Source organism: Mytilus edulis, chromosome 5, assembly GCF_963676685.1.
Source record: "Mytilus edulis chromosome 5, xbMytEdul2.2, whole genome shotgun sequence".
In the NCBI taxonomy this organism is placed as follows: Eukaryota; Metazoa; Mollusca; class Bivalvia; order Mytilida; family Mytilidae; genus Mytilus; species Mytilus edulis.
In genome coordinates, this window is record NC_092348.1 from 89,184,716 (window position 1) to 89,328,894 (window position 144,179).

Here is a 144,179-nt window from a genome sequence, read left to right on the forward strand (position 1 = left end):
ATCTGTCCATAACATGATACTATTATGAAAGGTTCTTGTTTTTTCTTTTTTTCACCCCAATCATATTGTGCATAATATTGTTGTAAAATGATGTCTTTAATGGGTTCTTGATTAGATGAAAAATTCTTATCTTATCTCATCTTGTCTAATTTGCTCTAAAAAAATAGTAGCATGTCTTTATCTAAAATACACCCAATTAAAATGTTAAATTAGTACAATATTTATGATAAATATTTACAGTAGCAGTTAATAGTCTAATCCAATTGCTCATTCGTGGCATAACACCGACAATGCTATTGTAGCATTGGAGGATTGTTTGTTCATAGAAAGTTCGAAATAAGATGTGTAAACACATATTAAGCTTCTGTCTAAAATGTGATTATATATTTCGTAGTAACAGAATTCATCTATTTTGTCGAAAATAAAAAAATAAAAAAAAACAACTGACAGTTCAATGCAACTTTCTGATTTGATAATTACAGCCGATACATTGGTATTAAGTACTTACACATTACATACCTAAGGCTTAGAAGGTTGGTTTTGTAGATATACTGAGGAATTTGAACATTCAAGTGTTCAATGTGAGTTCCCCTATTAGTATGTTTCAATACAAATTAAATCAGGAAAACGTATCGCTACACTTTAGGGATTCCTTTATTGAAAATTCAATTTGATCTGTCTTTTTTGTGGCATGTCCGCTCTTATGCCATTGATAGAAAATCGGAGGACGAACGCAAACAATAATAATCAGAATTTCAAGACAAACAGACAATACCTAGGCCAAAAAGACAAACACCGGGAGTGATCAAAAGTGATCCGGAAAGGTAAGACAATGTTTTATAGCTTTGTAGTTTTCTCTATATGTTTAGTTCTACTCTTAATATTAGAGGTTTCCCGATTTGCTACGTATCAGGTACGGTTGGTACGTAACACAACCGTTGGGTGCTGTTTTGGAGGTCTCATTTAATGCACGAAAAAAATTTCTTCATCATGATGAGATTAAAAGATTTGAAATGTGTATTACTAAAAAACTGGTTTAACGATTTATTTGATAACGATCTCTACGTTTCTTGAACAAATTGTTTAGGATTTTTCATGCGATAACTTAGTTATGAACAAGTGCATGAATCAAACAGACCTTAAACAAACTCAGTTGACACGGCCGTCATATTCTAAATATAAATTTGCATTTCTGTTTGTTATAGGTACATGTATTGTTAATGTTTTGTGTATTTATAGAAAAAAAATTGTTCTCTAACAGACTTTGGAATAATCAAAATAATAACTATAAACTACTTTCTAAAACACAAGATAATGGTGTTGGTTATATTTGTTAACGTGTCAAAATCGCGTAATTTTCCTATTATATTTAGTTGAACTCATGCATAATTTTGAAACTAGTTCTATCATTCAAGGAATCTACTTCAATCATTGCAGTAGAAGATTTTTTTTTCTGAGAGGATGAGGGAGCTGAGATTTCATTTCAGAGAGAAAAGGGAATTTTTCGATATTTTTTTATTATAGAAATGCTTTCTAGAAAGTAGATTAAAAAATATTGAAAAATCAGTATTCACTTTTTTCCTGATTTTTATTGACTAGAATAATTGTCATACACTTATATTAAATAAAATTGTATTGACACTTGTGTTTATTGAATATTTTATAAGTGTATCTTTTATTTTATTCGTAATTCGTTAAATTGCCAAAATGCAGAAAAATATAAGAACGGTGTAATAGATAATGAATTTGAATAACTAAAATAACCTAAAATATGAAATTCCTACAGAATGGAAAGAATTCCTTTTACTAATTATTTTAACAGAAGTAATTAGTTTACTGATATTATTTCGTATTGTTTTTTTTAAAGTCATGAACCCTCAAATTAAAAAAAAATGATGCATATGTTTTTATAACTAAACGGATAGTTTGCATTTTAAAACTTATGTACATATACTTTTTTTCTGTAGGAAATTCTTCAATTTGTCCAAATTGAAAAGAAGTTAACTTTGTTTTAATTGCTTAACACGGCAAATAAGTAGCTGCCATATTTTTACATCAAAACAGACAGAGAGGGAAAAAATGACGATTATACGATATGTTTGCGTAAAAAATGATAAAATCGTGCACGCAAGACTAAATTTTTGATATAAAAATGCAGTGCTCTTGAGGTATAGGAGGTGGATTGAGATCTCAAAAAACATGTTTAACCCCGCCGCATTTTTTCGCCTGTCCCAAGTCAGGAGCCCCTGGCCTTTGTTACTTTAGTGTGATTTTTGATTTTAGTTTCTTGTATATAATTTGGAGTTTAGTATGACGTCTATTATCACTGAACTAATATATATATTTGTTTAGGGGCCAGCTGAATGACGCCTCCGGGTGCGGGAGTTTCTCTCGCGGCATTGAAGACCGGCATTGAAGACCTATTGGTGACCTTCTGGTTTTGTCTGTTCTATGGTCGGGTTGTTGTCTCTTTAACACATTCCCTATTTCCATTCTCAATTTTAAAGGTTCCAGAATTGAAAAAAAACATTATTTTTCACCAGTCGCTTGTTTTATGTGACTTAACTTATTCCTTTGTATTTTATTTTTCTGTCTATTATGAAGTCACCCACATGCTAATGTTATTGGGTAATATAGTTGAACAGTTTTTTTTTTTATTTAAGTAAAACATTATACCGTTTCAATGAGGTCAATTTTATATGTTGAAGTAGTTCTTATTCTACTATGTCTACTATGTTTTCTAAAAGCATACCCCTAAGAAATGCAAACTTATCTATGCTTTACGTATATTAAGATACATCAGGCCAACATTAGATAAACTATAAATGTGCTTTATATTAAGGATTTTTTTCCAGTGCAATTTCAGGGGAAATAAATCTTAATTACTAACCGTTGAAACTTCGTTGTAACGGTTGCTTGCAACGGTTTATTGAAGGTATACTCGAGCACACACAATATCGGGAAACCTCTAATAAGAGCTGATAAAAACAGTGGGGTGACCGATAAATGATTATATTGACCAATGTAACAACAACATAAAACAGATCGATGCCAGGGACAAAAGTCGTGATAGTTTCAGGGTGTGTAGAACCATTTACGAATGATAAATGCCATAATTAAAATTAAAATGACAAACCATCATTTTAGTAAGACTCGAATGCAGAAGTAATATTAAAATCAATCTTTCGCTTATTAAAATAACAAAAATGATACCAATTCATTTTTATATGCACCAGTTGCCCATTTCGACAATCAATGTCTCTTAAGTGATGTTCGAGGCCAAAAAATTTGAAAATCCATAACTTATTGAAAAGTTGAAGCGGCTGCGCTGTAAACCTAAATAGACAAAAAAGTATAGCTAAAGCTGACAAAGGAATCATAGCTTTACACGAAGGAGAAACATTCCTTAATTTTAAACAATTTTGTAACGGGAAATTTCAATAAAACTGAATACAAAGAACTGGCTACTGAGCTGGTGATACCCTCGGGGTCTATTATTCAACCAGCAGAGACATCGACCCAGTGGTAGTAATAACAGATGCGCATTTCGACAATCAACGTCTCTTCAGTTATGCTCGAGGGAAAATTTTAGAAAAAAATGTTTAACCCCATCATATTCTTAAAGTGCCTCTCTTGAGTCTGGAGCCTATAGTTCATGGGTTGTCGATGGTTCATGTCTATCATATTTGTTTTTCGTAATTTAATGGTTTGATATAAAGTATACTGTTAGTTTCTCAATTGATTAGTTTCATATGTTTTATTGTCTGTTTTTTTTTTATTAACGACTAAATGGTATGGGTTGTTCTCATTGTTGAAGCCCTATGGTTGCCTCTCATTGCTCACCAACACTTCCTTTGAACTTTGATGGATATTTGTGTCATTGTCAATGAAACCACGTTTTCTTATTATTTATCCTTATGCAGACATCACTCACCACAACAGTCCTTTCTATTGTATAGTGTCATAGTGTTAATGTTATACTCTTGTCCAAGATCAAGTGCCCACCAATAATTTGCCTCGTCCGGTAGCGTGTGACTGCAAAATGGTCCGCCTGGAGCTTTATAGTTTTGTTCACTGCTACCATCGTTAGCAAGAGAAGATTTTGCTTGTCGATTGGCTTCTCCCATTGTAGTCGAGCTTTGCAAAGTATCCTTGTTAAGGGCTATGTTCTCCCTTAATGCTGTTTTAAATGATTAAAACACAAGAACTCACAATCAGAATTAAAACAAAAAACGACATTCTAAAGGCATGTATATAAATAATTATATATTAATGATAAAATTCATGAATTCAATTGATATTTTTCTTCTTCTAAGTTTTACATTTCATCGTAATAAAAATACATCGCTTATACACTATAGAGATTCATTGTTGAATAATGATTTCATCTGCAGGATTTAAAACAGGGGTATTGAACATATACTAGGACTCTATTGTCATGAATAAATAACAGGTCCAGCATCAATCTTGCTTTTATTTTCTTCTTGTTATCTTAAGGTATATATAATAGACTTTAGCTTTAATGATACAGGTTTTGTTCGATCACTACAATTGTTAGTATTGGGGATTAATTCGTTAAAGTATAGTTTGAGTTACGACACGATGTTCCTTTGTTTTACTGCATCGAAGTTCAATACAACTTTTCTTCGCATTTCATAAGATTGTGTCTTATTTCTTTCTGTAAAGCATTTGAACCATCCTTTACCATATCAATATTTACTGTTGGAGATACATATCATTCTTGCAACTACAGAGATAAATTCGATACAACTTTTCTTCGCATTTCATAAGATTGCATGCGTCTTATTTCTTTCTGTAAAGCATCTGAATCATCCTTTACCATGTCTGAAGTATTTACTAGTATTCTAGTATTCTGATTAGTAAACTAAAAATATTTATGGAATATAAATTTTTTCTCTTTGTTTCGTTTAAGGGAAACCATCGAAAATCTATCTAAAATCTTTCATTAATAAATAATTGCATTTTATAATACGTTAACGGGAAGTATTATGTCATTCCTTTGTCCGTCCGTCAAACCTGCCGTCGTCCACATGTCGGAAAATAACTAAAAAATGCTTTGACCAATTTTCATGAAGTTGAATGTATGTTCCTTTACAAAAAAAAACCTCTTCAAAAAAATATTGAAAGTGAGAGGTGCACATCATCTGGACATTCGTACAATCTTCCTGTGAAATTTCAGGAATTTTGGTAAAAAACTTTAGAAGTATTTTATAAATTCTGTTGAAAAATCACTAAGTTTCAAAGTCAGAAAAAAAAATATGTATTCTCAAACATTTCCATAATAGCAGTTGCACAGCTTTAACATATGTTTAATTTTCCTATGATGTTTCGGCGATCTGGGTTGATATCTGTATCAGAGGTGGATTTCACAATGTAGGTACACACTTTCACCTTCCGCCCGCACACTCATACTATTGAAACAATTATGTCCAATCCTGCCAAAAAAGGAAGGAACAATTGCTTTTCTGAACTTACCTCTAAAAAAACGACTTAACAAACTTTACTTACAAAAAAATACCCGAGACTGAATATATGGTTCAAAGTCTAGTTTTCTTTTAAAATAGTCAATGCAACTGAGGACAAGGGATTCTTCATGTTGCTGAATATTTGTTAAATGGAATTTATATATATTTCTTTTTCATTTACATGTCTTATAGACATTTTATCATTGTCCTTTCTTTTTTATCTATCATACCGTTATTTAAGAAGTAATGGAGATCAAAACTATTAAGGGGAGGACTAAGACGTTTAACATATATACACTTTAAACCCAGAATACTCTTCAGTGTTATACCTAAACCAAACAAATCATTATCAAGAGAAGTGTATGAATTCAGTAAAAGGAACATTAACTTCGTGTAAGTAAAACGATTTTTGAGTGAAATTTTTATTTCCTGTTATGATTCAGAAACTTCATCATTTTGCCTATCAACAGTTATTTTGTTCTCTGAAGGAAGCACTACAAACAGCTCAGAGTCTGAAAAGACCATATTTTGTGCTCGACCAGTAAAGTAGAGCACATATTTTACTTAATAAGTAATCTCGACAGTACTTATCTGTACTTAACTCGATCTTGGTCTCGACTTTACTTAATAATTCTGATTCAGTATTTAATAATTTTTACCATTCTTGGCCTTTAAACCTAGTTTGTTCGGTAGTTTGATTTATTTCTTTCAAATTATATGATTTTATTTGCAGGTAAGAAAAGGCTAAATTTTTTAGTTCAGATTAAATTCACATAGTCACCTTTAACAATTTTATAACTTTTCAAAACATCTTGGATTTTAAACAAAAACTTCAGCTACCTCAATTGTACATCAATCTTAAAAAAATACCAGGTGAATTGGTAATTTGATCTATTTCTGTCAAATTTAAATATTCCGTTTATAAGGTATTTTTCTGAATTTATCTGAAAATTTCTAATGTTTTTCATCCTTTAAATAAATCATTAAATCTGACAATAAAAAACAAAAAATAACAAACAATAATGCATTTTGTAATATAAATATATAAATGCAGCAGTAGAATACCGCTCTTCGAATTAATATACTTGAGATAACTCTTTAGTTTTATAAAAAATCCAAGTTGAAAAAGTTATGAAAAAAATTAAAGGTGACTATCTGAATTTAGTCTGAACTGAAAATTCTGGCTTTTTAATCCTGTCAATTTACTCCTTGAATGATACAGCAATAAATCAAACTATCAAACAACCTGGCATTCTCTAAGCTCAATGTATAATTTAGAAAACTGTAACGTTTAATGAAAACCCAAGTTGATTTGATTTTTTTTTTATAGAAATAACTAAAGGTGACTACTAGTTTCTGAATTTAATCCAAACTGAAAAATCTAGCTTTTTCTTTAAATTCTTTTTTTTTGACAGCAATGAATCAAACCACCAATTAAATTACCTGGAATTACCTGGAATTATGTAAAATCCAAATATAATTCAGTTAGATTGGCAGATTCTGACCAGTCTAGATTAAATCTAAAGGTCAAGTCTGGTCGATATCATTTCAGACTTTATCAAGATTATCAAGTATAGAATCAGACATAGCTGGTCAAGCACAACATATGGTCTTTTTAGACTCTGATCTGTTTGTAGTGAGGCAGCACATGATAGAGTGGAGAATTGAATTAGTTGCGATATGTAAAAAAAGTTAACATTTAAATAAGTTTGTCCTTTTCTTTTAAATATCAGATTGTACTGTATTTTTCACGTATTTATATCGAGGAACGAAACTAATTCTAAAGTTTTAATATTGAAATACTTACCCAAACTTTGCACGACAATGTTCACAATTATTATCCAACACTTAAGTATCATCCTTTTAATAAGTTCTGTTTTATTATCAAAAGACGCCAATTCAATTTTCGCAAACACAATATTACCTATACAAAAAACTGATCTATGAACATGCGTTCTCAAGTAATGATGTATAAAGACGGGTATTTTCTAAGACGTTGGCTACCGTATAACCATCAATATATTACACTGATAAGAATAAAATCTATTGCATTAACGAAACTTATAATGATTTAAAGTAAATAATAAATAAGATGTTTCTATCAAAACCAATACGTAATTATATTGAGTGTGCAGAAAAGATGTTTGTCTCTATAACAATTGAAAATTCAAATTATGTTTACTAATATCTTATTCAAAATACGTACTACTACCTATTGTAGAATTGATTGACACCTTTCGAGATGAACGAACTGGCATACAGCGTTTTTTTTTTTATTTTTTTATTTTTTATATGAAGTTTACAATGAAAAGGTAATAGTGTTTACATTTAGAGATGATTATTTTGTATTGTGATTAAGAAACTTCACAATGTTGCTTATCACATTATATTTTAGATAAATGCGTCCTTGACCTGTAATTAATAGTTATCCCACGATGACGCGGTGTGTCAGTGTAAAAAGTAAAAACACAAAAATACTTAACTCCGAGGAAAATTCAAAAAGGAAAATCCAAAATCAAAAGGCAAAATCAAAAGTCCAAACCAGCAAACGAATGGATAACAACTGTCATATTCCTGACTTGGTACAGGCATTTTCTAATGTAGAAAATGGTGGATTGAACCTGGTTTTATAGCTAGCTAAACCTCTCACTTGTATGACAGTCGCATCAAATTCCATAACATTGTCAACGATGCATGTTCTGTTCTGTTTTTGTAGTATTCCTCCACTATCTTGGAGAACCGCTGTTAATACAACGTAATACGTCCACTACTGTTCTTCAATTATGGACTGAAACACCATATAATCGTCTGGGGAGATACTTATTAATAAAATAAGATATAGATCCTAGAATTAAAATTATTATTATTTAATTCCTCTAATGAGATCATTAATCCTCCGTCACTCTCACGGTAACCCTATGTATACTCTCACTATACAGTAAAGCATAAATGTTCCTGTCACCCTGTGACACTAAGTGAGAGGGTTAGCGCTATAAAACCAGGTTTAATCCACCATTTTCTACATTTGAAAATGCCTGTACCAAGTCAGGAATATGACAGTTTTTGTCCATTCGTTTTTGATGCGTTTTGTTATTTGATTTTGCCATGTGATTATGGACTTTCCAAATTGATCTTCCTCTAAGTTCAGTATTTTTGTGATTTTACTTTTTGCATGTCTACTCTCACTATATATTTTGTAATTAGATAATGAATGTTCCTGTCACCCTGTGACACTATATTGCACTTCTGCTATGACCACAGTTATTGTAATGTCTTAATCCTACCACTTCTCTCAATGTTTAATGCAAAGCACATGCCTCTGCTCACGGCCTCAAATTCTTCTTGTCGAGATGGAGGGATTACTTGATACCCTGTACAGTCAAGAATCAAAGACAACAACTCATCTGGCTGTTCAAAAATTGCATCAGCGAGTTTCACATCTCTTACTACCTCAGTGGTTTTTCATGTAGTATTTTCAAGAATGGACTTCTTATACTGTCAAGAGCGACACATTGAATTAGAAAATGTTTCCTATCCTCAAGACCATTATGACATAATAAACAGGTTGAGTCTACTTCATACTTATTAAATTTTTGTTTATGGATTTGAAGTAAATAAGTGTCTAACATAAATCTGCATTTGATACCTGCCCTCTGGATTGAGAAATGCTCAAATTTTGCACTTTTCCATACAAGATGTGGATTATCAAAGGTTAATTGTTCAAAGTTTATATATTGTAGAGATGATTTTTCACGGGCTTCCGAATGTATTTTGTTAGTCCAATATGTTTTTATAGCTTTTGATACTAAGTTTTTCCATGAGAATTTTCCTGGTGGTTCTTGTAGAAGTACTGATGAAGAGGGAAGATTATATTTCTCCAATAACTGTTGCACATAAGTAAACCAGCTTTTTGAGTTTCTGTCCTTGATAGCTAACTGTCTCTGTGCTAGTTTAAACTTGGATTTCTTATAATATTTCCGAATAAAGTTAAAGTTCTTTTATCAATTTCTGCTTCTATTGGCATCTGGCCAGACAGAAGATAAGTTGCTGAATCAGCTGTTCTTTCTGGTAGATGCTGAATACGTTTTAATAGTTGTTTGAAATAAGATGACAGAGCTTTTATATCACTAATCATTAATCTAACTACTTCAAGTCCATGTATAAGTCTTGGAATTATAAATATACGGATAATATGGATGGATACAGTGGGGTTTAACCCGTTCATACTGGGCATCTCTTTCAATACCCAGATGCACAGCAGATTGTGCTGTTGGAATCTCTTCTGAGTTCATTTACAGTTGAAGAAGTGCAATATAAAATGCAATTATTAAAGAACAATTGAGTTCTTAGAACTTTATTTGCACTTAAACCACACGGGACCTCATGGGCGGTTATAATTAGCACATTATACAGATCAATCGTAGAGGTTCATAACAAAATATTTAAAATACTCAATTTTATCACATTATAGCAAAAACTGTTTGAAATAATCAATGTTGAAGTCCTTGTCCAATATAGCGTATGCTATTTAGAGAACTACAGTGGCAATGATCCGTTCGGACACAACAGCCTAAAATGGGTTGTACATGTATCTCGATCCTGTTGATATAGAGTCTTTGATGATTGTCTGAAGTAGGAAGTCGGATGTAATACTTAAGCAGGAGCTTTCAACTAAAATTAAATTCTACCTATATGATTTTGTCATATAAAAAATATAAAATGTCTCTTTTTTTCTACATTAGAAAATGCCTGTACCAAGTCAGCAATGTGACAGTTCTTATCCATTCGTTTGATTTGTTTGAGCTTTTAATTTTGCCATTTGATTAGGGACTTTCCGTTTTGAATTTTCCTCGGAGTTCAGTATTTTTGTGATTTTACTTTTTGGTTGATATCGTATGATTTTGTCAGTTTTATAGACTTTGCCTTTTTGAATTTGTCTCGCAGTTTTGTAGTTTTGGTATACATTTTAAGACATGAAACAATATATATGTGGCTTTATGTCTAACAGAACATGTAAACAGTGAAAACATCCAACACGAAAATTAAATTTTTAGATACATAGCTGATGCAATATGTGTACATTCTGAATCAATTCAAATGAAATTGGAAAATATTTATAACGTATCAAGCAAACATCTCCATATCTTCTAATTCAATATTCTACAACACGAATAAAAAATGCATGGCATCACCTCTACGATTGACCTGTGTTATGTGCTAACCGCTCCTGGGGTCTCCTGTACTTTGAGTGCAAATAAAGTTCCAAGAGTTCAGTGTTTGTCGCCTAGTATGTTTTCTTTTGTGTCTTTTTATAGTAATTTATTGTCTGTTTCTTCTAATCCTGGCTGTTTTATCTGTAATACTTCACAACACATGGCACATGGTTTACACGACCCGGTCAATATTTACGCTTTAATGGTACTAAGCTTGATATCTAGTGAATCTTCAGAAATATGTTGTTTGTATTCAAGAATGTATCTTTTCTGTTTTCATCGAGCTGTTTTTTTGCTTTCGGGATAAACGTGCATATTTCAACAGGACATCATTCAATAGTCAATAGACAATAGACAATAGTCAATAGGCAATAGACAATAGGCAATAGTCAATAGACAATAGACATTATAGACAATAGACAATATGTTATTGGCACAAGCGTATTCCCAATAAATGGTAATGACTAAATGAATAAAATTGGTAGTATAATGAAAATCTATTGCATAGTCCTTCTCGAATAGAAATAAATTGTTACGAAAGAAGAAGAAAGTTTTAGTGCCATGTAATATTTGTTACTAGTATTAAGTATAAGAATAATTTTATATTTATCGCACACAGCATTTATACTTGTTTTTAGTAATTTTGAACATTTTGAATTCAGAAGTCTTTCTGATATTGGAATATACTTTACAATGTAGTAACAGGTGTTTTTCATTTTTAATTTGTAACTTTTGCAAATATTTCTGGGCACTTTTAAATGCCTTCCTTTAATTGTAAGGTTATAAGCACTTACTCCTAGTTTACATAACGATGATCGGTTTGATATCATTCTTAAAGCATCAACATAAGCTGCACGTTCATATCAATCGGATTTCACTACTTATGTTTATACTATTTTAAGACTGGGAAAAACATCCTGATAATTTAAAGGTTTATGACTGAACGTGGCAAAACAATATGATTATTCCCTCACGTTGGAAAATGTCAGTGTAAAAAGAAAAAAAAGTGTCCTATCCCTCGTGCCTATTTCTGATACTGAGCCGGCTCTGTGTTTCCTTTTGTCTGTTGCTTTGTTGTTCATTACTGTTTCGTCCCCGAGGGTATCACCAGCCCAGTAGTCAACACTTCGGTGTTGACATGAATATCAATAATGTGGTCATTTTTTTAGTGTGAATTCACATTACTATAAGACGTATCACGGTACTTTTCTACCCCAAATTCATGTATTTGGTTTTGATGTTATATTTGTTATTCTAATCGGATTTTGTCTAATGCTTAGTCCGTTTCTGTCTGTGTTACATTTTAATGTTGTGTGGTTGTTCTCCTCTTATATTTAATGTGTTTCCCTCAGTTTTAGTTTGTTACCCCGATTTTGTTTTTTGTCCATCGATTTACGAGTTTTAAACAGCGGTATACTACTGTTGCCTTTATTTATATATTTCCTGTTTACAAAACTTAGAATTTTTCGAAAAACTAAGGATTTTCTTTTCCCAGGTATAGATAACCTTAGCCGTATTTGGCACAACTTTTTGGAATTTTGGATCCTCAATGCTCTTCAACTATTTGTTTGGCTTTAAAAAATATTTTGATATGAGAGTGACGAGTCTTGTGTAGACGAAATGCGCGTCGTCTGGCGTACTAAATTATAATCCTGGTACCTTTGATAACTATTTGCATTTCTGTTATAGGTTTTGGTCTAGCTAATAATGAATGTAGAGAGTGTTATTGAAAAGTGGATACCATGTCGAGCTCGTTTTATTTATTGTACAGTTCATTGGATGGAATAACAATGCAATCCAATCTGACAGTAGTTTGTAGCGCGAAAACATATAAGATATTAAAACAAGTTCAAATTCTTTACCTGTTTTGTTTCCTTTTTGGTAAAACTGATTTGTATCAATTTTAAGATTACCGAACAATGTAAATTGTATTTTCTTTATTTATAGTTTTCTTGTATATTTTTCTGCACTATGTTCAACTGATTTCATTCACATGTTAGCTAAGTATATGAACAATCCATATACTAGTACTTAGCTTCTCAGGTTGATTATTGTGTCATCCGAAATAAAACTGTGAACAATGTTTACTTAGCTTATTGCTGCATTTTGAACATTCAAGAATATTAAAACAACGATTATCTCTCAATGTTTTCTCTATATTTCGAGGAACTACACTACATTCAGAAAAACAATACAGGTGAAACGGAAAAAACAAGGAATTCTAGAATTCATAACGTTTTCATTTTGTCATGTAAATACGTTGAGAGACATTAACGAAAAACTTGTGTCTTGTACTTGTGCATGTCCATTGTTCCTCTTGAATTAAAAGTACTAAAATAGAATCGAAAGTACTTTACCAATAATTATCAAAGGTACCAGGATTATAATTTAGTACGCCAGACGCGCGTTTCGTCTACGTAAGACTCATCAGTGACGCTCAGATCAAAATAGTTATAAAGCCAAACAAGTACGAAGTTGAAGAGCATTGATGACCCAAAATATGTATTCATAAGCTTTCTTTGTTCCAACAGGTGAATAGAAAATAAACTCATCATAGATACCAGAATTAAATTTTGTATAAGAAGACAAGACGCATGACGTCATTGATACGTTTCAAGTTAATTGGACTTCAACCTCATCGAAAACTACCTTGACCAAAAACTTTAACCTGAAGCAGGACAGACGAAGGAACGAATGGACGAACGAACGGACGCGCAGACCAGAAAACATAATACCCCTCTACTATCGTAGGTGGGGCATAACAATAATTGCTTTGGTTATTAAAAACTTATTAAAATGTACAACTGTAATTTTGAAATATCAGTTTGGCGCAGGACACAGTATGTAGCTTTTTAAGTTCATCGTTTCAACTCACTAAAAACTTCAAAATGTATTTTATGATGCTGCTGATTAAAAAAAGTATTATGTAAAAAAACCCAGATATTCTGTAAACACGTAATGATCAGTATTTTGTCTGCCATTGTAATGGCAGAGGGGGCATTAAGTTTTACCCTTGTTATTTTATATGTCCGTCTGCCTGTATGTTTTTACGTCCCAATATTGATTTCCATTCTCACCTTTAATTTTCCTCAACAAAATGTTATGAATCTTATACACAATACAACAAAACTTAGATCAAGTTTGAATTTTGACAGCGTCACTTTTACTGTTCAAGAGGTATGCCCTTTACAAACGGAATAACTGCTGAATTCTTCTTTAGTTTGTCCCAACAAAATGTCATGAATCTTATCACAATGCTTCGTAATAGTTATACCCCTTTACATACAGAAACATTGCTGAATTTTCCATTTCTGTTCTACAACTTGAATTGCCTCAACAAAATGTTATGAAACTTATAAACAATGTTTATTACCACAAAACTCTGATCAAATAAAAGCTAAGAAAGGGTCACTCGTATGGTTCTCGAGTTATGTCCCTTTATAACATTATATACAAGCAGGGGCATCATCTTTGTCCCATTGACATTTTCCTCATTTATTCTACTTCAACTTGAGTACATGTTACCTCCTTAGCCTATACCTTTGGTTAAACCTGATTGTAAATTTGACCAGTTGATGAATAATTGATCATCCATACCTTAGAGTCAACAATGATGCTACAAATACGGTCTATATTTTTTTCACTTAACCTAACCTAACAACATGTTTTGTATGCCCTATCTACGATAGTAGAGGGGCATTATGTTTTCTGGTATATGTGTCCATTCGTTCTTTTGTCTGTCTGTCCAGCTTCAGGTTAAAGTTTTTGGTCAAGGTAGTTTTTAATGAAGTTGAAGGCCAATCAACTTGAAACTTTGTACATATGTTCCTAATGAAAGAGGGACGAAAGATACTAGATTGAAAATAAACTGACAATGATCTTTCTAACTTGAATGTCTAATTATATTTTTGACCCCAATTTCACAGTCCACTGAACATAGAAAATGATAATTGGAGTGGGGCATGTGTGTACTATGGACATATTCTTGTGTTCTTTTAATTTTTTTTTTACCTTGGTTATTCTTTTTACCTACAATTTGGTAGTGGAGAAAATATTTTGGATTTCATTGTTTGAAATCTCTAACAAAGTTTGGACTAAAAAATCTTAATCAGTGAAAGATTGTTATATTGAATGTAAAAAAATACATGGAAATTAAAAGTGCATTTAAATAAAACATGAACCTTAAAATCTTCAACTCTCGCACATTACATTGTCCAGTTATCAGTCCAACACAGTATTGTAATAATGTTTCAGGTGTTTTCAGTTTCACTTTTTCATTGTTACAATTCAGATCCATAAATAAATTTATGTTATACACTTTATCCGACCCCTGGAACTTTCATTTTGCAGTACTGTTGGCAGTGTTTGAAGTTTGAAGTTTTTAATTTACTGAATTAATTATATATGAATTCATTTTTAGGTGGGATTACATCTTTGTTCTTATATCTTCTTTAACAAACTAGACAGGACCTGTTCAAAAGGACATATGAATAAAACAGGACAACTTTTTAAAACCAACATGTTTTTACAGTGATGCAGAATTTTACAATACACCAACTTTTATACACACCCAAGTACCATAACAAAGGATTTGCCAATAGAAACCTGCGTGCTCATTCCACCATGGAATGGCATGTGTTAACAGAATTTCATTAAACATTAATAATGCAAAAGAAACAGATCACTTTTATTAACAGTTCATATATCTTTATAATACATGTACAACGATTTAACATAAAAAAGAAAACATTTGATACAAAAAAAATCTCAATATATATGTGTAAAAAGACTAATGAATGGTAATATTTTCAACAACAATGCAAGATTCATTTATGTGCTATTATAGTAAAATATTTCTGAGAGAAAAACAAGAAAATGCAAGTTTTTAATTATTGCAATGTTATATAATCATTAAAAATGCTTCATATACAATTTTTTGATTATCTGAAGATTCACAGGGCACCCTCAAATCATCTTCAAGAAATTATTCAAAACTTTATAAGATAGACATTCAGCATTTTGTTGCTCCCTAACGAATTTATCTATACCTGTAAATTTTGTACATTTTTAAAAAAGAGCACAATAGTAGATGGTCATTATGTTTTCAAGTATGTGGGCTTTTTTTCCCCTGTATAAGTTCAAAGTTTTTGATCAAAATAAACTACTATGAAGTTGTGGTCACATCAAACTTATAAGTTAATACACATGTTTATGATCTGAATTTAAAAATAAATATATGCTAATTCTCAATTTTAACCTATATTTTGCAGTTCATAGAACAGAAATAAATATCAAAACTCTTATCAATTTTAGAATAGATTGCTGGTGATCGAGCTAATGTGCTATAAAAAATTAGATAGTATGAATGATAATTGCTGAACAATTAAGTAATAGTAAAGATATGATGAGAATTTTTCGCATAAATGAACACTCCATACATTTAAAATATAATGTCTGTTATATAAATATAATACTTGTTTTTATCTATGATAACTTTAGATGAAGTTATAAAGCTAAATGGAAAGCAAATCCCTTGCTTTGTAGGTTATCTGAATCCTAATTTTGTAAACTTAAACAAAACTTGATGCTTCAAATGTAATACATGTTATTAGAGGAGACAGGTTTCATTGAATAGTTTAAGAACAAAAATCAATATTTTCTTTCTAAAACTGAAAAATATTTTTTGTTCAAATTCAGTCACCCATTAATTAAACAAATTGAGGTATCTCCCCTAATACTGTGGATTTTTTTATATTTGTGGGTATCAATTTTTGTGGATTGAGAAAAAAAAAATGTTCATGGATATTTAATTTCGTGGTTTTGGCAAAGTCTGGGTTCATGCCTTTAAAAAAAGTGTAATTTGTTGAACATTTAAATTCCTGATTACTCCCAAAATCCATGATAATTTGTATCCTACAATATTTACAAATTCACAGTATAAATCAAATTCTTATTTGGAACATTTTTTTTTATCTTCCTAAACAATATTACTACAAGGTAACAGATTCACCTCTATGTATTTTTAAAATTACCTCCTAAACGAATTTATAACATTTCAGTAAAACTCTGTAAATGACCGAAAGCAGATAACCTCCAATACTTTGAGATTTCTGAGGTAAACAGTGGATCATACACATAAATTAAACTCAGGAAAATGTTAATAAAAAAATTATCAGCAGTGCAAAATAATGGCATAATGAAATATCACAGTTCTGCTTAATAAATACAGGCATTTCAGTATAAAAAGAGCATAACAATACATATCATCAGGGTTATGGAAATGCTACCCCATAATAGTCATGTCCAGCAGAATTAAAACATTTGTATGAACACAGAAGAGCTCGAACAGGCACTAGTCCATTTAAGTTATTCAGCTTAAGGTCCTGAAATTAAAAATGACCTGTATCATTATTTTGTTTTATTTGTAAAATGATAAAAAACCAGTAATAGTATTCTGAAGAAATACCTGTAGGTAATCATATCGATCAAGTATACCTTTATTTCTGATATTTTTTCCTAATTATACAATCAACAAAAAATGCAGCAATTATCATGTAGAGCAATGGTACCCAAAGATTTGTTAATTACTATGGATTCATTATTATTCCTGGGGTACCAATTTTCACAGATTTTATGGGTATATGTTGTTTAATAAATCTAACTATTCAAGAATGTATACATTTTGTTTAGATCTGTATTCAGATTTTGAAAAATCACCAAATCAAATCAATAGGAAATTACAATTTGTCTACCATAGACTATTTCCATACTCCAGTTTATATGTTTTCAACAGGTTACCTTTTCTGTGGTTGGACATCCTGATACTCTGTCAATAAAACGTGACTGGTTGCTCTTACTTGACAGAGTACTAGGATGTCTTACTACAGATTAGGTTACCTGTCAAACAAGAGGCTCTCAAGAGTCTGAATCGCTCACCTGTACTTCAGAGGAGAAGATATTTAACTGTTAGCAAACTTGATGAACAAATTGTGTAAAATTGTCTTTAAAGGGCAATAACTCCTTAAGGGGTCAATTGACAGTTTTAGTCATATTAACGTTTTTGTAGATCTTACTTTGCTGAACATTATTGCTGCTTACAGTTTATATCTATCTATAATAATATTCAAGATAATAACAAAAAACGGCAAAACTTCGTTAAAACTACCAGTTCGTTGGCAGTTACCAAACAATGGGTTGTTCGTTTCATCTGATAATTTCAGGGCATGTAGATTATGACCAATTAAACAAGTTTACCCCTTGTCAGATTTGCTCTAAAAGCTTTAGTTTTTGAGATATAAGCCAAAAACTGCATTTGACCCCTTTGTTCTATTTTTAGCCATGGTGGCCATGTTTGTCAATGAATCAAAACTTCGGATACAATTTATAAACAAGATACCTTAAGGAACATTTAGCTAAAATTTGAAGGTATTTGGCCAAGTAGTTTCAGAGGAGAAGATTTTTTGAAATAATTTACGACGTCAGACAATGGACAACAAAGGACGCCAAGTAATGGCATAAGCTCACATAGGGGCATTTGGGCCCCGGTGAGCTAAAAAATAATATAATCCAAAGTCAAAAGTCTGTAATGTGATAGTAGTCTATTCACAGATATTGGTCTCCACTAAAAATCAATGAATCCACAGCATATCCAGAAACCTTGTATTTATGATGATTTTTTAATCTTTCTAGGAAAAAGAAATCCAGTAATAATCATATACTACTAGCTATCAAATTTTGCTTCCCAGCTTAACATATTTCTCTAACAACAGTTTAATATGTATTTCTTTTTTTTGAAGCTATAGTTATAGCAAAACTCAGAAATAACTTCTGACAAAGAATCTCTTTGCAATGGAATAAGTGTGTGAAAGTTATAACTAAAGGAACGAATTTTTAGGGACATCTTAAATTATGATTATTACATTTTATTTAGACCAGAACTAGGTTGTATTTATAATATACAATTAGATAATTACAAGCCAGATATAAACATATTACACTTTACAAAATGCAGGCTTTTGATTGGACAATCAATTCTTACCCCTTGAGCATCCACAAATCTGACACATTCTAACCAAGTATTGAGGAATGATTCACCACACACAGCACATTTACTGGCCTGGGCCAACATATCTTTTATTTGGGGGTAATGTCGAATGGCTTTCCGTAAATAAGACCACCTAAAAAATAATAATATAAAATATGAAATATATTTTTACAAAGTATGACAGAAGTCATTGTTGCCTGGATAACAAAACAGTACTAAGTTAAAAACAAGAGTGCACACGCTGAAATGTCTCGCCTTCTTTACTAATTATTGATATTATGTTGATAGTCCTAAATATACAGTTTTATTCCCATGATTACAACTGTCACATAAACTTAACATTAATCAAGAAAACTAAACATTAAGCACTGAACCATATGAAAATGAAGTCAAGGTAAGATGAATGATGCCAGACAGACATGCGCAGCTAACAATTCTTCCATACAAAAAATATAGTTGACCTATTGCTTGTAGTTTAAAAAAACAGACCAAACACAAAAGTTAACACTGAGCAATGAACCTTGAAAAGGAGGTCAAGGTCAAATAAAACCTGCGGGGCTGACATATAGATCATAAAATATTTCCATACATCAAATATAGTTGACCTATTGCATATAGTATTAGAAAAAAAGACCAAAACTCAAAAACTTAACTTTGACCACTGAACCATGAAAATGAGGTCAAGGTCAGATGACACCTGCCAGCTAGACATGTACCGGTACACCTTACAATCATTCCATACATCAAATATAGTAGACCTATTGCATACAGTATGAGAAAAACAGACCAAAACACAAGAACTTAACTATAACCACTGAACCATGAAAATGAGGTCAAGGTCAGATGACACCTGCCAGTTGGACATGTACACCTTACAGTCCTTCCATACACCGAATATACAACATAAACCGAATATACAAGACCTATTGCTTATAGTATCTGAGATATGGACTTGACCATCAAAACTTAACCTTGTTTACTGATCAATGAAATGAGGTCGAGGTCGAGATCAAGTGAAAACTGTCTGACGGGCATGAGGACCTTGCAAGGTACGTACATACCAAATATAGTTATCCTATTACTTATAATAAGAGAGAATTGAACATCACAAAAAATCTTAACTTTTTTTTCAAGTAGTCACTGAACCATGAAAATGAGGTCAAGGACATTGAACATGTGACTGACAGAAACTTCATAACATGAGGCATCTATATAAAAAGTATGAAGCATCCATGTCTTCCACTTTCTAAAATATATAGCTTTTAAGAAGTTAGCTAAAGATCCCGCCTCCGCCGGATCACTAACCCGATGTCAAGCTGCTCAACAAAAACATGTAAATTAATACTAGTTTCTTGAAGTATGCACAAATTGTATTTATTAAATGTTCTCAATATTTATAAAAGCTAAAAGATATAGTTTATGCTATTAATGTTTTTACTTTTAATACAGTTTGAAACCAGGAAAAAAGATGCTTACCAAAATCAACCATTTGTTGCTATCTAATTAAGATTAAAAAAGAAAATCTGGATCAATGTTCTTTACAAAATTACTTATGTTCTTGGCTCTATAACAACATAATGAAATAAGGCAGCCTACTGAACACAGTAAATGTAAAACTATTATATGGCTTCTGAGAATTTTGTCTCTGCTGAAGCAAAAATTAATGTCACATCTGCTGCAATTTTCATGACAGAAAAACTTCAGTGATGAAAGTATGATACAGTATTATGTTTGCTGCTTGTGTATTTTCTGAGCTGCCGATTTTATTAAACTAATATGTACAAACATGTCACATCAATACACATTAAAAATTGTGGCAACCATAATGACTTCTAATATCTTCTACTTATATCTAATTGTTTCGTAGCCGTCCAGGAAAAACTACTTTTAGAAACCTGTGTCCTTTGTCAATGCCAGGCGAAACCCCAAGTGTTTGACCGCACTTGATATAAGAATGTTCAAAAAACATATAAGAAAACATTTAAATGCGAAAAAATCTGCTATCAGTCAAAAGACTGCGGCTAAATGAAAATAATTTGAAGACAGAAAAGAATCTGAAATAACCAAATCCGATTACGTTTGTATAGCCATATCACCTATATATAACAAAAAGTTTTAACTTTAATGCTAATTTGAACATACTTATATACAAAATATTTAAAAAAACGTTTCTTAATGTACATGTTATAAAAATTGATGTTCACTCAAGTAAGGCAGGGCTAGAAATGACCATATATACACCTATTATTAAACACAATAATTTTTCCTGCCCAAAAAATTCATACGGCTTCAAACTACTATGTGAGAAGACAATTAATTCTCGTTACACTACGTGCCATGGAAATAAGAAATTCTCTCAAATATGTATAAATAAAATTATCTTAAAAAAACAAAGATCAGGTTACAACATCTACTAAAGATAATTCCTATAAAAATAGTGACGACATTAATTAAGTTTTTTCAATAGTTATGAAAATATCATACAACATCTACATTGACTTATTTTCTTCAAGCAAAGTTACCTGGAAATCGTGTTAGTTCTTAAAATAAGAGAATTTAAAAGCTTAATGAACATGATAAATAGTTATACTAAAAAAAAACCTGAATATATATAATTTCATATTTTCATTAAACCAATCCATAATGATTATCATTATAGATAAGGTCTTTAGTTCAATTTCTTGTTCTTAAACAAGAAGTATATGCAGATATCAAAAAGTTATATTTATTCTGTTGATTCATTTTTTTTCTTCGTGGGTACCAATTTTTGTTAAATTGTAAATTAGAAAATGTTTGAATTTGTGGTTTTGCCAATGTCTACAAACAAGACTATAGAAAACCTTTACACAGTTGAACACTTCAATGCACAGTTAACTTAATCACAAAATCTACAAAAATTTGTATCCAATGAATATCAATGAATTTACAGTATTTTCTTTTGATTCTTTGTGGTGAGCTATTCTCCTTATCTTCTGTAGAAGTTTTTAATATGAATTCTTTATTAAAGTGATGTGTATTAAAAGTTATTTTTTTAATATTCAACACTAGTATTCCAACTAAATATGCATTTTTTTAACTAAATAGTGTTTTTTCTGCAAATGCTATTTTTTTCATTTTTTTTTTTGAAGACCCAGTGGTGGCCTTTGACTGCTGTCTGCTCTATGGTCAGGTTGTTGTCTCTTTGACACATCCCCCATTTCCATTCTCAATTTTATTGACTTGTTTGTTCAAGAGATAGCCATTAACTAAATCTCTAGCTCTATAGGGGTTTAATAAGTGTAGAGACAGACCATAAATGGTCAAAGTATAAAGTGTCCTGATGTCTTAGATCAAATTAGTTACACTACATGATAATTGTTACTGGTCTGTTCTATTACCTGTCTTTAAGTTCTCTCATCACATATCTTGCTGTCATTTCCTGAAAAGCACAGTAAATATTTGATTCAGTGCATATTGACTCAAAGTTGACTCTATAAGTAATGATTCTTATTAAATCTAAAGTTCTATTTTCAATACATGTACAAACAAGATGTTAAAACCTTTATTACTTTCATATATATAACCTAGGAAACTAATGTATTAAGGTGGTACAAAATTTCTACCTTGAACCTTTGACAAAAATATCCAAATTTAAAAATACTCGAACCAGACACATTATCGGAAAAAATTGGTTGGATATATAGCAGTTTGACAAACACTTATTTTGATCATTGAGAAGCTTCATGTTTTCTTCACATTAGACTGTGATTAAAGCGTTCATATGATTTTACATAGTTATCTCCCAGTAGTGTTATGTACCACCTGATTGAGGAGGTTACCTACCTTTAATGACAGAACTTCTTCTTCCTGTACTGAGTGGACTGGAATATGCTGTAACAATGGGTTGGCTTCACAAAATAATTCTTTTAAAGGTAACGATGCTAACTGTAAATATATATATTTAACTCATGTAAACTTAAACATAGATTAAATAATATATATGAGGGTTGTAATGTGGGTACCTTCATGATGAATGACGGTAAAAATACCTGACAAACAACAAGTAATTTTTGGTGCACAACAATCAAATGTACACTTTCATTAAGACAATAACACTTCAACTAATTTTGAAGAATCACGTAAAAAAAATAAAAAAGCAACAATAACTATTTGAGGCCTCTGAAGAATCAAGATAAGGATGTTTTGAAGAATCACAGTAAAATTTTAACCAATTTGACACTAACCATAGCCGAAAAGGACCGTTTGACACTGTAAAGGGCAGTCCTGCTATTATGTAACTCAAATTTAGAGACATGATCAAATGAGTAATACTAAACAGTATCTATAAATAAGAACATTTTGAAGTTTTCACTGTAAAGATGAGATCTTTTGCATTTTAAGAGTTTTATCACTACTGTTGTGATTGTGTTAATTTTATTATCTCATCTTGCCCCTTTTATTCATTTTTATGAACTTAATTATGTTGCATGGCGATGCATAGCATATTTTGGTATGTTCATTTTTGAAGTATCATATATATAACAGGGCTTTAAACATTTTAGCTTAAAATTAAACAAAATAAAAAAAAACACTAATATAAGGTATTCAAATATGTTAAGTGGACATATATCAACCTTATATATAAAATATGTTGGTGATAAATTCAATGAGACAGCAACTCAACAACACAACCACACTAGTTTCATAAATTCAGATGGGTAATTCAGATTAAACGCCCCCTTTATATTAATCAGTGGAATTAAAAAAGGTCACTAGACAAACCTACAATTAAATCATTTAAAAAAAGCACTGCTTATATCAAGTGTTGATATTAACTTTATGTACTTTGTTCCCACATAACTATATTAGTATGTATATTCTAAAACTGTTCACTTTACAATACAATACAATACAATATATATGCTTTATTTAAAAACACTCCATCACATTCACATGTGAAACAAGATATTAACATATTAAGACATTTTAAATGGTTACCTCTGTAGGAAATATTCTCAATTCATTTGCTGCAATGTCTAATGTTCTTAACTTATAGCATTTCCCCAAACTCTACAAATACAAAAATACATGTTACATCTATTATGCTGTATTGTTAATAAATCAAAGAAGTCAAAATTTAATGTAAAAGCTGCTTTTAAAGTATCACTACACATAAAGAGGGGCGTAAAGGGGGAGTATCTGCACGGAAGAACACAAAATAGAATTGCCATTTCAAGTTGAACAAACAATTAGAAATGTCTTGCACGTTGATCTTTTCACCGATTTCATGAAACACAGTGAATAAAGAACAGCTGCACGTGAAATATAAATGGCAAAACACTTTGCACGAAAATATCCCTTTACCACCCTCCATAAAGAATGTTCTTTTCTTTACAATTATAGTTTATCCACATTTAAAAAAAACAAGAATCCCCATCACACTATATTTTCTTTTGAAACCTGTACTCAAATTTTGTTTTTAAGTAAAAATAAAAAACAAAATTGCATATCTTTACAAGTCAAAGTTTAAGCTAATAGCTTTAGATATTTTAGAAACTAATACCTCTGGTAATTCTCTTATTTTGTTCTTCTGTAGATATAATTTTTCTAAATTCACCAGAAATCCAAACTCTAATGGAAGGCTTGTTAACTGGTTCCCAGCTACATGGAATTCCTCAAGTCTAATTAAAGCACACATTTCAACTGGTAACTCTGTCAATTGGTTGTTAGTACAACTTAAATGCTGTAAACTGGACAATCTAAAAAAAAAATGAAACTGTGAGTTACCGCTCACTGATGATACCCTTGTCCAAATATTTTGGTTAACAGGAAGTTGATTAGTGATAAATCTGAAAACACATCACACGGTATAGCTGACTTATATAAACCCTGAAACCAAATTTCAGAAACTATGGTATTGTAATTAATGAAAAAAATGTGATGAAAATTTTCGACTTGGCTATCATATTTAAAATGATACAAAGTATATTTCTGTGTTATGGTAAAGAAAATTAATCACCGCCTTCATTTATCAGATTTGATTTCGTTCAAAGTAATCAGTACGATATTTTACGTTTGAAGTTAGATTCATAACAAACCTGACATAGTTTTATAATATAGTTAATTGCTACCTCAGTTTTATATTAATAAGAATTAAAATGTGCTTTGTTATTAAATGCAATATCAGTATTTAGTTCAAATATATAATCTTAAATTAATCCCAATTCTAATGACGTCATTTTTTCGTCATTTTTCATTTTTTGATGCTCTGTTTTACTAATTCTAATGACGTCATTTTTTCGTCATTTTTCAGTTTCAAATAGGACGTCACTTGGCGTAGAGGTTTAAACGTATTCGGATGTGTCTACTTTTGTGTTTCTAATGTCTGGTTATGTAAATGTATTTCAGTTGTTTCCTGTAATTAGTTAATACTTCAGCTTTATCATGTACATCTTTTGAATATTCATTTTATTAAATTTACTGTTTGCAAAAGTATAAATTACTCTAAATTATAGGGATTTTCTGGTAACTTAACGGAAAACCCTTGCCGTTTTTGGCACAACCTTTTTGATCTTTTGGTCCTCGATGCTGTTCAACTTTGTACTCGTTTCGGCTTTCAAACTTTTGTATCTGTGCGTCACACATAGGTCTTGTGTGGACAAAATACACTTCTGGCGTATTAAAATTTTGAATTTGTTGCCTTTTGTTGGCTGTTGTTCGTGTGATTCTTTGTCAATTGTGTTCTCCAATTTATTTATATTGTAGTCCTGTGTTGTCATTTTGATGTTATATTTCACATGGCCATAAAAGTGCGAGGTTTGGCATGCCACAAAACCAGGTTCAACCCACCATTTTTTCCTTTAAAAATGCCCTGTACCAAGTCAGGAATATGGTCATTGTTATATTATAGTTCGTTTCTGTGTGTATTACATTATAACGTTGTGTCGTTTGTTTTCTCTTATTTTTGAGTGTAAATTCACATTGCGATAAGACGTGTCACGGTACTTGTCTATCCCAAATTCATGTATTTGGTTTTGATGTTATATATATATGTTATATTTGTTATTCTCGTGGGATTTTGTCTATATGTGTTACATTTTAGTGTTATGTCGTTGTTCTCCTTTTATATTTAATGCGTTTCCCTCGGTTTTAGTTTGTTATCCCGATTTTGTTTTTTGTCCATGGATTTATGAGTTTTGAACAGCGGTATACTACTGTTGCCTTTATTTGGTAAACAGGAAGTTGTTGAGTGATGAATCTGAAAACACATCACATGGTATAGCTGACTTAAATAAACCCTGAAACCAAATTTCAGAAACCATGGTATTGTAGTTCCTGATAAAGATGCCACGAAAAATATTCATGGGACATACGGACAGACAGAGGTAAAACAGTATACCCTGACTTTTTCAAAGTGGGGTACAATAATTAAAGCAGGGGTTGATAAATATATAGTATAGAGTAGACAAGATGTCTTGAAAATGAAGCTGATTCTTCTCTCATCAAAATTTGTCATCTTAAACATTTTCTTACCTTAAAATTTCTTTGACAATTCAATTTTGTCTAACTATTTTGGCAAAAATTCAATTCATATCTTTTCAAATGGACTAGTACAGGCCGTTTAACTTACACGATTCATTGCTTCAGAGCTAATTGTATAAAATTTCGAAGTACAAGTGGAAATAAGAGCTTTATTGTTAATTTTGCAGTAAAATAAGGGGAGGTAATGCAAAACTTCTCAGTTTTTAAGAAAGTTTGATTTGGTCAGGTGCATTTTGGATTTTTGATAATGGCAATGAAACTGTTCATCAAAAGTGTCCATTTAAATAAAACCAAAACAATTAAATTGTAAGGGAATCATGACGGACATATTATTGTATTAAAAGTCACACGTTTAACCAACTGAATTAACATGCAAGCCCATAGTACAATCTTATAACTTTTTGGTCTTTTCTTTTGTATGAAGCTTAACAAAACTGAAATTTGAATTAATGGCATCCCAATAAATGTTAGTTCAAGACAAGATTTTTATCTACAAATAAGTCAACATGGTACATTGAAATCTCTGTGAATATTAACATTATTGTAATACCATATGTTTTAAACCTTCTAAGTGCAATAAGTGAATGTCAGAAACATTCCCCCTTCCCCACCAATTTAACTATTAAATTTTATTTATGCAAAAATGGAATTTTAGTGTGTACACTCTTTTAACTATTAACAATAGATTAATCTTTTTTACCTACCTGCATATTTCTGGTGGAAAAGTCTTGAGTTGATTATTATTTATATTCAAGAATGTCAAGTTTCTCAGATGTGCTGAAAATAAACTAACAATCAATATCAAAAATATATACATTAACTGAATAAATTATACACAACATGTACCATAAGCTACTTCACGTAATATACACATATATATGTAAAAATGCTAACATGAGTAACAAAGTATCGAAAGTTAATAGAAGAAATTTATTGCATAATTTTCGAAACTGTTCAGACAAATTCTGTACAATCTAATGCAGGTTTAACACATTAAAAAAACATTACAATATAATAAGTTAAACAATCATGTAAACACTAGAACTAACTCTTTTGCTGCAATATTCTGTAAAAATGCATTTGCAACAATCTTACCCTTATTTACTAAACATGTACAGTGGCACTCTTCAACAACAGTATTGTTAAGACTTACATTACATATCAATTATATCATATAAAACTTGATAATCAGTAAATAACACTTTAAAAAGATGAACAATACATACTTAGGACTTTGGGGTTCAGATTCTTTAGGTTATTGTTAAACAGATGTAATTTCTCCAACATAGTGAGATACTCCAAAACTTCTGGTAAGTCTTCAAGTTCATTGTTTCCACAGTTCAGTATCTGTAACTATAAAACAAAAAGATATTTTGTTATTACATGTGGCCTTATTAAAATAAGAAAGAACAGGTCTTGTCACAATACATATGCTATATGATGTTACAGATTGGTTAATGTCTACTGAACTTTGGTCAGCCTGTATAGCTTATTCATTAAAAACAGCTCAAGATGTGTCTTTGTAAAACCTCGGTTCCCTATCATATTATAATATTCTAATTAAGGAAAGGGAATTATCTGATGCATTGTATTGGTACATAGATGGTACATTTGTATTACAAATTAGTATCTGATACCTAAAACATAATACAAAAGATAAACTGTAAGGCCATAACATACAAATGTACCTGTTTCAGGGGAGATAAATAGCATCTTAATTTTCCACTTTTACATTTTGAGTGTTACCTATTTTTTTGACTTATAGAATAAATTTTTTTTTACTTAGTCATAAAAATTGAATTTAATCAGATTCAAATTAAAGGTCCAAGTTGTCATTTTCATAAAATCTTGTCAAAAAAGGAGTAAATACTCTCCCGTTATTCTTTGAATTACTGGGAGTAAACTAGTCTGCCATTCCATCTTAATCTCAGCACAGAAAGGAACAGGTTGGGGTCATTGTCACATTGACAATAACTCCAACCCCGTTTATTAATTTGATGAATCTTACAAACATATTACAAATACTACAATTCACCATGAAATTGACCAATTATATTAATAGGAACTTGACCTCAAATGTTAATACTGCGATGCCACACAATAAATAAGTAGCTGTTAATTAACACTATGGTGGCTGAACAGATAAATGCTGCACGAGTGCACATGTGTTATCATATTCTGAATCCGGGTCCGTTCGCGCCCATTCACGTTCGCACCCACTCATGTTCGCCCCCTTTCACTTTCGCACCCTACATGTTTCCACCCAAAAACCGTTCGCACCCTACATGTTCACGCCCAATTTTAATTGGTTTTGTGTTTAATAACTTTGTAATCAAGTTTTGGCAAGTATTATTCTTATAAGTATAATTGTTTTCATTGTCTCAGAATAAAGTGAGACAGCATTTTTCTTTTGTGTTGAAATGTTTTGGATAGTGTATTGTTAAAAAAAAAATATTCCTTTCTATATAAAGTGGGATTCTGTCAACGTTTTATTTTGTGTTGAATAACTCTTAATCATGTTTTGGTTTATGTATTGCTATAACTTTATTCAATGACTTGTTTCAAAATGAAGTGAGATTCTGACTACGTTTTTATTTTTTGTGTGTTGAATAAATTTTATCATGTTTTGGTTATAATAGTGTATTGCTATATTTTATTGTTTCATTGTTTCAGATCAAAGGGACCAAGCTGTTAAAAACAATTATCTTTTGTGTTTTTCATTTAAAATCTTCAAATGTTTACTCATACCAAGCTATAAATACATTCAGTATTTACACGAAAGCAATTAAAAACAACAATCATGATTTTCCAATTATTCAACTGGAATTTGAATTAAAATTGGGCGCGAACGTGTAGAGTGCGAACGTGTAGGGTGCGAAAGTATATTGGGCGCGAACGGACCTGATACCTCATATTCTCGACAAACTGAGCCGGTATTTTTCATTTACATTAATACTCAGTATGGATATGCTAATTTCTTTTCTGAGTTGTTACACCTGAATAAGAAACATTAACTCTGATAACAAATTTGTTTACAGAATTTAAAATTATATTTTATGGGAAATATCAACCTGAAACAAATGGCTAAGTTCTATAGGTAAATCCTTCAATTTATTCCCTCTCAACTGCAAGTGTACAACACAGTCTAATTTTCCAATGGCCCTTGGAACCTTGTCAAGTTTCTTATTACACAAATTCAACGTTTTTGGTTTCCCTTTCAATGCACGGACTAGCAAGGTGTCCGCCATATTGACGCTTTCTTGTTGCTAACTTTTAAGGTGTGTTCGAAAAACATCTATTTGTAAATATAAAATAAATGTTTCTTTATTCCATTTTTAAGATATTGAAAGACTATGTAGGTATATGCTTTAAAATATTCTGATATGAATACTCTCAATAATTCTACGATAAAGGAAAAAAATAATAAACATTGAATATTTATGATATTTACAGAAATTTTTTCGATCGCACCTTATCATTTTCGTGGTTTCTTAAATTGGAGAGTGTTTCCGGTTAAAGTTTCAAAACGTTTTTTGCATGATTTACTATTTATGTTTCAAAGTTGGTGTTGTTAGATAAAACCTGCTAAATATGCCTATGAGATATATTTCCAATTAATACTTCCCCAGTGTAATAAGGATAAACACGTGTCAAGTCATAAAACATCTAAAATATTTAGCAAAACCACATCATGGGACATGATCTGATGATGTTTGATTTGTACAAGTAATTGTAAATCATGCCTCTTACTTCTACAGTGCAGGTGTAAAAAAACTTAATTTCACAATGACAAGTTTCGTAGATCCAGATGACGATCCTGAATTACACAGATTGGAGGGTTCATTGGGCAAAGAAAAGGGTGGACTTGTTATAATGAAAAAGAAATCAGAACATGGAGACTTTCAATTCAAGAAACCATCACTTCCCAAGGTATCGCTATTGGGACTTGATAAATTGGCAGCAGAAAAAAGGAAATTAGATATCAAAAGTGAAAATACAACAAAAAGATCAAAGGTGACATCATATACAGACAGCAAAGATGAAAGTGATAGTAGTGACTCAAGTAGTGATGAAGAAGATAATAAATTGTCAAAGCATAAAAGTCGTAAAGAAAGGTGGGTTTAATTTACACACATCAAAATCGAATAAGATAATAGAGGATGATAGTATAAGGCAGGGTAATCTCATAAAGGAGACAGGGTCACTCAGTCACCATCAGCTAATCCTTTAGCAAGATTTCTTTACGACTTTTATATTTATCCTGTATCATCATATTCATGCATATAAACATTGGATTGTAAACAAAGAAATGCAATCTTCAGGCAGTGTTTAAGTGTAGTTAAATTTAAGATAATAAATTGTCAAAGCATAAAAGTTGTAAAGAAAGGTGGGTTTAATTTACACACATTAAAATCGGATAAGATAATAGAGGATGATAGTATAAGGCAGGGTAATCTCATAAAGGAGACAGGGTCACTCAGTCACCATCAGCTAATCCTTTAGCAAGATTTCTTTACAACTTTTATATTTATCCTGTATCATCATATTTAAAACATGCTTATATATCATGTATATGCATAAAACAAGTTATCTATTCTTTATTATTTTGATAGTTTGAAATTGTATTTTTTAAAGGCAGGGAAATGCACACTTTTCTGATAGTTTTCAAAGTTTTCCTTTAGTTATTCTGGTTGTGTATATTAACCCTAAATTCTTTGCCCAAATATTGATAACCAAGACGTGAAATAAAGTCTGAAGAATTTTTGAATTTGTAAGAATAAAACTATCTATATAGCTAGCACTCACATATTTAAAAAAATACAAATTGTCATGATTGTTATTTATAGTTCAGGTCTTGACAATAACGCTTGCCCTATTGTCTGTTACCAGAGTAAAAAAAGGTCGGTCAAGTTAAAGCTATATCAACCTTGTCGACAAGTAAAATTATTTTGCAGAAAAAATCAATTTAATCAAACTTTGATGAACAAAGTAGTTGTAAACAAAAAACAAAAAAAAAAGAAGATAAAAACAAGTACATGTATTAATTTGACATGTTTACTTGCAATCGACAATAAAAACTGGTTCTTTGTCAGGTACTATTTGACAGGTAAAAGGCATACTATTCTGATCCAATGGACCAAATCAGTATGCGCTTTGTAGATGAGGTAACTTTACAAGACAGTTCGTCACCAGCTTGGAATTAAGACATTCAGCCCCAATTTTAATAGACAGTTTGGCACTGTATGAGACATGATTAATAGACAGTTCGGGACCAAGACCTTGTTTCCCTACAATTTTCTGTTGCATTATAATAATTACCATACCAGTAATTTTTTTAACAAAATTATTTTAAAAGTAGAAATGAATTTATTGACCATAAGATTTACAAAATCATATTTGACCATATGTAGAAAAAACAATACTTGGTGACCTACAGTTGTTAATTTCTGTGTCATTTGGTCTCTTGCAGAGAGTTGTCTGATTAGCAATCATACCTTATCTTTTTTTTTAGCTAACCTGGCGTTCGTCAACCGTAGTCGACGTCGTCCGTCGTCGTTAACTTTTACAAAAATCTTCTCCTCTGAAACTACTGGGCAAATTTAACCAAACTTGGCCACAATCATCATTGGGGTATCTAGTTTAAAAATTGTGTCCCGTGACCCGGCCAACCAACCAAGATGGCCCCCATGTCTAAAAATAGAACATAGGGGTAAAATGTAGATTTTGGCTTATAACTCTGAAACCAAAGCATTTAGAGCAAATCTGACATGGGGGTTAAATTGTTTATCAAGTGAAGATCTATCTGCTCTGAAATTTTCAGATGAATCAGACAACCGGTTGTTGGGTTGCTGCCCCCCAATTGGTAATTTTCAAAGAAATTTTGCCGTTTTTGGTTATTATCTTGAATACTATTATAGATAGAGATAAACTGTAAACAGCATTAATGTTCAGCAAAGTACGATCTACAAATAAGTCAACATGACCAAAATGGTCAGTTGACCCCTTAAGGAGTTATTGCCCTTTATAGTCATTTTTTTACCAATTTTTCATAAATTTTTGTATCTTTTACAAAAATCTTCTCCTCTGAAACTACAGGGCCAAATTTAACCAAACTTGGCCACAATCATCATTGGGGTATTTAGTTTAAAAAATGTGTGCGGTGACCTAGCCAACCAACCAAGATGGCCACCATGGCTAAAAATAGAACATAGGGGTAAAATGTAGATTTTGGCTTATAACTCTGAAACAAAAGCATTTAGAGCAAATCTGACAGGGTTAAATTGTTTATTAAGTCAATATCTATCTGCCCTGAAATTCTCAGATGAATCAGACAACCGGTTGTTGGGTTGCTGCCCCCCAATTGGTAATTTTCAAAGAAATTTTGCCGTTTTTGGTTATTATCTTGAATACTATTATAGATAGAGATAAACTGTAAACAGCATTAATGTTCAGCAAAGTACGATCTACAAATAAGTCAAACATGACCAAAATGGTCAGTTGACCCCTTAAGGAGTTATTGCCCTTTATAGTCATTTTTTTACCAATTTTTCATAAATTTTTGTATCTTTTACAAAAATCTTCTCCTCTGAAACTACAGGGCCAAATTTAACCAAACTTGGCCACAATCATCATTGGGGTATTTAGTTTAAAAAATGTGTGCGGTGACCTAGCCAACCAACCAAGATGGCCACCATGGCTAAAAATAGAACATAGGGGTAAAATGTAGATTTTGGCTTATAACTCTGAAACAAAAGCATTTAGAGCAAATCTGACAGGGTTAAATTGTTTATTAAGTCAATATCTATCTGCCCTGAAATTCTCAGATGAATTGGACAACTGGTTGTTTGGTTGCTGCCCCCCAATTGGTAATTTTCAAAGAAATTTTGCCGTTTTTGGTTATTATCTTGAATACTATTATTGATAGAGATAAACTGTAAACAGCAATAATGTTCAGCAAAGTACGATCTACAAATAAGTCAAACATGACCAAAATGGTCAGTTGACCCCTTAAGGAGTTATTGCCCTTTATAGTCAATTTTTACCAATTTTTCATTAATTTGGTAAATTTTTGTAAATTTTTACAAAATAATTTCCTCTGTTACTAATGGGCAAAGTTCATTATAGATAAAGATAATTGTTAGTAGCAAGAACGTTCAGTAAAGTAAGAACTTCAAACACATCACCATCACCAAAACACAATTTTGTCATGAATCCATCTGTGTTCTTTGTTTAATATGCACATAGATCAAGGTGAGCGACACAGGCTCGTAAGATCCTCTAGTTTATTGATTGCATAAATTTGAATTAACTTTTTTCAACATAAAAAAACAGGATACAAATCAAATGAGTGTATATATTGACAGGCCTATCAGATGGTGCCTCATGTGCAAAGTCTGGTCAGACTTTGGCATTGATAAAAACTAGAACCTAAGTCCTGTGACATGACTAGATTCAGTTGTTCTCGACTCATATTTTTGAAAAGTATTTCAAAAGAAATAAGTCAAATTCTGTTCTATTGTTTTACTTTATTTTGTTCCTTGAATTAACTTAAAATACAAAAAAGGTTATTATTAAGATTTTTTTTGGACAAGTTACAATTTGATTCGGACAAGTAAGTTTTGGTATGTAGTTGCCTGTAGTTTATGAATTAATTCATATATTAAAAACTTATTTTATCATGTTTATACATAATTAATTTCTTCATTCACATTTTTCAAAAATGGTAATAATGAATGCAGGTAATAATTTCTGAATTTCCCTGGATTGAAAATACTGTTATGAAATGATGAAAGTACATTTGTAAAAGTAAATGTTTTTTATCCATGTTTTTTATAGAAATTATAGACCACCAAGAATAGAAACACCTTCTCATCCTGGAGGTGTTAGCAAAGAAGCTAAAGAAAGACAGCATAAAAGGCACAAAGAAAAAGAGAGAGGAGTTTACATGTCATCTAAAGAAAGAGAGAAAAAGGAGAAAAATAGAAAAGACAAAGATAGAAGAAAAAACAGAGACAGAGATGAAAATAGACGTTTGTATTATCATATATTTATGATTGTAAACATGGCCCATTTGGTGCTTCTCATCATCTGCAGTAAACTTTAAAAATCTTCTGTTTAAACTGATTATAGAAACTCTTCATTAAGGTGGTACCCAACACCTTGACTAATTTTAATTTGGCTCGTTTAATTTTCATAAAATTTTGAAAAAATGTTAACTTTAACCTTTTAATAAAAATTTCAAAATTTCAAAAAAATTGAACCAACCACTTTATCAGAAAAATTTCATTGGTTATATAGCAGTGTGACAAACACTTATGTTGATCATGGAGAGGTATAATATTTCCTTAACAATACAACGTGATTAAAACGTTTAACTGTTTTTTACAGATTTATATCCCTGTAGTCATGGTAGTGTAAGGTACCACCTTAAGCTCAGTTTTATAGACAGACAAGTTTCTGGGTCAACTCGTACTGGAGTCTTCAGATATAAACTTGATAAAGTTCCTTGCAAATTTTCTTTTAAAAGAACGGTGTGATGAGCATGATGAGGTCCAAATCACATTTTGTTAAACAGTTGACAGGTGGACAAGTTAACCATTTAGACACTCAATAAACGATTGTCTGCCTACAAAGACTCAGCATAGATGACTAAGCAAAAAAAAAAAAAATTATAAAGGTTATCACAAGAGAATTAACTCAGCATTTCAGAATGTATAATTTAGAAAATTGAATATTTTAGACAGAAGGGATAGAGATTATGACAAAAGAGATCGGAGAGATTCTGAAAGAAGACATAGTTCTGAAAGGAGTAGTCGTAGAGGGAGTAGTCACAGAGAATGGTCGGAAACACCTAGATTTAAAGACAGTCCAGCTACACCAAATATTCATGTCAAAGGTATTGTCAATAGGCTTTTTGATAAAAACCTCTATGGTTAGTAGGTCTAAGTAATGGGACGTCTTTATGACTACTTATATATAATTACAAGCTCACACTACATAGGGAGAAATAAGTTATCTAATTGAATCTTGACAAGAAGATATTAGAGACTTTAGAGTGAAGTGCCCACTTGCTCATTTATATCATCCTATATTTCATTAAAAATTAATGATTCATGCTACATTGGCAGAAGTAAAACAACATCCCTGCCAAAATAATGTTGCTTGATATGATATAACCTTGATTACAAGCATTGCCAATTCTACTTTATTCCTTAATGAACAAAATTATTCTAAGTTTCTTCAAACTAAGTTGAAAATTGTTTTACATAAAAATTACTAACGGCTGATGATATATTTGACTATAGGAAAACAAGAACAGCATCGTGAAATTAGATTTGGAGTTGAATCAAAATATAAATAAAAAATCCCTGAAGGAAAAATATGAAAATAGAAATGAGTAGTTTTTTGTTTGTTTTTTTTATCTTAAGGATCTACTTAGGTGAGGTTTTGGAATTTGTGTCAAATGTTGGAACTCCTTGGTGTTATTCCATACAATACCATGTAAAATATTTTGCCCCATAACACCCATTTATTTTTTCATATAAGACTTAATAGCTCATGAAAGGTCATTTACCAAAATTTTAGAAGATTCTTGATTTTCTTTCTTCTATTTTGAGACCCAAATAATACGAATGCAAATATAAGGTAAAAGTCCGAGTCAGCCTTTTCCCGCCATATTTTAAATTTCAAATATCTCGAAAAGAAGGTCCATGACCTATCAATATTTTTAGCTTATCTTTATCCTTTATTGATGCTCTACCAGCTTATAATATCAATTTTAATTTCTTAATTTCTTAATTTTTACCTAACCTCACCTAAGTACATCCTTAAGTTAGTTTAAGGTTGTCAGCGAGGAGAAAAATGTCACATTTATTATTATATTGCAGCATTCTCTGAAGGGTCTTTTAGCATCATGATAATTTGATTCTATAATGCTTAAGTGTGATGCTATGTGAAATGAAACAATATTCAATTTTAAAGGGTCTGTCTACCAGGATGCTTTATGAAAGGAGTAAGTTCGGTAAGGGTCATATTTGGCCCTAATTATAAAGTTCAAATCTACAAGATAAAAAATAATTTAAGTTGACTTAAATACATGGGAGAAATTACAGTTTTCTGAAACAATTTCTTTCATAGTTTTATTCTAAAGCGTTGATTTTTACATCCCAGGTAGGTCTAAATAAGGGATTTGGGTGAAATTTGACAAAATAGGCAGTATTTCAACCAAATTTAAAGTCAGGAAACATAGAGGCGATGATAGAGCGCTGTCGACAACCTTAATATTCGAGCTAGACATGTAAAATGTCGTTACAAATATTATTGTCAAAGATCTTTTTTGTCAAAGTAAGCGATCTATGTTTCCTGTCCAAATATTCAATGGAAATTTACCCATTTCATTGTTTTTCGTGGAAAATCAAAATAAGTACTATTTGAGACATCATGAATAAAACAAAGGAACGTAAATTTGCAATAAAAAGACTTATTTCCTATCTAGTCACTGTATTAACTATTATTCATAGTGATACTGGTCAATAAATCACAATTTAAAATTTAGGCTAAAAAAGGGTACCTTACCGAACCTATTCCTTTGTAGGAGAACCCTGCATTGTATAAAAAATCTCCTATTTTAATGTTTTAATTTTTTTAGTTATTTGTGAAATATATTTTATATCATAACAATTCATTTTCATTTTGAAGACACCCCATCAAGATCTAATTGGGAAGATGATGAGGATATAACTCCCCTAAAGAGATCTACCTGGGATGTTCCCACACCATCACCGTCCAGACGGGATGATGACAGCGAGAGGAGTTACAGATCATCCAGGGATTGGAAATCTGATAGAAGGTTAGATTAATAAACCAATCTCTAGCAGTTTTAAATAAATAAATTAAACAGGGTGACCAGAGGTAAATCATCATAATTGATGCCATAGAACAATTCAGTTCTTACTGTGATGTAATAACATGAGCATTGTGAGAAAAGAAATTTACTGGATAGTGCAGGAATTCAAAAGTTTTGATAATATATTTATAACATTCAATACATGACTATCTGTCTGAATGAAGCAAAATGTTCTGATCTCTATTCATCATTGTTTGATGATTTCATATCTATTGATAAGTTGATAATCAACAACGAAACTACTACCTGTATATCATGTATATATATATAGTATATTGTTAGTATCCATTTATTTCACTTAATTATTTTATTCAATTCTTTCATTAGAAATAATATGCTATGAAATATTATATTGCAAGTCTTTTTTCATTTAAAATTGAAAAAGCTGCAAATGTTTGTACCTGTCCTAAGTCAGGAATCTGATGTACAGTAGTTGTCGTTTGTTTATGTAATTTATACTTGTTTCTCGTTTTTTATATAGATTAGACCATTGGTTTTCCCGTTTGAATGGTTTTACACTAGTAATTTTGGGGCCCCTTATAGCTTGTTGTTATGTGTGAGTCAAGGCTCCGTGTTGAAGGCCGTACATTGACCTATAATGGTTTACTTTTATAAATTGTTATTTGGATGGAGAGTTGTCTCATTGTCACTCACACCACATCTTCCTATAAGTTTACTTTTTCGTAGACATACTTAAATTTTTTATTTATCTGTTGAACTGTATCACACTTTACTAATTGGGTTAAAACTTAAAGATTTGTCAATATTTATATAACTGACAGTTCTCTAAAATTAGTGAAAATGTATCCTCAGACTAAGAATTTTTTTTTCTGTTTAATTGTGTTGTTGGTTTGCTGTCTCAATAATTTATACCACACATCTATCAAAACCTACAACAGGAACTTGATTTTAAGTTTCAGGAGAGACAAGAAAAGATCAGACGAGACGCCCTTGCCAACACCTACCTATAAATATAACACATGGGCCAGTGATAAGAAGAAGATACAATATACTCCAAGGGATACAGATGAAAATGGTACATGTATAACTAAACCTTATGAAAAATTTTCTTCCTGACATATACTATTAGTTATTTTGGTGTAATCAAGGGTGTACAGATTTTTCACCAGTGATAACACCAAGGTAGCAAATTTATTTCTTATGAAGTTTTTCTTTACTCATTTTTATACTGGGATGTAAAATTGAAAAATTCTTTTGAAGAACTTCCAACATCAACACCAATGTTGCTGTGCATTGTCAAATATTAATAAACTTTAATCTAACATGATAATTTATCAAGATTTCTTAATCATTCAGATTGCAGAATTTAAGATTTTAAATAGAAAATATTTTCTGCAGATAAAACTACCAATGGTTATTGCTATGTATTTCATTATTTTCTTGTTAATAAAGGGGAAGACCCTTATTTTTCTTTTGATTTTCTATTTAGATTTAAAAAAAAATAAATTAGTCTGATGGTTTAGCATTTTCTAACACTAAGATTCTTAAGTTGTGTATTTTTAGGATTTTCAAAAAGTAGGATAATTTATTTTATGCATTGTGTTTATTGTGATATATAAATATTATAGGTAAACATGAGCCATTTAAATCTGAAGAGGATCGTCTAGAATGGGAAGATGAACAAAAACGTTTAGATCGTGAGTGGTATGGTTTAGATGAGGGATATGATGATGAACACAATCCATTCTCTGGAACATCAGATGAATATACAAAGAGGAAAGAAGAAGAAATGAAGAAAAAGAAGAAGAACAGAATGTCAGCAAAGCAAAGGCAGATACACAAAGTAAATTTTGTTGGAATTTGAGTTAAAGCATAGCTTAAAACAAATAGTTTTATTGCTCTTCCAGCTTTAATGGTATATGAGGGTGCTACTGCATTTTCTTTAGATTTTTTTACGAACTGTAAGAAATGGTAAAATGAAAGTTTTATGCTATGGGTTGTTGGGCTTACCATCCCCCCTACATGCTTAAATCGGGAACATTCCTTAGAACCCATGATGACACATAAAATTAATGCAGTTGAAACATGAATAAATAAACTACTTCTACAGTTTGTTAAAAAGCACAGAGATTTTGAACAATTTAAAAAAAAATGTTTACCCTACAGTATAGAACTCAACATTATTTAGACTTTCGAATCTTTTAGACCACATCAGAAACTCAGCCCACTCTTTTACTATGTAATGTTTTGTTGTTGTTGACAGTACTCATACAACAACAGATCTATACTTTTAGGATAATGAAATGTGGGAGACTAACAGAATGTTGCGGTCAGGTGTAGTTACTAAAACAGATTATGATGAGGACTTTGAAGAAGAAAATGAAGCCAGGGTTCATTTACTGGTACACAATCTAGTTCCACCGTTTCTGGATGGTAGAATTGTATTTACTAAGCAACCAGAACCTGTTGTTCCAGTAAAGGTTAGAAATTATTGTACAAAGTAACAGTCTAAAATAAAACAGAACATAGAAAATAGAATGGACTCAACAGTGAAAAGCACCCTATGGAAGCTTTCAAGCCTCTGCTTAAATGATGGAATATTATATCTTGCATCATCTATACAGCATGTACTGTATTTTTGACTTTATTATGTTTATTGTAAATAGACATTGCCAGCACCTATGAACACACAAAGTATTGGGTACTCATAAATGATTTAAACAATCTTATCAAAGAAGAATAAGAAAATGTTGTAATTACAGCACATCATACAATGGAAGAACAGCATCCAGAATATACATTAAAAATTTGCCACTGGACTGTAAGCAAAATGAATCTATCTCAAAATCAGAGTATAATTTCAACAGCATGGGTTTGTTTCTCTGATTAAGTTAAAATCCTTTTCTGTACATTTCAACACATTTAAAAAAAAGAGAAAAGTACACTAAATTATCCTGACTAACACTGATTCAAAGTATATGTTGAGAAGATCTGGCTTGCTTGATGATTAATTAGTTATTATAATTTCACTGAACCAAAATGATTAATAAAATTTTAGCAAAAATTCCAGTAAAAACTATTGTAAGGTAACAGCTAGACCAAAACTTATACCTATTATCATAAATCACTGGACTAAATACTAGAAGGAACTACATTTTGTCAAGCCATCGACTTTAGTCTAAAAAAGCGAGACATAGCGATCCAACATTCTGGCGGCGGCGGCGTTGTCAGCGTTGTCCACTAATATTCACTCTGTGGTTAAAGTTTTGAAATTATAATAACTTTCATAAACTATCCTGGATATCTACCAAACTTAGACAGAAGCTTGTTTATGGTCCTAAGATAGTATCCAAATGTAAATTTTGTAAAAATAAAATTCTTTTTTCGTATTTTACTTTTAAATGGACTTAGTTTTTCTGCCAGGTAAACAAAACATTCACTCTGAGGTTAAAGTTTTTAAACTTTTAATAACTTCTACTATCTTATACTATCCTGGATGTGTACCAAAGTTGTTTATGATCAAAAGCTAGTATCTAGAAGGATTTTTTTTTAAATTTTGTACCTGTTTATCTGTATTTTACTTATAAATGGACTTAGTTTTTCTTCCAGTTATCATTACATACAGTCTTCAGTTAAAGTTTTTAAAACGTTAATTAGATTCATAAACTAACTTGGATTTTTTTCCAAATTTGGACAGCAGCTTAAAACAATCAAAGGATAGTATCAAGAGGAATATTTTTATTGATTTTTTCCCTCATTTTGCAATAAACAGACAAGACACTGGGTTTCGTGGGTTTCGTGGAAACTTTATGATTTTTTTTAGCTTGGTGAATTATGTATATCAGGATTGTTTACCTTATTTTTATGCCCCACCTACGATAGTAGAGGGGCATTATGTTTTCTGGTCTGTGCGTCCGTCCGTCTGTCCGTTCGTCCGTCCGTCTGTCCCGCTTCAGGTTAAAGTTTTTGGTCGAGGTAGTTTTTGATGAAGTTGAAGTCCAATCGACTTCAAACTTGGTACACATGTTCCCTATGATATGATCTTTCTAATTTTAATGCCAAATTAGAGATTTTACCCCAATTTCACGGTCCACTGAACATAGAAAATGATAGTGCGAGTGGGGCATTCGTGTACTGAGGACACATTCTTGTTAATGTAAGATTTTTTGTGATAATAATTACTGATACATATACCTTAATCATGGAAAACATTTCTGACCTTATATGTTTGTGAATTAATTGATCGATGTTTGGAGATAAAATAAAAAAAATACTTTTCTGTAGGACCCTACATCAGATATGGCCATTGTCTCAAAGAAAGGCTGTGCTGTAGTCAGAACCCATAGAGAACAAAAAGAAAGGAAGAAAGCTCAACAGAAACATTGGGAGTTAGCTGGTACCAAGATAGGGGAGATCATGGGGGTCAAAAAGGAGGACGATAAGGTAAGGGGAAATAAGGGGTGATCATGGGGGTCAAAAAGGAGGACGATAAGGTAAGGGGAAACATTGGGAGTTAGCTGGTACCAAGATAGGGGAGATCATGGGGTTAAAAAAGGTGGACGATAAGGTAAATGGAAATAAGGGAGATAATTGGGGTAAAAAAGGAGGACAATAAGGTAAGTAGAAACAAGGAAATTGTTTTTGTGCCCCATTTTTATGCCCCATTTATGGGCATTAAAATTATCTGGTCTGTGCCTCCTTCATTCATTTGTCTGTCTGTTCGTCCGTCTGTCCCTCTTCAGGTTAACGTGTTTGATCAAGATTGTTTTTGATAAAGTTGAAGCCAATCAACTTGAAACTTGGTACACATGTTCCTTATGATATGATATTTCTGATTTTAATGCCAAATTAGAGTTTTGAATCCAATTTTACGGTCCACTGAACATAGAAAATGAAACTGCGATTCAGGCATCTGTGTACTGTTATTGTTATGTCAACTCATATATTTCCATTAAGAAATTTCAAAACAGAGGACTTTAAAAAAATTGTTATATATTTTCATAATCAAACAAAAATAACTTATAATCGTTATGTGACATTATTTTGAAAAAGCATATTGCTGTTAAAAGAAAAAATTTAAAACAAGTGAAATACTTTTATGATAAAATTAAGAATGGAAATGGGGAATGTGCCAAAGAGACAACAACCCGACCATAGAAAAAAACAACAGCAGAAGGTCACCAACAGGTCTTCAATGTAGCGAGAAATTCCCGCACCCAGAGGCGTCCTTCAGCTGGCCCCTAAACAAATATATACTAGTTCAGTGATAATGAACGCCATACTAATTTCCAAATTGTACACAAGAAACTAAAATTAAAATAATACAAGACTAACAAAGGCTAGAGGCTCTTGACTTGGGACAGGCGCAAAAATGCGGCGGGGTTAAACATGTTTGTGAGATCTCAACCCTCCCCCTATACCTCTAGCCAATGTAGAAAAGTAAACGCATAACAATACGATAAGAATAAAGAAATAAATGAAATATTTCATTGTATTCCACTGCGCTAAGAATCTTCCAGATAGTACCAAAGGATGTTTTTCTTAGTATTGCCAATCATGTTGTAATTGAAAAATGTTTTATTAGGATTATATCAATAGGAAAAAGTTACTGAATCTGGTGATTATGATTATAAAAAATATCAAAAGTTTGAAAAATGTTTTATTATGATTTTATCAATAGGAAGAAGTTACAGAATCTGGTGATTATGATTATAAAAAAGATCAGAAGTTTGCTGATATCATGAAAGATAGTGAAGCTATCAGTGATTTCTCAAAGAAGAAATCGTTAATGGAACAACGACAGTATCTTCCGATATTTGCCGTAAGAAATGAGGTATGTCAGACATATTTTTTTTTACATTTAAAAAAAATTTAAATATGTATAGTTCGAACTACAATTAAAGTCCTTGAGAAAAAAATTATTTTTGTGAAAATGGGAGAGAGAGAAAAAAAAAGTTTTTGTTTATCTCAAATTTTAAGCAACATCTTTTTTTGAATAAAAATGTAGATGTAGGTAGAATATCAGATTGCTTTTTTTTTGTTAAATATTATCTGTTGGCCACCACTTTTGAATGGCTGTCAAAATACATGAAAAATGTATAGTCAATTCGGAATTTAACAAAACTTGATCTATTTCAATAGGGATTTCCTATTGGAATTTTGAAAACAAGGATTGTTCTATTTCCTCAAAAATATACTGAATTATTACCTGCTGTCAAAATTTTCAAAATTTGATACCCAATGAAATTTTATGCTTTGCTTCTACTGGTATCAATTATTTATATCTGTATCTTTCACAAAATTCTATATCTTTTACAAAATTCTATACATCTTTTACAAAATTCTGCAAGCAGTGCCCTTCCTGACATAATAATTTTTTATCCAAAAAGCCTGTAAATATTTTTCTTAGCAGTAGATACAATATCTATATAAATATCTTAAAATTGCCTCAAATCTTCAGTATGATTATTTCCGTTTTTCAACTGAAAGATTCTTGAAAAGCTTCAAGAGGTAGACATACCTTAAGACCAGAGCTTGATATGTTTATAGTATTCTTTGTCATCAATGGGATCAGGCTATTGTAGGCATCTCTTAATTTATTGTTAGTCAGATGTAGTTCATAGTTAGGTACAATGTATTTGGGCAAAGAATAATTTGGTTATCATTGTAAATCCTTTTTCTTATGGATTAACTAATAAAGTTATTAAAAGGACAAATGGTCTCTTAAGTTAGATAAATGTAATAAAAACTTAGGTTTTACACATCTGGTCAAATTAGTAAGTTATATTTGTCTGTTTTTACATTAATAATTTTGTACTTCTTATAAAGTTTTTTTTTTACATTTTATTCCAAAAAGGCTTAAAAACAGAATTAAAAAAATCACAATGGTATTGATGGTGATTTAGCCTGCATATGTAATTTTTGTTGTTGGTAGCATTTATTTCAAATCTTCTATTGAAAAGAAGAAAATAAATAAACTCTCTTTCTTAAAATTTATAAAAGCAAGAGAATGATTACATACTTATTGTAACCAGTAAGCTAATAAAATGATTTTTGAAAGAAATCACTTTGCCTTTCATGTATTATTTCTTAAAGTTTAATTATTAACTTCAATTTTACTTTTTTATTGATAATTTTTAAGAAATGTAAAGTAAATGGGATTTTAGATAAATAGATAACATAATCCAGTTAAAATAAATCATGTAAATTAAGTGTTTATTGTATATTGACATTTTTCATATAAAATATCTGTAAAAAAAGGATAGAATATAATATAAATTAAATAAAAGACTAGTAATATGTATTAAATAAATAAAAAATAAAATTTATTGAATAAATAAGATAAACTTATTAAACATGTTAAAGGTAAATACAGAGTTTAAGATTCTCACAAGGTTGTCAGAAATAACTTACTTTTTAATCCAAACAAATACATCCCAAGAATTTAATATTCTAGTTAAAGAAACTCTTTCTTCATTTAATTGAGTTAATATTTTCTTGTCTCAAAACATTTTATCACCTTATACAATCCAATTATTCAATCTTATTATGTTGACAATGTAATTATCCTTTCCTACCTGTCACATTGTTGTTTATCTGAGTACAGGTGTAATTAGTTAATTACAAACCTGTAATTGCACAACAATTAAATAATCTAATTATCAGACACACAATGAGAAAGTTGTAGTATTCCTCAAACTTGATGTTGAGATTTCCTCTGTTTACACAGGGGTGAGAAATCCTCTCCCAGACATAGTATATAGTCTCCCATTAGACCCATACCAGATCATATCTTGTTTTCATACCAATTAAGTCTACAACTACAGTGATCACATATACAGTAATAACATATATTGTTGGCATTCATTTGGAAGTTGAACTTTGACATTGATATATACTTTTACTGTTCTGTTTGAAATATTGTGAAATTTGGAGATTTTGAAAAAAAACACCTTAATCAGTTTGTAAGATGAATACTGAGCAAGGAAACATGTACAATGGTGGTGACTACCAGGGTCAGAATCAGAACCGTTCTGATGAGGGATTAGAACAGCTTGTTACCTCAATAGCAGCTAATGGTGTACCACCACCCAGATATCTTCATGCTGGAGCATCAGAATTCTCTCTGCCTTACTTTCCACCACCCAGCAACTTACATCAACCAGGACTAGAATTCCATCCAAGCTTCAATCCTGATGTGTATCCTCCAATCGGTGGCTTCCATCCAGGGTTTCCACCAGTTCACAATGGCCTTCGATACAAAGAAGAACCACTTCATCATCACATGCAGGGACTGGCCGTACCAGCAGAAGCTCCTAGGATGGAACATGGTGAGATACACAGACCTGCTGCTATAATGCCTGTCTACCAGGGATACCCTGACCAAACCACTCAGTTTATACAGCACCAACACAACCAAGAAGTCATGCCTATTGATGTTTGCCAAGATGGAAGTGATGATGGATGTAGTGATGATGTTAATATAGGTATCTTGCATAAATCAATTCGTCCAGTTGACAATAGAAGAGATGTTCTAGTGGCTGGAATTGCTTCACCAGCTGATGTGTTCTGTGCTGTACCAGGACGTTTATCACTTCTCAGTTCTACATCAAAATACAAAGTTACTGTGGCTGAAATTCAGAGAAGATTGTCTCCCCCTGAATGTTTGAATGCTTCATTACTAGGTGGTGTTCTACGTAGAGCTAAGTCAAAGGATGGAGGACGTACCCTCAGATGCAAACTTGACCAAATAGGACTATCTTTACAAGCTGGTAGAAGGAAGGCAGCTAATGTTACACTCATGACATCTCTTGTGGAAGGTGAAGCAGTACGGTTAGCTCGTGATTATGGATTCTTATGTGAGACAGAATTTCCTTCTCATCAAGTTGCTGAGTACAATGTTCGTCAATATAATCGAAACGACCCTCAGGAGATCATTGCGAGGAAAAACATGGTACTAGCTACTAAACAAATTCTGAAGGAGTTTATGGATTTACTTAACCAAGATCGTTCACCATTAGGTAACACAAGACCTCAACCTATTCTGGAGCCTGGAATACAGAAACATTTAACACACTTCAGTTTGATAACTCATGGCTTTGGATCTCCTGCTATTGTAGCATCACTGACAGCAGTCAACAGTTACCTGAATGAGATGCTAAAGATGATGGATAAAGGATTATCACAGAGTGGTGACAATGACAAGAAATAAAGAACATTGTGTGAAATAGTAATGACATTGTTTTGTTTAAGTGCTTGTATATTGTGTAAGTGCTCTGGTTTTTATGAGCATAGTTGAGAAATCCATAGGACTGTGTTAATATTCATCATTGTGATTTTAGATTTAGGATTTATATTATGATTGAGGATTTTAAGTGGCATAGTTGGTGCTGAAATTTATAACAGAACTCAGATAAGTTAAAATTTTCACTAAATACTTTGTTGTGTATTTGATATTATGAACTTATGATATTTTGTTTTATGTTTAATGACATTGCAAAAGGTTTGACTTTTTCGTTCATGTGAATCATGAGTTGTTGTTTTGTTTATTTAACATGCACATTGTATAACTTGTTTTCAAATGTAGATAATATGTTACTAATATAATTAAAGTTTTTTAAATCAAATTTATGTTTTGACTGTTCTGTTGTGGTTGAAAGGTTAAATCCTAAAATTTGAGAATGTCAATAAGCAACAAGTTTGAAGTAAGAATGGCATCGATCAGAACAGAAGAAATAAGAGTAAATATGTAGAAATGTCCTTATATGTGTAGATATTGCTAAGAAAAAAAGAAAAAGAAAAAAAACAAAAAAAAAAAAACAAGTAGAACAGAACAACAAAAAAGATATTTAAAAGCAAACAAAATAAACATGTGAAATTTCAAACAATTTTAATTTTTATGCTGTAAAATCAGAAAAAAAACACTTAAAACAATGTCACCAATGACAGAATACTTAAATATAGAATACAGTTATGAAATATGTCTGCTCTAAATATTTAAAAGAGCAAAATGTCAAAAGATAACTAAAAAGAATAGCCAAATTCATCTACCATCAACTTAGAAGATAAGACATGGCGTGGTTTTACCTTTTCCTCATTAAATACAGGTGCTCAAATAAAAAAAACAGAAAATAAAAAGTAAAACAGAATTAGAATGTTACAAAGAACCATTCATATGTCAACCAATAGTTTTGCAAGTGGGCAATTTCGTTTTTATTGTTACAGTTTTCACCTCTAACTAACCTTTGTTCTAGCTGAATTATTTTAACATAATCTTTTCAAAAACATATTTCAACATGCTGAATAGATTTGACTACTTTAAAAACCATTAAAAAAAAAAAAAAAGATTTATTTAAACTGTGTTGCCCAAAAACGTTTGTGCAAGAAACTTAATTATTTATGATGTTAAACCAACTTTACTACAAAAAGCGCTACTCTTTTATAAATAACTACAAATAATTATATCCCTTAGAAAAGAAGAATAACCTTAATTGTGCACTCTCAAAGGTTATTTTCCTGAGGACATAGCCTGAAGAGTGATATCACTCCTTTAATTAAAGGGCCATAACTACTTAGAACATATACCGGTAGTTGCCCTTTCGAACTAATGGAGATACCTTTAAAAGAAACATATGCCAAAGAAACAAATCGTGAACATTTTGTTCTGTCTTATACTCTTTGACGTTTTGATGCCTTGTATGTAAAATAAAGGTTAACTCTTTCTGAAAAATATTGGTGGCCCTTCAAAGTTGAAGGAACTAGAAGGAATTCCAATACTCAGCTTCTTAGGCCCTTATTGAACCTTCAAACATTGATGTTGCCTTTTGTTAATATACACAAGTGACATAAAAATGAAGGAAGATTGTTATCTCATAAGTGTATATCTTTATCGTCTGCCTTTCAGTTTATGTTTTGAAATAGGTGATTGGCAATGCTAAAATTTTTAACAAAATTTGCATCATTATTTGAAAGAGAACAGATGTGCTAATTTACAACAAAAACATCACAAAATTTTGATTAACTTTGAACACATTTCTTCTTCACAACTAATAATTAATTGTTCTGAATTTTTAATTGTTTGTTTTTTCCCCTTTCAATAGGAAATAGTTTATACCATCTGTTTGCAGTTCTTGTGAATCTCAAGGAAATTGAACAAATTGATATTTGTTTATAAGTAAAATACTTCTTCACACATGTTAATTGATTTACGATTTACTAGTATCACAGTAATACTATATGGTATACAATAATATATACAAGGTCAAGGTCAATCTTAAAGTGTGACTATTATGTGACCATATGGCCTGATGGCTGAGAAAATGATTTTGTCCAGTCCATCAATTTAATTCTCTTTATCAAATATGCTTGGTTATGCTCTTATGTGTCCAAGTGAGAAAGAAGGATGACTCCGGGTGCGGGAGTTTCTCGCTACATTGAAGACCCATTGGTGGCCTTCAGCTGTTTCTGCTCTATGGTCGGGTTGTTGTCGCTTTGACACATTCCCCATTTCCATTTTCATTATGCAGTTAAGCTGCATTATGCGAGCACCCTAGATTTGTGTTCTTCCCAATAAATGCTGAAATACTTGCCATTGTTATTATCTAGCTCGCTACTATGTTATATATAACTAATTGAACACTTTTTTAATACTTTTTATTCTGGATTACAAAAAATATGATCAGAAAGACCTTAAATGATCGTCGATTTATCCAAAAGTTTTGAAGTTACACATAGGAAGTAGTGCTTATTAAGAACCCTTGTGTAGTTCATTATGACTTGTACTTTCGGCCAAGATGTCAAAGAACAATTGTATGAAATATTTAATCGCCGAAAATCTCTTAAGACAAGTAGTTTAGATTTCCCAAATGGCAAAAGTCGTAGGAATATTGTTTGTCATCAATACGTAGTACAACTACGTCAGTAGTCTATTATATAATAAGTTCAACTGTTCATGCTGTTGGCGGCAATTTCAAATTAGAAAAAGAAATGTTCGTATCTTTTCAATTTGGAGGCAGGTGTGCAAATAAGCAGTGGTCCGAGATCCGCGACCTTCCACTTTTGCAAGCGGAATTTCGCCTAGGATAGTTGGTTTCTAGCTACGCCCGACATAGTCACCTTCCACTTGAAAGAAAATAAGAGTTAACTTGGCAAACCATTACCTTTTCACCATGTTCACCAAAGTCTCCAATTAAACGAGCTAAAAACTTATTTTTATCATTATTATTCATGACAGCGATGTTCGTTTTGTTCAATCGCTAGCTTTATACAGAAAATAGCCGACAAATATTGTTTAAATTCGAGTAAAATCGTATCTGATTGACAAAAACAACATTGTAAAAACATAACAATGGCGGCCGTGAAGACAAAATTTTATAATATCGGATCCGATCCCGGAAGCGGATAAGGGTAATTCCGGGTTTGGCGATCAATTACGCAGGTGAAAAAAATACATCTATGCATGGTAAATGAATATAAACACTAGAATTATAAATCAAAAGATATATATAAAAGAAAGAAAAAGCAAAAAAATATTTTATGCAGAAACTCAAAATTCTTTTTGACAAATTTTAATTTAAAAATCCAATACAACGTGACAGCTGGGAACAGTATATCTAACAATATACATGTTCATGGTCACAGTCTAAATTTTCTTTATCAGTGATAAATGATGATAATGCATGTGAGATGCTTTTAAAGTGTAAACATAGTACTGCAATTTCAAAGGATTATTTTTTTTATCTCAGTTTTGAAGGGTCAATTAAAGTAGCTGAAAGTTTCTTTATTTTCACAAATAATGCAACTATATTATATATACCTGAATGTAAGTAAATCATATGATATATAGGTGGCATCCTTTGGGCCACTCCACCCCCTCCTGTTTAATAACTTGGAAACGGTCGAGCTCCCACCCCTAAACCATATGAGGAGCAGATCCAGGATTTTAGGTTAGGAGGGGTGCTAACTTAAATTTTCTCCGAGCAGAGCGAGGCTAAAAAAATATTGAGGTAAAATTATCGGAATATTCTTTAAGCTGAGAACAACCCATGCTTTGCAAATTTATGGGGGGTGCACGCCCCCCCGACTGAATCTGCCCCTGCATATATTCAAGTATAGGACAATATAATGAAATATAGGGGGAGTCCATAGAGTTACCCCACCCTCCTGTTTGAGAACTTGGAAACGGTCGAGATCCACACCCTTTAACCATATATATTCATGTTTGTGACAATATGAAAAATCAAATGAAATATAGGAAGAGTCGCTGGGGGTCACCCCAACCCTCCTGTTTTAGAATTTAAAAATGGTCGAGATCCCCAACCTTAAACCATATATATTCATGTATGGGACAATATAACAAATCAGATTAAATATAGAGGGAGTCCCTTGGGTCACCCCACCCCTCCTGTTTGAGAATTTGAAACCCGTTGAGATCCCCAACCCTTAACCATATATATTCATGTACGGGACAATATAACAGTTTAAATGAAAGATAGGGGGCGTCCCTGGGGTCACTGTACACCCTCCTGTTTGAGAACTTGGAAATGGTCAAGATCCTCACCCCTAAACCATATATACTCATGTATGGGACAATATAACAAATCAAATGAAATATAGGGGAAGTCCCTGTGGTCACCCCAACCCTCCTGTTTAAGAACTTGGAAACGGTCAAGATCCCCACCCCGAAACAATATATATTCATGTATGGGCCAATATAACTAATTAAATGAAATATAGGGGGAGTCCCTGGGGTCACCCTACCCCTCCTGTTTGAGAACTTAGAAACCAATGAGATCCCCCCCCCTAAACCATATATATTCATGTATGGGACAATATAACAAATAAAATGAAATGTAGGGGAAGTCCCTAGGGTCACCCTACCCCCAGTAGCGGATCCAGAAATTTTCATAAGTGGGGGCCCACTGACCATCCTAAGAGGGGACCCGCTCCAGTCACGCTTCAGTGATTCCCTATATAAGCAACTATTTTTTTTCCCAAAAGGGGGGGGGGGGCACCCCCCTAAATCCTCTGCCTACCCCTACATGTTTGAGAACTTGGTTTTTGGTTAACTGCCTTCAGCGCTTACAGCGCTTTGATTTTTTTGGCTAACAATCCCCCTTTTATTCTTCATAGTAGTTTATAATACAAGTTCAGTACATCTGGTTTGCATACAAATAAAAATGTTTATAATTTAGGTAAGATTTATATGATGAAACTACCGGTATATAAAATAAGGAGATGTGGAATGATTGCCAATGTGACAAAGGTGCCTAATCTAACAAAGACGTCAACGAAAACATTCTTGTAGTTGATAAAAATTTTAACAAAGATGTTGTTTAATTATCCTTATTCTCCACATTGGAATATATTTTGATTTTTAACACGAATATGACTTAAAACTTGATTCAGCTCTTCATATAAACATTGATTATTATATAATTACCAGTAGCAATGAGTAATACCTACGATGGATCCATTATTTTTCTTTGGATACCAATTTTAGTGGGTTTTGTTGATACATGTTACAATGAATTCAAATGTTCAACAAATTCAAAATTTTGTATTGGCTTTCTATGTAGTGATCTGCAAAACAACGAAATCAAATATCCAAGAAAATGCAAGTTTTCCTCAATCCACGAAAATTGATACCCATGAAATTAAATGAATCCACAGTACATGTATATTGAAGTTTAGAACATAAGATAATATCTAGTTTATACATTTTGTAAAAGAATAAGGAAAGTAAATATCATTTCTTCAGTAAAAAATACTTTCTTCCAAAAGCCCAGCATAATACCCAAGTTTTCTTTTAAGGTGATACCTAACACTACAGGGAGATAACTCTGTAAAATCAGATAAACATTTAAATTACGTTGTGTTTTTAAGGGAATAATAAGCTTCTCGATGATCAAAACTAGTGTTTGTCAAACTGCTATATAACCAGTGAAATTTTTCTGATAAATTGTTTGGTTCAAATTTTTTTTAAATTTTATATTTTTGTCAAAGGTAAATGTAAATACTTTGTCAAAATTTTATGAAAAATAAACCAGCCAAATTTGTTTTAGTCAAGGTGTTGGGTACCACCTTAATAGATACTTTCTGCCATAACAATGTTTCATATTCTTAAATGCAGCTTTATTATTTTTCAGTTACTTAATGTGATCAGAGACAACAGTATTGTGATCATAGTTGGAGAAACGGGTTCTGGAAAGACCACACAGCTCACACAGGTACCTAAAGCTTCAGTTAATACGAGACTATCTCAACCATCAGCTGATCATGGTGAAATATTGCCACATCATACCACTGTACACTGACAAGCATAAATCAGAAAAAATTTGTTCCTAGGAAAATGCCTTCTGAAACAAAGAAAAACACTATGCATAAATTTTTGCAGTAAATAAAAAATGAAATTAAACCCTAAACATAAAACTAAGAACTTGAGGTATGATTGCCAATGGGATAGAAATCCACCAGAGACTCAATGGCATTGCAGTCATCATAACTAGGCATCACTGTACTGCCTTTAACAAAAAGTAAAACACATATCGCATTGCAAGCTATAAAAGGCTAAAAAAATGTAAATTAATTCCAACAAGAAAACTAATGGTTGATTTAACAATTTAAGAAAATCAAATATGATTTTCCACAACAAAGGACAACCACTGACTTGGGACAGGACACAGAATGTAGAGAGGTTGACCATGTTTGTTGGCCCCAAACCTCTCCTGACCTGGGACGGTGGTGTAAAAGCACAACATAAGAACAAACTATGGAAATCAGTTGAAATAGGCTTGACTTTTTAGATCTATACTAAGCACAGAAAAAAACTTACAAAAACACTGAAAAAGTCATATCAAAAGTCACAAATATTTAAAACTTGAGTGTACCAACAGATGGAATCAAAGGGTAGTATTTGTTCTATATCTAATAATGCTGGTACATGTACTCCAAAAGAAAATGTTGAAATAATGTTTGATTTCAAAACAAATGAAAGCTTTCCACAGAATTATTTCCTGTTTGTCAAGGTATATAAGTTCAACTGTCCCATTTTATAAATAGCTATTATTCGTTGTCGAGTTAATTTAATGTGAACTTCAAATTCAATTTTTTTCACAATTAACAAAGACATAAGATCATGTAAAACGCCAAAAAAATAAATAATATTGTACTGAAAAGAATTCTGATTGTATATCAACTCTTTGTGAAATATTAAGGTGGTACCCAACACTTTCACTAAAATTAATTTGGCTCGTTTAATTTTCATAAAATTTTGTCAAAATATTTACTTTGACCCTTTAACAAAAATATAAAAAATTTTAAAATTTTGAACCAACCGTTTTGTCAGAAAAATTACACTGGTTATATAGCAGTTTAACAAACATCAATTTTGATCATTGAGAAGCTTAAAATTTCTTTTACAACACAACGTAATTAAAACGTTTAGCTGACTTTACAGAGTTATCTCCCTGTAGTGTTAGGTACCACCTTAAGAAGGATGTGCATATGTTTCCTTCAATCTTTTGTTGTTTACCTTATATTACAGTACCTACACGAAGATGGTTATACTAAATGTGGTATGGTGGGATGTACCCAGCCTAGGAGAGTGGCAGCCATGTCTGTAGCTAAGAGAGTATCAGAAGAAATGCAAGTCAAACTTGGAGATGATGTTGGTTATGCCATTAGATTTGAGGACTGCACTTCAGAGGTAAAAATTGAATCAGTCTTCATGAAAATTGATGGCTTTTAATCAGTATTACTTCAATTATTAATGAGTAGATTCTTTAAATATATTTTTTAGTGACATAGCTTGCATTTTAGAAATGTTATAAATAATGAGTAGTAATTTATGCATAACAGATATTTCCCAGCATTGTTTTTGCGTAGAATGTTTTATGTATGTTAGGTGCAGTTGAATAGCTTTTAAGTAAACTGTTCTGGTTTTTAAATGTCAGGAACACTTCAGTGTGATTTGCCTCATTTTGATATTATATGTTTCTGATTCAGTTATTGGCTTGCAAGATATGTTAGACACTTTATTATTATATACTTGTAAATGGGGTTTGACTGTAAATATTGCCAAAACATATAATATCATGTAAAATAATGTTTCAGAATACTGTGATAAAGTATATGACAGATGGAATATTACTGAGAGAATCGTTACGAGAGCAGGACCTGGATAACTACAGTGCAATCATTATGGATGAAGCTCACGAAAGATCATTAAATACAGATGTATTATTTGGTTTATTACGAGAGGTTAGTTCAACATTGTCACAAAATTTTGATTAAGAGTTATCTGGAAATGAATTTTTAGCTCACCTGGCCTAAAAGACCAAGTGAGCTTTTCTCCATCACTTGGCGTCCGTCGGCGTCTGTCGTCCGTCATCCGTCGTCGTCGTTAACTTTTACAAAAATCTTCTCCTCTGAAACTACTGGGCCAAATTAAACCAAACTTGGCCACAATCATCATTCGGGTATCTAGTTTAAAAAATGTGTCCGGTGGCCCGGCCAACCATCCAAGATGGCCACCATGGCTAAAAATAGAACATAGGGGTAAAATGCAGTTTTTGGCTTATAACTCAAAAACCAAAGCATTTAGAGCAAATCTGACATGGGGTAGAATTGTTAAACAGGTGAAGATCTATCTGCCCTGAAATTTTCAGATGAATCGGATAACCCGTTGGTGGGTTGCTGCCCCTGAATTAGTAATTTTAAGGAAATTTTGCTGTTTTTGGTTATTATCTTGAATATTATTATAGATAGAGATAAACTGTAAACAGCAATAATGTTCAGCAAAGTAAGATCTACAAATAAGTCAACATGATCGAAATGGTCAGTTGACCACTTTAGGAGTTATTGCCCTTTATAGTCAATTTTTAACCATTTTTCGTAAATCTTAGTTATCTTTTATAAAAATCTTCTCCTCTGAAACTACTGTGCCAAATTTAACCAAACTTGGCCATAATCATCATTGGGGTATCTTGTTTAAAAATGTGTCCGGTGACCCGGCCAACCAACCAAGATGGCCGCCATGGCTAAAAATAGAACATAGGGTTAAAATGCAGTTTGTGGCTTATAACTCAAAAACCAAAGCATTTAGAGCAAATCTGACAGGAAGTAAAATTGTTGATCAGGTCACAATGTATCTGCCCTGGAATTTTCAGATGAATCGGACATTTCCTTGTTTGGTTGCTGTCCCTGAAATGGTAATTTTAAGGAAATTTTGCTGTTTTTGGTTATTATCTTGAATATTATTATAGATAGAGATAAACTGTAAACAGCAATAATGTTCAGCAAAGTAAGATCTAGAAATAAGTTAACATGACCAAAATGGTCAGTTGACCACTTTAGGAGTTATTGCCATTTATAGTCAATTTTTAACCATTTTTAGCTCACCTGGCCTAAAAGGCCAAGTGAGCTTTTCTCATCACTTGGCGTCCGGCGTCCGGCGTCCGTCGTCCGTCGTCGTCGTTAACTTTTACAAAAATCTTCTCCTCTGAAACTACTGGGCCAAATTAAACCAAACTTGGCAACAATCATCATTGGGGTATCTAGTTTAAAAAATGTGTCCGGTGACCCAGCCAACCATCCAAGATGGCCGCCATGGCTAAAAATAGAACATAGGGGTAAAACGCAGTTTTTGGCTTATAACTCAAAAACCAAAGCATTTAGAGCAAATCTGACATGGGGTAGAATTGTTTAACAGGTGAAGATCTATCTGCCCTGAAATTTTCAGATGAATCGGATAACCCGTTGTTGGGCTGCTGCCCCTGAATTAGTAATTTTAAGGAAATTTTGCTGTTTTTGGTTATTATCTTGAATATTATTATAGATAGAGATAAACTATAAACAGCAATAATGTTCAGCAAAGTAAGACTTACAAATAAGTCAACATGACCGAAATGGTCAATTGACCCCTTTAGGAGTTATTGCCCTTTATAGTCAATTTTTAACCATTTTTCATAAATCTTAGTAATATTTTACAAAAATCTTCTCCTCTGAAACTACTGGGCCAAATTAATCCAAACTTGGCCACAATGATCTTTTGGGTTAGTAGTTTAAAAAATGTGTCCGGTGACCCGGCCAATCATCCAAGATGGCCGCCATGGCTAAAAATAGAACATAGGGGTAAAATGCAGTTTTTGGCTTATAACTCAAAAACCAAAGCATTTAGAGCAAATCTGACATGGGGTAGAATTGTTAAACAGGTGAAGATCTATCTGCCCTGAAATTTTCAGATGAATCGGATAACCCGTTGTTGGGTTGCTGCCCCTGAATTAGTAATTTTAAGGAAATTTTGCTGTTTTTGGTTATTATCTTGAATATTATTATAGATAGAGATAAACTATAAACAGCAATAATGTTCAGCAAAGTAAGATTTACAAATAAGTCAACATGACTGAAATGGTCAGTTGACCCCTTTAGGAGTTATTGCCCTTAATAGTCAATTTTTAACCATTTTTCGTAAATCTTAGTAATATTTTACAAAAATCTTCTCCTCTGAAACTACTGGGCCAAATTAATCCAAACTTGGCCACAATGATCTTTTGGGTTAGTAGTTTGAAAAATGTGTCCGGTGACCCGGCCATCCAACCAAGATGGCTGCCATGGCTAAAAATAGAACATGGTGTAAAATGCAGTTTGTGGCTTATAACTCAAAACCCAAAGCATTTAGAGCAAATCTGACATGGGAAAAAATTGTTTCTCAGGTGAAGATTTATCTGCTCTGAAATTTTTAGATGAATCGGACAACTCGTTGTTGGGTTGCTGGCCCTGAATTAGTAATTTTAAGGAAATTTTGCTCTTTTTGGTTATTATCTTGAATATTATTATAGATAGAGATAAACTATAAACAGCAATAATGTTCAGCAAAGTAAGATCTACAAATAAGTCAACATGACTGAAATGGTCAGTTGACCCCTTTAGGAGTTATTGCCCTTTATAGTCAATTTTTAACCATTTTTCGTAAATCTTAGTAATATTTTACAAAAATCTTCTCCTCTGAAACTACTAGGCCAAATTAATCCAAACTTGGCCACAATGATCTTTTGGGTTAGTAGTTTGAAAAATGTGTCCGGTGACCCGGCCATCCAACCAAGATGGCCGCCATGGCTAAAAATAGAACATGGTGTAAAATGCAGTTTTTGGCTTATAACTCAAAACCCAAAGCATTTAGAGCAAATCTGACATGGGAAAAAATTGTTTATCAGGTGAAGATTTATCTGCTCTGAAATTTTTAGATGAATCGGACAACCCGTTGTTGGGTTGCTGGCCCTGAATTAGTAATTTTAAGGAAATTTTGCTCTTTTTGGTTATTATCTTGAATATTATTATAGATAGAAATAAACTATAAACAGCAATAATGTTCAGCAAAGTAAGATCTACAAATAAGTCAACATGACTGAAATGGTCAGTTGACCCCTTTAGGAGTTATTGCCCTTTATAGTCAATTTTTAATCATTTTTCGTAAATCTTAGTAATATTTTACAAAAATCTTCTCCTCTGAAACTACTGGGCCAAATTAATCCAAACTTGGCCACAATGATTTTTTGGGTTAGTAGTTTGAAAAATGTGTCTGGTGACCCAGCCATCCAACCAAGATGGCCGCCATGGCTAAAAATAGAACATGGTGTAAAATGCAGTTTTTGGCTTACAACTCAAAACCCAAAGCATTAAGAGCAAATCTGACATGGGAAAAAAAATTGTTTATCAGGTCAACATTTATCTGCTCAGAAATTTTTAGATGAATGTTGGGTTGCTGGCCCTGAATTAGTAATTTTAAGGAAATTTTGCTCTTTTTGGTTATTATCTTGAATATAATAATAGATAGAGATAAACTATAAACAGCAATAATGTTCACCAAAGTAAGACTTACAAATAAGTCAACATGACCGAAATGGTCAATTGACCCCTTTAGGAGTTATTGCCCTTTATAGTAAATTTTTAACCATTTTTCATAAATCTTAGTAATATTTTACAAAAATCTTCTCCTCTGAAACTACTGGGCCAAATTAATCCAAACTTGGCCACAATGATCTTTTGGGTTAGTAGTTTGAAAAATGTGTCCGGTGACCCGGCCATCCAACCAAGATGGCCGCCATGGCTAAAAATAGAACATGGTGTAAAATGCAGTTTTTAGCTTATAACTCAAAACCCAAAGCATTTAGAGCAAATCTGACATGGGGTAAAATTGTTAATCAGGTCAACATTTATCTGCTCTGAAATTTTTAGATGAATCGGACAACCCGTTGTTGGGTTGCTGGCCCTGAATTAGTAATTTTAAGGAAATTTTGCTCTTTTTGGTTATTATCTTGAATATTATTATAGATAGAGATAAACTGTAAACAGCAATAATGTTCACCAAAGTAAGATTTACAAATAAGTCAACATGACCGAAATGGTCAATTGACCCCCTTAGGAGTTATTGTTCTTTATAGTCAATTTTTAACAATTTTCATAAAATTTGTAAATTTTTACTAACATTTTCAACTGAAACTAATGGGCCAAGTTCATTATAGATAGAGATAATTTTAAGCAGCAAGAATGTTCAGTAAAGTAAGATGTACAAACACATCACCATCACCAAAACACAATTTTGTCATGAATCCATCTGCTTCCTTTAATATTCACATAGACCAAGGTGAGCGACACAGGCTCTTTAGAGCCTCTAGTTCATAAATCTTAGTAATCTTTTAGAAAAATCTTCTTCTCTGAAACTACTGGGCCAAATTTAACCAAACTTAGCCATAATCATCATTGGGGTATCTAGTTAAAGAAATGTGTCCGGTAACTTGGCCAACAAACCAAGATGGCCGCCATGGCTAAAAATAGAACATGGGGGTAAAATGCAGTTTTTGGCTTATAACTCAAAAACCAAAGCATTAAGAGCAAATCTGACAGGAAGTAAAATTGTTGATCAGGCCACGATCTATCTGCCCTGGAATTTTCAGATGAATCGGATAATCGGTTGTTAGGTTGCTGCCCCTGAATTGGTAATTTTGAGGAAATTTTGCTGTTTTTTTGTAATTATCTTGAATATTATTATAGATAGAGATAAACTGTAAACAACAATAATGTACAGCAAAGTAAGAACTAAAAATAAGTCAGTATGACCAAAATAGTCAATTGACCCCCTAAGGAGTTATTGCCCTTCATAGTCAATTTTTAACAATTTTCTTAAAATTTGAAGATTTTCAATAACATTTTCCACAGAAAGTACTGTTATAGATAGAGATAATTGTAAGCAGCAAGAATGTTTAGTAAAGTAAGATCTACAAACACATCACCATCACCAAAACACAATTTTGTCATGAATCCATCTGTGTCCATTGTTTAATATTCACATAGACCAAGGTGAGCGACACAGGCTCTTTAGAGCCTCTAGTTTTTTTAGCAAACAAACTATATACTGAAACAATTTAAATATAAGAAGATTTTGGGTTTATGTCAATGATATAAAACAACCCCAAAACAAAATAAAAGAACAGCTGGTTTTGTGTACAACATGAATTACTGTTCACCTTTAACTGTATGCATGGTAAACAATCATGACTGGTACCCCTATTCATAAAGATATATTCGTTTGCATATATTTTGTGTAACAACCAAGGAAGTGCATGTTATACACCTTATTCATCATATGAAATATGTATGATAAGAAAAGTTTTAGGTCCAGTATTTCAAGGATCTTTTCCTACATAAATTGGCATTCACAAAAAATAATTTTCATTATCAAATTTATGCAGATCCTTTATCCAGCTGTTACACCTTACAATACAATATTGAGTTTAATGCTAACAGTTCCAGCCATTTAATACATTTCAAATTGATTAGTTGATTAGTGGCATTTAATGCCACATTCAGCATTCTTGGCTATTTCATGATTGCAAGTTTTTATGGATGGAAGAAGCTGGTATACTTGGAGCAACCCAAGACCTATGACAGAAAAACTAGCAATACTATTTAATTAAGATTAGAGTCAAGGGAAACTTGCCAAGAGCAGGGTTGGGACTCTCAACCTCAGTGTTAACAGGCTATTGCAGTAAATGAACTTCTTATACCAATCTGCTGTCATTCAAATTAAATAGACATGTTTCCATTAAAATTAGTTACAATGTATATGGTTTTTGGTTTAAATGGTGAGTTATTAAAGAGCTTAAGGATGTACTAAGGTGAGGTTTTGGAATTTGTGTCAGATGTTCAGACTCCTGGGTTTTTTTCCATTAGATACAAGGTAAAATATTTTGCCCCATAACACCTATTTATCTTTTAATATAAGACCTCATAGTTTATAAAAGGGCATTTGACAAAATTTAAGCAGATTCTTGATTTTCTTTCTTTTGATTTGAGACCCAAATAATACCAATGCAGATATAAGGTAAAAGTCAGAGTCAGCCTTTTTCCGCCATATTTTATAAATCAAATATCTCCAAAGAGAGCTCAATGACCTATTAATACTTTTAGCTTATTTTGATCCTTAACTGATAGATACTCTCCAAGCCTATAGTATCAATTTTAAATTCTTGATATATTTAATTTCACCTAAAATCACCTAAGTACATACTTAATCTTCACAATTTATGTATATTTTAAATTTTTAATGTTGTCCACTTTGTTGGCAGGATGTCATAGATAGGTTGGTACCCCTTTTGTAACTGCCAATATACCATGTTGTAATTTTTACTTCATTTCAGGTGGTTGCAAGGAGAACTGATCTAAAACTAATTGTCACCTCAGCCACAATGGATTCCACAAAGTTTGCCAAATTCTTTGGTAATGTTCCAGAATTTATTATCCCCGGGCGGACATTCCCAGTGGAGATATTCTTTAGTAGGAACACTGTTGAGGACTATGTGGATGCCGCTATTAAACAATCATTACAGATACATTTAATGGGTCTGGATGGTAAGTATCAAACCTATCAAACACATTGATATTTGTGAAAAGATATTTTTAAATATCAGCGTGCAGAAAATAGATAATCTATATTTAGCATGTTTAGCACAGACGTACCCTTAGAAATTAAGATACACTTTTTTTACTAAATACATTTGCCATAAATTAAGAATAAAGTATAGAAGTGATTTATGAATTCAAAGCCCTATCAGGATGACAACAAACTTTCGGGTTTGGTAGATTTATATTAGAATGAAATGATAAGAATAAAAGTTAAGTTTTATGAATTTTCATTCTCCATATTTTATTGACTTTTCATTGTGTTATAGGTGATATATTGGTTTTCATGCCAGGACAGGAAGATATTGAAGTCACATGTGAAATATTGGCAGGTATGTAATAACTGGGCTGCTATGGTCTAATCATTTACGCAACATCACTTTTTGTTCAATTTTTTGCATGTTTCGTTCCTTAGTCAATTGTTTTCCCTTATTAAAGTAGATTGTAAATTATTTCAAATGAACAGGTGCAGATCAAACAAATTTGAAAAAGGGTTCCACCATTCCAACCCCTGGAACACCATAATTTTATAATTGAAAAAAAAGGGGGGTTATGCAAATAAGATAAAAAGAAAGTTGTTGCGCAATCATGATTTTCCCTTCCCATAAAGGAGTAGGTCCGGTAAGAGCCGATTTCGGCCTCAAAATTCAAGTTTATCTAACGAAAGATTTTGGACACTTTTTAAACACTTAAGTGTCTATTTCAATTGATTCAATACTTTTTGGGGAAAGATTTTAACTGATTTAGTCATTAAAAACACTCCAATTCAAGCTTAAATATGAAAAATCCATCAAATATGCCAAAAAACGTCACTTTTCAGATGGTTTTTGTCAAAAATGAAAGTGGCCGCATCCGTGTTCATCCTCAACCTTTATATATGTTATGTATTATCACCAAATACAACTTACATTTCAATATTATGAATGAACACGAATGCGGCCACTTTCATTTAAGACGGAAACCGTCTAAAATTAAACTAAAATGCTAAAATTGTGAAGATTTCAGTAATTTAGCATGATTTAATGATGCTAGTACCCGATATATGTACATTGTATTGTCAAAAACCGCCCATATTTATGTAGCAGAAGCATTCTTCTTTCCAGTAAATATCTAAAAGATTACATTTTCACAATTTAGTAAAACTGCTATATTTTGGGGCCAAAAAGGGGTCTTACTGAACCTACTCCTTTGAGTTTCCTATGTTTTTTTGGAATTCATTTAACCAATCATGTTTTTATTTTATCAAGTTGTATACAGGATTGAATACACCAACGCAAAAGTATTGAGAAGTATCTAAATACAGTCAAACCTGTTATAAAGGTCAACTGTGTTAAATGTCAGCTGGTTACACTCTTCTTATCATACTGTAGTAATGCCTATGCAGTTTCAACCTGAATTTTAAGGTCACACTTCTTATAAGGTCAATTTTCTGTCGTCCCAAGGTGACCTTAATTTTCATGGTTAAACTGAATAAATATGAACACCAATCATGCCAATAGCCATCCAGCATGTTTAATTTACATAATCTGTTATATTTTACAGAAAGACTAGAAGAACTAGATGATGCCCCACCATTAGCCATCCTGCCTATATATTCCCAGTTACCTAGTGACTTACAAGCCAAGATATTTGAGAAAGCTCCGGGTGGTATGAGGAAGTGTATAGTAGCTACTAATATAGCAGAAACATCATTAACAGGTAACTTTGTCATAAAGTAGAAAATTGTTTTTATGCCTTTGAAAACATCTATTAAATATCATGAATATACTGCTATCTTTAGTAAAATAAGGAGATATGTTATGATTGCAGATAAGACAATTTCCTACCAGAGAAAAATTATGTGAATGTGAGCAACCATATGTCACTGTATGGCCTTCAACAATGTGCAAACCCTACTGAATGGTACATTTTAAAAGGTCCTATCATGAAAAAAATATGTGAATGTGAGCAACCATATGACACTGTATGGCCTTCAACAAACCCTACTGAATGGTACATTTTAAAAGGTCCTATCATGAAAAAAATATGAAAACCAAAGGCGTAATTTTTGTGGGTTAAGGTGAACCTCAAATTAAAATGTTCAACAAAGGACAAACTTTCTATAGGCTTATATGTAGACTTTGTAGACTTTGGCAAAACCACAAAATGAACTATCTAAGAAAATAAAATTTTCTGTCAATCCATTAAAATTGACACACATGAAAATATATAATCCACAGTACTTTTTGATGATTGTCTTATATTTTATAGTAAAATTGTTTTTTGTTGAAGACCTTCAGTTGGGGCAATATGAGTAATAGATTCTCCATAGGCGGTAATGTTAATGTTTTCTTCTGTTGCTCAGGCCATATCGTAAAAATTGATATGTATGATAGCTCATTTTGAAGCTGAGAGACTTGCACATGTGTTGTGCGATTTTTGATTTGTCAAGTGCCCAATCCTGAAAGATAGTGAAAAATGTCACTGTCCTCATGAAATAATCCCAAAATTCTGACCATAAAAATCATTGCAAATATGTCCTTTGTAATTATTTGTTCAGGTTTATTTTGTATACTTTTTTTCACATCACATGATCTTTATAAAACACCAGTCCTAGTTCATTTATTTCAATTTTTAAAACTAGTTCCCACAATTGTATGGCAGACTAATTTTTAATGAGAGTCATAAATCTGTGTTTCTCATCTCAAGGTCCATTAGGGATATTGACCCAGTTGTTATTATCCTTTTCCTTTGATATCTGATGGCTTCTTATACCATTGATAATCATACCAGATCTCTTGATGATATATTAAGATTAACATTGATACAAACTGTTTTACAGTGGATGGTATATTTTTTGTTGTTGATGCTGGATACTGTAAACTAAAGGTGTTTAATCCAAAGATTGGTATGGATTCTCTCCAAGTCTTCCCAATTAGTCAGGTAGGTAATTTACCTTAAAAACATAAATCTGGAATGAATGAATTTATTATCTTTTAATTGAAATTGTGCAAAGAAATTTACTAATTAAAGAAATACAGGTACACAGCATGATAAATCAACAACACCTTTGATACTGTGGCTTCATAGGAAATACATTTGTCTAGCATTTGGTTCCTAGGCAAAACTGCTCAAATAGATGTCTTCTTGTTTTTATATTTTCTATTATGGCAATTCTGAGCAAGGGAGACAACTTCACTTTTAAACCATTTTGTTTTGTTGATATTTCTTCATACGTTCATCTGTGCTACTAATGCAGGAAACAAGATATCAAATCTATAGGTTAAACTGAAGACAATATCACACATAAAAAGAATCTTAGAGCAAGATAGATTTTGTGCAAGAACTTGGTTTTTATACGACCGCAAAATTTGAAAAAATTTTCGTCGTATATTGCTATCACGTTGTCGTCGTCGTCGTCGTCGTCGTCCGAATACTTTTAGTTTTCGCACTCTAACTTTAGTAAAAGTGAATGGAAATCTATGAAATTTTAACACAAGGTTTATGACCACAAAAGGAAGGTTGGTTTTGATTTTGGGAGTTTTGGTCCCAACATTTTAGGAATTAGGGGCCAAAAAGGGCCCAAATAAGCATTTTCTTGGTTTTCGCACTATAACTTTAGTTTAAGTTAATAGAAATCTATGAAATTTTGACACAAGGTTTATGACCACAAAAGAACGGTTGGGATTGATTTTGGGAGTTTTGGTTTCAACAGTTTAGGAATTAGGGGCCAAAAAAGGGCCCAAATAAGCATTATTCTTGGTTTTTCGCACAATAACTTTAGTTTAAGTAAATAGAAATCAATGAAATTTAAACACAATGTTAATGACTACAAAAGGAAGGTTGGTATTGATTTTGGGAGTTTAGGTCCCAACAGTTTAGGAATTAGGGGCCAAAAAGGGACCCAAATAAGCATTTTTCTTGGTTTTCGCACCATAACGTTAGTATAAGTAAATAGAAATCTATGAAATTTAAACACAAGGTTTATGACCATAAAAGGAAGGTTGGTATTGATTTTGGGAGTTTTGGTCCCAACAGAATAAGGGGCCCAAAGGGTCCAAAATTAAACTTTGTTGAAATATCTAATTGCACAATATTGTGAAATAGCAAATTTTTTTTTAATTAGAGTTATCTTTCTTTGTCCAGAATAGTAAGCAAGAAATATCTAATTGCAAAATATTGTGTAATAGCAAGATTTTTTTTTAATTGGAGTTATCTTTCTTTGTCCAGAATCAACTTAAATCTTTGTTATATACAATATACAATGTATATTCACTTTTTACTACCAACTGATAAATTAAAATAATCTTTACCATTCAGTGATAACAAGCAGTTTTTTTTACATCTTAATATTTTATGATGTATTTAAATGAGTAGTTATTGTTGCAAACTCCATTAGAAATTTTAATTGAGATTAGTTTTGGAATAAGGGAAAGGGAGATGTGATTAAAAAAATTGGGTTCAATTTTTCTCATTTGAAATTTCATAAATAAAAAAGAAAATTTCTTCAAACATTTTTTTGAGAGGATTAATATTCAACAGCATAGTGAATTGCTCTAAGAGAAAACAAAAATTTTAAGTTCATTAGAACACATTCATTCTGTGTCAGAAACCTATGCTGTGTCAACTATTTAATCACAATCCAAATTTAGAGCTGAATCCAGCTTGAATGTTGTGTCCATACTTGCCCCAACCGTTCAGGGTTCAACCTCTGCGGTCGTATAAAGCTATGCCCTGCGGAGCATCTGGTTAGTCCTGAAATCTAACAACAGTTATCTTCCATTATTTTATAATTGAAACCTATTTTTTAACCTACTTTTAACCTATGTTTATATCATTTCCAAAAGTTTCTTCTGTCTTCCTCACAAGTACATTGTAAGGCATATATATTTCAATTTGCATAAATTGAACAGAAAACTAGCTCTTTAGATAAAACTTGGGAGATGAATGGACCAAAGGATTAAAAGAGTCAGTCTGGTGATTTAGTACCTTTATGAATGAACATATATTTTGATTTTCAGTAAAATTAAACTATAAAAGTATTAAACTCTCCTCTTTCCATTACCAACTTTTAGCTTGTGGTCAGATGGTATCATTAAATTTAATGTTAGTAGCTCTGTGTATTTTGTTCATTTTTACAGGCAAATGCTAACCAGAGATCTGGAAGGGCTGGGAGAACAGGTCCAGGGTAAGTTAGTTTAACCCTTTCCTCCGTGGAATTTATTTTCTTACATACTTGATTTGCATAGAATTTTTTTAATAAAAAAGAAATCATCGGGTTTAAAGTATTAATACATTGTGAAAATGAATATTTCATCAATGAAATTCAAATCAGATATTCTTATGAATGGATGCTAATTTTTTTAAGTCTGATGCAGACATTTTGTAGTCAAAGCGTTTCAACTGAGGTACTACACAGGCGTCAAAAGGCGTCATTATGGAGTATTGGGGGTGGCCCCAAAAAGCGTCATTATGGAGGAAAGGGTTAATAACAGACCAAGTAATAAGTTATCAAAAGAAATTGAGAAAAATGGCCTTTGATGATTAAAGTATTTGATTTATCATTAATAGTCATTATTAAAAAGGCCAAGAGAACATTTTTATGCCCCAGCTGTAGCAGAGGGGGCATTTAGTTTTACCCTTGTCTGTCCCTTGTACGTACCTACGTCCTGTACATTCCAAAGTTGGTTTCCGTTCTCTAACTTTAGTTTGCCTCAACCAAATGTTATGAATCTTATACACAATGCTTATTATTACAAAATACAGATCAAATTTATGGATTATGGAGGCATCACTTTAACCGTTCATGAGTTATGCCCCTTTACAAATTGGTTTCAGTTCTCCAACTTAAGTTTGCCTCAACCAAAGATTATGAAACTTATACACATTACTCATGACAACAAAATATAGATCACGGTGGAAATTTGTGGCATTACTTTTTTTTTTTTTGTACTGTAACAATTGGAAAAATTGCTGAATTTTTCATTTGCATTTTTTATCTTTAGTTTGCCTGAACCAAAAGTTATGAAACTTAAACACAATAGTCACTACTTTTTACCATTAAACACAGATCAAGTACAAATTTGGGTAGCATCACTTTTATTGTTCTTCATAATTTCCCTTTATATCTTAATATGATATGCAAGCAGGGGCATCGTCTGTGTCGCATGGACGCATTCTTCATTTATGTAATTTGAGTTGTTTTTGAAACATAGACCAAGAAGGACTTGCAGAATAAGATCAGGTTTGTAACAAGGGGTGAGATCTGACTTTCCGATTAGGTCCAAAAATGTTTTTTACAATAAAAAATTTACCACAGGTACAAAATTTTTGCCTACATAATCCCTTTCCTCTGTGTAATTTTTTTTTACATACTTGAATCGCATTTGATTTTTTCAATAAAAAAAAAAGCATCAGTTTTAAAGTATTAATGCATTGTGAAAACAAAAATATTATTAATGAAAATCTAGACAGATATACTCATGAATATCCTTTTTATATTAGATACAATTTTTTGAAGTCTGATAAAGTTTTTTCATAGGTAAGACGTTTCAACTGAGGCACTACACAGGCTTCAAAAGGCATCATTATCGAGTAAAGGGGGTGGCGTCATAAGGCGTCATTATGGAGGAAAGGGAAAGTAGCTAATGCTTAACTAAAGACCAAGAGGAGTTACCAGATCAGATCTAGTGCAACTTTTATCTGTGTATTTAGGCAGATATTGTGAACCCAAAAAATATTCTTATTGTGAATTTTATCTGTGTGGAAAAAGTCTGTTTATCAATTCCTGTAATTTACCCTGTAGTTAGAGATCTATTTTAAGTTGTCTCCCTTAGGAGGGACATCAATTTTTATTGACAATGTAGAGCTAGCAGAAAGAGCAAATTTATCTGTGTGTTATGTGTTTAACCTCTAATTTTTTCAAATCTTTCAATCACATTTAATTTGTTGTTAAGCTAAATACTTCTGATAACAATAGTTATTTTACACTAAAATTTTGTAAAAACGCCATCTAATTATAAATATATCATTTTCAGCTGATCTTGCTTTGCCTGGGCAAAAGCCAATTTTGTCCAATTTAGAACCAGTCTTTGATCAATAAAGGGAAGTAATTTGTTTAAAAAGTGTGTAACAGAATCGAATCGGTAATGGCAAATGGACTATTCGGGCATCTGTCTCTGCTACGCGGTCGTTGCTGTTTTGTAAATTTCAATGTTGAACAAAGTGAGCCCTAAATACTGAACATATACAAAAAAATATTAAAGCATAAAACAGCATTGTTTTTTCTTATGAGTATGAATTTGATAAATACAAGTCAGAAACTAAATATTTTTTTTCTTATTTTTAGCCACTGTTACAGACTATATACACAGAGACAATATAAAGATGAAATGTTAATTACAACCATACCCGAGATGCAGAGGACCAACTTAGCTAACGTTGTATTATTACTGAAGTCACTAGGGGTCCAAGATCTGTTAAAATTTCATTTCATGGACCCTCCCCCACAGGTAATAACTTGGTTAATTTGATATTAGGTAATGCAAAGCTCTGGCTCAGGTAAAAAATTGGCAATTTCTCGGAAATCTAAACTCTGGCTTGAAATAAGAACACATCAAACATTTAAAAGCAGTTGCTGTAATTACAATTTTAAGTTGAAATATGAAATTTGTCATATTTTGACATTTGGGTTGTTTTTCATTTATAATTTAAACTAATTAAAGTTTGCAGTAAGGTCCATTTGGTGTAAAGCTATGGTTGCATATTAAAATTATTTTCATCTGTAAATTTCATCAATGTTTTACAACATTTGGGTCACAATGACCTACTTTAGAGAGTTAAGATAGTTGGCATAAAGGAGTAGGGACAATAAGGCCCTTATTTGGCCCAAAAATTACTGCAAATTTAAAAGTTATCATACATATTCTTAAATTACTGAAAATTTGACTAAGATACAAGGTATTCAGAAAAAACAAATCACATTTGTCATTGAACGAATTACCTTGGCAACAAATCATGACTTAATTTCAATATTTTGTAAAATGTCATGATTTTCCTTGTTTTTCATCAAATTTTAAGTATATTTTTACATTGAAAAAGTATGTTTGCACCCAAGAAACAACTTTATATTTGGCGAGATTATGTCAATAGTTATAATAAAGCTTGTGTTAATTATTTTGTTGTTTCTTGGCTGCGCACGATGTTTCCACAATGGAAATAAAGATAGAAAACTACATAAATTCTGTATTTGTCATCGCTTTTGTGAAAATAATACATACAATGACATAATTATGACGTCATAAGATAAAAATCCTTATTTTTTTCATTTATATTTCTTGACCCTATGCATTTCTAAGCATTATATGCCAATTTGAAATAGTTATCAAATATTTTATTTTCTTGGGCCAAAATCAGGCCTTAATGCCCCTACTCCTTTGTATTTATGATATTACATTACTGATGTTTAATCACTGCAATCCATTCTGTTTTGATTCAGTTTTAAAGAAAATATAAGACAAGTCAGCTGTGTCTTTTGAATATATCTTTTACTTTTTGAATGAGGCAAAAATGTGTTCAGTAGATCTGTAAAAATAATTGGTATCTCAATTTCTAAAAGCATTGTCCTAAAGTTAAGAAAAAAATTAAGAAAGATTGTAATAAATTCTGTCAATTCATATTTTAGGACAACATATTAAATTCCATGTATCAGTTATGGATATTAGGGGCCATAGATAACACAGGATGTCTGACACCAATGGGTCGACAAATGGTAGAATTTCCACTAGATCCAGCTATGTCTAAAATGTTGATTGTCTCCCTTGAAATGCAGTGCAGTGCTGAAATATTGGTAAGTAATCCAGCCATGTCTAAAATGTTGATTGTCTCCCTTGAGATGCAGTGTAGTGCTGACATATTGGTAAGTAATCCAGCCATGTCTAAAATATTGATTGTCTCCCTTGAAATGCAGTGTAGTGCTGAAATATTGGTAAGTAATCCAGTGTAAATGTTTGAATAAAGATTTTTATTTCAGAGTGTAAATGACGTGCAGGCTTCATACCTTGTATTCAGATACTTTATTTTAAGAAGTTTCTGATTGTGTATGTCCATTATTTCGCCAGTCTAGAATACCAGACATAGGGATATACAACAGTGGCATAAACTGTTTTAAAAGCTTTATGTTTCAAAGGGTACTGGAAGCTTCATGTCTAGTTTTCAGATGCTTTTGGTTATGATGTTTCAGTACTTATTATAAGTAACAGGATAACTATACTTGTCATATTGGTTCCTTACCAGGTCTACTTGTTCATCAGACAGAGTTCACCTGACCTCAACCTCATTTTATGGATCAGTGATCAAAGTACTTATTTGATAAGCTCCTTTTCTAAGATAGTTATTAGTATAACCAGTAGGTGAACTATATTTGTTGCAAGGAACGATTGTAAGGTGTGCATGTCTGTCCGGCAGTGTTCCTCTAATCTTGTTATCAAGGTTGATGATTCATTGGTCAGTGTTTAATTTTGTTGGTAATTACTGTTTCTTAGATACTGTAAGCAATTGGTCAGCTTTACTTGGCGAAGGAATGATTGTCAGTTAATCTAATTTTTCCTATAAACAATTTTATCGGCTCCATCTTAACAAAAGACACAACTGCTTATAAATTTATTGCATATTTTTTTTATATTGGTTATTAAATGAAAAATAATAATATAAATACAATGCTCACAAAGGTATAACATTCAGTGTACTGGAAAAATCTTATCAGGGTTTTGTGATTCAAAATTGTTTGACCTTGAAAAGAAGTTTTATTTAGAGTTACCAACAATATTATAATAATGCACACATGTAGCATACCACATTCACAACACAATATAATTGACATTTATTCTATTTCCTGATGTGTATCTGATAGACATAACATTCAGGGTACTGGAAGAACAGTCTTAGGGCTTAGTGAGTCAGAATTGTTTGACCTTGAAAATTAATGTTTAATTTAGATTTACCAGCAACATTATTATAATGCACACATGTAGCATACCACATTCACAACACCATGTATTAAATTTTATTCTATCTCTCAATTTCTATCGGATAGACATAACAGTCAGTGTACTAGAGGAAAAGAATTTGGGCATTGTGAGTAAAAATCAGTTGACCTTGAAAATTAAAGTTTCATTTAGAGTTCCCAAAAGTCATGTGTCTAAATGTAAATTACTTGAAGCTCATTTTAAGTCAGACAAGGGTATATCAATTAGACTAAAATGTCGATCTTAATAAGACAAAAGGTTCGTCAGGATTTTTGGAATAAATGGGTGAAGGTCATTTACTTGTTTAGGAGATGATGGGAATCAAGTATATGTAAGCTTGCCATGATCCTGGACTTGTTTATATTTAGAAAATGATGTAATATTAAAATAATAGCAATAATATGCTGATCTGAATCTAACCAACAGGATAAAACTAATGCACACATAAGCACATTGTTAAACTGTGCCCTCTTTGCTTAATGTATAGACAGTAAGTCTGTTATCAGCACATATGATAAGTTCACCGCACTGTTACTTGTGGTTTACCTCTTTTTATTTATATAAAATGTATAAGTATATACCTACTATAATGACCTCTAATGATGTCTGTGTAATAAATAGTAGCTATAAGGTATAGTAACAGTTGATTTTATTAGTCAATTTTGTTGTGAATCTCTTTGATAAAACTCCTCTTGAGGCAAAGATATGAATATAATTTTTAGGTCAAATAACTTTAAAAACATAAATAAACATAAATAAACAGTGCCTGTGCCAAATGTCACGTGCACATAAAAATATTCATTTGAAAATGATAAAAAAATAGTTGTATCTTTTTTTCCCACTTTTGCCAAAAAAGGACATAAAATACTTTAAAGCAAATTGTTAACAGATATTTGTGAAGTTTCCAAAATGTTTTAGAGACTATAAAACTATAAATGTAACAGCAACGAAGATGGAAGTTTTAAACCACCTTGACTGGCTATCCAGCCCTTGCACGGTCAGCTGTGACAGCATAAAAGAATCATGAGGTTGTTTTAATAAGCCATTCGTAATATTTGAATTTTCAGCCAGTTTTTGTGAGTAAAAGACTTTAACAAAAGCCAAGATATGATTTTCATGGGGCCAAAATAGTCCTAAAATTAATTGTAGTTCATATTTTTAAAGCAGGGAGAATTTTATGCCAAATGTATGTAGAATATCCTTTTTAGTTGAAAGTGTTTGCTCATTGATAAAAAAGCCATCATAAAAACAGTTATCATTTAAAAGATGAATTTGCCAAAGATCGATTATACCATTTAACTTAACTCATTAAAACAAGGAATTTGTCAAAGAGACAACAACCAGACCAAAGAGCAGAAAACAGCCTGCAAGGCCACTAATGTGTCTTTAAAACAGCAGAAAATCCCACACTTGGAAGGGGGCCTCTGCTGACCCCTTGATAAAAATGTGTAGTCCTTCGAAACATATAAATGAAAAATTAAAAAAAAAACCAAACATACAAGACTAACAACTTTTGCAAGAGGTAATTGACTTGAACAGACAAAAAAAAAACCAGCAATACACACAGGAAAACTCATTTTTAAAGAATCAAGGTCATGATTACCAATATCACAATATATCATTTCATAAGTGTTACTGCAATGTGTTAATACATATGAAAACAAGAATGTGTCCTCAGTACACGAATGCCCCACTCGCACTATCATTTTCTATGTTCAGTGGACCGTGAAATTGGGGTAAAATCTCTAATTTGGCATTAAAATTAGAAAGATCATATCATAGGGAACATGTGTACCAAGTTTGAAGTCGATTGGACTTCAACTTCATAAAAAACTACCTCGACCAAAAACTTTAACCTGAAGCGGGACAGACGGACGGACAAACGAACGGACAGACGGACGAACGAACGAACGGACGCACAGACCAGAAAACATAATGCCCCTCTACTATCGTAGGTGGGGCATAATAATTAAAATTTCAATAATTGATCGTGATCTTATTTTTTTATCACTCCTGAAGGTCCTAAAAAAACCAACAAAAAACTAAAATATATCAGCTTATGTAAATGCATAGACACAGCTTGATACGATTTCTTGTTTATAGATAATAATTTCCATTTTGCATTGCCTCTGGACAGAATCTTTAGAGATTTAGTATGTTGAGTAATGGTAAAATATAACAAACTATTTAGACTTTATAGTAAAAATTTGAATTATGAGTCACTTTATGTACTTAAATTATGTATGGTACGTAAACTAGTACAATGATGAGACAGCAAAAAACAAGCTGTAACTTGCTGTTGAGACAAACTGCACATAGAAACAATGACTTGGTGTTGTAAATTTTCGATAAAAAGCTGAATTTGTAATGCTGTGGTATTTTAATTAAGAGAATTTGAGGTTCCAAATATATGCACCCACTCAAATGCATTGATCTTGAAAAAAAAGGGGGATCCTAACCCCCTGAACCCTCCCTCTGGATTGGCTCACGGAAGTCATTTATACAAATAAAATGTAGTTACTAGTTACATTAAATAAAAATACCATTCATCAGAAATTCTGCCATCATGAAATGAATTGGTGGTATATTTACTAATCATGTATTTTAACTGGTTATTATATTTTGTACATTCACATGATGCAATAACTATACATTGTATATGGAAAAATAACTCATGTATATATGTATTTACAATATGATGGCTTTGTATTATAGGGTTATTGCATGAATATTGGGAAATATTGTCCAGAGTAGAATTTAATATTGCACAAGCTTGTGAGTGCAATATATGTTCTACGAGGGACAATATTTCCCAATATTCATGCAATAACCTTTTTATTGTAAAGCAATATAATATTTGAAAGTAAAAATGTTTTAAACTAAGATTTTGTCGTTAATGATGTCATGAATTTTGAAGATTTATTGCACTAGTGCAATATTGGAATTTATTGCACGCTAACTTTTGGTTACTTTCTGTGGGAAATATTATATGCTATGCAATAAATGTATAGCAATATAATATCTCCCACAGAAAGTAATCAAAAGTTAGCGTGCAATAAATTCCAATATTGCACTAGTGCAATAAATCTTCAAAATTCATAACGTCATCAACGACAAAATCTTAGTTTAAACCATTTTTTACCTTCAAATATTATATTGCTATACAATAAAAGGGTTATTGCATGAATATTGGTGAATATTGTCCCTCATAGAACATATATTGCACTCGCAAGCTCGTGCAATATAAAATTCTACTCGGGACAATATTCCCCAATATTCATGCAATAACCCTATATTATTACATTGGTTCCAATGAATTACATTGATTTTCCAGTTAAAATAAAAACCGATAATTTCACAGGCATCATTTTCATTACTATCATTTTTTCACTGGTTTAAGGAATTCAGTATACAACTCATCACTATTATCAATAATCTATATCATTATTAAAGCCATTGCTATTCAAACCTATTCATTTCAATATGGATTTAAAAATAAAATGACCTATCAGTAGTTTAATATGCAATATTTCGACTGATGTCATAAACTAAATATGTTAAAAATGTCAAGAATTTATGTTTAAAAATTGAATTATCTCTAAAAAAATAAATAAATGGCACACGAAAGAGTTCTAATTGTGGTTTTCAGGCAGATTGTCAAGGTTCGGTTGATTCATTGTCTACACATATCTTATATAATATTTCATACAAAAGGAATATTTACATTACATTTAACTGTCAGGTTGAAGCAACAATGATGAATATTCATGATATCTGACGTCTGCATGATAAGATATGCCATTATATTGTCTAGAGTTTAATGTCATATCCTCCAGCAGCGTCTTCTGTATAACCTTCATTTGCAACCCCAGGTTCTTCGTTATCACTAGGAATATCAATACGAATTCCAGCGCTACTTCCTGAGTCACCGTCAGGTTCAATACTGACATTATCGTCAGGTAAAATTCGGTCAGTACTTCTCACTGCAGGAAGAGTATGGTCATCACTTTTTGTGTAGTCAAATACTTTTATTGTGGGTACTTTAAGTGAATCTTTTTGGATTTTGCTCCATTTTGCAGTATTTTGTTTTGACTGAGTCTTTTCTGATTTTTCTGCTGTCTTTTTGTCTTTTTCCTTTTCTTCTGTTGACACAGACAATTCATCGTAGTCATCATACAATAGAAATCTTTTTTTATCTAAACATATAATGTATACGAGTGCAACTATGCATGGAATTAAAAATATAACACCTGCTAAGATACCTACTATAATTTGTAAATCTAAATAAGAAATTTCATTACAAACGCGACCTGCGCTATGTGTTTCATTTTGAAGTACGTTAAGGCATACTTGATATTTTCCATTTCTGAGTTCAGAAGATTGTGCTGAATACTTTGTTGCAGATTGATGGAGAGTTGGTGAATGGTAAATTTTGTTTCCGTCTTCGTTGAATATTGTGATGTCATAGCCATAAAAGTTTGAATTGTTGTAACTTCTCCATGTAATAGAAACTCCATCATCTTCCTTTTCCGTCTTTAATTTCAGCTTATCTATTATTTTCTCTTCCCCGATATCAGTATCTGGATCTTTTGATTTCGTGCAGTGTTCTGGTGGATTAAGGAAGTAGTGACCTGAGCATTGAACGTTAAGATCGGTCACATTGATTGTAGCCCCCTCTAGTGTTTTACATGTCCAATCATTGATCTGATGTGAATGAATTGTATGTATACTGTCCATTTCCTGGTTGTGGAGTAAACGTTGATGGAGCCAGCTCAAATGACAAGAACAGGTTAAGGGGTTACCATGGAGATTTATATATTCAAGGTCAATAAGTCCTTCAAGCTGGCAGTCATTTATATGCTGTATTCCAGAATAACTCAGATCTAGTAGAACAACATGATGTGGAATGAGCAGATTTGAGATTTTTTCGGTGTACTGATTGTATGCAAGCTTCAATGATTTCAGATCATGCAAGTTCATGAAGGTTTCAGAATGAAGGATGGATAGGTTGTTTTCACTAATGTCCAAGTCTCGGACAGAATTTTCCAGTCCATTGAATGTTGTTGCTGAGAGTGATTGCAGTTTGTTATTTGACAGATTTAAACACCATAGATACCTGTTATTTACAAATGTATTGTCTTTAACCTCAGTTAGCTCGTTGTAAGAAATGTCAAGTATTTCTAGTAGATGCAATGTAGAAAAAGTAAAATCATCTATATCTGTAAGGTGATTAGATGATACGTTCAATTTCTTAATGTTCGTTGCAATTTCTAGGGGAAGGAATGTGAGTAAATTTTTGAAGTTGTTTTCACTGAGATCAAGTTCACGGATAGTATGAATTCCATTAAAGAAAGAAGTTGGCAGAGCACTCAGATTGTTTCCCGAGATATCTAATTTTGTCAAATTCATCACAGTTTCTATCATCACTGAACTGTTGAGGATTTCTAATGCATCAGTTGTGTTAAAGTTGCAACGAATGTTTGCTGCATTTTCATTTACACAGAAGCAGCTGTTAGATAGATATTCAGAACATATTTGATTCGTTGTTGCTATGCAGGACACAACACATAGCAACAGTAGAAACTGTACATACATTATCTGAAAGAATAAAGCAGAGACATTAGAAAATCGTATTTACATTTCTTATTTAGTTACTTACTGTCAAATATGTTGGTGTAAAAATGTTAAAGAAAAAGTGGTATAATTGCGTATGAGACATCTCACCACCATAGACCAAATAAAGTAGCACTAGAACCTTAGGTCAGGTACTGCTGTCAACAATGAGCTAAACCCATAAGTTTGAAATATTGTTCTGGATTACTCTTTATTATGAGCTCTCAGAGCCACAAGTTTTGAAAACCAAAGGTGCGTAATACATGGGGATCTATAGCCTGGTATTTCAAAAGATATTGCCCTTATTGCCATCATGTGTCTGCTATTTTGAGCTTATTATGTACTATATTCTTGGTGTAGCCTAGGTTCCTGTCCAATACTTAGTTCATTGAAAAAGTTATTTGTAAATAATTTCTTTAGATGTATGTTTCATTATAATATGTTATTCTGGTTGGCTAACTGCAATCTCGCGTTATTCCTTAGGGAGCTACCATTTGATTTTTATGGGGGGGCTAGGATGAAAAATTTTGTCCTGCATTTTTTTTTAACTGTAATCTCTGTCCTGCCTTTTTATTTTTCACTCTAATCGGTCCTGCCTTTTTTTTTTTAGTTTATCCTGACTTTTTTTTACCTAAATTGTCGTCCTGACTATTTTTTTTTGCAAGTGTCACATCCTGCCTTTTTTTTAACTCAAAACTGCTGTCCTGCCTATTTTTTTCAAATTTCATCCTAGCCCCCCCATAAAAATCAAATGGTAGCTCCCTTAATCAACTTTATTACACAATAAAATTTATCGTTCATGATGACACGAGGTCCCACAATAAAGTGCATAAGTAAATTAAATAAAAACTTGATAAAAATGGTGTTTTCATGATCCTAGCTAAAAAATGTAATTATAAGTATTGAATGCTTCTTTTTGTAACTTCATAGGGTTGTAAAAGCATTGACGGTGCGCACATTTTTAGAATGAAGTGCTTCCGCGCTTCATACAAAATTTTCTCCGCTCAACGCTTTTACAACCCGATGAAGTTACAAAAAGAAGCATTCAATTCTTAAATAAAGCGCATCGAATTTCAATAAAACTTTTGACTTTCATTTATCAGCTTTGCATCATTTTTATGCTAGAATGCCAGTTTAATTCCTGTAACCTAATGACAACCTTAATTTAGATCCTTGTTAATGTGAAAATCTTAATTAATTTTTTTTTTTTATTGCTATTTCATTCTTATTCAAGGTTAATTAAATGCAAAATACTGGTGTGAATTTTTAAACTTGAATACTCAAATAAATGATAAGTGGTTGGTTTAAACTAGTTTTTTTTTTTTTTTTTTTTTTATATATCTCTACCCATTTAAATTATATTCAGTCAACTAACTAAATGTGCATAAAAAAGCATACAATAATATCTGCCTATAATAGCTTACATCCACTTTATTGAAAATTTTGTGAATAGTTGTCTCATTGGTATACCACATCTCCTTATTTTTAGAATAAATATCTAATGCTAGGTCAAAGTACTGCTGATATGAAATCATGCTGTCCTAACACTCTAATATGGGTAGCTGTATTTTATAGAAAATTTCACACAGCAATGTCATAAACAGCATAGATAGACAAAATTGGGTGTGATGTCAAGAACATACTATGTAGATTTTCAGATGCAAACCATAAAAAGAAACATTTTAAATAAATTATCTAATGATATTTATCCAAAACAGTATCAGCAATGGTCATTGAACAACAACAGTATGATAACCTTTATTAATATCTCTATAAAGTAAAATAGAAAGATTTAAAGGACAATTTCTAAACTTGCTAGCTTTATAAATGATATTATCATAAAATTTGGATGTAAAACATCACTTAAAAGCTCTACCTGAAGGGGAAATCATACAGGTTATTTTAAGGACCCTTTATAGCTTGCTTTTCGGTGTGAGCTAGACTCCATGTTGAAGACTGTTCTTTCACCTATAATGTTTTACTTTTACAAATTGTGACTTGGATGAGAGAGTTGTCTCATTGTCACTCATACCACATCTTCTTATATCTATTCAACAATAAATGCTGTCATGGTAATTTTGAGATATGTGGAAACAAAAATTTGATGTTTTAGATTTGGCACCATTAAACCAGATTTAAAGTTTTTTACCCACCATTTTTTCTTGAGAGAACATGTAACAGTAAAAATGAATATCATTTTCCAGTTTGAAAGTTATTTTGATTTTAATTTATGGATAGACATACTAGCAGATTAATACATTTGATATCTATTCATTTGAATATCATTAACAGTCAGATGATGATAAGTAAGATAATAATACCCACTGGCTAGTTAAATCCAGTACATAGTTGTAGGTGTTAAATATATGTTAATTTGGTAAATTATCATACCAAATACTTACATTAACAGAATACTTAATGATAAAGTTTATATGAGGATAACTATCATGGTTTTCTTTTAGCAAGTGTAGACTATTTACTGGAAAGTTTATATGAGGATAATCATAATGGTTTTTGGTTTACAAGTTAACTGCTCTGTTTGGAAAGCATTCAAATATGAGTCTATTTTTAAAATTCTTTTCAAATATCCACAGCAGATGTTTTGGAAAGCAAAAGATGCATAAATACATGGCGAATAAATATGAAAATAAGATAGGGTAATATTCATTTCAATAAATATAAACCCTGACTTAGTACAAGATTTTTCCAAAAAAATGTCAGTAGCAGTACTGTGGATTCATTTATTTTCGTGGGTACCAATTCCTTAGTAAAATATTTTTTAAGACTTTGAGTTTAAAAATCATTACAATATTACTGTAGTATATTTTCTTTTTGTAAGTTAACCTGCTTAATGTACGGTGTGGGTAATGGTCATTGTTGAAGGCCCTAGGGTGAACTTACACCATCATCATTTGGACTTTGGGAGATTGACATCTCATTGACAATAATTCCAGGCCACCTTATTTTCATATTTGTATTCTATTAATCAATCAAGAAAACACCCACACTCAAACAAAATTAATGCAAAGTTTTCAATCGATATAGTTATATCAAATTTGTGAACTAATGTGTGGAAAGTGAGAAATTCCTTAAACTATAAGATGTGACGACAAAAATTGAACTGTCTAAGATAAATATCAAGGTTGACAGGTATTGAGATACACATTTGATATTCCATAAATGATCATTATTATGATAACTACCTAACTATGTGAAGTATCAAGCGACATTACATTATTTTGTTCTATATACGACAATCCATAGTTACTTTAATTTAAAATCCACTGAAAAGATTTGTGTATTCTCTGTTCTCTTTAGAATGTCTGTATTCTTTCCACTTAAATCTTATGTAAAGAGTTTTTGCAGCCTTTCTAGTTTTCATGACATAGAATTATTATTTGTATATATAAAGTAATGGTTTTTATCTTTCAAAATGCAAATGGCAAACATTAATGGCCTCCCTGTTACACCCAAGGGTTTTCTAATGTGCAAAATATTCATTACTTTTCCAAGATTAACCTGAAAACCTTGTACTTGTAGCTTAAATTTGTTTTGTTTTCTATTGTTAATTTCTATTGTTCTATAAAATTGAGAATGGAAATTGGGAATGTGTCAAAGAGACAACAACCCGACCATATGAATATCTATCTGTTAGTAACCCAATAGGATATACAATTTGCATGAAAAAAGTGTTGTTTTTATTTCCACATTCACCTTCGGATCAACCCTAGGGTCCAAGGACACAGTTATCGTCCTTTGGTTTTCGTTGTCTACGAATATAGTCCCTTGTGAAAACAGTGTATAAATTGCATGTTTTATTTGATACACTTTCCCAATTTATTTCTTGATATTAAATGCATGAAATATTAAGTACAGGGATGTATTTACTTGTTAAAAAAATTTGGGTGCTGAATCTTTATGTTAAGTAGTGATTTGGTCCAGTTCAAAAAGGTCAAATTTTATCACGTCTGAAGCTGTCAAACTGAATTTTACAGCCCCTTAACACAGAATTGTCAATATTTTGAGTTAGAGCTGGTAGAAGTTTCTATAATTTTGATATTATTTGTTTTACCGGTAGTACACTACGCTGTAAAAATCTTTTTGAGAAAGAGTAGGTGCGATTATTTTAATTTGAATTTATTGTCTAAAAGAAATGCACTACGAAATAACTGTGTTCTCGGGCCTAGTGTACTGCTGATTATAAAAAACTAAATCTAATAAAATGAAATGATAATTTATTGATTGTTAATTTGTTTTTTGTCTGATTTTTTTTTATTATTTAGTTTTCAAAAATATTTCAGGAAGCAGAAAATGGTGTAAAGAGTAAATACATGAAATCTTAAAATGATTTAGATTAATTTTTTATTAGAATACCATTTTTTTGTAAAACTTTTCAAGTAAAAATGATGTGTTATCATATCACAAGTAAAAAAGACTTTTTAATTTTTTTATATTTCAATCTGTACAAATTAAATTATGATTTGTGTAATTTAAAATAACTGTACCTTATTTGTGTGAATCCTTGTTAAGATTGAGTATAGATAGACACTGTATCAGATGTTAGATATGGCTTCTGGACAATTGTCAATCTTCACTCTCTCATAATACTGGAAAAATTTATACAGGGTATTTCAAATTGGGGCTCCTTAGGTTCTGTTAAACAGATAAAAGTTTTCAAAATAAAATTTTCTTAAAAAATATATTACAGTTAAAAAATAAAATCGCCTTCCTTTTAAAAACATACTAAGTTATGCTTTTTATAATTATTAAAACTTGAGATTTATGTTTTATTTTATAAAATTCTAGGTTTCCCTGTTTAAACCTCTTCAAGGTTAGTGCAAAATTCTTACAGCACTTAATTTTCAAAAATAGGGAGGTGTGCATAGTAGGGTGGATTAGAAATTTCCAGTCAAGGGGGATGTGTGCACAAAGGTATTTAAACTTTACCTTTTTGAAAGAAGTATGTTTACCTCTAGCCGAGGATTTACAAAGAAAGATAAAAACATTGTTATACAAAATTATGATATAAGATATTTTATAATGTAAGATCTAGCTTATTAAAAGTATAAGATTTAAATACCCTGTTCAGAAGCCCTGATAATAAATCAATGAAAGTTTATATCAATAATTTGAACTCATAATGGTTTTATTGTCATTCATTTGCCTGATACCTGTTTTGTTTAGAGTTATAAATGGGTTTTTGGAATTCTTTTCTCATTTGTTCCTTAATTAATTAATTAACATATTAAGTTACCATCTTTTACATTTTGATCTTATTTAGGTTCCTGTACAGTTGCAGAAGGAAACCCTAGTATATAAGCTTATGCCATAATGCCTCATACATTGTGAATCTGTATTTGCAAAGCATGCACATTATAATTAAGTGTTTTATGTTTTTCTGTTGGCCAACTATAAGTCATAAAACTGAATAGAATGCAGAGTGAGAGGTGTAGGAGCACATCTTTTTGACAGAAAAGGAACTTGTTGAAATTATAAAATGAACATGAAAGAGAACATCAACTAACATCTAACCATTAGACACTTTAGATGTTTTTGGAATTTTTCTTTTTTAAAAAGTGAAAAACTCTAATTGTAAAAAGTGCATTTGACTAGCAAGTTGAACAACAGATGTTTTTAAACCCTGGTAACTAACATTAGTACACAATATCCAGATTTCGCCAATTAATGTCTCTTCAGTGCTGTTAGGTATTTGGAAGGCCGTATAATTTACATCCATTTAGGGTAGACTTTTGAATTTTGAGTCGAAATAGGATGAATGGATCATATCACTTTCTGAAGCCCTCCCCCCACACTTTTCTATCTGCACTTTTATTTTGCATACATGAATAATAATTTTTTGTTGAAGAATGATTTGAGTTCAAACAGGGACATTTTTGACACTCATAAAGTGATTATATATTGATATTAAGTTTATTATTAGAAGATACACTGCCTTTATATCTGTTTATTTAAATTTCAGTCTCAATCACCCATCTCATTTTACATATTAAAATTGTAATACCAGTAAGATTAAGTTTACCATTGTTATTTATTTTTGAAAGATACTCCCTTTATATATATGTTTAGAAATATAAACAAAGGGAGATGTAGGTAAAGTGACCTCTAACGATCGTTGACCAAAACAATTTATCAATGACCACTGAATTTTGATTAAGAAAAATGAATATCTCCGCACCTGTTTTTGCTTGGTTGCTCACTATTATAGTAACTTTTAAAAAACTACAGATATATCATAATATAGATATCAATCTATTTTAATGAAGTTTTTGGCAACAATATTTTCAAAAGAAAATTGAAGGACCTTCTGGATGTTTTTACAGTCTATTTCAAATATTATGATGACGTGACTCTGTATCATTATTGTAGACCTTCCTTTTTAGCTCACCTGGCCCGAAGGGCCAAGTGAGCTTTTCTCACCACTTGGCGTCCGTCGTCCGTCGTCGTCGTCCGTCGTCGTCGTCGTCGTAAACAATTTACATTTTGAACTTCTTTTAGAGAACCACTGAATGGAATGAAACCAAACATGGCATGAATGTTCCTTATGAGGTGCTGACCAAGTGTTGTTACTTTGTAGCCGATCCATCATCCAAGATGGCCGCCAGCGGGGGACTTAGTTTAACATAGGACGCTATGGGAAATGCATACAAATGACTTCTTTTAGAGAACCACTGAATGGAATAAAACCAAACATAGCATGAATTATCCTTATGGGGTGCTGACCAAGTGTTGTTACTTTGTAGCCGATCCATCATCCAAGATGGCCGCCAGCGGGGGACTTAGTTTAACATAGGACCCTATGGGAAATGCATACAAATATGACTTCTTCTAGAGAACCACTAAATGGAATGAAACCAAACATTGCATGAATGTTCCTTATGGAGTGCTGACCAATTGTTGTTACTTTGTAGCCGATCCATTATCCAAGATGGCCGCCAGCGGGGACTTAGTTTAACATAAGACCCTATTGGAAATGCATACAAAAGACTTCTTCTAGTGAACCACTGAATGGAATGAAACCAAACATGGCATGAATGTTCCTTATGAGGTGCTGACCAAGTGTTGTTACTTTGTGGCTGATCCATCATCCAAGATGGCCACCAGCCAAGGACTTAGTTTAACATAGGACCCTAAGGGAAATGCATACAAATGACTTCTTTTAGAGAACAACTGAATGGAATAAAACCAAACATAGCATGAATGTTCCTTATGTGGTGCTGACCAAGTGTTGTTACTTTGTAGCCGATCCATCATCAAAGATGGCCCCCAGCAGGGGACTTAGTTTAACATAGGACCCTATGGGAAATGCATACAAATGACTTCTTTTAGAGAACCACTGAATGGAATAAAACCAAACATAGCATGAATGTTCCTTATGGGGTGCTGACCAAGTGTTGTTACTTTGTAGCCGATCAATCATCCAAGATGGCCGTCAGCGGGGGACTTAGTTTAACATAGGACCCTATGGGAAATACATACAAATGACTTCTTTTAGAGAACCACTGAATGGAATGAAACCAAACATGGCATGAATGTTCCTTATGAGGTGCTGACCAAGTGTTGTTACTTTGTGGCTGATCCATCATCCAAGATGGCCACCAGCCAGGGACTTAGTTTAACATAGGACCCTAAGGGAAATGCATACAAATGACTTCTTTTAGAGAACAACTGAATGGAATAAAACCAAACATAGCATGAATGTTCCTTATGGGGTGCTGACCAAGTGTTGTTACTTTGTAGCCGATCCATCATCCAAGATGGCCGCCAGCGGGGGACTTAGTTTAACATAGGACCCTATGGGAAATGCATACAAATGACTTCTTCTAGAGAACCACTAAATGGAATTAAACCAAACATAGCATGAATGTTCCTTATGGAGTGCTGACCAAGTGTTGTTACTTTGTAGCTGATCCATTATCCAAGATGGCCGCCAGCGGGGGACTTAGTTTAACATAGGACCCTATTGGAAATTCATACAAATCACTTCTTCTAGTGAACCACTGAATGGAATGAAACCAAACATGGCATGAATGTTCCTTATGTGGTGCTGACCAAGTGTTGTTACTTTGTAGCCGATCCATCATCCAAGATGGCCGCCAGCGTGGGACTTAGTTTAACATAGGACCCTATGGGAAATGCATACAAATGACTTCTTTTAGAGAACCACTGAATGGAATGAAATCAAACATGGCATGAATGTTCCTAATGTGGTGCTGACCAAGTGTTGTTACTTTGTAGCCTATCCATTATCCAAGATTGCCGCCAGCGGGGGACTTAGTTTAACATAGGACCCTATGGGAAATGCATACAAATGACTTCTTTTAGAGAACCACTGAATGGAATAAAACCAAACATTGCAAGAATGTTCCTTATGAGGTGCTGACCAAGTGTTGTTACTTTGTAGCCGATCCATCATTCAAGATGGCCGCCAGCAGGGGACTTAGTTTAACATAGGACCCTATGGGAAATGCATACAAATGACTTCTTTTAGAGAACCACTGAATGGAACAAAACCAAACATGGCATGAATGTTCCTTATGAGGTGCTGACCAAGTGTTGTTACTTTGTAGCCGATCCGTCATCCAAGATGGCCGCCAGTGGGGGACTTTTGAATGAAATTAAACATGTTCCTTTCCTTATAAATGAGGTTGTGTTGTCACTTTTAGCCAAATTTTATATTTTTTTATATGATTTCAAAAACCCAAGTAGAATCAGGTGAGCGATACAGGCTCTTGAGAGCCTCTAGTTATTATACAATGTACTTTTAGGATTTGTATAATCAAGTCAAAATAAAAGGAATGGTGTTTGGTAATATGTCAGATGACAATGCTAACTTATATACTGATAATTATTTGATATTTTCAATTGTTTTTAGTCTCGCTTGCTTGAAATGTTGCAGAATGATTGAAGTCTTTCAGCTTTTGATTGAGTGCTGAACTTTTTATGTCCCCACCACAGCAGAGAGGCATTAAGTGGTACAAATATGTACCAATGTCCATTCATACCTCTGTATGTATGTCCCAAAATTAGTTTCTGTTCTTTAACTTTAGTTTGCCTCATCCTAATTATGTTATGAAACTTATACACAACGCTTATATAATCATAAACACAGATCAAGTTTGAATTTGGGTGGCATTACTTTAAAAGTTCTCCAGTTATGTCTCTTTTTAACGTTATATGCAAGGGAGGCATCATTTGTGTCCCATGAACACATTCTTCCTTTATTCTCCCTATAAGATGACCTTCTATATTTATATGCTTAAACATTCATATTTTTTGCACAAAAAAATATGATTAGTTATTGAAATGGTCTTATTTAATACTTGTGAAATATTGTTGACTATGATCTCTAAAATGTTCTAGATAACACTAAAAACTTCAACTTGATTATCATATTAAATGTATTAATAGAAAACAAGGTGAAAAGTTATCATATTTCAGGTATAAATTTAGTCTATAGGTAATAGGTCCAAAGACTCAATTAGTTCCTCTTTTAGCATGTTTAGTGTACAAGTTTAAAGACAATTTTTCAGTTTAACTACAGGGACTTCATTAATGACTACAATTTTGATTTCTATTTTTAGATAATAGTATCTATGTTATCCGTTCCCGCCATATTCTACAGACCTAAGGGGAGAGAAGAAGATTCAGACAATGCTAGGGAGAAGTTCCAGGTCCCTGAAAGTGATCATCTTACTCTACTGAATGTTTATCATCAGTGGAAAAAGAATGGGTTGGTATTATATCAAACAGAAATTCATTTGACTTTCTGTGATTGATTGATTTTTGTTTAATGCCACTTTTAGAACTATTGGCTGTTTTGTGGTTGTAACTTTTTGTTGGTGGAGGAAGCCAGAGTGCCAAGAGGGAACCATGACCGTTGACAGAAAATTCACAATACTAGTCAATTAAGATTTGAGTCAATTTCACCTGACCCATGTTTGGGTAGAACCCAATATTGTGTGGTAATATCTTGAAAATTTTCCCTGAGTAACAGAATGACTTTGCAATCTCTGGTATTTTAATAAACTACAGATATAGATCTTCTTTTTAAAAATCGTTAAGACTGTTTGAGCAGATGTTAGTGAAGTGTTTTTAAAATTATTCGCTGTTTTGTAAATATTACAGCCACCCCTAATTAGGGAACTACCAAATAGTACAAGTTATGCAGTGATACATTAACTAAAGTTGTCCCTTTATAAAATTTCATGCAAAATTCACAGCCACTTTAATAAAAGAGGGGGTGGGGGTGGGGGGGGGCATAGGAGGGGGTTCTGATCCTGAAATCCCTGGCTTGAAAACATGAAATCCTGAGTTCCAGAATTAAAAGAAATTTAAATCCTGACGTCTCGAAATTCAAAAAAAGAATTCCTGGATCACAAAAGGATCAATCCTGAAAGCCAGAACTTAAAAACACCCCATCCCAGAGTCCCAATTGCAATAAAGGTCCTACCCCCATATAACTACAAACATACCAAGAAAAATTATAATGTTAAACAAAACTTAAAAATAATAATTATGCTAAAATACAGATGAAATTTTGAAGTTTGTTGACCTTTTTGTATGACCCATGTCTGTTTTTTGCAGGTGATTATCAACTTTATTACAGTAATAATCTTGATCCAAAGTATTTTTTTTATATGTTTCTACTTATTTTGGTTTTAACATTTGGATGAATTCATTGATTTTCTGCTTACAAAATAACATAAGAAATCTAAAAATAAAATGTGAATTAAATTCAAATTGTTGACTTTGATGTAATCAGATAAAAGTCACAACCTTTTCATTTTTTATCAGTATATGATATGTCACAGTGACTTTAGAGTAAGATTTGATTTTCAGCTCCACACCTCTTAAGTTTGCCACTATTGAAAATCTACCTCAACCTATGAACACTTGACCCCTTGCTCTTGTCCCATTAAAAAAAAAGTTTAATGATTTTAAAAGGGTTAATAACGATGGTTATATTAGTCAATTGCTGTTTTTGTTGTTGTAAGGTTGAGGGATCCACATCACACATATTGACCCCCAACAGAATCAATCCAGTAAAAAATATTAGATATCTACAGCATGCACTCAGAAATATCCAATTCTTATGTTTAATATACATATAACTTTAACCTAAAAACCATTATCTTGTTTATAATGTTTAGATAGGTCTATTTATAATGAAAAGTTGCTTTGACTTGTTGGATCATTTTACTGTCTTCTTACCTTAGAATTCAAAAGATCACTTTCAAAGTTTATGAATTTCAACTTTTTTGTCAAAAGTGTGTGATGATCTCAATTTGGAATAACCTAAATTCTTGAACTCTTCAAAGATAATATATATTAACCTTGATAGTATATAATGAGGAATGTTTATAGGAAATGTTTATCATCTCTAACAAAACAAAAACAAGATATAGGGTCAGGTCATAAGATAGCATATTATATGCTGTTACATATCTTATCATTATTTGGACTATTTATAACTACCCGAGTTAAGGTAGATACATAAGACGGTTAATCGGTCAAGATGTTAAATTTGATATACATGTACAATATGCTAATACATGTATATACATAGTAATGTTTATCAGAGAACTATCGTTCATGGCACAAGATACAATTAGAAACACTTTTTACAAACTTGTATAGTTTTATGGATCAAAATACTGTGGATTCATTTATTTTCGTTGGTACCCATTTTCGTGGATATTTAATTTTGTGGTTTTGCCAAGGTCTGCATACAAGCCTATAGAAAATTTGTCATTCTTTGAACATTTAATTTCGTTGTTAACTTGTACCAACGAAATCCACGAAAATAAGTATCCGACAAATAATAATGAATCCCCAGTACTTTTATTCAGGGCACAAGCTACTATAAGATACCCATTCTACATACTGATTTAGGCTAATGGGCCAAAACACTTTTTTGAGGACACAAAATACATTAATTACAGAACCTTTATACCAGTATAGGACTATAGACCAAAATACTTCAAAGCTTTATTGATCCAAATACTTGATTAAATACAATCATTCATGCCCCAAAATTTATTCAGTTACACATACTAAATCCTGGTACAAAAATGTTTTCTTGGCCTACAGCTGTTGGTAATATTTATATATGTTTAATCTTGTCCCTATTTTTCCTTTCAGATACTCAGCATCATGGAGTAATGAACATTTTATACATATCAAAGCTATGAGGAAGGTATGTCATAAAACATAAAAAATCTTCTGTTGCAAATAATCAACCCTCACTGTATAAGACAATTCTGGTACTGACTATTTTAGGTTTAAAAATGTGACAGCCTAAAAAGCACAATTGTAATTAGTACAATGTGAATTATGTTTAGGAACATTCAATTTGAGTCAAGGCTTCACGTTTAATGTCATAAAAATCAATAGTTAGAGCTAATTTCCTATTGTTTGTAGAATAAAACTTTGGTTTGGCTTGCTTGCTTTGTTTGTATAAAGGTTTGCTTAAGAATTGTAATTAAAATTTACATCTGTAAACAATAGAGAAAGGCAAAGTTAAACCTGTATATTTTATATTTAAATTTGATTTGGTGTCATCCCAAACACAGTCAGGATTCAACTTCGTCAAGATTATCTCCCCATTACGCCAGTTCATTTACACAATTGTAGAAATGGAAGCCATTGTAGGGATGACGCGCTTCCAATTTTGCTCTTGGAAACCGATAAATTTATCCACATTGTACCATTACGATCCTTATATGTCAGTTGTATTTTAAAAGACAAATGTATCAACTAGCTAATGAGCATCAGTTAATGATCTTGTCTGCATTGATTCAACTTAAAACTATTGTCTGATCGGTTGTCAGGTGGAATTTTCGAAAATTCATAAACATTTAAAAAAAATTCTAATTAAATATTTCGTGGAAGGGCAGACTAGATTTTTTTAGTGATTGAAGACTATAAACCCTAGTTATCACACACAAAAAATTATAATTTTTCGAAGATATGCATTTTCATCATCCAACTTGAAAGACTGTCGTCAAGTACTTTCAGTAAAAAAATAGCTATTCGAACACACCTACTCTGTTTTTGTGATTCATTAGATAGGTATTTCACTTGACCCATATATTTCATCTTTTAGTACTGTGATTTTTTTATGTTAAAAAGTCAACCTGTAGCTTTGATATATAAAAAGGATAGAATCTGTAGCGAGACGATGTATGAAATATTCTTGCTTTGTACGATATCAAGACAAAATATTACACTCAAACACGTCCTAACATAAAAAGGTGCCCTCGATTTTCTCTTTTCGATACTATTGTTACCCATTTTTTTGGATTTTTTTCTTGAGTCACATAATGGAAGGGCAGACACGAAAATTACTGAACTAATAGATTGATATGTTTTCCGTCCGTGGTAAAAAAATTTTAAATCAGAGGTTATGCATATTCTACATCCAACTTGAAAGATACCCATGTCGTCGACTTGATATCTACTTCTGCTTAACTATGTCACCGTGTAGAACGCCACTTGCGGGGTGTCGGCTATGTTTGACATGGGGTGGCAATTTTGAAGCGACGAAAAAGTAACAAGGTAAGTTCAAGCATCAAAATTTCTTATTTCTAGAACTCTCAGTACCATATAATGTATTGCACGGAAGGAACCGCAACATAATCTATTTCCTGAAAGCAGAAGCAGTCGTTTTCAGTGCTCAGTTTTCTCAAACACCTCGCCCTAGTTTTCCGTGTTGCAGATTTTGAGGCTTTATATGCAAATTTCGGTATAAAAAACTACTTTACACAGCTACCCTCCGTATCATTTATATAGAATTGTATTCCTCTCATTGACTTATACCAAATACCAGTTTCTTAGTTAAAATTGATTGATTGTAAAACTGTTATTCATCAAAATATAAAGTGTCGCTCGGGGTGTCAGATTTTGTGTCGCAAGGGGTAGAGGCTTGTCATAAAAAAAGAATACATTTTCTCATAAATCGATCTCTATCTGATACTTTTTAATTCAAACACACCTACACAAAATATGAATATTAATGTAACAGAAATTCAACCTAGAAAAACACAGGTTACATCGAATTCTTCAAATTTTATTCAATTCCGGTTCGTTTAGAGATATGTATATAGTCAGAGTAGACCTTCAAAGTAGATATTAACAGAAAACAGATAGTTCTAGCTGGGCGATTACGAACGAAATAACTGTCTTGAATCATTTTTTTCTTGTAAACCTGTTCCGTTGTATATTTGTGTACAAGTCGTTGTTTTCTCATTGACAATTGTAGTATCATCGTCTTCAGGATTACTTGAAGTTGTGTTGTCATTCGCTGAAAAAGATGCCGGTGAGTGTTTCATTGGAGAGAGTGTTCTAATTCTTTTAGGAGTAATGGATTTTTGCGGCGTGCACGAGTGCTTTTTAGATGAACCTGGTGATGAACTATGATGCATTTTGGTTGGTGGAGGCTTTGGGCATATCTTATATTGAGGACTATTTTGTGATGTTTTGGTTTATTGAGCCATAGCCTTTACTTTTTTTTTACCATGATAGTGACTGAAAAGGAAAAGAAATCGTTTACCAGCTTGATAACTAAATATTTTAAGCCAGTTTTTTTTTACTATAAATGAAATCAAAAGCACATGTTTTATAAGACCAAAAAACAGGCAAAATGAAAAACCCTTATTTTGTCATGGTAAAGTAGATGTGTTTGAAATCAAATGTATCATATGAAGACTTATTTACAAGCAAATATGTATTTTTTTATGACAAGCCTCTACCCCTTGCGACGCAAAATCTGACACCCCGAGCGACACTTTATATTTTGATGAATAACAGTTTTAAAACCAATCAATTTTAACTAAGAAACTGGTATTTGGTATAAGTCAATGAGAGGAATACAATTCTATATAAATGATACGTGGGATGGCTGTGTAAAGTAACTTTTTATACCGAAATTTGCATATAAAGCCTCAAAATCTGCAACACGGAAAACTAGGGCGAGGTGTTTGAGAAAACTGAGCACTGAAAACGACTGCTTCTGCTTTCAGGAAATAGATTATGTTGCGGTTCCTTCCGTGCAATACATTATATGGTACTGAGAGTTCTAGAAATAAGAAATTTTGATGCTTGAACTTACCTTGTTACTTTTTCGTCGCTTCAAAATTGCCACCCCATGTCAAACATAGCCAACACCCCGCATGTGGCGTTCTACACGGTGTATGTACTAGATAAATTGAAAACTTAGGCAAACGGTGTTTTTAAAATAAAACACTTCGTAATTGAGAAGAAATTTGTAATTTTGTTTGTTTCTATTAACTTTTAATTTTTTTTTCACTATTGTAAACAGTACACATTAATCGCCTTCTCTAACAAAGAGCTTCGATTCTTTTGCTCTATTTCAACCGGGTTTCCGACTGAACACATTTGTACAATACACAAAAAAAGCAATCAACATTACCAAAGCCCTGCTCTACATGCCGTAGGAAATTAGCTCTAAAATACTTTTATGTCAGTTTCAGCTTATCTTGCTTTGAATGGGGAGCAGTCCATTTTGTCCAGTTTTGAATTAGCTTTCAGTTTGCAAGGGGAAGTAACTTGTATAACAGTGTTAAATACCCAATTAATTTAGTAAATGACTAATAGACTACTATTTTGAAACTTTCAGTGAATGGTGAATTTAAAATGATTTAAAATCTTTTGTTAGTTGGACTAATCTAGTTAATGAAATGTGGGTAGCTCATATGATTTACTGGTGTACCATTGTAATGAGATAATCAGAATAGAGACATATTATACTAAAGAGATTCATAATTTGAATACTTAGATATTATATATATATATTAATACTTGTTGTCTATTCGTCATATGTCAATTAAAAAAAACCCATCCATTTTGAAGTAACAAGGAAAAACATAAAAACTTTTGGGAATTATAGAGGACAAATAATGCATTCCATTAAAATTCTATGGAAATTAAATTTGTCTTTTTTTCTGAAAATATGTAAAAAAAAAACCCAGAATAAATGATGTACAGAAGGTTCTCTACATATTTACTTTATTTAGTTACAATCAGATTGAAAACAAATTTTGATTATGAATCACCACTTCTCTGAATCACCACTTCTCTAAAATGTCTTCATCTGAAAGTACATAGAGAGATGTTGAAACTTTACAGGATTTATTAACAAAAAGCCTTCCAAAGCTAAGTATGTCAGAAATAATCTTCTCTGCTCAATTTGCCAGAAGCATGATTCAGGCTCCTATAAGTCTCTAGCTTTGTATTTATACACTTTTCTCCACAATACTGTGGATTCAGTTATTTTCGTGGGTATCAGTTTTCGTTGATTGAGGAAATGTTGCATTTTCAAGGATATTTGATTTCATGGATTTGTCAAAGTCTGTATACAACCCCAGGTCAAAGTCTGTATACAACCCCAGGTCAAAGTCTGTATACAACCCCAGGTCAAAGTCTGTATACAACCCCAGGTCAAAGTCTGTATACAACCCCAGGTCAAAGTCTGTATACAACCCAAGGTCAAGGTCTGTATACAACCCAAGGTCAAAGTCTGTATACAACCCAAGAACAAATTTGTCATTTGTTGAACATTTAAATTCATGGTTCACTGGTTCCAGCGAACACCACGAAAATGGGTATCTGCCGAATAATGATGAATCCACAGTACCTGATAAAAGAAAATATAGATATAACCATCTACATTTCAAATGTGAATTCAAATATGCAAAGTGTCATATTTACATTTGTATATTGTTTTTATGTAGGTTAGAGAGGTGAGACAGCAATTAAAAGAAATAATGGATTCACAAAAAATGCCTCTTATATCATGTGGTAATGAATGGGACGTGGTCAGAAAAACTATTTGTTCTGCCTACTTCCACCAAGCAGCCCGTCTGAAGGTCAGTATTTTATCATTATAGCATATTTTTGTATAGAAAAGAGAGGTATTTTTTATAAACAAATCAAGATTGCGATACAATCAGTGATTTTTAACCACAAATTTCTACTGGTTCGCCGGACCACCAGCTGACAAAACCTACTGGTTCGACGCAAATTCTTCTGTCTCGGACCACCGGACCAGCGCCAATTTCGACCCCTGGTTATACATCTTGTGAACCATTTTGTTTCATTTATGTCGGTTAAAAAAATATTGATTTTTATTTTTGACCTTGTAAGAGTTGTGATTAAGATTTATCACTTTATTAATGGGAAATGGGAGATAAGTCAATCATTACAATTTTAAAATTTACTCTATGATATAATTGAGCAAAAATGGATGTTGAAAAATAAAAAAATGTGATGTTTAAATGATATAAGTAGCATTTCACTATTAGAAAAGTTATATATTTTCAACTAGAAATTTTCAAATCAACACATTGTTTTTTTAATTTATGTATATTTATAGGGCATTTGTTATAATTGTATATACAACATTTCATATCCTACCAAGATAGGTATTTCTATTGTATAAAACTTATCAGAAAAGTTTTTTTGGTTGAGGAAGCTGAGTTGCCTGGAGAAAACCCCTGACCTTCAATAGGTAAACTGACGATCCTAGTCAATTAAGATTGAAGTGAGTGCACCATCACGAGGGGGTTCAAACTGACAACCTCAGTGTTATCTGACTAGTGATTTCAGTAGTTCATTTATGTGGCGATGTTGTCTGAAGCAAAACTATTAAAATGCAGCCAAAATGCTGTCTAAATTAAGATTTCAATGGTCACAGTGTAAAATTACAACATTACAAGTTTCATGCACCTAAGATTGTTGAATTTGAATTGGTATGATTGTAAGACTATTTTTATCATCAAATGTGTATGAAAAGTAGTGAAATAATATCTCATGGAATGTTGGTATTAATTAATTGTTACCAACTGCTTTGGACCATCAACATTATTACAGAAGTTTTAGAATATCATTATTCAAACTTATGGTTTAAGAAAAACTAGATTAGATGACACATTTATTAAAACAGTTTTAAATTTGTATTACAGGGTATTGGAGAATATGTGCATGTAAGAACAGGAATGCCCTGTCATCTCCATCCAACTAGTGCCTTGTTTGGTATGGGATTTAATCCAGATTATATAGTCTACCATGAACTAGTTATGACTGTCAAGGTATGTATTGATAACCCCATGTCTATTTAGCCTGTTTCTAAACATAGATGAGGTGTCTTTTTCTGACCATCCTTTTTGGCATGTTGCAACATACTTTTTTTTTTTTATTGACCAAGTATCATTCAATTTTCGACAGAATTATCTAAAACTTGAAATTTAAACTTTAAAATATATATTAGGTGTAGATACATGCTATGGAAATATGAAAATTCAACATTGAAAGTGCTCTGTTCTTTTTGGAGTTTTATGAAAGGTGTATAGGTTCGATAAGGCCCTAATATGGCCCTCTTTTTTACCTTAAATTTCAAATTAGGGTTTATTGACCAATATCACAATGAATCACAGCTAATGCACTGACTAGATAGGAAATAAGCCTTTTTGTTGAAAATTTACATTCCTGCCTTGTACTGATGACGTCACAAACAGTCCTCTTTTTTATTTTCCACGAAATATCAATGAAAATTGGTAAATTTTGCATTGATTATTGGACAGGAAACATAGAGCGCACAGTCAACAAAAAAGATCTTTGAACACAATGTTAGTAATGACAGTTTACATGTTTAACTTGAATATTTAGTTTGTTGACGCCTGGTTGAAATCCAGCCAATTTTGTCAAATTTCGCCAAAATCTCTTATTTTAACCTAGTATGGATGTAGAAACCAACGCTTTAGAATAAAACTTTGACAAAAACAGTTCTTTTTTACTTTCCCACATGTCTTTAAGACAACTTAAAACATATTTTATCTTGTACTATTCAATTTTATAATTGGGGCCCGAATATGGCCCTTTCTGAACTTACTCCCTTGTGTCAAAGTGAAAAGTTTGAGTTCAAGAAGTAGATCTGTGTTAATCTATTGGTTTTGAGAAGATATGCACCTCTGTATTAATCATATGGAAAATCGATTATGTAAGCAATACCACACCTACATATTTCATCAAAGTTTAATGAACTTAGGTTAAAGATTGACATCATGAATAATTCAGAAAAGGTTGAAAAAGTAATTTGTAAAGAAGTTAATGTATGCTATATGTTTTTTATGGTTAAACCTTGACTCGTTTTTTTGTGTCTAAAAATTATGTCAATTTCAACATGTTTACGGTGCAGCATCACCTCTGGATATAGGTTACCCATGAATGACCTGAAAAAATAAATTTTCTGTCATTCAAGGTCAAGTTCTTCTTATTTTCTTTTTATTCGCAGCTTTGTGAAAGTGATTCCTAATAATGTAGCTGCTATTTAAGGCTTATGATGAGCCTTAATTGGCTGTCTCTCTCTTCAAATCACAAAAATCAGATAGGGTGGTACCTGTTCAATGTTCAATGAAGCATGATAGGAGTTCAAACTTGACAAAAACACATTTATCCTTTAACTATTCATTTGAAGTGTTCGTAGGACAAAGGTAAATCATATTTAACCTTAAACAAACACTGTGTTTAAAAAAAACCGCATGTAAATAAGGAAGATAAACTGTACAGTGAATAGCAATGCATTGTTGTTTGTACTGGGATTAGAAAAGGTACTTTTTGCTACCATTGTATCTTTGGTACACGGTTACTATATCCATTGATGATGCTTCACAGTGAAGAAATTTATCAATAAATTTAAGTAATTTTTATGGCCCACTTAGGGGCATTATGTTTTTCTGTTTATGTGTCCGTCCATTGTATTTGTTGGTCCAAAGGTTCATCAGTCTGTCCACTTCAGGTTAAAGTTTTTGGTCAAGGTAGTTTTTGATGATGTTGGAATCCAATCAACTTGAAACTTAGTACATATGTGCCCTGTGATATGATCTTTCTTATTTTAATGCCAAATAAGAGTTTTGACCCCAATTTCACGGTCCATTGAGCATAGAAAAGGACAGTGCGAGTAGGACGTCCATGTACTATGACGACATTCTTGTTAGAGTCTAGAATAATTTTTAATATTTTTGCAATTTCAAGGGCCAAATAATGGCTCTTATATCATGTATATTGTTCATATTATCAGGATGAAATTATAAGCCCACATATAACCTTATCCTTATCAACAAAGCCTAAAATATAATTGCCTCCATTTTAATGCAATTGTAAACAAAAAATTATCATATTGCTTTTGATGTTATGTATAGCTATTGTTGAGTTGTATGAGGAATTTTTACTTTTTCCAGAATTGGAAACTTAGAAATTTTTTAGCATAATTTACAAAACATATTACCAGTTTTTTGTTATCTACTTCTTTCACAATATTCTACCAAAATCACTTAAACTTCACACAAAGATTACTTATGTGTTGAAGTTGTGCGACTGCTAATATCAGATTTTCTGAACATGGAAACTTAAGTAATTTTTCAGAAAAATTAATAGATCATGGTACATTTTTATACCAGTTTTATGTTATCAACTCTTACAGTATTCAACTCAGATCCATGATACTTCACATAAAGATTGCAGCCATAACTGATACATCATTTTGTCTCTGGTGGAGTATTGTCTCATTGGCAATCATATCATATCTTCTTATTTTTACATGTTGAATTTGTGAACATTTATTGTAATTCTTTTATTATTTTTGTCCATTTCCCCAGACTTTTGAATTTTAAATTTCTAGATCTGAATTATGGGTATAAATGTATACTATTCTTCATTGTTTTAGAAACATTCTTTGAAACAAGCCATTGGAGTCTTTGATCCCTTCTTACATTTTCAAATTCCATATATTTACACTAAATTTTCAGTATAAACCATTCTCCATTATTTAAGAAACTTTCTACACTACCTGGCTGTTTTTGTCTTTGATCTATTTTCAGCTTCATGTGCACTTGATATTTTGAAAATATGCGGTAATAAAGATTTTGATGGTGGCAATTCATTAATTTTCTTTTTTAATTAATTAGTCTAATGTGATTGATTTTTAAGAAATTTGTTATGATTGCTTCTTTCGTGTAGACACTGCATGGTATTTAAGTTATGTAAATTTCCTTAATTGAAGTGGAAACATGTTGAAAATAATTTCTTTGGAAGGGAAAAACCTTTTAATTTTTTTACAAAGTCAAATGTTTGTATGTTCCAGAAGGAATATTAATCATTAATTCTCATGAATATTACATGAGAAAGGTATTTTTTTAAACATTAGTTTTTCTTCTTTAAATTTTTACTTCCCCTTTGTAGCACTGCAGTAAAAGATAAATCAACATTTTGCGTTTTAAGATTGAAAGATATGCACTCAGTACCTTATCGCTTCTGTGGAATATAAATTAAAATATCAGAGACAGTCTGTATCAGACACTGAGAGGATATGATCCTTGCTTGATTAGAAATACAAACACTTTAATCTTAGATTACGTTTTACGCTTATTTGATGAGTTTAGAAGAATGTTTTATGTTATTTTAATCAGTTCTAGGATGTAAAAGCTACAAAAAATATTATTACATCAGATAGGTTCTAGAAAAAGGCTTATATGTTATTGTCTGATATTAAGCTTAAATCCCCAATATAGAAATTCTTTTCATTTTCATTTTGATTAGGTAAATTTTTGACAAGTCTTACATCTGTAATATGAAGTAATACATTTTTTTTTGGTGCTGAATCATTGATTTATACAAGGTGAGCTGTATTAATATAAAAGTACATTCCATTTTGAACACAGATTTTAATGCTTTAGCTAGTTATAACCAAACTCTACAAAGTCACCGGTTTCTAGGAATCCTCATGTCTTGTCTGTCTGATTGTTACACTTCCAGAAGATAAATAAACAAAACTTTTCAAATTAATTAACATTAAAATGAAATGTCTTGGACCACTGAACAAAATCATGATCTCTCAGCTGGTGGGAGCAGTGTCATTTGTGATCCCTTCATCACCTCTCTAGTGGCATTATGTTTTTTGTGTCTGTGTCTGTTTGTCCTTTCCTCTGTCCTACTTCAGGTTAAAGTTTTTGGTCGAGGAAGTGTTTGATGAAGTTGAAGTCCAATCAACTTGAAAATTAGTACACATGTTTCCTATGATATAATCCTTCTACTTTTAATGCCAAACTAAGAGTTTGACCCCAATTTCACTGAACATTTTTTTCTCTTTCCTTAACATAAAAAGCACAGGTAGGCAAGACATAACATGCCAAGAATTAGAATTTGGAATGATTGAACTTATGATAAACAAAAAAGTTTGAGGCCTTAAGGTATAAATTCCATTGCAATTCCAATATTGAAATTATTGTAGGAAATGTTCTATTAAAAAACCACAAGCTTGTTAAGATTGGAACTGGAAACATTTTTATCTTTGACTGATGAGTAGAGATTATAAATGTTATAAAAATTGTATGAAGTCAAGTCTACATCGTATTGTATGAAGTCAAGTCTACATCGTATTGTATGAAGTCAAGTCTACATCGTATTGTATGAAGTCAAGTCTACATTGTATTGTATTAAGTCAAGTCTACATCGCGTTGTATGAAGTCAAGTCTACATCGCATTGTATGAAGTCAAGTCTACATCGTAAGCATTAAGGAAAATGCATGTGTATGAAATCTCATTTTACCCCCAAGTTTTGACCTTGAGAGGAATTTATTCAAGGATAAATTTAATTATGGAATGTTTCTTTAATATTACAGATTGCCATTTAAAACAATAATTTGAAAGCGAAAAGGTAAAATATAAAATTTCTCACCTTATTTTAAAAAAATGCCACAATAAAAGGAATGATTGAAGTGTCTTTACCTTGCTCTCATTTTCAAGGATCATTTATAATATTCAGTGTATGCCATACCTGTAGTAAACCTGTATATTAAAGACTTAACATTAGGTTCAGTCATAATCAATAAAGCAGGCAAGGTATTTCAGCACGCTAACACAATATTACCAATACAACAATACTTTTCAGTGCAGGACATTCAAATATATAGTGGTATTTGTCTCCTATATCTTGTTTGTCACACAGCTGAATATAGTCAATGGTTGGTAAAATTATGATGATGGAAGTTTTTAACGACCTTGACTGGCTATATAGCCCTCACACAGTTGGTGGTAGAATTTATAAGTTCTATTTTTATATTTATAGGAGTATATGCAGTGTGTAACAGCCGTGGATGGTCATTGGTTGGCAGAGTTAGGTCCCATGTTTTACAGTATTAAAGATTCTAGTAAAACCAGACAGGTATATACTACACACAATAAAATCACATAAAAATTGACCATTCTCATACTATCCTTCTAGTAGCTGTACTTAGTGGTTTTTTATTGTCAGTTTTAGGTTTAAGTACATATGTTTAATAAATGCAAAACTGATTTAACCTCCCACATTTTCTGCCTGTACAAAGTCATGATATCTTGACCGCATGTTGACTTTGTACTTTGATTTCAATTCTGTTTATTCCAAAGAAGAAAAATAATCAGCAATTTTCAACAAAAAAAAAAATTCTAATCTAAAATGTTCTAGAGTGGCCATTGAAGGAAAAAGTAAAATCACAAAAATACTGAACTCTTCAGAAAATTCAAAAAAGGAAAGTCCATGATCAAATGGCAATTTAAAAAAAAAAACACATCAAAGAAATGGAAAACAACTGTCATATTCCTGACTTGGTACAGGCATTCAGGCATTTTCTTATGTAGAAAATGGTGAATTAAACCTGGTTTTATAGCTACCTAAACCTCTTACTTGTATTGAAGAACCTTGATCTTAGGCATGTAAAGTGACAATTAAGATTGAAGTCAAGCACACCTGTCTTGTGTGGGGTTCTTATAACCTCAATGTTAACAGGCTAGTGATACAATATACCAAAACCACATGACAACCAGCACCCTTGGTATAGATGTCCTACAGGCTTTTTTTTTAATCCGGCAAAAACTTGAAATGAAATATCCACGAAAAATTTCATTTTTTCTTTAATTCACCAAAATTAGTACCAATAAAAATATGAATCAACATTTGAAAAAATGATTGTAAGAGCAGCACCATTATAAACTTACTATAGCCTTAAGTGTGTTCTATACTTATATTATTGTGAGAGCTAGTTGATTTTACACTGATATCTTTGGTTTAAGGAAAGAAAGAAACATGCTATAGATGAAATGAGTGCCATGGAGGATGAGATGAGACGAGCAGAAGACTTGATTAAAGTCAGAAAAGAACATAAAGAAAAACAGGCCACAGCTTCAGTTAGAAAGTAAGTCCAAAATATTTGCTTCTGCATCTGTCTGTTCTGTGAAGGTCACCTTAGGAATGCTGACAAATAAAAGTGTCATACCAGTAAAGCTCAAATTACTGTAAATTCAGAAACTATTGCGATGTTTTTATTATTGCGAAAAATGCGACTGGGTTATAATCACAATAATGTGAACTCACATTTAAAAATTTTGTATATGGATTTAACAGGATTTTTCTCAATATTGCAAAATTTAAGATTGTATTTTAGTCTAAAGTGACAAAATCGTAATAATAAATGCATGCAACAATTTCTCAGTTGACAGAATCCAAATTTTTCTTCTATTATGTCTTGCTGCTTTTACTATAAAGTAGATAGATATAAATTAGAATTAAGAATTATTTGTTTGTAGAAAAAAAAAATTGTATATCATTTTCAAAATTGTTAAAAGTACAGCGAACGATATGACTAAACATCCTGGATATATCAGACTTATCAGGCTGTAGAATCAGTTAATTCTACGATTGTTAATGACTTACTGTGATCAATTATTTACATTTCATATCATGTCGTGTGATCCATTACAAAATTTAACAAAACACCTTCATTACGTTTCTGAATGTAAGGATAGTGCATTTCAGTCATGGTCATTACTTTTTCATGTTTTAGTAAATGTTTATAGTGTGATATTTAAACCAGTGATAAACAATGATTTAGTATATAAACCTTTTTGAACTCCTCAGTGTGCAAAAAAATGAGCTTTAGCAATCATCATCTATCATTGTCTTTGTTTATTTACTTATTTGAATCTACAGAGCACATCTGAACAAATATTTTTATAAAGTTATTCAACAAACAAGACCGAATTGGAAAGAGTGACTCCATGTAAAATAGTGTAATTGGGAGAAATTAGTTAAAAAATCGCTTGATTCTCATATTTCAATGAATATATGAATATTGAAGATATTCATTTGTCACAAATAGAAAATAATTTTGAAATTTTTAAGATTACATTTTTAAAGCAGATTTTTTTTTGTATTGTTATGAATCCTATCAATATAAAAATAAGGCAATATAACAAGCATTCTGCGAGTTATGCATGGCAATATATTTATAGATTATCATTGGTCATCTCAACTCAATTGCTTTTCTCACTTTCACAGTACAGGGTCAAGCGAGAAAATAAATCTATAAAATATGGATTAATTTTGGGAGGTATACCAAATAACATTTATATTTTTTTTCTTTCAAGAACGACCATTGCCACACCTGGTAGGACTGAACCAGGAACACCCACACCAAGACGGGGAAAGTTTGGAATCTGAGTCAGAATCTGAGTCAGGGTATGGATGGTGGAGGACCAATGACATTTACTGATCGACAGGCATACTAGGAGTATATACCATTGTCTCACTGCTCCTAAGATTAGAAAAAAATGTGATTAAAATGGAGATGTTTTTCACTTTTGAAATTCTGTGACAGCGCAACTATGAACAGTATCTAGTGTAAATATGGTCAGATTTGATATAACAATTCTGTACCTAATAAAAATACACTTTATTGAAAGCAGGATCCAGTACTGAAAACATTCATATAAATAACAGTATTGTAAAGAATAAATTGTGTCATAATGTTGACTATTATTTGTTCATAGAAGTGATTTGTATAAAAATATGAACTAATTTTATTTTAATGAAATATTTTCATGAAAGAGTTCTGACATGTTTTGTTTGATATTTCCCCCTTTATGCAGTATTTCAATAGAGATGAGATTGCTCTTCTTGCTTAATTTATATCAGAGGCTGATTTAGCGGTGAGGGGGGTTGTGGCATGGAAGGATTCCATATTCAGAGGCAGATTTGTTGGGGAGGTGGGTCTGACCCCCGTGTGGATAACCATATAGGATAAATAAATAGACTTTTACAGGGTTTAAGCTAGGATTTTGAGGGCTTTAGTCACTTTTGCGCGCTATTAAAATCAACCTTATTTTGTGTATAAGCAATAGAACAATGATGTATAAAAAAAAAACTATATTACTAGCTTCATCTTTTGACTCGGTCAGATTTTAAGGGATTGAGGCACCAGCATGATTGGCAGTTATTGTATGATTTGACTGTATTGGTTATTATTATGAAAGATTCTGACATGGAATCACAATTTTCTTCAGTTTATTCCAGGGGTCATTCCTGAACAACAAAAGTTGGATTCTATTTTTTTTAAACAAGGAATCACAGCAGAAATCAATTTGCAATGATTATTTCACTGCATAATCATTATCCTTATAAAACGTCTAAGTCGATATTTGGATATCATTTCTATCAAGTTGGAAATGTATTATATCCTTTTTGGAATGATTATAATGACTGAAAGGAGGTTGTAAACAAATCAACAATAGATCACGTTTACTACTTTCGGTTTTAAAATGAAACGAAAACGGGAAGTGACACGTGGATAATAAATTCAAAACGAGTCTGGATTCATCAGGAAATTATTATTTTTCGATTTAAATTCCTTTAGTAAGAGATATATATTTGTCTCTCTCGTTTAATTGATTCTAAATGATTTCGTATTTTACGTTTTTAATGTCTATAAATAGTCAAAGGGATACTTTCACGCATGCGTAGAACACAATACAGGAAGCACCTGTTTAAAACATATCTTGTGAACTTTTTGAATAAACACATGAAAGTTCTTTATTTTCAATGGAAATTGTTGCAAGTTTTTGATGAAAGTTTAAATCAAATATGACGAAAATGCCTTCGAATGACGAATCTACGACAAACTAACTTCAGATTGTGATCGTATGCGAACTGTCCGGGTTGTTACATTTTTGATTATTAAAATGACGAAATTATACTCCTGGTTGTTGAAATGCCGACTGACTGATTTTCCTGGGGAAATAATTATGATGGTCATTCAATTATGGGGTTAATTAATAAATTACCGATAAGTGACCCATCTGATGGCGATAAGCGGATTAGTTGTAATCACAACTTGTAACACCTGTTGAAAATGTTAATTACCTGGAGGTCATAAACTTGTCAAAAACATGAAGACAGGTAGATTTATAGTTTTTATTGCGAATTTTTTTTTACACTTTCAAAATGAAAGTGACGAAATTGATTTGAAATACTTTCGTCAATGAGAAAACCCTTTCGTAAAATACGAAAGTGACGAGCGCTAGCAAAATCACTGCTTTTAACAAGTATCAATCCAAATGTTGGCTTGCCAGGCCCCTCCCTCTTTTTGCAATGAGAGTCTGATGATCACCTGACAGCATTGTATTTTAGTGCTGATCATCATTGTCTTCTTCAGCGTCTATGTCAAACTTTCTTAAACTGCAACTTTTTGAAATAGCTTGACAGAATTCAACCAGAACTTCCACAGAAACTTCTACAGTTCATGAGATTGTACACAAGCTTTTTTTTTTATTCCATCAGATTGATTATTGCGGTTTCCCATACAGTGGCAGATCCAGCCATTTTCAAAAGGGGGGTTCCCAACCAAGATAAAGGGGGGAGGGTGGGTTCAAACCATATTTCCCCATTCAAATGCATTGATTGTCCAATAAAAATGGGGGTTTCCATACCCTGGACCCCTCCCTCTCTGGATCCGTCACTGCCATACCAAAACATAGACTTTGCCATTTCAACTTATAAAATTTGGATTATCAATTTAAAATTTGACTGATTGTGATGATTTTATCATCTTGCCTCTAAAAGCAAAATGTAAATGTTAATCAGGTGTTGACTTAAAGTTGTGAAGGTAGAAGAGCTGTATAATCCATATTCTGTATACAGTTGCCTAATGCCATGGTGTCTCTTGGTGACCTTAGCCTCATTTATATTAGCTCCTTAATTAACATAAATATTTTTCTAAGGTAGAACTTTAGGAACCATATTAAGTCATTAGTTGACTTTTTAGAACTGTGGGGATTTTGAGAGCTTGACATAAGGTATAGACACCTGTCCATGTTAAAAAAAAATGCTAACTTTTATATCACAGGTAAAATTGCTTTGGATGTTTAATCGACATTTTGAAAATACCTAAAACATCCGTATAAAATATGTTTTATAGAAAAATAGTACATGTCCATAAAAACGGATCTTCCATATTAAGGACTTTCTAAACCATCCATTTTATGGAATTTCTCTTAAATTTGTTCTACTTTTGCTCAACAAATAAAAACAAAATAAAAACATGATTACAGTTTCATAAAGATCTAACACTAACAAATGCTATTGCCAACAGTGAGCAAAGGTGAGTCCTAGAAAGATGTAGTTTTTGTTCAGCCTGCAACTGTTGTTCTAAAAAGCTCAACATAGGGATAGTGATCCAGCGACACCGGCGGTGTTAGATAACTTCTTAAAAGCTTTTTATTTTAGAAGATGGAAGACCTGAATGCTTCATACTTTGTATATAGATGGCTCATGTTATGTAGTTTCCGTCTGTCACATGTCCATTGTCTTTGACCTCATTTTCATGGTTCAGTGACTACTTGAAAAAAAAAGTTACGATTTTTTGTAATGATAACTTCTGTCTTATTATGAGTAATAGGATAACTATATTTGGTATGTGTGTACCGTGCAAGGTCCTCATTCCCGTCAGACAGTTTTCTCTTGACCTATTATCAGTGAATAAGGTTAAGTTTTGGTGGTCAAGTGAATATCTCAGATACTATTTATAAGCAATTACGCCAATAGTTCTAGTATATTCAGTGTATTGAAGGACTGTAAGGTGTACATGTCTAACTAGCAGATGTCATCTGACCTTGACCTCGTTTTCAAGGTTCAGTGGTTATAATTAAGTTTTTTGTGTTTTGGTCTGTTTTTCTCATACTGTTTGCAATAGGTCTACTATGTTTGGTATATTGAATTATTGTAAGGCGTACATGTCTAGCTGGCAGGTGTCATCTGACCTTGACCTCATTTTCATGGTTCAGTGGTCAAAGTTAAGTTAAGTTTTAGTCCGTTTTTTAAAGGCAGTGCTTTAAGGCCTGACTTTCAAGTCATGAGGTTCATCTTTTCATACGCAATCTATGCAGGGGGTCTTTTGGCCAGAAATAGATCCGGAAATGTTCGAATTTCTCCTCTTCTTTTTATGGTATGATATGGTTTTTGTTTCTTTCATTTACATTGGGGACTAAAGAAACGATCAGTGTGTATTGTTCGTTTTATAGAACTTGTTATTAATGTGTATTTTGCATTATAAGCAGTCAACCTGACTACAAACTATCATTATTTGTATTCCGTGTGGAAAGAGGTCGGGTCAATTTCGAGTGTTATCTGACATCTAAAGATTTTTTATCTAGTTCAGACGTTGATATAACAATGAAAAGTCGACTGAACATGATTAATATTGCATCTTCTATAATTCAAAGCGGAATTCGGTTTATAAACGAGAAACCGTAAAGCGTTTTCAATTTCGATATTAGTTATGTATGTTGTCTACGTATTATCCTGGTTCCCGGTACTACGTGCCGGGTATTAGCTATTTGATATATCTGATGTGTAACATTACGATCAGGTACCAGCCAATCTACGTGTGTATGTGTACATGATTTCCCGCCAAAATGACCGACTTACAGCTATGGAAAAATAGTCCATAAACGTTCCGTATAATGATATGCAAATTCATAATTAATCGTAACTTTTTTTATCTTTATATAATAAATATAACAAAATGGATTCCACAAAATTGAAAATAGCATTATTTTACGAGGATTTCTAATATTTTTTTCACTTCCGGGCGCAGTAATACGTATGTTTTGAAGAAGCTCGAAGAAATTGACAAAGTGAATTGAGAAGGAAACGGATAGATATACGTCCTTGCTATCAGGTAAAACAATTTAAATGTACAGAAAAAACACATTTACTTCACACAAATAGTACAGGCTTAAGCATTTTATTGTCTTATACACGACTGTAGTCTAGTGTTTAAACGACGGCGGTGACCTACAAGGTACGGGTCATACTGGGTCAAGTCTAAATATGTAAACATATCCACGTGCTATTTGGTAGAAAGCATCGTAATGCAATATCTACAATTTTTCCCTCCTTTATACATCGTTTAACCAGATATATATATTTCTCTTTCAAATACACTTAAACACGGGTTGTATGTACGTATCTTTTCTAGTGTTTTCTTGTCCTTATTAAAGTTCATTTGTTGATGTTTAAATATTTTTGAACGACTGAACACAGGAGTGAATGAATGCAACAATTATATATACTGAAGACTTGGGCTGTACAATGATAGTGTAAGTATATCATACTGATAATTATTCTAGCAGTGATTATGTTAATTTAGGATGTAATGACAGGAATTCATGAGCTATGCCTCAGGCTTTCTGAAAAAATATCAATGACAATGTAAACAGGAACAAAACATTGACACGAAATATGTGTGTTGCACAAGTTTCAAAAAAACTTTTTTTCAGGGCACAAACCCACTTTAAAGAGACTTGTCTACTGCCATACCCATCCTATTTTCATGCATCATTTGCAAGCAAGAGACTGAATGGTTTGCAAAATTAAAATCAGGACGGTGTCCAATTAAACCAAAAGAACTAAACTGGATGAATATTGTAGGAGAAATCTAGAGGAAAGTTTTGATTTGTGAAATTGGTTTTCCTGAAAAGTCATTCATCCTAGCCTGCAGAAAGGAACTATAACTGTCCACCACCAACTGACGAGCTAATGTTGAGCTTCACATATGGAATTACTCAAATACCATCAATGTCTATGTTTTCAGCACAGATTTCACAAGTTATGACACAGCTGTGCTTTTTTTTTTTTATACCTGTTAAAGAGTTGTATACTAAATTTTATTTTTTTTATCAATAAATATATCTTGTGTCATTTAAGAACTTGTATTTTGCCAAAAGATGCATACTATTGAATGAAAGTGGTGCAGTTCATTTTGCTTTGGTATATAGAATTGAATTACAATTGTTCATGTTATTGGAATGCATATAAAAATAAGGAGATGTGGTACAATGTATATACATGATATTTAGTGAGTTTATCAAGCAAAAGTGAATAAGAAATAGGTATAAGCAGTTACAGGTACTACTGTACAATCTCAAACAATGAGAAAAACTCATACCGTAAAGGGAATTTCATATTTACAAGTAAGTTTTGTTTTTGCGTTGAATAATTTTCTTCTATTGTTTTAATTGCAAATATGGGAAGTGGTTAAAATGCTAATGAGACAGCTGTTATGGCCACAGAGCCTTAATTGAAAACTTCTTTTTCATTCATACCGGTAGATTTTGCCTGGAGTTAGAAACATATCTGCCAACTTTTCAAAATGCACATGGGGGTTTTTCGTGAAATATGGTTCATATAGTCATACAAAACCTTCAAGGGGGCCTTCAAATGGAAGCAGGACAAGTCGCCCCACTGGCTAATCGCCCACTTTTAAAAAAACCCGCCACAAACTGATTTATCAAATCGCCCCACATGTGAAATTGGTTAAATCATGTTAAATATTATTCCTGCCAACCCGCCCTACTTATAAAAAAACGGTAATATTTAGATTAATATATATATATATATATATATATATATATATATATATATATATATATATATATATATATATATATATATATATATATATATATATATAATTAAAAATAAAAACTCGCACCACTTTAATGAAAACTAATCTACACAGAATACAAACAAACCGAAAATTTATTTAATTACTATTATTGATATACTGAAATTATAATTCTAAAAAAAAAATGTATTGTTGAAGAATAACTAAGTTTTGAAGCTTAGTTATTTGCATAACAATTGAAAAGAAACCTGTTAATTGTATCATAATGCAATATAAGGAATTTAACTTATTTTCAATGGGATAACATCTTTTTCCATAAGTGGGATGAGTTGGCATTACTAAATTCATCCTGGTTAATAATATATTTATCTAGATTTCACCGATTTCCATTAGGTGGGACCAGTTAGCAGGAGTAATATTATCGGAATTTAACTTATATACAACGGGATAACATCTTTTTACATGAGTGGGGCGAGTTGATATTAGTAAATTCTTCCTGGTTAATAATATATTTATCTAGATATTATCGTTTTCTATTAGGTGGGGCAAGTTGACAGGAGTAATATTAAGGGATATAACACATTTCACAAGTGGGGCGATTTGGTTATCCAGGTTGGGGCAGTTTTTTTTTTTAAGTGGGGCGAGTTGGTGAAAAAGTGGGGCTATTTGCTAATGGGGCGATTTGTTATGGATTCCCTTCAAATATATTCTAATGTGTTTTTTGGCTTCTTCGTGCATAAACAAGCTCATTGCCATTGTTGAATTAATTGTTTTCTTTAAAATAGTCGACAAAATTGCTCTTACAAAATTTCCATTTGGGAGCCTCGAGCTCGATGGGGGAAATACTCTGCAAATACTGACAGTTGGCAGGTATGGTCATCAAAAAAGTTGATGTGTTACTATGTACATTTACCATTATGTTACTTGATGTTCTTGATATACTCACAGTACAGAGACTAGTCAATCTGTGTGAACTATTTTTTATGGGAGTCACAGAATATGCGTATACAATCAATAATTAAAAATAGTCTATTTATATTGAAAAGGAAAAGTTCTTATATGTCTAAAGAAGAGGGACGAAAGACACCAAAGGGACAGTCAAACTCATAAATTTAAAGCAAACTGACAAGGCCATGGCTAAAAATGCATTTCATGGCGAGGCACAGAAAATATACTGTAAACAGTAGACTATAGATATAGGTGAACTAGGCACAAAAGAACTCTAAATCTTAAATTCTACAAACCACCTCTGTTCTATGGAAGATAATGATTTAACTGGACTAGAAATACACACAACCTGTAATTAACTGCCTTTACAGCGCTTTGATCTAATACTACAAGCAATAGGTCAACTATATTTGTTGTATGGAAGAATTGTAAGCTGTACATGTCTGTTTGGCATGGGTCATCTGACATTGACCTCATTTTAATTGTTCATTGGTCAATGTTTAGTTTTCTTGTTTAAGTCTGTTTCTTAGAAACTATAAGCAATAGGTCAACTACATTTAGTGTCTTGAATGATTGTAAGGTGAACATGTATTTTTTGTGTTTTATATGATCTTGACCTCATTTTCTTGGATCATGTTAAGTTCCCTATCATTGATTAGTAAAGAAGGCGAGACATTTCAGTGTGTGCACTCTTATTCTTTCAACAAACCATTTTATGTTTTCAGAAACATGCCGGTATTATTCCACATGTCTAACATACTAATTAAAACCAAAAATTCTACAGATTGGGGACAGCACCCATGTGGACATAGAAAAGTTAAAATAGTGTTAATTAGCTTGACATGATATAAATGTTATTGGAGTTACTACAATATCAGTATTTGGTTCTGTATGTAGTGTTTTGATGATTTGCTGTTGTCTTTTTGTCACGGTTTTGTTTTTTGTCGAGCCTGCTACTGTCACAGAAAGCACGACATGGGGATAGAGATTAGCTAACTTCTTTAAAGCTTAATATTTTAGAAGGTAGAATACATGGATCCTTCATAATTTGTATATAGATGCCTTATGATACGAAGTTTCCGTCTGTTATATGTTCATTGTCCTGTGTTTCATTTTCATGGTTCAGCGACTACTTGAAAAAAAAGTTTTTTTTAGTTTTTTTTTTGTTTTCTTAATATCTCTCTTATTATGAGTAGTAGGATAACTATATTTGGGTATGTGCGTAGCTTGCAAGGTCCTAATACCCGTCAGACAGTTTTCACTTGACCTAGACCTCATTTCATGGATCAGTGGACAAGGTTAAGTTTTGATGGTCAAGTCCATATCTCAGATACTTTAAGCAATAGGTTTACTACATGTATATTTGGTGAATGGAAAGATTGTAAGGTGTACATTTCCAACTGGCAGGTGTCATTCTTGACCTCATTTTAATGGTTCAATGGTTATAGTTAAGATTTTGTGTTTTGGTCTATTTTCTTATACTGTATGAAATAGATCAACAATATGTCCGACCAGCAGGTGTCGTCTGTGCGATTATGTACATATACCAAAGGTAAACGTCGTTCACAGTAATTATATTAATTGTTGCATTGCCTTTAATGGATAATATGGTTTTCCTGGCTCCTCGAACAACGTTTTGTACAGAAAATAAAAAGATTTTAAAACAGCTTTTTGCAATAACATCTGAAACATACATTACTCCTCATTTATTTGCTCATGCTGTGCAAGTCTTTACTGCTTACAAAAAGACATGAACAGACTTAAACAATTTTGACAATAAAAAAACTTGTGCTGAGTCACAAAAGACGAGTTTAGATGCTGTGTACTTCAATATCCGTACCGATGAGACAACTCTCCATTCAAGTCACAATGCATAAAAAAGTTAGCAGTTATTAGTGAATGTACGTCCTTCAATACGGAGCATTGGCTCACACCGAACAGCATGCTATAAAGGGCCCCATAAATGACAAGTGTAAAACAATTCAAATAGGAAAGCTAACGGTCTACTCTATAAAAAACGAGAGTATCGGGATCAGGGCGAGAGACAAGAATCAACTAAGAATCACACCAACAAACAACTACTACTAAACAACAAGCACATGCAAGACTTAGGACAGGTGCCTAAAAATGCAGCGGTTAAAACAAAATTACAGGCGCTAACCTGAAACATTACAACTATAAAATATCAATTGAAATGACTTAGCTCGAGCAAAAAGACATCTAAACAAAAACAAGTAAACATACACTGAATGAAAAAGTTTGATTTATTACAAAATATAAATACAAAATTAATCAGTAGGTCCTTATATAACATAGACGTAACAAGAAATAATAAAAAAAGATGTAGAAATCCGTATTTGTAGTGAAATTATTGCTAGCACTGTATGCAGTAATCTACAGTGACCATATACAAAGTACATAATTGACAAGGGAAAAGGCTGTTGATTTATATTATATAAAATTACCATATGTTTAGCATGCAAACAACAAAAGGTATACATTAATATCAAGGTTGGTTTCAATCCCATGTCAGATTGCAGCCTTAAAATGATAAAAAAAACTTAATTTGAATTTTATCTACTAACAGATTGACCTTACACATAATATTCTGTAAGACTGGAATTTAGAATTAAATTCTAAGGAATGTCTAGCTGTTATACTTTTCCTTCTTGTTGAAATAACTTAAATGTGATGCTCACTTTAAAATCAAATTGCTACGCTGGTTATTCAATCATTGAGTGTGCACCAAATTTATTATGATATTTCTGCAAAGCCTGACCGAAACAAATATTACAGTCATTCCTTAAATACCTTAAATTATGAAGAATTACTGAAAAAATAGTTATAACAAGGTATTTCTATGGATATTCATAATATAATATTTCGATGGTTTTTATAATTACTAAACATATTTGCCTCAGATAATTGATTCCAAAACACAAATGTTTGGTATATTAAGTTGAACAATTTTGGATCATGAAAACAAATCACTTTTTTCTCTATATACAAATAACAGTCTTTAACATAGATTGCACATTTGTCTCTAAATTTGCAGAATTTAGCAAAGAACTAGACCGATTGTGTACTGCTATTGTTCAATCCAAGATATAGCGGTATACAGTGAATCTACCGTAAGAAATAAAAAATGTAAAATTCATTCGTATATTGCCAAAATGTTTGAACTAAAAAATGATACACGAATTTCCTTGTTTTGAACATCGTTTGAAGCTATTCAGATCTTGTATACCCAGGTCATATTATGAAATGTCTAAATGAAGACAAACCCATATACAAGCTATACAAATTAACGTTCTAAATATTTGCCAAAGAAATTATTTTCGTATTCATATAGTACGTCTGAACTAGTGACAACTCGACGTCAGATTTCATTCATCGAATCACCAGTGATGGTGATAAAAGGCTTAAAATACATTAAGCGTATATAATTCGTCTAAATAACATCCCTATATATATGTATGTGTGTTTGTACGGTATACACATATTATAACCGTATTAATTAATTTTCTTCAATACTTTTATCCTTCTTCCTTTTTGCAATGAATTGTTCTATACTTCTATAAATTACGTCTGAATCCATAATAATAATTAAACCAGCAATTATAACTAAAATAACAATACCTAAAGACCCTACTGCTTTAGCTGACGGTCTACTATCATCAGCACTTATCAATTTTCGTTTTGCCAACGACGTTGCTTTTGGATCTATTTTTATTTCTGAAATTATTTTTTCTATTTTTTCTTGGAGTTCGGCATCTGTCAGAACAAGATATCCCCCACTATTACACGGGCAATAGCATGTATTGTTTGAATTAGAAGGTGCACTGGTAGGCTCTGAAATAGAGGTTATTTGTGTAGCCTCTAATTTTGTGGTTGTAACACTGTTTACAGTTTTTGGAACAGCTGATGTAATTGTTTTCGTGGTTGCGACTCCCTTCGATGGGGTTGTCGGAACAGCTGATTTAATTGTTTCCGTGGTTGAGACGCCCTTCGAGGGGGTCGTTGGAACAGCTGAAGTTGTAATTGTTTCCGTTGTTGAGACACCCTCCGTTGTTGTAATTGGAACAGTTGTAGTCACGGTTTCCGTGGTTGTGACAACTTCCGTTGTTGTTTCTGAAGATTGTGTTGTAGGCTTTGTTTCAACACATTGTGACCTGGGAGAAGTTGATGTATGCGTCAAATCACGGCATGTCCAGTCTTTTGGGGGATCTGGACAATAAGTGTCTGTTATGTCCGCTGTTTAAGTAATATAAATGAATCATTAATGATACAAAATAATGACAATCAAGTAATATAAATAGAGTTCATACACTTATGGCAAATCGATATCAATCTAGGGTTTAATGGGACTTCAAAGACTATCAAAGTTGTGTTTTTTTTTTAATACAAGAAATTGCAAAATATAGAACATTGTCACTAGGATACTAAATAAATACCATGGTACTAATAATGGTAAACCTGTAATGAAAAAAAACTTAGATTCCAACACAGACACCGACACATGGCCAGTTGAATTCCTGATAAAGAAAAGCAGAAAATCATACGACAAAAGGACCTTGAAATTTACCGATCAATTAGAGGAAAAGCCAAAATCCTCCGACTTCAAAACGGTTAATCTAATAGTTTCCAACGTGGAATTTTTAGCACTAATGAATCAGATCTTTTGAGCTAATGTATCAAACAAACAAAAAGCTGCCTGCCTGCAGAAGAAGCTTTTCTCAGTAAACATAAAAATATATATTCTCCCAATTCGGGAGCCTGTAATTTAATGGCTATTGTTGGTTCATGTCTTTCATATTCTTTTTGTAAACTGTTTTGTGATTGATTAGGTCGTTAGTATTTCTAATTAAATTGATTCACATTTTGCATGTCTTGGCCTTCCATAGTCGACTATACGCAAGGGGCTTTTATCCTTGTTGAAGACGATACGGTTCACATACACTTCATTTGAACTTTGAAGGACAGTTACAATCATACCACATCTCCTTATTTCTTTTTTTTTTTTATATATCAAAACACATGTTTCCCGTGGAATATGTTTTTAATTGTGATTTTCTAGGGAAAATTCTCTGTGATAAAAATCTTTTCTTTCCCAGAAAAATAGTTTTGATGGTTAAATAATTTCCTTGGGAAACTATTCAAGGATAACAGCTAAATATATATCGTGTACAAGGGAAATTAAAAATGGATAAAATGTTTTATCACACACTGAAAAATCTTTTTTTAAATTTTTCTAGGGAATTTATTTATTGATGAAAATAATAATGTATAGATTCCCATGGAAATGTTTTATGTGTTGATAGTTTCCTGGGGTTATAGTAAAACATATAGTGTATCCAGGGAAAAGTTTGTTTTGTTGTCTGTTTCCAGGGGAAATTATACATTTTTAACTATTATCCATTCAGAATTGCCCATTTTACAGCGGATGACCGTGAGGACATTCCGGTGTATTGCTATCGCCTAGATTTCCATTACATAATATTCGTTTTGGGATCTATTTAACATGATTCATACGTAGACATCATCAAGTGCAAACTAACATTTCTTATCGCTTGTGTTAACTTGTTAAATTTTGTTTTCAAACTTGTTCATCATGTGTAGACTTTCTGTTTGTAACAGTATTCTTTCAATATTTGGGTTTTCGTGTCCTTTTTACAATATATCATATACTCACTAAAAACTTCCAGTTCACAGAAGCTGAGCCAACTGAAGTAAGAGTCTTCTTTTTCTATTCTTAAATATCTTGCTGCTCGTGGTATGTTGCAGAACAACTTCAACGGTGTTCCTAAGTTGGTTGGAGGATTATAAACATCGACACATTGTTCTGGATTGAGAAGTTCCCCGGCACTTGTCAAACTGTTCCCAACCTTGATAAGTATATTTTTAACATATCCTGAAAAGATACAGATTGTGTTATTAACGACATTGAATGACTGGTAACGCACTAATTCGTCAAAACTCGGCCGATTCTGTACCTCGAGAATAGCGGAGTCACCCGAGGATTGCCATTGGTAACAAACTGTCGGATCGGTGCCAGAAGGGGTTTGGTGAGCGATTAAATATTTTGTTGCGTAACGATGAAAAGTTGGAAAGGACGGCCGTCATTTTTGTTTTAGTAAGATCTTTTGGTTTGTTGTATATTCTGATGCTGTTTACTGCCTTCACAACGGCTACTTTCGGGGCATGGTTGGCCAGCTGTGAAAACCGCTCACCACGATGATCGAGTACTAGTGAAGACCGTGAAATGGCGGACTATTATCTAACACTTAGAAATACAGGCCTTCGGACGTCAGTCGGCATACCACTCTTCTATTCATAATGGGTTTTGTGTATGCTAACACGGGTATTTTAAAGGACTATAATGTAGACTATACAGCATTGGAAGGTTGACTGCAGCATAAGATCCGAAACCTTTCTCATGCATTTGGCAGTAGAAACTTTGCAAAATTAGTTTTGGTTTCACAAAATAAGGCGTTCATTGGACTGTGCTATAATATTTACCGTGCAAAAGCAACATATTGTTTATATATTACATTATTATTGTCGTCTTAATATTTACGAATATGTCATGTTTGTGACTTGGATTGAGAGTTGTCTTATTGGCACTCATACCACATCTTCTTATATCTATATTACTTACTTGGTTCAGATCCGTCTTCTCTCAAGGTGATGCTAATATGTGCTATATTGTAGATGTCGCCCAAGTCGATCTGCCAGGAAGGGAAGAAGTTTTCTGTTCCATCCCAGTCTGAATACATACACGATTGCTGTAACAGATTTGAATCATGTATACCATCCACAACATTACAGGATGAAGTCAACGTATAGTTGTAGGCTGGATTCAGGGAAGTTTGGTTTGTAGGTCTACATAAAGCCACATTACATAACTTAGCAGAAACAAAATCTGTAAAATAATAAAGAAGAACGTAGTAGTATTGTTTCAGTGATTTACATAGCACTGAGATATGTTGAAAAGTGAATGCAAATGTTGTCGATTCAATTTGTTTTACTGTGTTATTGTTTTAGTCTGGTTTGTTGGTCTGCAGTATAGCATTACAAAAACTTGACAGAGACCAATTCGGAAAAAATAGATTGTTGTCTTTTCAACTGTTTTACTGTGCTATTGTTTAAGTCTGGTTTGTTGTTCGAAATAAAGCATCATTACAAAACTTGGCAGAAGCCAACATTTTAAAACCTAGGAGACATTTAGTTTTAGAAAAGTTGATAAGAATGTAAACATTTGACTATCGGATATCGTTTCAGAACCAGTATATGTATTGCATTGTATTAAATTGCAAGTGAAAAAACAAAGAAAGAATGTGTTGTTAGTATTGAATCCGAAAACACATCTTTTCCTGTTAGAAGAAGGCTAATGTGTGACGACAAATTAAGAATCACAGATAGTGCGTATATATATACTTGAGATCAATAGATTAGTTAACAGAGTATTCGTTAACTTTAAAGTACTTAACTATTTCTTCCGACTCAGCAGGGTAAAATCAAAATACTAAGTTAAGGATAATATGGTATTCTCATCTCATTTAAAACAAAATGAAAAAAATGTACAATACATCAAAAATTGGGCAAAGTATAAATAATTTTAGCGTTTAAATTCACAGCGAAATAGAATAAGTCAACATATAAGAATATTAGACTGCAATGTGTCCTGAATAATTGGTAATCAATATGAAACAAAATGATGGAGAAGAAATATTGAAATACCTTGATAAATGAACCAAAATAGCCATGATACTATCGAAACAAACTTTGTCGGTGTCATATGAACTGAAATGAAATTTAAGACTAACATTATTACATACAGTCATTTGAAATACTAAGGGTTTTCTACCTCAGGAATAGAGTACTGAGTTGTTTTTGGCATAAAGTTTAGACATTTTTGACCCTCAATGCTCTTCAACTTCGTACTTTATTTAGCCTTTTAAACATTTATGATTCGAGCGTCATTGATGAGTCTTTTGCAGACGAGCCGCGCGTCTGGCGCAAATACAAAATGTCAATCCTGGTATAGATGAGTTTATTTTAATGCAGCTGAACTAAACATGTAATCATGCTACAGTTAATATAATAGCAGTAAATGATATTCTGTTTAGAATGTTTGCAGTTCTCACGAGCTTTTTCGATGTCGACAATTTCTCTTTGAATATACTGTTTGATGTAAGTTACAGTTGACTGCACAGCACAGAAAGCAAAACGTCATCATAAGGTCAATATAAGATGTTTAACAATAGACAAATAGATGTTTGTTTAGGTTTAAAGAATATTCTGTATGTTATGCCAGTTAACTTGCGAATAGATATACTAATGATGTGATATCAGTACAACACTACTAAAAGAAAACAAAAGTACAAAATATTTCTATAAACCCAACTACGGACTAGGATCTTAATGTTAAAATTTGCACAGTTGAATTTGTTTTCTTAGTACTCAATCCCTTTATTTTGTCATCAAAAGTATAATTTGAATTTTATAATTTAATGAATTATTATTTAGTTCTTTCCCATTAATCATTTAAAGATTTTTTCTCTCTTTTTTATTTTACAAAATGCGTTCTCCTTTAACACTAAGTATGTAAAGCTAAGCTTATAGATGTTATGTAATCTGGTTAATTATTGGAAATAAAACAAATATTTATAAGGTAATTGGATATTTAAACCGTTAGTAAAAACACATTATAAAAAGAGATTCCTAGATACTCATTCTATTTAAAGAAATAGGCATTGTCTAACCAGTAAATAGATTTTTAAAAATTCATTTTATTTTGCCTTATTACTAGGCTGGTTTCACCTCAAAGTTGACCATGCATCTTTTATTTCCAAACATAAGTGTTAACTCAAAGACCTTCAATTAATAACTGTTTAAAAGAAGTTGTAAATTATTACATAAAATATCTTTGGTATCTTTAACTGTTTTTAAATATACGCAATAATAATTTTCAAAAGCATTTGGCAGAACAATAACTTAATGCCGATGAAATAAAGTAAAACAATGATATTCTCGTTATGGTTACATTTTCATAGCTAATCAAATTTTATTCTGACTAAGTCCGTCAAGTTATTTTAATAAATTATTAAATGTTTTTTTTAACGAAGTAATACAATTTTGGGGAAATAAAATGGAATTGCTTACGACTCATTTTTATGACAGAACGAATGACACGTTTAGACTTAAGTATGGTACTAAATTTGTAATCGTTGTTTTCACTTTAGGATGTTAAAATATCTATGCCGCTATTTAAGTGCGATTTAAAAAAAAACCAATAATTATGAGTAATGGAACAATGATGATGGCACATCACGGTAAAGCAAAGCATTCAAGTTTCAGTGTTCAGTGAATTTATCGAAAAACTAACGATTTTCTTATCCCAGGAATAGATTACCTTAGCTGTATTTGGCACAACTTTTTTTTGGAATTTTGGGTCCTCAATGCTCTTCAACTTTGTACTAGTTTGGCTTTATAACTATTTTAAATCTGAGCGTCACTAATGAGTCTTATGTAGACGAAAAGCTCGTCTGGCGTATAAAATTATTATCCTGGTACCTTTGATAACTATCAGTTCGATTGACATTTACACGCTGTTCATGTTCTGTAATAGTACAGATAGAACAGCTATAGAAATACAAAGGTTAATGTAAGTTATAAATAATAAAGCATGTAATTGCAGCAAAACCCCATATGTTATACATTGAATATTCTATGCCTGCATTGACATTCCATGTAATTTGTTTTCTAGTTCTTTGTAAGGGCAATTTTAATAATATTTAATGACTTCCTGCTTTTTGCGAAATCATGGGTTTGTTTTGTGATTGCAAAAGTTTATTTTCAAATTAGAAATGAATAATTCTGTTTAATATCAATAGTAGTAATTTATAATGTAACAACATTAGATTTATAAAAACAAAAATATTAACATACAATAATCTATAATAATTGTTATTGTTATATCCTGTTTTAAGCCGCCTTGTCTTAGGGACGACATAAAAAAATCGATGTAGGATAAAAAACTTAAATCAAATAGTTTGGGGGGGGGGGGGAGGGTAACCTCCTGCAAGTTTTGTATATCTAAAATCGATTTTTACATATATCCCTATTGGTAAATCAATTTTTCCCAAATTAAGTTAAGAGGGGGGGGGGGGGGGGTCAGTGAAAAAACTATGTGAATTAAGTTTTTTTTTATCCTACATTGAACTTTTGATGTCGTCCCTTAACAAATGAAAAAAATGATTTTTTTTTCTTAATGATGAACACTGCAATTGCAGACTTAAATCTATGATGATAATGACGGGCGTTATGATGTTTAATTGAAGAGCAAGAAAAGCTATTAAAAAAATCTTTATGAATTTTCTAATGATAGTTCCACACAGTTATATATTCTTTAGCAATTACATCAATGCCAGTTGCTTTAATATATATTTTTTAAAATTATAAAGCGACTTTGATAATAAATTGAACAGAAAAATAAATTGACATTTGTGCCATCAAAACTATTTAAAAGTCAAAGAAAAACAGCTCTGCGATACCGTAAACAAACTTATTTTCTTGAATACTTTATTCTGTGTTTATTTCTTTCAAGTGAACTAATTTCATAGAAATTGATCCAATATCCACCCATTTAGGTGCGAATCATATCTCTGGCCTAATTTCATAGAAATTGACCCAATATCCACCCATTTAGGTGCGAATCATATCTCTGGCCTGATATATGATTCGCACCTAAATGGGTGGATATTGGATCAATTTCTATGAAAGAAGAAAACTGTATTGATGAAATATCTTTCAAATACATTAAAAATGAATAAAATTATATAAAAACACCTTTTGCATACTTCCTCCCTAAAATTCACAAACTAGACCGTGAAGTTTTACAAAACATTGAAAACGAGAACAATCAAATAAAAACTATAAATGTCCCTGGTAGACCAATAATATCACAGTGTAATGGACCACTTGAAAGGTTAGGGAGATACTTAGATTATTTTTTGCTTCCCTTAGTGAAAACACAAAAAACATACATATCTGATACAGGTGACTTAATCAGAAATATTGAAAACTGTACATTTGATAATAATGTACTACTTGTTACATATGATATAACATCACTATATACCAATCTCAGATTTGAAGAAATCACAGAAGCATTACAAAAAACGCTTGATGAACATGACAAAATTGAATATTCTATAACAAAACCTACCAACAATTTTTTGATTGAAATAACAAAACTCATCCTTTCCAATAATGAATTTACCTTTCATGGAAAGTCATATCGCCAAATCATTGGAGCATCAATGGGAGCAACAGCTTCCCCTGAAATATGTGACATTGCTATTTACAATCACATAAACTCAATCCTTAAAAACTCTCCAATCATAAAAGAATGAGAGATGATGGACTTCTAATGGTGAAAGCAAAAGAGTCTGAAATTGACTTTATGTTTGAAAATGCAAATAAACAACATGACCTGCTAAAGTTCACTTACGAATGCAATAAACAGTCCATAAAATTTCTAGACCTAGAAATCTTCAAGGGCGAACGCTTCAAAAATACTGGTGTTTTAGACCTGAAATGTTTTACAAAGAAAACTGAAAAATTCCAATATCTTCATAAAAATTCAAACCATCCCATCTCAAACTTTAAATCTTTTATTAAAGGCGAAGGCATTCGCATACTTAGAAACACCAACAATGAAAGTGAATTTCAAACCAGAAAAAATCTTTTTATTGAAAAACTGTTAATAAGAGGATATAAACGGAAATTGGTAGAACAAATTCTATCAAAAATCAAATTCCAAGACAGGCAAATTAAATTAAAGAAAAAGAACAAAGTTGAAAATAAATACAATGTATCATTCATTACAAATTATCATCCTCAAGCAGAAAAACTTCAAAAAGTATTCAGGAAATACTGGCATCTTATTAAAACGGATTCTACAATAGGTGCTAAATTCCATAAAAACCTATCAATAGGTTTCAAAAGAAACAGAAACATTGGTGAATTAGTAAAATGAACTATAAAATAATTTATCTAAACCTCACAGTTCCTACTAAACATTTAACTGTGCGGAACTAATTAATGACCATCATGTAAACAACACATGTAAAATGATATTCTTCTGAGGACAAATTCGTACTCTAAAACGCTTAATTAATTAATTCAACATTGGTTGAAAAAGTTAAGAAAAACAAAAAACAAATCAAAAAGTGGAATTATTAAAAACACAATTCAGAAACGGTCTAAAATATTTAGAATTAAAAAAAAAAAAATAAATAAATAAATTAAAGTAAAATAGTAATAAAAAAGAAATAAATCAAAAATCAAAAATAAACAAATCAAAACAAATCAAAACAAAAACAATAGGGGTGGTCTCTGATGAAGGTTTCCCTGGAATAAAAACATTTCCGAAATAACCCGAAACATTGCGTACATAGCACAGTATCAATGTAAGGCCAGAGATATGATTCGCACCTAAATGGGTGGATATTGGATCAATTTCTATGAAACTAGGCCAGAGATATGATTCGCACCTAAATGGGTGGATATTGGATCAATTTCTATGAAATAAAGTCATTTATAGACTTAACCAATTAAATCATGTGTAATACTAAACCACGCCCATCTAAATAACAATGGTCAAGGACACTATTTAAGGTTGCTGCAAATTTTAAAGCTTAAAACTTTTGTAAACTTCACTAGTTCAAGTATAACCAACGCAAAGCAAGACACCATGGCTGAAAATATGGATTTTAGTATTTCCACAGAAAATCTTTACTCTGATGAAAATCTGGATTTAAACGATGACTTCACCATACCTTGCAGTCAAATCCCAAACAGTCAAAAACCTAAAGATGAAATCGAAATCGCAGAGGAGAGAGTGCAAACTATTACAGAACTCAGTAAGAGAAGATATCCTCTTTTGACAATGAAAACTTTGTTGGAGTTCCAAAAGAAACACTCCATTAAATCTGGAATAATATCCGTGCATTTCAATGGAAACGTAGGACCGAAGACCAACAATGAGGTCAACGCAGATATCAACAAAACATTGAAACCTGCAATAGACAATCTTCAGGATTCTATAATACAAGTGCTGAACGAACATATTAATAAACTGAATGTGATGCTAAGTGATACATATACTGAAACAATAGAATCCATTGGAGTAACTACGGAAAAAAGTGGTGACGCAAGAAATATGTTAAATAGAAAGTCTAGGGAAATAAATGATGAGTTCGAAAAACGCTTAAGAAACTATTCAAAAAGCTTAAAATATGAAACCAGAAAGAATACTCCTAGCAGAAGGAAACCAGAAACAAAGAAGAATGGAAATGAAAAAGTATTGAATGAACTAGCCAAACTGTTAGCCAAACACAAATAACGGATTACATGCATATAGTGAAAAGTAATTATGAATAAACAAGGAAATATCTCATTCCTATCCATATGGATTAAAACGAACAGTAATTACAAATTTCATAATTATTTCATGTGAGATAAATCGGTATTCATTACTAATTAAACCATATAGAATCTATATCAAACTTTTGTCTTTTATCAAATGATTACTAAAATACCTAAACTCTACTTTTGCTTTTACTTGGATTGTTGATATATTGCAAATTAATGACAGTAAACCAATAAACCTGGGAATATTTTATCCCTAGGTTTGTTTATTTATTGCCTACTGCGTATCCACGATTGATCTAGATAGCAATTATAGATACTGACCAAACAATAATGAAGAAGGACATTGTGGTCATTACACAATTAAAAACATCCAATGAGAATAGTGATACAGAATCATATTTAAGTATATGAAATACTACAAAATAAAATTATTACCAATGCAAAAAGAAAAGCATGGGAAAACATAGAAGACTTAATAAAAACAAGAAAAAGTATAAAAACATTGAAAAATTCAAAGCAGTTAAAAATAAAATAAAACTACATAAAAAAGAAATCAAGCTTAAAATTGCAAAACAATTTGTGCTGAACCTATCCTCTAAAACATTATCACAACCAGAAACATTAGTTCTTGCTAAAGGACTAAACTTTGTTCCAACAACAAAAACAGCCACAAAACAAATAATGATAGATTTAAAAAAAACGGAAAGAAATTTGAGACTCTCATACTTCTTCCTTGAAAATCGAAATATACACAGTAAAATTCATCCTTTCAAGGAGAAATCAAAATTTTCGGTGCCGGCATTTGCCGACAACCCTATTGAAAAATATATTTTCTATACCAAAATGGAATTATCTAAATATGTCCCTAAAACTGAATTTAACCTTTCACTACAAGAAAGGAATTGTCTGAAGAATCTAAAACACGATGAAAATATCATCATTCATAAAGCAGATAAAAACAATGTTACAGTCATTCAAAATCTTTCTGACTACCTAGAAGAAGGTGAAAAACAATTGAATGATAACATACATTATGAACAAATCCAAGATATTAATCTTAAAAACACTCAGAAAAAGGTATATGAAATAATCTACAAAATGAAAGAAGAAAACTGTATTGATGAAATATCTTTCAAATACATTAAAAATGAACAAAATTATATAAAAACACCTTTTGCATACTTCCTCCCTAAAATTCACAAACTAGACCGTGAAGTTTTACAAAACATTGAAAACGAGAACAATCAAATAAAAACTATAAATGTCCCTGGTAGACCAATAATATCACAGTGTAATGGACCACTTGAAAGGTTAGGGAGATACTTAGATTATTTCTTGCTTCCCTTAGTGAAAACACAAAAAACATACATATCTGATACAGGTGACTTAATCAGAAATATTGAAAACTGTACATTTGATAATAATGTACTACTTGTTACATATGATATAACATCACTATATACCAATCTCAGATTTGAAGAAATCACAGAAGCATTACAAAAAACGCTTGATGAACATGACAAAATTGAATATTCTATAACAAAACCTACCAACAATTTTTTGATTGAAATAACAAAACTCATCCTTTCCAATAATGAATTTACCTTTCATGGAAAGTCATATCGCCAAATCATTGGAGCATCAATGGGAGCAACAGCTTCCCCTGAAATATGTGACATTGCTATTTACAATCACATAAACTCAATCCTTAAAAACTCTCCAATCATAAAAGAATGAGAGATGATGGACTTCTAATGGTGAAAGCAAAAGAGTCTGAAATTGACTTTATGTTTGAAAATGCAAATAAACAACATGACCTGCTAAAGTTCACTTACGAATGCAATAAACAGTCCATAAAATTTCTAGACCTAGAAATCTTCAAGGGCGAACGCTTCAAAAATACTGGTGTTTTAGACCTGAAATGTTTTACAAAGAAAACTGAAAAATTCCAATATCTTCATAAAAACTCAAACCATCCCATCTCAAACTTTAAATCTTTTATTAAAGGCGAAGGCATTCGCATACTTAGAAACACCAACAATGAAAGTGAATTTCAAACCAGAAAAAATCTTTTTATTGAAAAACTGTTAATAAGAGGATATAAACGGAAATTGGTAGAACAAATTCTATCAAAAATCAAATTCCAAGACAGGCAAATTAAATTAAAGAAAAAGAACAAAGTTGAAAATAAATACAATGTATCATTCATTACAAATTATCATCCTCAAGCAGAAAAACTTCAAAAAGTATTCAGGAAATACTGGCATCTTATTAAAACGGATTCTACAATAGGTGCTAAATTCCATAAAAACCTATCAATAGGTTTCAAAAGAAACAGAAACATTGGTGAATTAGTAAAATGAACTATAAAATAATTTATCTAAACCTCACAGTTCCTACTAAACATTTAACTGTGCGGAACTAATTAATGACCATCATGTAAACAACACATGTAAAATGATATTCTTCTGAGGACAAATTCGTACTCTGAAACGCTTAATTAATTAATTCAACATTGGTTGAAAAAGTTCAGAAAAACAAAAAACAAATCAAAAAGTGGAATTATTAAAAACAAAATTCAGAAACGGTCTAAAATATTTAGAATTAAAAAAATAAAAAAAAAAAATAAAAAAAAATAAATAAATTAAAGTAAAATAGTAATAAAAAAGAAATAAATAAAAAATCAAAAATAAACAAATCAAAACAAATCAAAACAAAAACAATAGGGGTGGTCTCTGATGAAGGTTTCCCTGGAATAAAAACATTTCCGAAATAACCCGAAACATTGCGTACATAGCACAGTATCAATGTAAGGCCAGAGATATGATTCGCACCTAAATGGGTGGATATTGGATCAATTTCTATGAAGTTTTGTATATCTAAAATAAATCGATTTTTACATATATCCCTATTGGTAAATCAATTTTTCCCAAATTGAGTTAAGAGGGGGGGGGGGTGGGGGGGGGGGGTCGGGGAGTCAGTGAAAAAACTATGTGAATTAAGTTTTTTTTTTATCCTACATTGAACTTTTGATGTCGTCCCTTAACAAATGAAAAAAATTATTTTTTTTCTTAATGATGAACACTGCAATTGCAGACTTAAATCTATGATGATAATGACGGGCGTTATGATGTTTAATTGAAGAGCAAGAAAAGCTATTAAAAAAATCTTTATGAATTTTCTAATGATAGTTCCACACAGTTATATATTCTTTGGCAATTACATCAATGCCAGTTGCTTTAATATATATTTTTTAAAATTATAAAGCGACTTTGATAATAAATTGAACAGAAAATAAATTGACATTTGTGCCATCAAAACTATTTAAAAGTCAAAGAAAAACAGCTCTGCGATACCGTAAACAAACTTATTTTCTTGAATACTTTATTCTGTGTTTATTTCTCTCAAGTGAACTTCATGGCGATATATGCGATCTTCTCACTGTTTTGATATATCTAATTAAAGGAAAAAACAATGTTTCACATATTCGTAACGATTAATATTCGAGTTATTTTTCATATCGCGAAAGTTGCAAAAATAAATTCGAACCCGAGAATAAAAGAGGGGCGACAGATACCATAGGAACAGTCAAACTCATATAAGTTGGTTTACAGTTTCCGACGAAATTCTTTAGTTCGTTTGGTTATTTATCAATTGTAAAATTGTAGAAGTACCAAATGATGCAGATTCCATGCAATGTGTCAAACTTTAAAAGTTTGCAAATAGTTTCTTTTGAATCAATTCATTGATTTTCTTTGTCAAGATTTTCAATGGAAATATATCTCCTCAAAGTTAGGAAAATACATAAAAAAATGAATAATTTAAAAAATATGAACATTGTTTGTGGAAAAGACACACATTTTGGAGTTTTGTAAACTTTGGGATTATCTGCAAAAGGCAAATAACCTACATGATATTTGCAACAAATTTAAACATACACTGGTTCGGCAATTGCAATAGGACAGGTAAATGACTGTCATAGTCCTTGAAACTATCAAAGTATGATTCCATTTTATTATTTTATTCCTGTTATCTTTGATTAGTGTTAACAATAGAGTCATATCTTCCTTGTGTCGGAAATTTAATTGGCTTCAACTGAGCTCATCAATATAATTGATCAATTCTTAAATTAATTTGAATAAATAACAGTTTGGGAACTAAAAAATAAACAACACGAACCCCACCAAAAACTAGGGGTGATCTCATGTGCTCTAATACGTTTTGTTTCGAAATATCCAGACATTTCTTTTAAAAGGTCTCATATTCTATCATTTTTAGCCAGGCGTTGTCAGTTTATTTTCGATTTATGAGATTGACTGTCACTCTGGTATCTTTCGTTCCTTTTTTATCATGCCTATTATAGCTTACATTACGACATTGGTTTTGCACATTTTTGAAAGCTGTACAGTGACCGATAGTTGTTGCATTCGTCGTCCTTTTGTTTCTGGCGGATAATTGTTCCCCTTATTTTATATCTCTAATTATAATTTGGATGTCAGCTAACAATTTTTAATTAAATAAATAAAACATTTAGTTGTTTTATGTTGATATTGATTTTTCACTATAGTGAAACAAAAAAAGTGAATTTGAAAATAATTCAAAAACTTAGACTAAATTCTATAATTAAAGACCTGAGATATCATTTTTGTAATATTTCCAACTAATCTGATGAGTTAAGCCTTTTTCAACTGTTTTTTTTATAGTTCGTTCTTATGTTGTACTGTTATACCACTGTCCCAGGTTAGAGGGAGGGTTGGGATCCCGCTAACATGTTTAACCCCGCCACATTATTTATGTATGTGCCTGTCCAAAGTCAGGAGCCTGTAATACAGTTGTTGTCGTTTGTTTATGTGTTACGTATTTGTTTTTCGTTCATTTTTTTATATGGATAACGCCGTTAGTTTTCTCGTTTGAATTGTTTTACATTGTCATATTGGGGCCTTTTAAGCTGACTATGCGGTATGGGCTTTGCTCATTGTTGAAGGCCGTACGGTGACCTATATTTGTGTATGTCTGTGTCATTTTGATCTCTTGTGGACAGTTGTCTCATTGGCAATCATACCACATCTTCTTTTTTATATATAAATTGGCATCTGTAAATAAAGGCACCAGTAGTATTCCTGTGTTTAAAAGTCATAAATCGATTGAGAGAGAACAAATCTGTCTCACAAACTAAGAACAAAGTATGTTTTCAAAATGAAAGTTATGAAGACAAATAAACTGCCATAGCGATTGTAGAAGCCTCAAATTTGTGTGTCTGTTTGATTTGAAAAAATGTTAATTGCATTTTAATGTAAAAGTAATTATCCAAAACATGCGACATTACTTTATACAGAATGAAATGATGCATCAACGCATCACATTTGTATATTTTTGTAGTGAACAATAAATAATTACCTTATTTCTTAAAGTTTTACTCCATTTATTTTACAATTAGACGATCTGATATAACGTTATTAATTTACCTGCAGATAACTTTTTACACAACGTTCGGTTTAAAATTCCGGAGTTGACGAACGCAAGTTACTTGATATACAAATTAAACACAATTGCTCATCAATACATAATTTTCAGTTTAATCACTTTTTGTAAGTACTTGATGCACACTAAACTCTCAAAGCTCTCAAATATAGGAAATTAAGTTATCTGCCATCCATTGGTCACAAAAATGAAACGCTATATAAGTGCTCTTTGACAGTGGATGTTGTTCAAAGATTTTTGATGCTAATTGATTTGAGAATCAGGAGGCGGATTAACAAAATAAAAACTGACGACTAACATGTATCGTGAGTAATGTACAGTTCAGTTTACTTACGATCAAGCTAGGTCTTATATCTTATTGGTGAACCGACTTTTGGAATTTATAACAACAATTGTTGATTAAAAACAAAATCACAAAAATACTGAAATCCGAGGAAAATTCAAAACGGAAAGTCCCTAATCAAATAGCAAAATCAAATGATAAAACACATCAAATGAATGGACAACAATTGTCATACTCCTGACTTGGTACAGACATTTTCAAATGTAGAAAATGGTCGATTGGACTGGGGTTTGTTTCGCTTAACCTCTCAATTGTATGACAGTCGCATCAAATTGCATTATATTTACAACGCGTGAACACATTTAATGTACAAGCAGAATACCGATGGTCGACAATAGATAGATGTACAGGTCACATACTGTTAATGTAAAGATATACTGTGGATTTATTTTCTTGGATACCAATTTTCGTGGATTGACGAAAACTTGCATATTCGTGTATATTTAAATTCGTTGTTTTGGCAAATTCTGCATACATTCCTCAAGAAAATGTGTATTTCGTTGAACATTTAAATTCGTGGTTCCCATGTTCCAACGAAATACATGAAAATTAGTTTCCAACGAATAGTGATGAATCCACAGTAATACTGATTTTCGACACAATGTAAATGTAAAGGGGATACACAAATGTTGCGTACAAGATAAATGTACATGTGATACACCAATGTTAAATACAAAATAAATGTAAAGGTGTTATACCAATATTGAGTATAAACTTGCTGTAAAGGTAGAATACCAATATTGAGTATAAAGTAAAAGTTCCTGTGGTACACCAATGTTGAATACAAGATAAATGTAAAGGTGTTACAACAATATTGAGCACAAGATAAATTTAAGTTGATACACCAATGTTGCGTATAAGATAAATTTACCATTGGTACACCAATGTTGAATACATGATAAATGTAAAGGTGTAACACCAATATTGAGTACATAAGTGCTGTTACACTAATATAGAAAACAAACTACATTTGAAGGTAGTAGACCAATATTGAGAACACGTTAAATAATATAGTTGAAGTATAAAGATGTGCCAGGTACACCAATATTGAGCTCACAATAAATATAAATTTGGTACACCAATATTGAGTACGAGATAAATGTAAAATTGATACACCTATATTGAGTACACAAAATGTAACGGTGGTACACCAATGTTGACTACAAACTAAATAAAAAGGTGGTACAGTTATGTTGAGTACAAACTAGATGAAACGGCAGTACACCAAAATTTGAATACAAACTTAATTTTAAGGGCATACGATACAGTTACAGTGAAGGTAATGACGTTGCTAACGTAAAATGTTATTTTCGCGACGTCAAACTCTGACATATCGGGAAAAGATGCATTTTTTGACTGATTTTTATCATTCAAAATGATTTAATTTGAAAACGAGTGCATGGACCCCTATTTTTTAAAACAGCAATTTGTTTCATTTTGCAAGGAAATTATGTGACCCAAATTTTATAAAACTGTAAATAGCGCAATTTTTTTAATTTTGATAAACATGCAGCAAAAAATTACGTTTTTTCCTCTATTCATGAACATTTGATAAATATAGAGTTATTTCGGAATAAAAATTGCATAATTTTTAATGATACTTATAAAATGCAGAAATAACGGATTATTTAACAAAAACCATTTTGTGTTTATCTTTTAAAACAAAAAAGTTATGTCTTTCTTTCGAAAAAGAAAATACGGACACAAATCTGAATTTTGAGCAAATATACAAAATTTCGACCTTATTTTACTCAAAAAGTAGCACATGAAGGTATACATTTTATTACATATTTGATTTAATCAGGTAAAAAATAGCCTATATGCAAATTTTCATCAACTTGTAAATACAAGTTCAAAACTGTATCGTATGCCCTTAAAGTGGTACACCAATATTGAGTACAAATTAATAAGTTGTACAACATTGTGGAGTATAAGATAATTGAAAAGGTGGAACACAAATATTAATTATTAAATAATTGTAAAGGTGGTACACTAATGTTAAAAACAAGATAATTTAACGGTGGTTTACCAATATTGGTACAAATTAGATGTGAAGCTGGTACAATCTATACCATTGTTGAGTATAAGATAAATTTAAAGGAGGTGTACAACAATTGTAAAGAATATTGATGTTCAGTACAAGATACATGAACGGGTTATATTCAGATGTTTAGTACATGATAAATGTAGAATATCGATTGAAAGATCAAAATTAATGTACAGGTTGAATGCGGATGTTCAGAACCAGACAAACTTAATTCATGTACACTAATGTTGTGTTAAAAATGAACGCAAGTGGTAAACTAATGTCGAGTGCAAGTTTGATTGATTGTTGATCCTTATTCAAATTAAAGAAATAGACATTGTCCAACAACATGAACAAGTAACTAGATTTTAAAAAATCCATTTCATTTTGCTTTATTGCTAGGTTGGTTTCACTTCAAAGTTAACCACACATCTTTAATTTCCAAACATAAGTGTTAACTTAAAGACCTTCAAATTAATAACTGTTTAACAGGAGTTGTAAATTATTTCATAAAATATCTTTGCTATCTTTAATATACGCAATAATAATTTTCAAACGCATTTGGTAGAACAATAACTCAATGTCGATGAGATAAGGTCAAAAAATATTGTTCTCGTTAGGGTTATATAACTTATCATAGCTAATCATCATTTTTTTCTGAATAAGTCTGTCAAACTTATTTTAAATGATTGGATGTTTTTTTTTTAATGAAATACAGTTTGTGGGGAATAAAAAGGAATTGCATACGACTGATTTTTATGACAGAACGAATGACACGTTTAGACTTAAGCATGGTACTAAATTTGTAGTCGTTGGTTTCACTTTAGGATTTTGAAATATCGATGAAGCTAGTCAAGCGCGATATTTTTGTAAAACAATAATCAAGATTATTTGAACAATGATGATGGCACATCAAAGTATGTTAAATACTCTTTAACTTCGTACTTTATTTGGCCTCTTTAACGTTTTTGGATTCGAGCGTCACTGATGAGTCTTTAGAAGACGAAACGCGCGTCTGGCGTAAATACAAAATTTCATCCTGATATCTATGATGAGTTAATAAAAGCATTCAATTGAATGATTGACATTTACACGCTGTTCATGTTCTGTAACAGCTATAGAAATACAAAGGTTAATGTAAGTTATAATACAGCATGTAATTGCAGCAAAACCACATATGATATACATTAGAACAAAACAGAATATTCTATGCCTGCATTGACATTTCATGTAATCTTTTTTTTCTATTTCTTTGTTAGGGAAATTCTAATTTTATTTAATGAATTCAGTATTTTTGTGATTGCAAAGTTTATTTTCAAATAATAATTTAATAATTCTGTTTGGTTCTATTATCAATAATAGTAATTTATAATATTACAGCATTGGATTTATAAAACAATATAGAAACATATAATAATCTATATAATGATTGTTATTGTTATATCCTGTTTTAAGCCGCCTTGTCTTAACAAATGTAAACAATGATTATTTTCTTATTGATGAACACTGCAATTGCAGACTTAAATCTATGTTGACAATGACGGGCGTTATTATGTTTAATTGGAGAGCATCAAAAACTACGTGAAAAACCTTTATGAATTTTCGTATGATAGTTCCACACAATTATATATTCTTTAGCAATTATAACAACGACATTTTTTTTAATAATTTTTTTAAAATTATAAAATGCCTTTATTTATAAATTGTACGGAAAAATAAATTGACATTGGTGCCATAAAACTCAGAGTCAAAGAAAAACAGCTCTGCGATACTGTAAACCAACTTATTGTCTTGGATACTTTATTCTGTGTTCATTGCTTTCAAGTTACTTCATGGCGATATATGTTGCGATCTTCTCACTAATATTGATATTTAAGGAAAAATCAACATTTCACACATTCGCAACGATTAATATTCAAGTTATTCTTCATGTCGCGAAAGTCGCAAAAAAAAAATCAAAAGCGAGAACTAGTTGGTTTACAGATTCCGACGAAATTCTTTAGTTCTTTTGGTTAGTTACTAATTGTAAAATGGTGGAGGTACCAAAGGATGCAGATTCCATTCAATGTGGCAAGCTCTAAATCGCTTTTAGATGCAAAAATTTGCTTTTGAATTAATTCACTGATTTTCTTTGTCAAAGATTTTCTATAAAAACATATCTCCTCAAAGTTTTTTTTTAATATGATCATTGTTTGTGGAAGAGACACACATTTTGGAGATTTGTATACTTGGAGATTATCTACTAAAGGTAGATAGACAATGATGCCTGAACCCTTAATAGAAAAATCCACATCTTCAAAAACAGAGAATAATTAAAAAGGAACAATAACAAAAAAAAAATGCGGTTAATCAAACTACATGATATTCTCAACAAATTTAAACATACACTGGTTATCTTAGATAAATTTCTTTCATCAATTTCAGAACAGGTAAATGACTGTCACAGTCTTTGAAACTATCAAAGTAAGATTAAATCATTTAAGTTCTAATTTTATGCCTGTTATCTTTGATTAGTGTTAACAATAGAGTCATATCTTCCACGTGTCGGAAATTTAATTGGCTTCAACTGAGCTCATCAATATAGTTGATCAATTCTTAAATTAATTTGAATAAATAACAGTTTGAGGTCCAAATTGATAAACGATAATATAGAATGTCTTCTTTGGAAAAAGTTAATCACACCAACATCTAACCTGACCATGATAAATGAATATGTTTTGTTTCGAAATATCGAGACATTTCTTTTAAAAGGTCTCTTATTTTATCATGCCTATTATAGCTCATGATTTTAGTTTACATTACGACATTGGTATTGCACATTTTTGAAAGCTGTACAGTGACCGATAGTTGTTGAATTCGTCATCCTTTGGTTTCTGGTGGATAGTTATTTCCCTTTTTTGATATATCCAATTATAATTTGGATGTCAGCTAACAATTTGTAATTGAAAAGATAAAACATAGAATTGTTTTATATATATATAAAAAAAAGAAGATGTGGTATGATTGCCAATGAGACAACTCTCCACAAGAGACAAAAATGACACAGAAATTAACAACTATAGGTCACCGTACGGCCTTTAACAATGAACAAAGCCAATACCGCATAGTCAGCTATAAAAGGCCCCGAAATGACAATGTAAAACAATTAAAACGAGAAAACTAACGGCCTTCTTTATTTAAAAAGAAATGATCGAAAAACAAATATGTAACACATAACCAAACGACAACCACTAAATTACAAGCTCCTTACTTAAAACAGGCACATACGTACTTAATGTGGCGGGGTTAAACATGTTAGCGGGATCCAACCCCCGCCCCCTAACCTGGCACATTGGTATAATAGTACAACTTTAGAACGAACTATAAAAGTTAGTTTAAAAAGGCTTTATTCATCAGATGGACAAACATACAAGTGGACGAGACCGGGTACTTGTTGATATTTATTTTTCACTATAGTTAAGCAAAAAAATGAATTTGAATATAATTCAAAATCTTAGACTTAAATCTTTAATTAAAGACCTGAATGGTCCAGTCTCACAATATGTATATTTCCAAACTCAATTAAATCGGCACCTGTAAATAAAGGCATCAGTAGTATAACTGTGTTCAAAAGTCTTAAATCGATTGAGAGAGAACAAATCCGGGTTACAAACTAAAATTTCTAAGAACAAAATAGGATTTTAAAAGGAAAGTTATGAAGGCAAATAAACTGCCATAACGATTGCAGAAGCCTCAAATTTCTTGTTTTTTTTTGTTTGATTTGAAGAAAAAGCTAATTGCATTTAAATGTAAAAGTAATGATCCAACACATGCGACATTACTTTATACAGAACGAAATGATGCATCATCGCATCACATTTGTAGCATCACAATAAACAATTACCTCATTTCTTAAAGTTTTACTCCATTTATTTTACAATTAGACGATCTGATATAGATATAACGTTATTAATTTTACTTTAAGACAACTTTTACACAAACATCCGGTTTTAAATCCCGGAGTACCACGAACATTCGTTGACGAATTCTAGTTACTTGATATACAAATTCAAAAATTCAACACAATTGCTCATCAATATATAATTTCCAGTTTCGTAGCTTTTTTCGTGTACTAAATGCACAATCAACTCTCAATGCTAGCAAATAAGGTGATTAAGTTAATTACCATCTATTGGTTACAAAAATGAAACGCTATTTAAGTGCTCTTTGACAGTGGATGTTTCTCAATGCTATTTGATGCTTATTGATTTGAGAATCAGGACCCGGTTTAACAAAAAAAAACCTGACGACTAAAATTTATCGTAAGTTATGAACCATTCAGTGAACTTACGATCAATCTTGGTCTTATCTCTTATTGTGGAATCGACTTTTGTAATTCATAACATTAATTGTTGATTAAAAGAAAATCACAAAAGTACTGAACCCCGAGAAAATTCAAAATGGAAAGTCCCTTATCAAATGGCAAAATCAAATGATAAAACACATCAAATAAATGGACAACAACTGCCATTTTCATGACTTAGTACAGGCATTTTCAAATGTAGAAAATGGTTGATTGAACTGGGGTTTATATCGCTTAGCCTCTCACCTGTATGACAGTCGCATCAAATTGCATTATATTTCCAACACGTGAACAAAATATACATAATAGGTAAAATTGTCAAAATAGGTGAACAAATAGAAAATTGAAAGTGGTACACATTTAATGTACAAGCAGAATACCGATGGTCGACAATAGATAGATGTAAAGGTCAAATACTGTTAATGGGAAGATATAATACAGTTCTTTGACACAGTATAAATGTAAAAGGGATACAACAAAGTTGCGTACAAGATAAATGTACATGTGGTACACCAATGTTTAATACCAGATAAATATGTGGAGGTTATATACCAATGTTGCATACAAGATAAATGTAAAGGTGTTTCACCAATATTGAGTACAAACTTGCTGTAAAGGTGTTACACTAATGTTGAGTACAAACTACATGTAAAGGTAGTATACCAATATTGAGTATAAACTAAACGTTCCTGTGGTCCACCAATGTTGAATACAAGATTAAAGTAAAGGTCACACACCAATGTTGAATACAAGATAAATGTAGAGGTGATACACCAATACTGAGTAAAAACTAAATGTAAAGGTGTTTAACCAATATTGAGCACAATATGAAGGTAAAGGTGATAGACCAATGTTGAGAACAAGAATAAATTTACCATTGGTACACCAATGTTGAATACATGATAAATGTAAAGGTGTAACACCAATATTGAGTACATACTTGCTGTAAAGGTGTTACACTAATGTTGAGTACAAACTATATTTAAAGGTAGTAGACCAATATTGAGAAAAAAATCAAATATAGTTTAAGTATAAAGATGCACCAGGTACACCAATATTGCGCTCAAAATAGATATAAATTTGGTACACCAATATTGAGTACGAGATAAATGTAAAGGTGATACACCGAAATTGAGAACAAAATATGTTACAGTGGTACACCAATGTCGACTACAAACTAAATAAAAAGGTGGTACCCACAATTCGAATACAAACTTGATTTTTAAAGTCGTACACCACTATTGAGTACAACATAATAAGTTGTACACCATTGTTGAGTGTAAGATAAATGTAAAGGTGGTACACCAATGTTAAGAACAAGATAATTTAACTGTGGTACACCAATATTGGTACAAATTAGATGTGAAGCTGGTTCACAAATATTGGTACATATTAGATGTGAAGCTGGTACACAAATATTGGTACAAATTAGATGTGAAGCTGGTACACCAATATTGAGTACGAGATAAATGTAAAGGTGGTATACCAATATTGAGTACAAACTAAATGTCTGTTGAGTACAAGATAAATATAAAGGTGGTGCATCGATGGTTTTACTGTTCAGTGCACTATTATTGTAAAGAATAATGATGTTCAGTACAAGATAAATGAACGGGTTATATTCAGATGTACAGTACATGATAAATGTAAAACATCGATTCTAAGATCAAAATTAATGTACAGGTTGTATGCGGAAGGTCAGAACCAGACAAACTTAATTCATGTACACTGATGTTGTGTTAAAAATAAATGTAGGTGGTACACTAATTTTCAGTGCAAGATTGATTGATTGTTGTTAAGCGACATCATAATGTGCTATTCCATGACGGTCAGCTTTTATTAAGTCTTCCTCATTCTAACATTTACGTAATGTAGAAGAAACCAATCGGTAGTCTATATCACTTATGAAATATGCAAATTTTGAGACAGGAATGGAACTTTATTTCTAAGGTTATTCAAATAAACAAGAAATTATGTAATTCGTCTCAATAATACAGCTGTTTTATTGAGACGAATTACATAATTTCTTGTTGATTTGAATAACCTTAGAAATAGAGTTCCATTCCTGTCTCAAAATTTGCATATTTCATAAGTGATATAGACTACCGATTGGTTTCTTCTACATTACGTAAATGTCACAATGAGGAAGACTTGCGATATACCGTAATGAAATCAGTGTAATCACAAATTTAGATTTCCTGTTATTTCTATCAAATTGTAATTAGATTACGCTTGATGTATTTAATTTTACTTAGCCATGCAAGGAGACCGATTTACCAGTGTTGGTTTGTACATATGTAGGACTCAGATATGTGATCTGAAGTGGAATGGTAAGCGCCGACGTACGATAATCAATTTAACGCTAAAATCTACAGATTATTTAGGTTTTTTTTCTAGTGATTATATTCATTTCAAATTCTTATTTTACATAAAACATTAATGCTAATATTATAATTTGATCTATATCTTTAATTAGATATAAGAAGATGTTGTATGAGTATTCATTCATTTAAACGGGTTTTGCGACATTAGAAATAATATATTAAAAATATGAAATATGTGTGTCCGTATGTTTACAGATTCAAGCTAAATGACAAATAGTCATATTCAATTTTGCTTACAAAATTGTTTCTTACAAACAAATTGACATTTAAACATGTTAAATAGACAACTAAACTTGAAAAACAATGAAAATATAGTTTATACAATACATCGCACTTCAGCTTTACCACCAACGCATTTTTGGAGAAGCTATCAATAAAATAACGTCACAATGTTACAATCGCAATTAAGCGTTATAACATCGCACTTCAGCGTCAAACTATCGCACGTCAGCGTGACCACCGCAGTTTGAAGTACAATCGCAGTTCAGAGTCCTTCATATATATAGGACGGTTTTAAAATAGAATATTTGTTTTATACTTTAAAAGCGTGCATGTTGATAATGTACAGGCTTAATTAGCAGGGTGTATGCTCCTTATGAAAAAATCTTTTCAAACCGAGTTATGAGGAAGATCGACTGAAATCGAATCTACGGAACTAGTAATGTGACAATCATGAATTTATTGACCGATACAATATGTAAGAATCTCGTTGCACCAGTGATATTTTTTTCGCAGCCTTAAATCTTAAGGGAGTTCGCTGCTCAGTTTCAAAATAATTATAATTTCAAAACACTAGCATACATTGATAGGTGATTACTAAAGGAATAAAAAGTCAAAACAAAATTTATGTAGGTCAATGTGCTTGTTTTTGATACATTAGCCATTGAAATTTTGGCGGGAAAATGTTCTCTCTTGACTTTTCATAGCTTTATCATTAACAAGTTTAAGTTCTCAAAAACTATTAAAAAGTAATTGAAATGTTATAAGACTTTAACAGATGGCTTATTATTATACATGTAAAAGACTTATAAAAGAAAAATGGGGGTCAATGGGCAAAACTTTATAAGGCATTTAATTGGATAAAACTAGAGGATTCCGAAAATCTGACAAAAATTCCAAAACATGACAAGCGAACATCATTAAGATACTTAATTCGTCTTTTAATTATCAATTGTAATGCTGGTATCTTATTCCTCCATGTACCATTCCACAGTGCAACGATAGCTAAAAGTCGATTACAACTTATTAATACACAATGATCTCCTAGACTAAACAAACAATCAGTACACATCATTCGTATTTAGTGAACATACCCATAAACACTCTAAGCAAAACAGTGCAATGCAAAAAAGTAAGTAAAAAGTATCGACAGGATGTAAGCTCATATAAAATAATATGTATTAAGTCATTTAAAAAAAAATGAATACAATGTTTAAATAGATTAAAACCAATATCTAAAGATTCAACTACTGTATGGATAAACTTTAAAGTTTATTAAAAGGGCACATGAGTTTACATGAATCGTATCTAAATGACCGTGCTCTATAAACAACATCATCTTAAAAAATAGTATGTAATATCAAATTTTTATTCATAATTTTACATGATTATTTTCGCATATTTATTTTGTATCGTGTATATGCTGGAAGAAATATTCAATATGATAGATTCCTCTGTTCGTTCTCGTGGTATTAGTAGCCAAGAAGTCGTTACTGCCATAAAAATACCGATATTTGATGATTCAAATTTGATATACAGTTATAATATTTCGAAATGATTTTAAAGAAAGGAACATATCCCTCTCATTCACTGCTTCTTTTGTCCAGGATTAACTTTTGTTCTTTTATTTTATTTAATTCATCAGATGTTCCAAAAATTTTATAAGGTCATATTTCTTTTATTATTTTGGCCTCCAGCATCAATAAGGATACAATTATTGTTGAAATGCACGTCTGGTGCAGAAACATTATTATCGTTAATGTTGTTACCAAACTCAACTATTTCTCTTATTTTAAAAAATAGATTATTTATAAGTTGATGAATCTATAAAGATTTAAATTATCATTGAGTTCATCTTTCTTTATATTGAGATTATTTCTTATTAAATTACTATTTAAATTTCAAGCCAATATTCTTAAAATGTCATGGAATTATTTGATTTGTAAATGAAACGTTTTCTTTCTAAAATAAATGAAAATAAATATGTTTTGATACCTTCGAAAAAATAATGTGTATTATTTGCATCCTATGTATCAATTTAGAGTAAATTAATGATTCATATTCATATAACCGGAATTTTACGTATACTTTGTTTTGCATTTGAATTAGAATACTTATGTCTTAATATGTTTTCGTGATTTGATTCTACTATTTGCATACCGAAGTGTATTTGAAATGTGTAATATCCATAATTATTAATAGTGTCTAATTGAAAAACAAATTATATTTGAAGGACTCATTTGCAGGACGTATCAACAATAGTTAAAGTTACGAGCATAACACTTTATATACTTGCATTTTTGGCATTTTATGGGCTTTCCCTATTTTAATTTACCTTTAAATTCAATATTTTAGGATTTTTTTTCTCAATACAAAAAAATGGGTTTTTGTCAACTTCGGTTGGCTGTTTACAAAACTACCTTTTGTCTTAAAATGTTAACATCAATCACACAAACTAATATATACAATTTTCTTTATTGGAAGAGTGATCCGTAATTGTCATGTTATCAAAAGATATTTTCAATTATTTTAAAATAAAAAATTAAGAATTTAAATATGGAATATGTCAAAGAGCAGACAACAGCCGAAGGCAGCAGATATGTCTTAAACGCAGCAAGAAAATCCCACACCATGAAGTGGTCCTCAGCTGGCCCCTAAATAAAATTGTGTACTTGTTCAATGAGAATGGACGTCACACTAACCTCTAAAACATATAAATGAACTAAAATTATAAACCTACAAGACTAACAAAGGCCAGTTTCCTGACTTGGGACAGGCGCAAAAAGTACTTTTCGTTGGTACTCTTTAAGGAATAGGGCTTTGACTTTCTTCATGGTCAAGAAATAAATGTAATTCAATTTGGTCTAATTTTCCTTTTTCAATCATCAACATTTTGGATAATTAGTCTTTTTTCATTTTTTATTCTAACAGCGCATTATTGTATGTAATTAGAAATCATAAATCAAGAATTAGCTGTGGACTTTTATTTTTCGATTGTTACACTACTTTTCTGATCTAGTTTGCTTTTTTAAATGCATGTTAATAAAACTTAATTCATATATGATACAAAATGTCAAGTAAGGTTTCACTTTTCAAAGGTTTTTCAGTAAAATAGATATTACCTTTTTAATTTTTTAATAGAAATTCGAACTCAGTTCTAACGAACACTAACTTTCATGCATCCCACAAAGTGAAAAACAGCCTAGTTTGCCACGAGTTAAGTAATGCTAAATTTATTATATACACACAAGTGAAATGTTAAAAAGGTTCATATTTTAGCAATATTAAAACAGAAAAAGACAAGACAGTACAGCGATACATATCGCCATACAAACGCAGTAATAAGGTATCAACGTGATGACAGTATAAATAGACGTAAGAAGGATTTCATTCCGAAACTATGTTAACAAATCATGTTCTGAAAGTGTAATTGCATTTGGAAAATTTGAGATGATGAAACTTGTCCGGTTTTAAAAACACAATTTTTCTTTTAAAAGTAAGAGAAAAGATAAAACATTTTTTTTTATAACTTATATGTAATTCAGATGTAATTATTTCACTTCTTTGGGATGACGCCCTCAGACAAGCTTACAAATGATAGTAAATACCAAAAACTACACAATAAAAACACATAGAACACAATTTACCTAAAAGAGATAAGCACTTTGTTAGCATCATTAATATGCTATACAAACGGATATACAATCATTAGTAAAACATAAAGGCAATAGTATTATACCGCTGTACAAAAGTCCATACCATTTGTCATAAATGAACATTCAGTGTCAACTATATTTCTTTTATACTGAGTGTACCACAATGATAGTATATCTAACACGCTTTAACCAGATTATAAAAAAAGAACTATTGAATTCATTTTCATCATGCGACAGTTAAGAACGAAATATATTATCGATAAACCCCATCAGTTGAAACAAAACATGTCATTTCACCTAACAAACTATGTAATGAAAACATCCAGCAGAGGTTTTAACATATATATTTAAACGGAACAAGATTTCATTTGATACGCTTGTTTTTTTTATAATTAAACAAATACAGGATAATTCATTATTCAGCCAAAATGTTCTATTTCATTTAATCTGAAGCTGCATCCTAAAATAAGAAAGTCACTATTCAACTTCTTTTAATGTGGTCATATAAAACAGCAAGACCTTTGTCAGTAATTAAAAAGTAATACATTGCCAATGCTGTCAAACATTCGTATTAATAACACTCACTTTGTAATCAAGATAGTACCAATATACTGTACCTGTTTAAGACTCTTTATTAGTATGATTGATTAATTGTCTACAGTTTAATTACTATATAGGAAGTTTAATCATATCGTCGTTTTATTCGATTTAAAGTCATTCCTAAATTATCGAGTCATTTTACTTTTAATTTGACGGTATTTTTCCTTTTTCTTAGAGAATTGTATTATGAAAAATTGTTTAACACGTTTACATTTTTCTATAGACAGAATATATACTCTTTCCCCTTTTCTAGGAAAACTGTATTATGAAAAATTAATTAACGAGTTTGCATTTTTTCATATATTTTCCATTATACAATTAAATTAAGTTGTTTGTGTCTTTTTACCCTTTGGACTATAATTCGCATTGAACTGATTGACCATTTTGTTCGGTTGGTAAATATTTACAAACATAGGGTTAAAATCAACACGTATACTACTGTTGCTTTTAATTTACATGTTTATCCGAACAAAAAGTTACAATTACAATATATACATATTGAAGGGACAAACAGAAAACGAATGCCACATGTCTGTGTTGAAATCTTAGTGGTCAACATATGAAATTCATTTGATAGAATTTAAATAATAAATTTATAGAATGTATACACATGAAGCGCATCTTTTTCGGATTTACCTCCATCGTGAACTATCAAACTAAAAAACGAACGGAATTTAGGGGGCGTGTCTATATAAAAGTGACGAAAGATACCAGAGGAACAGTCAAATTTCAAAGTCAAATTAAACTGACAACACCATGGCTAAAAATGAAAAAGACAAACTGTCAAATAATAGTACACAAGAAACAACATAGAAAAATTAAAGCCTAAGCAACACGAACCCCATCTAAAAGTGGGGGTGATCTCAGGTGATCCGGAAGGGTAGGCAGATCCTACTCCACATGTGGCGCGAGTCGTTTTGTTTACGTTATTATAAATCCGGCAAACTGTTAATTCGGTAGGTCACATTCATGAAAAGGGAAAGGGACTGTAGTTACGACCTAAGGAACATATCCGATATCATCTGTGAAACGGTTATTCCATAAAAGTCAACCATCTCGTGATGGCGTCCGTAAAATTTACGAAGGGATGATATCAACTTCACCATTTGGATCTCTTGGTTTGATAGCTTCCTTGTGAGCAGCAATCGTATACCAAGGAAATCATGATAGCAAATGCAATCGCTGGAATATCGTTTCAATTGTGATATATATACTCCGTCTGCAGGCCTTACTGGAATGTTGCTACATAGAAAAGGAAAGTTCACAATTGGACACTGAAATCATCTCTTTTGTCGTAAAGTTTTGTTTTCAACGGACTCTCATTGTCACTTTCTACATTTAAGTCAAGATATGAGGCAAACCTAACGGTATCTATTGTATCCTGTATCTCTAGTTCGAAGAGATGCGTTTGATCAACATAGTCACCAAATTCTTAATTATTTAATGAGGGAACATCATCTATATAGCAGAAAGTAAAGTTAAAGGATATTGCAAACTTCTTATTTTTCATCCTAAGAAGTTCCTTTATGAAGTCAATCTCATAATAATAAAGAAACAAGTAGGCAAGAAGAGGGACACAATTGGTTCCAATTGGAATGCCGACAGTCTGTTGAAAAACACGTCCTCCAAAGGTAACAAATATGTTGCCAATCAAGAAATCAAACATCTTGATAATGATAGTTTCAGAGAATGTTTTATTTGAATCAGTGTGATCCTTAACAAAGTAGAATTTATCCTTAACAAAGTAGAATTTATCCTTAACAAAGTAGAATTTATCCTTAACAAAGTAGAATTTATCCTTAACTAAGACAAGATACTTGTATCTACGTTGGTCATTCGTTTTTATGAAACAATGCAATACCAACTTTTTCAATTTGTTTCATCAGTTCATCGTGATCTGTCAAACTAAAAAAAAAATGAACGGAATTGAGGGGCATTTCTATAAGTTATGACTATCTCTCTGACTCGCCAATCCAGTAGTAAAAACTTATGTGTGAACATGAAATATCATTGATATATTCATTGTCTGTAAATTTATTGTTCCTTATGGCAAAACATATCGACTTTTTTTTTATTTTGATTCTTCGATTTAGTTTTTGTATAAGTTTTGTTTACAGTTTTTATTACTTAGTAGTTAAGCGTCACTGATGAGTCTCATGTAGATGAAATACGCGCCTTGGGATCAAATTACCAAAGTCTGACATCTTAGATGTGTTGAGTTTA

At 31.7% G+C, this 144,179-nt stretch overlaps 5 protein-coding genes and 1 pseudogene across 6 annotated transcripts; 3 read left to right on the forward strand and 3 right to left on the reverse strand.

The window, feature by feature from the left end:
- Nucleotides 1-15,373: 15,373 nt before the first annotated feature.
- On the reverse strand, nucleotides 15,374-29,546 carry LOC139524760 (leucine-rich repeat-containing protein 69-like). Its single transcript, XM_071319819.1, has 9 exons — nucleotides 29,336-29,546; nucleotides 27,491-27,617; nucleotides 26,969-27,041; nucleotides 24,286-24,481; nucleotides 23,721-23,792; nucleotides 22,566-22,667; nucleotides 22,121-22,161; nucleotides 18,738-18,876; nucleotides 15,374-17,082 (listed from the first exon to the last, which is right to left on the reverse strand). The coding sequence occupies exons 1-9, from the start codon at nucleotides 29,510-29,512 to the stop codon at nucleotides 16,972-16,974; spliced, it is 1,038 nt and encodes a 345-aa protein (XP_071175920.1). The 5' UTR covers nucleotides 29,513-29,546; the 3' UTR covers nucleotides 15,374-16,971.
- A 201-nt stretch (nucleotides 29,547-29,747) lies between these two features.
- On the forward strand, nucleotides 29,748-102,668 carry LOC139524754 (pre-mRNA-splicing factor ATP-dependent RNA helicase PRP16-like). Of its 2 annotated transcripts, none has more exons than XM_071319813.1 (26): nucleotides 29,748-30,379; nucleotides 34,101-34,294; nucleotides 35,005-35,160; nucleotides 36,963-37,113; nucleotides 38,091-38,206; nucleotides 38,760-38,974; nucleotides 39,426-39,611; nucleotides 41,416-41,574; nucleotides 42,812-42,964; nucleotides 52,278-52,358; nucleotides 53,675-53,836; nucleotides 54,244-54,390; nucleotides 60,828-61,038; nucleotides 61,359-61,421; nucleotides 62,632-62,787; nucleotides 63,911-64,011; nucleotides 66,210-66,256; nucleotides 68,417-68,579; nucleotides 69,752-69,916; nucleotides 86,309-86,457; nucleotides 88,869-88,923; nucleotides 93,479-93,613; nucleotides 94,709-94,834; nucleotides 99,868-99,963; nucleotides 100,851-100,972; nucleotides 102,204-102,668. In XM_071319813.1, the coding sequence occupies exons 1-26, from the start codon at nucleotides 30,051-30,053 to the stop codon at nucleotides 102,274-102,276; spliced, it is 3,711 nt and encodes a 1,236-aa protein (XP_071175914.1). In that variant the 5' UTR covers nucleotides 29,748-30,050; the 3' UTR covers nucleotides 102,277-102,668. The 2 variants fall into 2 exon arrangements, with proteins under 2 accessions (XP_071175914.1, XP_071175913.1); XM_071319812.1 differs by having other exon boundaries at nucleotides 29,761-30,379; nucleotides 38,085-38,206.
- On the forward strand, nucleotides 44,758-47,439 carry LOC139524759 (transcription factor AP-2-alpha pseudogene; annotated as a pseudogene).
- Nucleotides 74,211-81,340, reverse strand: LOC139524758 (leucine-rich repeats and immunoglobulin-like domains protein 2). The gene is made up of 2 exons (XM_071319818.1): nucleotides 81,212-81,340; nucleotides 74,211-76,691 (listed from the first exon to the last, which is right to left on the reverse strand). Exon 2 carries the CDS (start codon nucleotides 76,686-76,688, stop codon nucleotides 74,904-74,906), a length of 1,785 nt encoding a protein of 594 aa, XP_071175919.1. The 5' UTR covers nucleotides 76,689-76,691; nucleotides 81,212-81,340; the 3' UTR covers nucleotides 74,211-74,903.
- A 9,043-nt stretch (nucleotides 102,669-111,711) lies between the features above and the next one.
- Nucleotides 111,712-117,269, reverse strand: LOC139524761 (uncharacterized). The gene is made up of 4 exons (XM_071319820.1): nucleotides 117,206-117,269; nucleotides 116,124-116,387; nucleotides 115,158-115,376; nucleotides 111,712-113,719 (listed from the first exon to the last, which is right to left on the reverse strand). Exons 1-4 carry the CDS (start codon nucleotides 117,261-117,263, stop codon nucleotides 112,983-112,985), a joined length of 1,278 nt encoding a protein of 425 aa, XP_071175921.1. The 5' UTR covers nucleotides 117,264-117,269; the 3' UTR covers nucleotides 111,712-112,982.
- Nucleotides 117,270-123,358: 6,089 nt separating this feature from the next.
- On the forward strand, nucleotides 123,359-124,642 carry LOC139525305 (uncharacterized). Its single transcript, XM_071320507.1, has one exon. It carries the CDS (start codon nucleotides 123,359-123,361, stop codon nucleotides 124,640-124,642), a length of 1,284 nt encoding a protein of 427 aa, XP_071176608.1.
- The last annotated feature ends 19,537 nt before the right edge of the window (nucleotides 124,643-144,179 follow it).

Bases quoted from the DNA above. Each gene is read 5' to 3' on its own strand.
- LOC139524761 (XM_071319820.1), bottom strand. From the start codon at position 117,263: ATGACACCGACAAAGTTTGTTTCGATAGTATCATGGCTATTTTGGTTC. The intron at 115,377-116,123 runs GTAAGTAATATA...GTATCTTTTCAG, and splicing joins AGAAGACGGATCTGAACCAA to GATATGTTAAAAATATACTT. The intron at 113,720-115,157 runs GTGAGTATATGA...TTACTTAAACAG, and splicing joins CTGTGAACTGGAAGTTTTTA to CGGACATAACAGACACTTAT.
- LOC139525305 (XM_071320507.1), top strand. From the start codon at position 123,359: ATGGGAAAACATAGAAGACTTAATAAAAACAAGAAAAAGTATAAAAAC.
- LOC139524758 (XM_071319818.1), bottom strand. From the start codon at position 76,688: ATGTATGTACAGTTTCTACTGTTGCTATGTGTTGTGTCCTGCATAGCA.
- LOC139524760 (XM_071319819.1), bottom strand. From the start codon at position 29,512: ATGGCGGACACCTTGCTAGTCCGTGCATTGAAAGGGAAACCAAAAACG. The intron at 27,618-29,335 runs GTTGATATTTCC...TTTGTTTTATAG, and splicing joins AACTTAGCCATTTGTTTCAG to TTACAGATACTGAACTGTGG. The intron at 23,793-24,285 runs GTATTAGTTTCT...TTGTATTTGTAG, and splicing joins AAATAAGAGAATTACCAGAG to AGTTTGGGGAAATGCTATAA.
- LOC139524754 (XM_071319812.1), top strand. From the start codon at position 30,051: ATGACAAGTTTCGTAGATCCAGATGACGATCCTGAATTACACAGATTG. The intron at 54,391-60,827 runs GTTAGTTCAACA...ACTTCATTTCAG, and splicing joins TATTTGGTTTATTACGAGAG to GTGGTTGCAAGGAGAACTGA. The intron at 69,917-86,308 runs GTAAGTAATCCA...TTCTATTTTTAG, and splicing joins AGTGCAGTGCTGAAATATTG to ATAATAGTATCTATGTTATC.